Source organism: Leopardus geoffroyi, chromosome C1 (assembly GCF_018350155.1).
Source record: "Leopardus geoffroyi isolate Oge1 chromosome C1, O.geoffroyi_Oge1_pat1.0, whole genome shotgun sequence".
Lineage (NCBI taxonomy): Eukaryota > Metazoa > Chordata > Mammalia > Carnivora > Felidae > Leopardus > Leopardus geoffroyi.
The window spans coordinates 163,617,375-163,761,553 of NC_059328.1; the positions used below are offsets into that span (position 1 = coordinate 163,617,375).

Sequence of the window (144,179 nt, forward strand, 5' to 3'; positions counted from 1 at the left end):
TAGGTTAATTGTGGTTCCCAACACTTAACCCCCCAACCCTCTTTGGAATGGAGCTCCATCCACAAAGGCACGGATTTTTGTGTTTGGGCTCCTGGTGCATTCCATGTGCCCAGAACGAGTGACACGCTGAGTAGCTCTCACTCACTGAATAAAACGAGGTAGAGGGGTTCAGAGCCAGCACAGCACCGGGATGGGGAACAAACCATCTTGCAGGCCGCTGTATGGACTTCAGCTCTGAGTGCAGCGAGCTGCTCCAGGATTGGAGTAGATGGAGCACCACAAGCTGATCTAATTTGAAAAGTACCATTCTAGCTGTTGTACTGAGGATGGGCTGAAGGAGGAGGGGTGGAAGCAAGGAGGCCGTTACTAGGCAGATACAGTAAACTGGGTGAACGATAATAAGGGTACAGAGCAACAGCACTGTACAGGGGGAGAAGTGGTTGAATTCTGGATTGTTCTGACGGTAAATCCAACAGCATTTCCTGATAGTTTGGAGGTGGGAAGAGAGAAATCAAAGACACCACCACCGTTGTCCTGGCTTAAGCAACTGGAAGAAGGGAGCTGTCATCAAGTGTCTTATGAAAGCCTGCCGGAGAAGCACACTTGACGGGAAGGTGGGGGGGTGCTAAGGAGTCAGTGCTGGACGTGTTACACTTGTTGTAACTCAACTATAACGGTTGGCACATAACGTTGGACGTGTTACGTTTAAGATGTTTTGTCAGGCAGTTGCCAAGAGATGCCAGAGGCGGGTGGACTGGTGTATGGGTGTCGTTGAGAGAATGTTCGTGGCTGGGGACAAAAGTTAAAAGTTCAGTGTCTCTGGCTGGGGCTTAACGAATCCAGAGAAGGACAAGGCCTGAGCACCCTGCAGTTGAAACGTCTTTAAGGAGGACTGAATTTTATCACAGAAATAGAAAGACTATCCGGTTCTTCTCCGGTAACAAACATCCTGAAGAGGGCGGAAAACATATTATCAAGTGCTGTTACTTTACGAAAGAGAGGTAAGGACAAGCAAATTATGAACATAATTTAAAGATAGAATTTATTCTCTGATGGTTTACTCATGCAAACTGCACATAAAAGAAAGTAGTACAGTTTGTGTAACATTGCAAATGTAAGGACTCAAAATGCTAGGTACAGAAGTAGTGCGACATCCTGAAAGTCAAAATGGAATTTGTGTTTATACAACTAAGAATGATTTTCATTTGCTGAGCACAGACTGATTTACAATGAAAGTTTTGCTAACCTTGGTAAGTTCATTAACCGTTTACATGACTTCTTACATCTATGTAGTTTTATTTTACAGTTGCAAGAATTCCTGTTACCAAAAACTTTAACTTGCATAAATAATAAAATGAAAGAAAAATGTACGGAAGGACTTAGGAGAGTGAAAAGTTGAGGCTTTTCCTAACCCATCCAAACTTACAATAAAAAATTGCCTTCTTGCAGAATTCATATTTTGTGCCTTTGAGATCAACTCCTTAGCGTAACTATGAGAAAATCATGATCAGAAATTCATTGCTTTAAATTACAAAATCAGTTAAAAATAAAAAAAAATTTAGAAGTAGAATTATCAACTAAAAACGCTCACTCTTGATAAGCCAAACAATAAAAATCCTATTATCTTCATACTTAAAAGTCCTGAAATGTCATTTGTATAATTTGAATGTTTCCCAGTTTGGAACTTAGGCAGGTGGGATAGTTCCTTGAATTACCAAGGATATTCGACATAGGTTTTTAAAAGGTCAGTCTCGTTAGGAGATGGCACCGAGACATTCGTAAATAGTGTAGTATAGATGCAGAACAGACTACACAGCTTATTATAAATGCGTTACAGATATTTACATAATGGAATCCTGCTTGAATGCCAGAAGTTGCTACTGGGTAGGACTCGTAACTATTTTACAAAGTTTTCTTACACACGTCTACTACTTTATTTTTCACAATTTAGTCTATTTTAAAATATTGTACTGTATCTTGAACATAACTGGAGAATAAAAATAGATAATGGCACATTAGAAAACTCAGTATCCCACGGATGATTGGATAATGAGAAAAGTGTACCTACAATCATCTCCTCAGAAACAAACTACATCATGGAATGTTAGTTATCCAAGCCTGCACAGTAATGACATTTTAAATTGCAATCATCTATCGGCCAGCATCACACCGAAGGCATCGTTAAACATTCAAGCAAAGACTGCTGGCATAAACTATTGAAAGAAACATACACACATAACACACATACACACACACACACACACACACACTCTCTCTCTCTCACACACACACACGCACTCTTGCTTCCCACATTGTAATTACAATGTTCTAAAGATAGATACTGATTTTTTTTCCCACGAGAAACATTATCAAAATTTGCTACTAAAAGATGACAGTGCTTTCACAAGAATAAGTACAAGTTAGCTTGCAAGTACAAGACAATGGGGGCAAACAGCCTTAAATTTTCTAAGTAATTTTTAGGCTTTTTCTGGCAACCACACCATACTTGATTATGCATAAACTTCTCAGTTTGTAACCTGAAATCTGCAAAAAAACCCAAAACCTAATTTCAAAAAATTATTAGCTATCTGATAACCCTGTATCATAGATGATATAATTTCATGTTTTATTAGCCTCAAAACAATAGGATTTAAAATACTGAATTTAAGACTTGAAAAATAGTCCTTTTGAAATGTTGGAGGATTCCAAAATTCCTGTCTACTTAAAATCTTAAAGAAAACGCACGACGAATGACCTTGATTTAGTTTGAGGGTGCATAAAAGCACTGTTTGTCTTTTACCACGTTTCACTCACTTAAAAAGTGTTCTCTAATGTTCTTCCTTTTGCATAATGTGCAAAATAAAAGGCAAAAAGATTAAAAGCAAATTTCTATCTTTCTCTTGCTAGTGCTTTATGACCTTGTTAACATTACAAAGTCAACAGGGACGATGCAGAACTTTGGTATAAATGATATGACAATACTACCATCACAGTTGAGGGTAAGAGGTGGTCAAAAGAAATGGAAGTGGGAAGAGACTCAGTAACACCCCCATTTATTAAAACACCACCAAATTAAAAGTGAAATAAACCACAATGAATTATAATACAATTTACACATTGAGCACAGAAAATTAATAAATCTAACAATATTTATAAAAAAAGCAAAATCAGTCTTTTTCCAGAGACTAAAAACTGTTGTTCAGGCTGATCATCAACTGCCGCTACACCAACTTTAGAGCCAAATTTAATTTCAAGTAAAAAAAAAAAATTTACAACCACAGATTTCGCATCAACGGAAACCGGTCTTTCCTTGATTTCCCTTTGAAGTCACTAATGAGTATCTAAAACTGCCGCACTGCAGGTTTTTAATCAACTTCCTGAGGGCTGTGACTGGGAGGCAGGAGCCATAACAATCTGCGACAGCGCGGGCTCTGTACTCTGGTCCGCCATCTGTGTGAGGACTGAGGTGGCCACAGCTTCGGCCTTGGAGGTTGAACTGACTCCATTGGATGTGCTGACAGAACTATGCTGTATAGCTTCAGGGTGCGGGCTGCTTGGCACTGACAGGTCTTCTGAACTATCGTCTTTATCAGCAGCTGAGCGGAAAAAAGAAGAATCACGGTTTCTTAAAAACAGCTGTAAGAATGTATCAGTAGGTTGTCAACACACAAGAGTAAAGAGTCAGGGTTTGACAAAAGCGGTTATTTAGATACGATGGTATGACTGGAACTGAGCAAACCAAAAGGTGGCTTTCCGATTTTACCTGCAGCAGCTCAAGTGAAGGCCTCGCCATGCACACGGAAGCATCTGCGTGCCCAGCTCACAGAACCGAGCCGAGGACGTGTTTGCTCAACAGTGTTAAGAAAAGTCAGGTAGGAATTTGGGAGACAGCCTCTTACAGATATCATCAGACCCTTACCAAGTAACGACAATTTAACACAACCGGTCTGTTTGCCTACATGCCATTCTTATTAAAAGATAAGAAAATTTATACCCACACGCATAAACAAAATGAATTCTTCCATACAAATTGCATTTTCAAATTACTCCCTCTGCATTCTCTAGAACTATATTTATTCTGGCTGACTTTCCATCGATGGCAGCAATGGGTGATTACAACACCTGACTCTAATGATGCATACACATGAGAATGAGCAATATTTAGAATCTAAATGCCACCAGCTGTTAGAACTGCACGAATTAATTGGGATTCAAATAAAAAATTATATAAAACTCTAGAAACTACAATGGAAGATACTCAGAAAGAGGCATTCTGTGTACTTGTGAAAATCTACCAACTTTTAGGACGGAACAATGCATCTCCTACATCTTTCTCATTTTAATAGGATCAAATCCAGTAATTTCATTTAGTGAAAACTCTGATACGCACACCACACCGGTAGTTACAGTGTACGTAACTTATAGTATGATAACATGGACCAATGATAACTGTGAACCTAGCCCCCAGCTTAAGAGAACACCGCCAATAACAATGATGCTTCCTGGAGGCTCTTCTCCTCATCAAAGGTAATCACTGTTCTGATAGCTCTTTAACCATTACCTTGTTTTTTGTTCGAAGTTTTACCAAATAGGTATGCATCCCTAGAAAGTAGCATTTAACTTTTGAACATTCTGAAAATTGTATCATACTGGATGTATTCTTTTGTACTTTTTTTTTTTTTTTTATAGAGTTTATTTATTTTGAGAGACACAGAGCTGAGGTGGAGCAGAGAGAGGGAGAGAGAGAATCTCACGCAGGCTCTGCACTGTCAGTGAACAGCCCAATGTGGGGCTCGATCTCACAAACTGTGAGATCATGACCTGAGCCAAAACCAAGAGTCAGACATCTAACCAACTGAGCCACCCAGAAACCCCTCGTTTTCTTTTCACTTGGCTTTAAAATAATTTTTATTTAGTGCTTAAAGGTAACAAGCGGGCTGTCAAATCTGACAATGCAGACTGGCCTGCTTACTGGTGGCCAGGTGCCTATTCTGAAAGTCCATTATTAAAAGACTGTGGATGCTATGAAGCAGGACTTACTCCATGATTTGTGATGCAGGAGATGGAGGAGGAGAAACCTGGCCAGCTTGATTTTAGTTCACATAAAACTCATTTTGAGAGTTTTCTGAGATATAGGACTTAAAGAATTTTGACAAGTTTGCCTCAAATCCATGCATTTTCTGGAAAGCAGTTTTTAAAAATATATTAATTAGAATCCCCTCTTCTCTCTAAATCTGCTATCAATGCAGAATCAGCCCTCAAGATATGATAAAAAAATCACAATAAACCTTTTAAAATTATATAAAGTAGAAACGATCCTTTTCTGATGAGGCAATAACAAATGTTATAAAATATTTCTAATTCAGTTACATGGCCAACAGAACAGTTACGTGTTCAAGAAACCCAAACCCTGGCAATGGCACTCAAACTGACAAGAGTACAGTCCCCTTTACGTCTCTTCTTCAATATGAAAACAAACGGACCTTCCTCTCAATGTTAAGTTCTAGGGATACACCAGCTTTCAAAAATCAAGAGGCGAAGGTGCCTGGGTGGCTCAGTCAGTAGTGTCCAGCTCTTGATTTCTGCTCAGGTCACGATCTCACAGTTGAGCTGAGCGTGCAGCCTGCTTAAGACTCTCTCTCCCTGCCCCTCCATACCCACTCCTCTCTCTCTCAAAATAAAAAATTTAAAAATAAAGAGGCTGATCTATGATGAGAGGTCTAAGGAAATGTAAATACAGAGTGCAGGCAATGACAACATAAAACAGTAAATTTTAAAGACAAGTGCTAATCTCCAGACTTTCAGAATTAGGCAAAGCAAATATTTAGGCTATACAAAGTACCAGGTACCGATTTATAAATGGCGTAATTATACATTTTATATGTAAAATACTTTTATAAAGAGATATACCTGCACCTATGTCCACTTCTGGAAGGTGAGGAGAGAAAAATCACCAACATAACCATAAGCACTAGAAAGAGAAGAGTTCTTACTGCACTCACAGAGCCCTTTTCAGCCCTACTTAAAGCTAAAAAACCCCCAAGTGTTTGACAATTCACGCTCTGAAATTTTCTACCTATGTTCATACATATTTTCATTAATGAAAATATAAGCTTTCAATTACATTTAGGGCCCAAAGAAGGTTTCCTTCGTACTTAAGATTACAGAAGCAAGTATAATACAATTTTAATTATGCTCCAAGATTTAGAAAATAGGAATCAATGGTAATAAGATCACTCTTGTGCTTTATTTTTCATAGAATCCAAACATCAAAAATATATTCCTATTTTCATTCATGTTTTATACTGTTTAAGGTGACCAACTGTCATGGTTTTCCCATGCCTGAGGGGTTTCATCCTAGGATGCACGGACTTTGACAATTAGAAGTGAGACCGTATGGTGGTGTGCTTTTATACTGTCACCTTTATCTGAAAGATCTTTGTAATATTCATTAGTTTCTATTAAACTTTGACTTCACAAATGTTTTGAAAGTCTTAACTACTATTACAGTTCACCATCAGCAATAGCTGTGTGCTAAGACATGCATAGTGTTCAGTATTTGTGAACTTCCCCACATTTTCTCCAAGATGTAAGTACTCACTTACTCAATCCATCTGCCTTGACTACTAAACAAAAGTCAGATTTTCTCCTTCAAACTTGAAAACAGAAATTACTTTACAATTTCTACAAAATCCAATTATCTCCCAAGAGCTAAAGAAAACTAATTTTATACTAAAACCGTATTTTACTTCCATTTGATTATCTAGAGGACTAGGTAGGAAAAAGGCAGGAATAGTTCCAAACGTCCAAAATGTGTTATTCATTTCCTGCAGTCTATACAACCTAGCATAATATGTATTTCCTAAAAATTTATTAATCTAGACTTTCAGTTTATTTAAGGGTATGGCACATAAACCCACACATTTATACCTTAAAATATCTTTATAAATTGTTGCTTAAAATGAAAAATTGGCTTGCCTTTGCTGTGCACATGCTACCTTGATAAGAGATAAAACTGATGGGATTAAAAAATTGCAGATGAGATAAATTTTTAGTTGGATGCAACGGAAGAATTCATTTTCCTTCTAATTTTATAGAATCATTTGTATATTCTTTTTGAACTATCAAAATTCAAGAGCGCTCTCTTGTTAAGAAAATCATAGATGCATAATGCTGAACTCAGTAGCTTCTATCAGAAATTATGTTGTTAAGTCAGATGGGAGCCATAATGGCCTCATCCCTGCAGCAATCATTGTTAATACAAACCCCAAACATATTTCTATATGGTTCCAATTTACTCCACAATGTGTTTCACCATCCTGTGAAAATGACTAGATATCAAAGGACTGAGATTTATTTGCTCAAAACTGACAAAAATCAATGTTCTAAATATATATAGCAATAGAGAGTTGCTAAATCTACTGAATCTTTTAAATTAAAAAATATTGCCCATTCTGATGAAACTGCTTACAATGACTACAAGTAAAGATGGTGGCCATTAAGTTTTATCGTGAGCACCTGAGGAACTGTTTGCATCCAATACAAAATGTTTCTTTCTTTTGAATTACTGACACTGGCAAATTAAAATGAAGTGGATACATATGGTTGAAACAATCTTCACATTTACAAATATCCTGAAATATCACTAAATCATAAAAACAAAAGCTGTGGGTTATATATTATGAATGTTGCCTAATGCGTTCCCAGCTCTGTTACTTGTTACAAATTTGTGTACGATGGACAAAATTGGCCATTTATTCAAGAGTAACAGCTGGCTCCAATATTGTGCATCTTATCAAAAAAGAAGGACATTACAGGAAAGAAAAAGCACAATTAACCTCTAAAATGCTGAAAAACAGAAGAATCTCATTTTGGGGAAAACATGTAAGAGGAAACTTAGAAGCAGATAATGGAAGTAGTGTTCTACTGTAGCATTTTTATGACCAAAAGACTCAACATAAAGATTCACAACAATAAAAAAAACTGCACAATATTTAAGAACAATAGGATCCGATACTGTAAATGGGTACTACATATTGTTAAACGAAGATAGTTAATTAAAAAAAAATTACTCAATGGAGGCTGGAAAAGAAGCAGTGTTTCACTCTGTCGTTCTAAGACCAACCGTTACCCTGGGAAGATGAAATACCATCAGTACTTACAGTATATTTTGAATTATTAACCTGTTTTGTTGATGTATAGTAATCCCTCGAAAAAAGGCTAGAAACAGGAAAATTCAAAAGCTCTAGATTCTACAAAGTATATTCCCCGTTCCATAATAACCTTGCAGAAGTTCTGATATTTAATATTAAGTATTAGAACTGCAGCCTCTGTCTTTTTAACTGTAGCGTGGTTCACTCTGGCAGTATTTCACCGACGCAGCCTAAGGCTATAGGTGATGGCACATTACTCACTATGATAGCCAGATTTCTTCTGCATGGCGGTTACAGGGCAATCTTTATGAGCCAGAAGAAGCTGTTTCAGCTGTGCCACTTCATTTCTCAGCAGGGTGACTTCACTCTAGAGAAGAAACAACTTATGTACCTTAACAGCATCAGACTAAACGTTTCTTACTGCTGATAACAAGTGAAAATTAAGGATATCGGATATCTTTAACAGAGTATCAAGGAATAAACAAAATATACTGCTCGAGCAGGTTTAATCAGTACACATCAGTTTTTGTATTTTAGCATTTGTACAGAGACTGCAACTTCTATAAAAATTTAAATGAGGTAACAACATGACTGGATAACATATTTCAAAGTTTTTATGTTACCATTTGCCTTGGGACTGCTTATATATTACAGGTTACCTGCAGAAGGTATTTTTTAGTTATGTTGCATGCTCTTTTGATTATCTGAAAAATTAGAAACATCAAGGGAATCAGAATGAATGTTCACTGTCTCTGTTCACTTGAAAGTGAAAAATTTATCCTGGAAACTCAATTAAGCAAGTTTCTGGTTTTCTGGAAACTATGAAAGCCTCCACAGAAGAAACCACAATAATCAAAGAATCATGGATACCTAAAATGCAACAAAGTACTGTGTTGGACAGGGAACCAATGATAGTAGATATAATATCTAGATGACTTAGTTGCCCTTGATCTAGGTAATCTGTACACATCTAAATTTAAATCTGATAAATTAATGGTGATTTGTCCTAGTCCTTATTTAAAAATGAGCACTTCACAGCCTTTGTTTTGGAGGCGTTAATCTGGTAGATTCTATATTAAAAAGTTCCAAATTAAGGGAGTCCATTTAATTCCCTTGGGTCACCCCCAAATATTAAAGATGCAGAAGTTAGTGATAATTACCAATACTCCAGAGTGAGTCATAATATGAATTTAATAAAATGGTAGGAAAACTTAATTTACAAACACATCTACTTATTTGGACTTACATTACCCTTAAGTAACCCGAAATTAAATAAAGAAATATAACAAGCATGTGTACGTAAAAGCTCAGAAACTTTGTTTTCCACCCCTTGGTCTCTTAACCAGGAAGCTGAATGTAGAATTATTTAGAAGATTAGACTCATTAGATCCTATTAACTGATCAATGACAGAAATATAAAAATCCAAAGAATGAAACTAAGCAAGTCTCTTGGGCCAAATAGTTTCTCGCACCCCCACAACAACAAATTGCAACAATGCGTTAAAGCACAGAACAAAAATTGATGCTCACAATAACTCGGAACATTAAAAGGCTAAATTGTGTTTAAAATATTGTATTTGAGACAAGAACGGGTGTATGGTGATGAAAATATAAGAGGGAAATTTTTAGTTTCACTTAAAAAAAATAAGCTGCTTATTAGAAAACTCATTTCTCTGTAATACTGCAGTCATCAGTGTCAATACTATAAATTATAGCTCTTTATTAATGACACCAAGCACGAGAAACCACGTTATGAAGAACCTAATATATATTATCCAAAATTCCTCCCTCCCTGCTGCATCAGCTTGATTTTGAGATCCATGTCTAATAAGTTTCTCTCATTAATTTCTGTAATATGAAATAGGGTTGGATATGTATTTTTAGTCCAGAATATATAGTATAATCTTATAATAATCTCTTATAATCTCTTATAATCTGGTACCTGTGACCACCCTTTCACATTAGTTTGAACCTATGAAAAAAAAAATTTAATTGTTCTGAACTACACAAACTGAAGTTCTTGTGAATACACACTATTTTCTCTACCTGGAAAAGCTTTCCTCTCCTTCTTCTCATCTTGCTAATCTTTTCACTCATCTTTAAGAGTCCACTCAGTATAAATTTGGATAGGAAAATAAGTTAGGAGTCCATTTCTGTGTTCCCAGAGCCATATATACATACGTGTGCGCATTTACGTAGTATTCACCACACCAGGATTGGTAATTTTTGGTTTACTTGTTCATCACCTCTGCCAGACTGGGATTATCTGGCTCTCTGTATCCCCAGAGTACAGCACACAGCCTAGTACGGAGTACTATTTAGTACTATTCTAGAGAGAACCACGGTTAATTCTATGTCCAGGGGAGGGTTAAAAAATACCAAAGAAGGTGAAATGAAATTGCTTAAATAATATAAAGTTGGTCAGAGGTCCCGATTTCCTTATTTATGCCCACAACCTCACCAACACAGCTACACTGTTAATTTTTCTCAGACATAAAATGAAAATTGGCGTATTTTACAGTATCATCTCACAGAATTTAAAAAATCACAAATGCCCTCTCTCCTAAATATTCTATATAGACATTCATCATAAACCATGCTATGATTTTTTTTTTTTTTTTTTTTTTAGTCAAAGTAAAACATTTTTGGTAAGATAAGACAGATGCTGAAAAAAAACTGTTATTCTGGTCTAAAAGTAAATTACTTTGGCATTGTCTGTACCATTGCTTCATTCCATCTGTAGCTACTCAAAGGTTAATTACATACTAATGAACAATTCTTTTTTAGTTTATATGAGTAATCTATTAAAGGTTTTCATTGATCACTGGCTATAGATTGAGGACCAAGTATTCCATAAATTTATGATCTTTGGCTTTTCAGTTTAGACACTACCCCTCCAAATTAAATACGGGAGCTTCTCATTGCTAAAGGTATGATTTTCCTCATGTTTAGTCTTCACAAAAATCAATGATTAAGTATCAAGATTCCCCTCACACAGTTCCAAGGACTGTCATGGATACAAAAGCTTACACTTGAGAATGAAATATTTAACTTATGTCTATGACGATAGAAGAAAAAAAAAAAGTATTTTGGAAATACTTTGTGAAATGAATGGGAATGACCCTTTTCTCATTCTCCTTAGTCTCATACTTTGTTTCATGTCAGTCTCTTCTGATAGACCACAAATTCTGTAAGTGCAAGGACAATGTCTTTTTCACTGTTGTATCTCCTGTGTCTAATAACATGCTCTGCACACAATAGATGCTTAACGACAGAATGAAGAATAAATAACTAGCATTTGCATAGTGTCGTTATAATAGACTTCTCTGTACTCTCTCTCTCATTTGATCTTCATAATAGTACTTATTCTAGGAGTATGACAGATGGGGAAGTAAAGGCTCAAAGATTTTTAGCAAGGCCTACTAAAATGAAGAACCAGGTCTCAGGCTCCTAGTAAAACGCATGAAGTAGAGGATGGTATCACTATCACCCTCTCCCCCTCTACAGCGTAATTTAAATACTCAGGGGAAAAGAAGGAAGGCGGTGATAGCACACAATACTTCCCCGCCACACCCCCACCTTGGAATTAAAACAAACAGGTATAGTATTTTCCAACTGTCACTATTCTTTCCTATTTCAAGGGATAAATACTGAAATAAAATATTGTTTAGGTGTCAGAAATAAAAGATTTGATTCTATTCCCTTTTAAGTCAACAAAGCAATAACAAAACCTTTTCCGTGTCATCATTAACTTATGAGTGAAGTCTTCCAAGTACCCAGCTATGAAACAATGCTTCCATTTTTAAAAAAACTTACTAAGCTTCTACTCCACACACATTTTGCAACACTTAAGTTTCAAAAGCAAAATCCACGACAAAAACTCCCAAGTTTTATATCAGAGTAACTGTTAAGGAGCTACGGTGAGTAAAGAATCTGTCTTTGTCCACAAAGGAAACGGTGAAATTGTAAACTGACAACAAAATTTCAAAATGAGTATAACTGAAAAGCAAAGTCATGAAGAGGTAGAAACTCTTTCAAGTAAAAGACCACAAAAATCACATATTACCTTTAAAAATATAATAATTTATAACCAACAGTATCCAAGTTTTGGTCTAGATTACCATGTCTCCAATTCAACTTCATGATATTATTGCCTTTTAGCAGCAATTTTAGAAGGCTAAAATATTAAATTCAGTGAGTGGGGCAAGAAAATTGAATAATTAAGATGTTCTTTAAAACCTAATATGTATTTGGTAAAAATATGAACAGTCACACCTCAACACTCATTAAAATTTATTTATAATATATAAGTAACCATGGGTCATTACTGCCCACTATACTGATCAGCTACGCCTGTATGTCACGTGAAGGATTATTAAGGAAATGTAGAATTGATGAATGTTTTCACATAAAGTAGAGTTTAATTATTTCTCTGACATTCAATTTTCTTTACAAGTCATTCTGTTCTTCACAGTTAACAGTTGTGCTGTTGGGAGACTCAAAGTTTTCCTCCCTGAATCCAGGTTAGCTCTTTACATTCTGAAAATCAGAATCTGTCACTTTTTAGAACTGCTATTTTATTTGATAACTAAAAAACAATGAATAAAAACCATATAGCCACTTGAAACAATTACTGAAGCATACTTTATTCCCCAATTGTTCATGCTTCTCAACAGCCTTTTCACCGCTGTTACATCCTGGTGCAGGTCATTCTTAAAATTCCACTTATATTTAGGGGTTCATTCCTATAGTGATTTCCATATCTACACATTTATTCATCTAACTGTAAACTTTTTATTAATGAAAAAGTTATGCTCCAACTATTTTTTGAGTAATTTAGTGAGGTGACATTCCATGAGCTAGAATTAACCATTTTTTAAAAATGTTATTAATTATTTTGAGAGAGAGGGAGACAGAACATCAGCGGGGGAGCAGCAGAGAGAGAGAGGGAGGCACAGAATCCGAAGCAGGTTCCAGGCTCTGAGCTGTCAGCACAGAGCCCGAAGCAGGGCTTGAACCCACAATCTGCAAGATCACGACCTGAGTCGAAGTCAGACACTTAACCGACTGAGCCACCCAGGCACCCCTAGAATTAACCAAGTTAATGTGAACAATTCAGGGCGCCTGGGTGGCTCAGTTGGTTAAGCATCCGACTCTTGACTTCAGCTCAGGTCATGATCTCATGGTTTGTGAGATCAAGCCCTACATGGGGCTCTACTGTCAGGAATCCCTGCTTGGGATTCTCTCTCCTCTCTCTCTGCTTTGCTCACATGTGCACTCTCTGTCAAAATAAACAAACAACAACAACAAAAATAAAGTGAACAATTCAGTGGTGTTCAGTACGTTTACAATGCTGTGCAGCCACCTCTCCCAATCTGGTGATAAAACACTTCTGTCACTCCAAAGTAAAACTCCTTACCCATTAACCAGTTTCTCCCTATTTCCTCCTCCCCATGTCACTGGTAACCACCAATCTGCATTTGTCTCTATGGATTTCTCTCCTCTAAATATTTCATACAAACGGAGTCACACATGACTTTGTTTCTGGCTTCTTTCACTTAAGCATGTTTTGAGGTTCATACACATTCTGTGCTCTTACTCCTTTTTATGGCTGAATAATATTCTACTGTGCATATATAACATAACTGGTCCATTCATCCACCGGTGGACATTAGGGCTGTTTGCGGCAACTTTCTTTTTACCCCTAATAATATATTACAGATTATTTCCCAGGTTGATACATACATACGAACTTCATTCTTAAGCATTTTAAAAAACATCTCTGATAACACACCATTTCACCTATCTTCACATTCTGATGTGCATTTCTAAAACTAAGAACACTTTCTTATCTAACCATGAAGCCATCATCACTTAGTTTTTAATGGTTAAACATATGGATTTTACTTTTCTGTTTGTAATTTGAAGTATTAACTAACGTCCTATTAAACTGTAGCGGTTAATTTAGGAATTTCTTTAATTTCACTTCAATTTAAAAGATTCATGCTTTCAAAATGATATGTTTGTTAACTTTTACTGAGGTGTAAATCTTGCCTTTATTCGTCCAATCAAGAAATTTCTACCCAGATTAGGAAAACATAAAATATATTTCAAGATAATGACATTTAATCATAGTTTGTATGGTGGAAAAAAAACATGAGATGAACGAAGTAAGGATTACATACATTTGTCTCAAATGTTGAATTTTCCAAGGTTTTCTGAAATAACAAAGCACTGTTGCTATTGATAATGGTGACCAGTGCTGCAATACAATTAAGGAAATAGCAATATTTCATTAAAGCTGTTAGGACTACCATACCTTGGGTCAGAGCAGAAAACTGGCCCAATCTGAAGTCCAAGAATACCCTGTAGATACCATATATTTCTATCCCACTTTAAAGTTTTCAAACATTTTTACTTCTTAAAAAGAATAAGCCAAATTAGGAAAATATTGACCAATTTAAGATTTAAAATTTATGTACTTAAAAATTCTTGCACTTATTCTAATTCAAATGATTTATGCAAAAAACCCTCAAGAGAAGTAGGATCAACAGGCATTATCTCTATTCTATGTGTAAGGCAATGGAGGCTAACAGAGAATGACATGCTTCATGTACAACTAAAAAACAGCCAAGTCATTTAGAAGAATAATCTTAAGAACAGAAAGGAAACAGATACACCTAAATCATTTCGTTAATGTAACATATTTAAAACTTTAAATTAGTACCTATAATGTTTCATTTTATTTAAGAGGACAAAAAAATCATAAAAATCATGTTTTTTTCCTAAAAAGTTATGAAAATAGTTTTAATATGATTTTTATTTTATGGAGAGAGAATCTTTCTTTAAGTTTATTTATTTTGAGAGACAAAGCATGAGTGGGGCAGGGTCAGAAAGGGAGAGAGAATCCTCAGCAGCGCAATCTCAGTGCAGACCCTGCCGGATCCCATGGTTTGTGAATTCATGACCTGAGCTGAAATCAAGGGTCAGATGCTTAGCTGACTTGAGCCACCCAGGTGCCCCTAGAGGAAGGGATTAGGGGGAGGGAATGAATCTTAAGCAGGCTCCATGCTTAGCATGGAGCCCAGCACAGGGCTCGCTCCCCATGACTCTGAGATCATGACCTGAAATCAAGAGTTGGATTGAAAATAGTTCTTGATTAAGAATTTACCAGATGATGATAATATATGTTTAAGATAACCTAGTATATATTTAAAGTCTCTGTGATGTGGTAAATGTTTAGGTTTTTTTCTAAATGGTTAAAATGGCTAAAAATAAATTTTTCAAGACAAATTTATTTGTTCTCGAGCTCATCCATCAATATCCAAAGCACAATAGAGAATTTTAAAAGATGACTGCTTCACATATGAAAAAATTTTTATAAAATTTACGTTAGGTTAAATACTTTGTCTGATGTTAAAAACTTTTTCCGAAGTATTGAAACAGACATTAATACTGGTGACATCTTTAAAGATAGATTTAACAAGAGAGCAAGTCTCCCCATCAATTATGGATTATACAGAAAGATTCGTTTTTAACTGGGAAAGGATGACTCAAAAGACTGACCGGTAACAAGTACAATTCACTGACATCAATTTTCTAGTTGATGCTCATCGTTTTCCCGGAGAATATTCACAACATTAAAACAAAAACGAAGAAAGAAAAAAAGAGCATGAAGGAAATCGACTTGGTACCGACACCATCCCTGTAAATCTTACCAAAGACTCAACAGGAAAGAGCTTTAAAACCTTTATATCCCATGAGGTTCCTAAGAAACCTGTCTGCAGTGAACTGGCAGATAGAAATGATTTCTACTGCCACTGGCCATATTGTACCTGTTCTGTGGATAATCAGAGCCCTTCAGTTTCCAAGGCTGTCAATCTGACACCTTTTCCGAGCACTATATTCACTCTAAATAAACAAAACAAAATTTATAATTCAAAGAACAAAAGAAATTAAGAACAAAAATGCTACTAAAGCAACTTTACAGCTGTGATAGAAACCAAAAAATAAGAAAAATGAAATACCAGTGGTATTTTAAATTTCAAGGTTCTTTGTTTGAACTTTATACCACAACTTTATAAAGTTTAAGCAAGATAGTTTTGGTACTTTTGTATCACACAAGAACTTATATTTAACATTTCTTCATAGTGTCAGTGTTTAAAGTGTTATAACCCTTCATCTCAGTATTCAAATAGGTTTATAAAACTACGCTTTAACTACAGATTCCACACACACCCAATATTGTGTGCTAAAATGTCTGGATGGCTAACAGGAAAAAACAAGGAAGAGCTAAGTTCACAATTACTAAAACTAAGACAACATTTACATATATGCACCTTACCTGCAGTTGACCATTTAATGAACTCAAGTCTTCTGCTTTCTTCTCTAAAGACTGAACCCAGACTTTCCTTTTTTGTCGGCATCTTGATGCTGCTGCTCTATTTCGCTCTAGAAATTTCCTCCTTTTTTCATCAGGATCTTCATTAGCTGCTCTTCTTCGACGACCGCTTGTATTTTGGGTCTGTGGAGTTGTGTGAGCTGGAGAAGCCTATAATAAACACAAATGGAAGCTTTTTATGTTTGTAGCAGTGAGCGAGAACATAGGCAGTAAAGGGTTGCTACTATATTTTCTAAGTCTCATTGTATATTATCAATATTTAGGGGTGACATGAAAATCACCCTGCAGTTTAACGAATTCCTTGAAATAAATAAGCCCTGCTAAAAAAATAAGATTCTCACTTTTTCACTACCATAGTGAATATATTTAAAGTTTGTATAACATTTTCATTTATACAGAAATAATGTGGAAAACTTGAAAACGTAATACAAATGAACACGTATAGATCTTGTGTTTTTCCAACTTTTTTTTTTCAATATATGAAGTTTATTGTCAAATTGGTTTCCATACAACACCCAGTGCTCATCCCAAAAGGTGCCCTCCTCAATACACATCACCCACCCCCCTCTCCGTCCCACCCCCCATCAACCCTCAGTTTGTTCTCAGTTTTTAAGAGTCTCTTATGCTTTGGCTCTCTCCCTAACCTCTTTTTTTTTTCTTTTTTCCTTCCCCTCCCCCATGGGTTTCTGTTAAGTTTCTCAGGATCCACATAAGAGTGAAAACATATGGTATCTGTCTTTCTCTGTATGGCTTATTTCACTTAGCATAATACTCTCCAGTTCCATCCACGTTGCTACAAAGGGCCATATTTCATTCTTTCTCATTGCCACGTGGTACTTCATTGTGTGTATAAACCACAATTTCTTTATCCATTCATCAGTTGATGGACATTTAGGCTCTTTCCATAATTTGGCTATTGTTGAGAGTGCTGCTATAAACATTGGGGTACAAGTGCCCCTACGCATCAGCACTCCTGTATCCCTTGGGTAAATTCCTAGCCGTGCTATTGCTGGGTCATAGGGTAGGTCTATTTTTAATTTTTTGAGGAACCTCCACACTGTTTTCCAGAGTGGCTGCACCAATTTGCATTCCCACCAACAGTGCAAGAGGGTTCCCGTTTCTCCACATCCTCTCCAGCATCTATAGTCTCCTCCAACTTTACTTTTTAACATCATGGTATTATACAATCCTTTGAAAAACTGTGAAGTACTAAAGGAAAAAGTTTAATAACTTACTTAAATTCACTATGAAAAAACCGTTTTCTTACTATTTTTGAAGTAAAATTTTAAAAATAAAGAATAGTAAAATTTTCTTTTAAAAATTGGTTTCTCTAAAATTGAGGAGTAAAAGTACAGTAGTGCCCCTTATCAGTAGGGGATGTGTTCCAAGACTCCTGTGGATGCCTGAAGCCACGGAGAGTAGCAAACCCAATATATACTACGTTTTTTCCTATGAATATATACCTATTACAAGGTTTAATTTATAAATTAGGTATAGTGTGAGATCAAAAATAACTCATAATAAAACAGAACAATTATAACAATACACTGTAATAAAAGTTATGTGAATGTGGTCTCTCTTGCTTTTAAAATATTCGTACTATACTCACCCTTCTCGTGATGATACGAGATAAAACGTTTATGTGATGATGTGATGTAAGGTGGATGATAAAGACACTGTGGCATAGTGCTAGGCTACTAGTAATGAGCCTTCTAGCAATCTGTCAGAGGGAGGACCATCTTCTGAGCCATGGTTGACTGTGCGTAACTGAAAGCACGAAAGCTAAACCGTGGGATGAGGGAACTACTGGATATACATAGTTTGGTACACTCCGCTTTCCTTCAATTTGTGAAATTTAGGGTCAGGTTCACATGATTATTAATGTTCATCTTCCTGGTGGGCAGAATCTCACGGGAGTCTAAATTTTAATTTTAACTGGTTCCCCTTGCTCAACGGATCTGCCTAGTTATCGAAGATCAGCCAGGGACAGAAATTTTCAGTCAGTCACTAGTGATACTGTCTAGTATCTGGGGCTACAGAACGATAAGCATTTCCAAGCCTTTCTTAAATCCCAAAATTGTGCCATGGAACACCTGAACTTGGGAGACAGGAAACAACGAACCCCTGGAAATAGTGCAAAGGAAATAATAGCACTTTGTGACTACAGGTACGTGACCCAAAGAAGCCTGAAAACAATCTTTTTTGCCTAATATGAATTACATTCCAAAATGGGGTGAATAAATAAAATTTCTATCTTCTAATCTACATAATAAGCAATAATCTTATATATAAGCTCAATCAAGGTAAGCTCTGCAGGGAAATCATCAAACTACTTCTCACTCGACAAACTCCAAAACCACAGGTTCTCATTTAATTTCTTTTCCAAATAACTAGCATTAAAAATTATGAGGGTAATTTAACTTATACTGTATTTTAATTGTAATAAAGATTAAGTATGAAATTAGATCATTTATTTTACGTACATAATTGCAAGTTAATCTTTTAGAAAAATATTCTATGGCTGGTTTCAAGAATGGCAACCTTGAAATATTTTCTTGTCTTCATCCTCTTAACTTATTGATAATAGCAGGTTTTTTCTTTTACTCATTTGGCTGAATAGGAAAGAACAGGTTTGTTTGTTTGTTTTTTTAATTTACAAGTCAGTTATTACAGCAAAGGCTAATCACAAGTATTATAAGCAGAAACTAATACAGAGTTACATATGTACATTTTTACACCTCACAATTTAAGGCTACTTAAAAGCATATACTCCTCCTTCTCTCCTTTCTTTTAGTGATCCATTCATTACACATCATTAAAAAGAACACAGGAACTATCCTAGAAACTAGAAATACAATAGTAAACAAACATAAAGTCCTGCCTTATGAAGCTGTCATCCAATATGATATAAAGATACAAATAAAAATTAGATCCAGGGAAATAATGGTTAGCTTTATATAGAAATTATATAAAAATTTCTATTTTTATAGTTATATAGAAGTTATATAGAAATTATTATATAGAAATTATATATTCATTTCTTTTAAATAAACTTGGAGGATGTAAAAACCACACAGAGCTTGCAGACGATACAAAAAAACAGCCATGGGTGGATTTGGCCCATGAGTCCGTCTGCTAATGTCTGAATTATGACATTAAAACACACCCACTTATTTACCTTCTCTCTTGGCCCCTATGTTGTTTGGTCGATAACTACCATAACTACATTCCACTTTAAGTTTTGTAAAAATAAAATACAGTTATCTAAAAACTTATGCTTATGAGGCAATCTAGAACTTGCCATTTACCTGTTTAATAGCAAAGTTTTGCTTTTTAATGCTAATGTTAATACTGTTTAAGTATCTCTTAAGATAAAAGTTCTAAATAGAGTTCTAAAACATTTAACAGAAATAGTTACCCTTCCATGTAGAAATGCACTGTAGACATAACAGACCTATCAACCATCTTATAGGCAGTCACAAACTACAGATAAAGGAAAAGGACCTCTGGTATAAACAGTGTCCATAAAGCATATATATCTGCTCCTTTGGTAATGTCTCTCACATTTTAATTCAAGAATCATTTGACTGGGGTGTCTAGGTGGCTCAGTCGGTAAAGTGTCCAACTTTGGCTCAGGTCATGATCTCACACGGTTCGTGAATCCCAGCCCCACATCGGGCTCTCCGCTGTCAGCACGAAGAGCCCGCTTTGGATCCTTGGTCTCCCTTCCCTCTCTCTGCCCCTCCCCAGCTTGCTCGCACCGCGTTCTCTCTCTCTCAGAAATAAACAGAAACATTAAAAAAAAATCATTTGATATATGCCAGTAATCTCATAAATACAATCCACAAAAAATGAGTTAAAAAGCGTCAGTGGAGATTTGTGCTATGTCAGACCAACATACATAGACAAAAGCATTTACAGGGTGTCCTGAGCAGTAATAATTGCTCGACTATTTTAATTATTTACTTCTTTATTTTTGGGTGTCAATACTTTTTGAGAGACAGCATGGGTGCAGAGGAGGGGCACAGGGATAAGGAGAGAGAGAATCTTAAGCAGGCTTCACACTCAGCGTGGAGCCTAATGCGGGGCTAGATCTCACCACTATGAGGTCATGACCTGAACTGAAATTGAGTTGGACACTTAAATGACCGAGCTACCCTGGCACCCCTGGGCGTGAATACTTTTACACTGAACTACCTTTCCTAATGTTTTTGGTACCCTTTTGAAATATGACCAGAAGTAATTTTTTCAAAGTATATAGTTTAAGTTTAAGTTACCCCGTATTTGTTTTTTAAAGGATAACAGAGTGTAGATTATAAAAACAACACACATACCGGAGTTTCTGTAGTGGATGTGGCTGGCTGTTGTAGGGACTGTGGTCGAGATTCCTCTGACTGAGTTCTAACCAATCCACTACCATGACCTTTGACAGTATCACCATTGGTAACTGGAGGATGTTGCTGGGTCAAAGCAGCTTTTAATCTCTGAAATGCAGACATCAATTTAAAAAAAAAAAGTTCCCTGCTTCCCACTCAAGTCCAACTCCCAAAGTATTCTTTCGTTAACCAAAAAAAAGTATTTGTTAAGAAATGCATTTGGCTTTAAAATTAGTTTTATCATTACAAATAGTAAGACAAACACTCTGGAAAACTTTCCTGAGTCTTTCTGAGTACTACTATAGGACTTAATACTTTGCTATCCTAATCAATTTTGAGGAAGGAGTGAAAAACACCGTTACCTGAAAATAACCAGTTCCGTTCAACTAAAATAAATAACACAAGTTAATTATGTACACTGTCACCTATTTTCTTGCCCTTCATTCCTGAATCTCCATCTTTTTAGGCTCTCCTAGATTCTTAAACCTAAATCTCTTCCAAATTTGGGCCCGCTTTGGACAACTGGGCTTATTTGGACAATGACCTGATGTTGCATTTTTTAGGCCACTATATTGACTGTCAGACTGAACCTCCTCCTAGAACCTACAGCTAGGTTTGCCTCCCGTAGGTCTTCCCTGTCTCCAGTAAGAAGGTTTAGTTTGAAGTCTATCCCCTCTACTGTGTTCCATTTGCCATTTCACTGAATTGCATCTGACCCACTGCCAGGGTTATGAGTAACCTAGTTACTCAGAAGGAGGCCTTAGACACTTACGGCTACCTCTTAATAAAAACACAATCTGCATAAAACTTACTATTCTATCAGCAAAAGTGTATCATATGTGAATATCTTAGTTCCTCAAACAGTAAGCTCTTTCAAGAGCAGAGATTTCCTTACATTTCTTTGCATCCCTTTTAAGCGACTGGTACACGGATTTGCTACATGGGTGAACAACAAGTGTATTTGTTAACTGAGAGAAATCGGATTCTTTGGCAAAAATGGCACAAGCGATATCTGGGCTAGTTTTGTTAGAATCTGTAAATATGAAATAATTAGCACAAGATAATCATACCAGAGTATCTTAGCAATGAAAGGCACCTGAGAGACCTGGGATTATTATTGTTGATATTGTTCTCAGTAACAGTTGTAGTCCTTAAGCCCAAAATAAAGTTTCATTATCTGTGGGGGAAGGAGGCTACAAAATTGATATGAGAAATGTGCTGCAGTCTATCCAGTGCTTTCCAAACTTCCCAGAAGTCATAATTGGCTGAGTGCTAAAAACAGATTTGTACCCACCTTTCTCTCTCCCTTCCTTGCCGATGGCAGGGAGAAGTGGGAAAGAGAGAAGAGCTTTTGAAAAGCACCCAGGTGATTCTAGGACAACTGCTTTCATTTACTCCAATAAGAGCAACTTAGCAAATTATACAACTATCCCAAAATCTGTAGTTTGTTTTCATCTATGCATATCTACGATGCCATCTACAAGTGATCCAGACCCCTGAAAAAACTGAAGCATATATGAAAAGGTCCACCAAAATTTCCCTTGAGGCAATAACTATACCTAGACAAGTGTTACTGGACATTTTCTCTCTACTGCTAATCACTGTAGATGCTGGGTATGATTTTAAAAATAAGCCAATAGTTTAAAAATAAAAGTTTACTGGGGTAGAAGTTATACATCGTAAAATGAAGTCTTTTTTGTGCATAGTCCTATGAGTTTTAACAAGCACATACAGTCGTGCAACCACCCCCTACCATCAGAATACAAAACAGTGCTATTATCCCCCCAAATTCCCTCATGCTCCATTCCTGTCACTCTTCCTCCCACCCCCAGTCCTTAGAAACCATTAATCTGTTTTCTGATCCCCAAAGTTTTGCCTTTTCCAGAATGTCACATAAATGGACTTACACAGTGTTACAGCCTTCTGAAATCTGGTGTCTTTCCTTAAAAGCATAATGTACTTGAGATCCATCCATGTTATCAGTATTTTTTCACTGAGTTTCTAACAGGACAGTGTCCCTATTTTACAGATTGGGAAACCAGAGATCATTTGCCCAAGGTCGTCTTAGTAGCTAAGACACATGAAATTGAGACACTCATAACTGAAGGGATAGTATGGAAGTGGATGGATTAAACCAAAATGAGGTAAGTGATCAAAGGAGTAATTGGCTCCAACCAGTAGGACTACTTAGGCTACATGGTAAAGAACTCAAAGTAGAAAGGAGTTTGAAAGTATAGGTCAATATAAATAGAAGGAGGAAAATCTGGGGAGGTGGTCAGCCTGCATAATTATATCTTTTAAAAACAGAAATGTTACACATCAAAATAAAAGAAATAGTACCTAGTCTATAGTGTTAGGTTAGGGCTTTCACTTCTAGATATAAAATGTACATAAATCTAGGTAGTGGTTGAGATGTGAAGCTTGGTAAATTATGTGTTGGTAAAACATTTTGAAGTCCTTAGGTAGAAAACATCATAGAACTGAAGAGCATTTAAAGTTTTATAGTGAAGAGCTTAACTCTTAGAATTAATGAAATACAGTAACTGCACATAGGGGAGTCTGAAGTACATAAACATCACTCTCTTGAATAATCTTTAGTAGGGCAAGTTACTACCTTATAGAGCACTTAAAAGCAGCATCAGTATTCATTCATTATCCTCTCTTGACTGCCCCAGTGTATACAGTATTCACCCAGTGAGGAAGCTCTAATGTTTGCTCCATGCTGTTACATTGATTACAATGGGTCTGACTTAGAAAGTGTGCCACTGGGTACAGAATTTAAGAAAAAGATTTTCAAGGGTTAACACTGCTCTGAGCTGCATATATATATATATATATATATATATATATATATATATATATATATTTGTTGTTGTTTTTTGTTTTTTTTTGTTTTTAAACAGCAATAAAAATACATGTGTGCTAAAAAAAAATTAGAATGGGTTAGGTGAAAAAAGTTGTCACTAAACAGAATTCATAAAAATTTTATAAGGATTTTCTATAATCCACCCAAATATATTTGCTAGAGACATCTTAAATAATGACAAATAGTTTGGTTCAAAATTATTTATTTTAAAATAGAATTTTGGAACTAGCAGATATATTGATAATTAGTCCAATCACCAACTTACAGATAAAGGCCCAAAAAATGAAGTTACTTCCCAGAATCACAGTTAGTTAGAAGCAGAGTGACCAGAAATTCCGTTGACTCCTAATTCGTTGAACATATTGTAGACAAAAGTTTTGCCAAACTAGAGTTTTTGCCTAATATTAACTATTTTAGATATATTAGCAATCAAGAAGCGTATCAGACATTGGCCAGCTCATTTCTCTCCAGATGGATATTTAATATAAGTAAATGAAAAGACTGAGTACTCAAAGAAATTCAGTAAGATCCATAAGGTCTGTATTCTCCAACATGTCCAATTAAAATAAAGCTTGAGCATAATTTTAAACTAGAGGCACTGTTTGAAAGAAAACTAAAATATCTTTATTATTCTATTTCCAAGCAGACTAGTGTTTTAATATTTGGAATTAATTTTTAGCAATGTAAAATTCAACTACTATATTGAAACTTTTTTTCTTAGATATAAAATGTGTCAATTAAAGGATGAGTGGTTTGTTGTGCTGGCCAATACAACTTACTCATTTTAAGAGATAATCTCCTAAAAAGAATTTGCTTTTCAAATTCTATGTTATATTTCACATTCCTGGAAACAAATTTTATCACATCTGTCAGAACTTAGTAGGAACAAACTACTCCATCATAGTTCAAAGAAAAAACATAATGTTCTCTAGAAACAATTTATGAAAAAGTCAGATCCATATTTCATATGTGCCACAAAAGCTCATCAGAGTAATAACCCTCCTTCTCCTGGGTGTTATCCTACCATCTGCTGCTCTATTACTTATCTTTATTTTGCAACTAATTAACAGCATAATCTTCTAAATTCAGCAAGTTAATTATCATTATTGTGGTCTTTGCAGCATCATCAGTCCTCATGAAGTCTTGTCTCCCCACCCCCAGAGAACGTATGAAAATGAAGTAGGTTGGGAGAGAGTCTGTTTCTTTGGAGTGGGCTCATTAGGTGTTTGCTGATTAGCTTGGCATGCAGAGGCAGGTCAGAAGAATTCTGCTGAACATGAGGTTCCATGCAGGGCCCAACTAAGTTAATGTAGGTTTCTGAACATTTGCCAAGATGCCCTCTGTCAGCTCTCGGTAGAAACCCCCTGCAGAAAACCTACTGGCTTCCCACCGTGTGCAAAGTTATTTCTCAGTTTGTCACACAACACTTCAAGGAAGGATTGTGAAGAATGCTATCTAAATACTTTATTAAATCTTCTTAACAAAGCTCCTAGACAATTAACATTGTCTTATTCAGACACATTACCTTTTAGTTACAAATATTAGGTAAGAAAGTTGTTTTAGTAGAAGAGTAACACAGATAGCAAACACCTACAGTTTACTTGCTTAATGACAAAACTCCTAAATCTAAATGTGGGGAGGTCCATTGCAATTCTATGGAAGACAGTAGATCCTAGGAATTTTTCTATAATATTAAAAAATACTAGATAATTTTGTATTTGTGAATCCCCACTTACATTTTTCTTACCACATTCTTACTTTCCCAAAGACTTAATGTTCTAACAACCAAAAAAAACCTTGCTCTGGAGACATTTCTTTAGCAAAAAAAGGATCCTACTTCAATATTTATAGTAGACAAACAATATGTATTTGTCTTCCTTATATAAGCACTAGGTTTTGAAAATCAGGGCCCCACAAAAGCATTCCTGGCTATCTTCAGATACAAATAAGTTTTCTCTTCAGCTGTAGTGTGCTAGTCATTCTAATGTGTTCCAATGCTATTTCTCCTAATTTTTTACTTTTTTAATGTATCTTTCACTATGTTTAAAAATTTTTAATTCCAGTATAGTTAATATACACTGTTCATTTCAGGACTTATATAGTGATTCAACAATTCCATATACTGGGGCGCCTGGGTGGCTCAGTCATTTAAGCGTCCGACTTCGGCTCAGGTCACGATCTCACGGTTTGTGGGTTTGTGTCCCGTGTCAGGCTCTGTGCTGACAGCTCAGAGCTTGGAGCCTGCTTCGGATTCTGTGTCTCCCTCTCTGTCTGTCCCTCTCTCCCTCACTCTCTCTCTTCTCTGCCCCTCCCCCACTCACTCACACACTCTCTCAAAAGTAAATAAACATTAAAAAACCCCCATATTTCCATATATTACTCTGTGCTTATCTAGGTAAGCATAATCTTAATTCCCTATTTCACCCATCCTCCCCACCTCCTCTCTGCTAAACATCTGTTCTCTATAGTCAGAGTCTGTTTTCGTTTGTATTTTTTATTTCTTAAATTCCACATAAGAATGAAATCATGTGGTATTTGCCCTTCTCTGACTGGCTCATATTGCTTAGCATTATACTCTCCAGATCCTTCACGCTATTGAAAATGGCAAGATTTCATTCTTTTTTATAGCCGAGTAACATTCCATTCTCCATATATACCTCTTCTTTATTCATCTATTGATGGACACTTAGGCTGCTTCCATAATTTGGCTACTCTAACAATAATGCTGCAATAAACACAGGAGTGCATATATTCCTTTGAATTAGGGTTTTTGTAATTTTTTGGGAAAATACCCAGTAGTGAGATGACTGGATTTTAGGGTAGTTCTATTTTAATTTTTTTAAACTTTATTTATTTTGAGAGAGCAAGCGAGCGAGCAAGAGAGAGCTAGAGAGCAAGCACAAGTGGGGGAGGGGTACAGAGAAGGAGAGACAGAATCCCATCCATGTCATCAGTGCAGCTTGATGTGGGGCTCGAACTCACAAACCATGAGATCATGACCTGGGCCAAGATCAAGATTCAGACGCTTAACCAAATGAGCCACCCAGGCGTCCCTTTAACTTTCTGAGGAACCTTCATACTGTCTTTCACAGTGGCTGCACCAGTTTGCATTCCAGCCAACAGTGCATGATGCCTCCCTTTTTCCCAACATCCTTGCCAACTCTTGGTTTTCTTTTTTTGATTTGAGCTTTTCTGACAGGTGTGAGATGGTATCTCAGTGAGGTTTTGATATGCATTTCCCTGATAACTGATTTTCATGTATCTGTTGACCATCTGGATGTCTTCTTTGGAGAAACATCTGTTCATGTCTTCTGCCCATTTTTAATTGGATTGTGGTTTTTTTGGTGTTGAGCTGTGTTAAGTTCTTGATATACTGTGGATACTTACCCTTTATTGGGCACATTATTTACAAGTATCTTCTCCCACTCGGTAGGTTGTCTTTTTGTTTTGTTGATTGTTTCCTTTGCTGTGCAGAAGCTTTTAATTTTGATGTGCTTCCAATAGTTAATTTTGCTTTTGTTCCTCTTACCTCAGGTGACCTATCTAGAAAGATGTCATTATAGCCGATGTTAGAGAACTCACCACCATACTCTCTTCTAGGATTTTTATGGTTTCAGTTCTCACAATGAGGTCCTTAATCCATTCTAAGTTTATTTTTGTATATAGTGTAAGAAAGTGGTCCAGTTTCAGTCTTTTGCACATAGCTGTCCAGTTTTCCCAGCACTGTTTGTTGAAGAGACTCTTTCCCAATGCATATTCTTGCCTCCTTTGTCAGATTAATTGACCATATAATTGTGGGTTTATTTCTGGGCTCCCTATTCTGTTCCATTGATCTAGGTGTCTATTTTTGTGCAGTACCATACTGTTTCGATTACTACTGCTTTGTAATCTGAAGCCTGGAATTGTGATACCTCCAAGTTTTGTTCTTTTTCAAGATTGCTTTGGCTATTTGGGGTCTTTTGTGGTTCCATGCAAATTTTAGGATTGTTCTAGTTCTGTGAAAAATGCTGTTGGTATTTTAATAGGGATTGCATTACATCTGTAGATTGTTTTGGGCAGTATAGACATTTTAAACATATTTGTTCTTCTAATCCATGAACATGCAATGTCTTTCCATTTCTTTGTATCATGTTCAATTTCTTTCACCACTGTTTTATAGGTTTCAGAGTACAGGTCTTTCACCTATACTCCTTATTCCTAGGTATTTTATTACTTTTCGTGTAATTATAAATGGGATTGTTTTCTTAATTTCCCTTTGTGCTGCTTCATTATTAGTGTATAGACATGCGATGGATTTCTGTATATTGATTTTGTATCCTGTGAACTTACTGAATTCATTCATTAGTTCTAGTAGTTTTTTTGGTGGAGTCTTTATTTTTTTAATGTTTATTACTGCGAGACAGAGACAGAGCCCAAGCATGAGAAGGGCAGAGAGAGAAGGAGACACAGAATCTGAAGCAGGCCCCAGGCCCTGAGCTGTCAGCACAGAGCCTGACGCGGGGCTCAAACTCACAGACGGCGAGATCATGACCTGAGCCGAAGTGGGACACTCAACCGACTGAGCCACCCAGGTGCCCCTTCTGTGGACTCTTTAGAGTGTTCTATACAGTATATAGAATCATGTCATCTGCAAACAGTTGAAGTTTTACTTCTTTCTTACAATTTGGGGGACTTTTATTCCTTTGTCTTATCTGACTGCTGTGACTAAGACTTCCAGTATTATGTTGAATAAAACTTGTCTTCTTCCTGACCTTAGGGGAAAAGCTTTCAGTTTTTTACCATTATGATGTTAGCTGTGGGGTTTTCATATAAGGGCTGTATTATGTTAAAGTATGTTCCCTCTAAACCTAGTTTGTTGAGGGTTTTTATCATGAATGGATGTTGCATGTTGTCATATCTTTTTCTGCATCTATTGAAACAACCTTATGGCTTTTATCCTTTCTCTTACTGATGTGATGTATCATGTCGATTGATCTGTGAATATTAAACCACCCTTGCATCCCTGGAATAAATCCTACTTGCTCATGGGGAATGACTTTTTTAATGCATTGTTGGATTTGGTTTGCTAATATTTTGTTGAGGATTTTTACATCTATGTTCTGTAGCGCTCTCTTTTTTATTTGGCAGTGTGTTTATCTGGTTTTAGTATCAGGTTAATATTGGCCTTGAAGAATGAATTTGGAAGTTTTCCTTCCTCTTCTATTTTTTGGAAAAGTTTGAGAATAGGTTTTAACTCTTCTTTAAATGTTTGGTAGAATTTATCTGTGAAGCCGTTGGATCCTGGACTTTCGTTTTTGGGGAAATTTTTGATTACTGATTCAATTTCATTGCTGGTAATCTATATGTTCAAATTTTCTGTTTCTTCCTGCTTCATTTTTGGGAAGTTATATGTTGCTAGGATTTTATCCACTTCTAGGTTGCTCAGTTTGTTGACACATAATTTTTCATAATATTCTTACAATCCTTTGCATTCCGGTGGTGTCGGTTATTTTTCCTCTTTCATTTCTGATTTTGAGTCCCCTCTCCTATTTTTGATGAGCCTGGCTATAGGTTTATCAATTTTGTTGATCTTTTCAAAGAACCAGCTCCTGATTTCATTAATCTATTTTTTTAGTTCCTAAATCATTTATTTCTGTTCTGATATTTATAATTTCCTTCCTTCTGCTGGGTTTGGGTTTGGGTTCTTTTTCTAGCTCCTTTAGGTGTAAGGCTAGGCTAATATTTGAGATTTTTCTTGCTTCTTGAGGTAGGCTTGTAATGCTATAAACTTTTCCCTTAGAACTGCTTTTGCTGCTTCCCAAAGATTTTAGACCACTGTGTTTTCATTTTCATTTGTCTCCATGTGTTTTTTTTTTTTTTTTTAATTTTTTTTTTTTTTTCAACGTTTATTTATTTTTGGGACAGAGAGAGACAGAGCATGAACGGGGGAGGGGCAGAGAGAGAGGGAGACACAGAATCGGAAACAGGCTCCAGGCTCTGAGCCATCAGCCCAGAGCCTGACGCGGGGCTCGAACTCCCGGACCGCGAGATCGTGACCTGGCTGAAGTCGGACGCTTAACCGACTGCGCCACCCAGGCGCCCCCTCCATGTGTTTTTTGATTTCCTCTTTAACTTGTTGGTTGACTCATTCACTGTTTAGTTGCATGTTATTTAACTTCCATGTATTTGAGCTCTTTTCACATTTTTTTCTTATGGCTGATTTCTAGTTTCACTGCATTGTGGTTGAAAAGATGCATGGCAACTTCAATCTTTTTGCATTTGTAGAGATTTTGTGGTCTAATATATAATCTGGAGAATATTTCATGTGTACTTAAAGAATGTGCATTTTGCTATTGTAGGATGGAATATTCTGAATATGTCTATTAAAACACTAGTCCAATGTATCATTCTAAGCCACTGTTTCCTAATTGATTTCATCGATGTAAATAGGATGTTAAAGTTCCCTACAATCACTGTGTTACCATCAGTTAGTTCCTTTATATTTGTTACTAACTGTTTTTATGTATTTGGGTGCTCCCATTCTGGGTGTATAAGGGTTTACAATTGTTACGTCTTCTTGTTGGAGTCCCCCTTAATGATTATGTAGTGTCCTTCTTTGTCTCTTGTTACAGTCTTTGTCTTAAAGTCTATTTTGTCTGATACAGCTATTGCTACCCCAGCTTTCTTTTCACACCCCTTTGCATGATAAATGTTTCTGCATCCCCTCTTTTTCAATCTGCATGTGACTTTGGGTCTGCAAGGAGTTTCTTGTTGGCAGCATATACACTGGTCTTATTTTTTTTTTTTTTTTTTTTTTTTTTATCCCTCCCATCACCCTATGCTTTTTTTTTTTTTTGGAATGTTTAGTCCATTTACATTCAGAGTAATTATTGATAAGTCTGTATTTATTGGTATTCTGTCATTTGTTTTGTGATTGTTTTTGTGGATCTTCTGTTTTTTTCTTCCCTTGCTCTCTTCTCTCACCACAAGTTGGCTTTCTTTAGTGATATATTTGGATTCCTTTCTCTATTTTTTTTTGCATACCTATTACCAATTTTTGATTTGTGGTTACCATTAGGTTTGTATATAACATCTTCTGAACCACACATCATTTTAGCAAAACCAAACAGGGAGGATGTTTAAGTATTTTCAAAGAGTTGAAGGCAACAACAAAGCACAGTCCAACTCAAGCCTGAAAGAAGACATTGTAAATTTTACTAGAAGGTTAGCAGACTGGCAAAAAAAAAATTATTTAATGTGTAACATGAATCAAAGGGATAAGAGCTGGGAATCACTCATTTGGAGAAACTGGATTTGGAGTCCTATCACTGATGGAGAATCAAGTCCTGTGATCATTTGCCTGTCATTAAGGAAACCAGTCTCAACTTTCTTCAGTTGGGAGGATACAATTATTTCCTCAATTGGTAAGTCTTTTACCTTATTAAGCTCCAGGGGGCTAAAAATCAATGACACTGACATATTAATTCAAATTTTAAAATCATCTGTACCTATTTGGTATTCTATGTTCTGAAAGTAATTAAAGTAACTTGCCACAGAGTAATAGGTTACCCTTGAATTTCAATTTAAAATGGTTAAAAGATCAATTCAGTCTTGTGATTTTAATTGGAAGAGCTAAAATAATCTCATAAGCCTCCCAATAATGGACTATTTAAGAAAACCAAGCCTCATATCTATAAGTTTAATTAAACTTAAAAGGTTATTAAAGTACTTAGAGAAGTTTATTAGACAACTGAGGTACCTACAGGGAAAACAGGATATATTAAGTTTAAAATGAAGTTTGGCATGTTTAAAATTAATTATATTTGAAGACCTTTAAAAGCAATTATATAGTTGGATTTGTAAACTGGCCTTAAAAATTCAGGGAAGAACTAAGTTTCTGAATTTGTAACTTTAATAAATCTAATATATTTTTTAAAAGCAGTCCCTGAAAAAAAAAAATAAAAAATCAAATAAATAAAAGCAGTCCCTGAATAATGGTTTTTATGCACAAAAGTTATCAAGGGCACCAAAAACAAACAACTCACTGATAAAATCCTAACTGCTAAAGAATATAATCAATGGCCTTAAAAGAAGACTTCTTTGCCTCTCTTGATGATCACCAGAACGATTTGCAAGAGAAACTCAAAATTTAAGATCACATCTGCTGAATTTCTTAGTACCTAAGAAATGTATGTTAAATAAACGACAACTGACAGAAATAATTATTAAATGAGACTGAGGAAAAACATATGAACATGAAACCAACTACAAAACCCAAACTATTTTTAGGTCATTTCCCAATGTCGGTAGATTGGTTTTGTACTTGTAACAATATAGAAGTATAGTTGATAACACGCAAGCAGTGAAAATTCTTAGACAGTAATATAAAATGAACATTATAGACTAAGGGAAAACAGACTAGCAATATTTCATAAAAATATAAAACCAATGATGAAATGTGAAATTATTTCTGTACAACAAAACCCCCAATTAATCAGAATTCCCTTAGCATTCTAGGCAATTGGTATTTTGTTACCAGTTCATATTACCTGGATAGAAGGGCAATATCTAATTTTCACAAATGAGCCAAACAGGTATGATATATTAGAAAATGGAAACATAGGACAATCAAATATACCAAAGGTGGTATGTTCTCAAACCACAACGTAATTAAAATAGAAATCAAGATAAAAAGGAAAGCCCCCAGATATTTGGAAATTATACAATAATATAAGCGCCAGTAGTTCAAAGAAATCAGAAAGGAAATTAAAAGATATATGATAATGAAAATATAGCAGATCAAATTTGTGGAAAGAAATTTATAGCTTTAAATGCCTATACTGGAAAGGTAAAAAGGTTTAATCAATAATCCAAGCTTCCACTTTAAGCCAAAAAAACATAGGCACATTAAACCCAATTAACTAGGAGAAAGCATTAGAGATAAAAGTAGCAATGAATGATATGTTTGTACTATCATTAAGAAAAATAAAGCCAAGCTACGCACTAAGAGAAAATATTTGTAAGACATATGTAACAAAAATTTCGTATTTAGTATATCTAAAAAGTTCCTATGACATAAAAATAAGAGACAACCCATTTTAAGAAATCAGCAGAAGATATCACAAAAGCATCTGGCAAAATCAGAAATTAAATAAAACCATAAGATACTGCTACAAACTGCTAGAAATGTCTACAATGAAAATGAGACAAAGCCAAATGCTGGCAAAAATGTGGAACAACTGGAATTCCCATACTCTGTGAGAATTCAGAACTTTGGCAAATGGTCTGGCAGTTTCTTACAAAGTTAAATGTGTACCTACCCCTTACTCAGCAAATTCTACCCTTCAGTAGATAGGCCAAATGAAAATAAACATCCGCAAGAAGAGTTACACAAGAACGTGCACAGCATCTCTGTTCACAATGCTAAACACTGACAACCATTCAAGTGTCCACCAACAAGAGAATGGCTAAAGAAACTGTGTTATATTCACACAATGGAATACTACTCAGCAATAAAAAGCAGCAAACCAATACATTCAACAACATTGATAAATCCTGTGGCTGGACACAAGAATATATATGGATTCATTTATATTAAATTCTAGAACTAATTGCTGGTGACAACAGTTGGGAAGGTATACTGATTGCGAAGGGAAATAAACTTTCTGGGTAGATGTTAATGTTCTATATCATGATAGCAGTGTGAGTTACATTAATACACTTATACATCAAAATTAAAATTGGTTCATTTCAATGTATATAAATTTTACACTCAGAAAGGCCTATTAAAAAATAATTGAGTTGGGTAGGGAATGGTCTGAGGCATAGATAAAACACGAATGGCAGTTACAGTGCTAATAATTGAAGCTGGTGATGGGTACATGGGGGTTCATTATTCTATACTGGTTACTTTGTATATGTTTGAAATTTTCCATAATGAAAAGTTAGAAAAAAAAAAAAAAGGAAACGGACTAATTTCTGAGTCTTTTTATTTAATTAAAACTGGACAATCTTATTTACTACTCCAATTAAAATAGGCAATCACCTAAATATGGTTATTTTACATTAGCAAAATCCTAATAATAAATTTAACTGGATTGTTAAATTTAAGTAGGGCAATCTATGACTCCCCATGCTATTTTTTGGGCCTTCAACCAATGATTATTTTCCATATATAAAGTTATAGCTTTGATTTTTTTAATATACAAGCACACAAAACACTTTTATTCTTGTTAATTTCCTGATGACCTAAAAGAAAAAGTTATTCAAGGAAGTATTAAATTTAATAGTTTCTACAAGTATGGCCTACTCTTATAGCCAAAAGTATTTCTTTAAATCTGACTTGTTCCTTTTGAATTAATTTGCTAGGAAAAAAAGTCCACTGAATATGTAAAAGTATTTTTAGATGCAGGATAGAACAACAGATCTCGTTAACTCCTATTTCTACTCTATTCAGTTCTCACTAAATTGAATTTTTCACTAGTACGGTATGTTTAGGAAGTGTAAAAAACATTCCCAATGAAGCTTTTTTGCTATCAAGTGAAGATGCATCTTAGTATTTCCAAAGCTTTGAGTTAAACATGCTGTTAATGCAAAAAATTGCCCTCTTGGGTTTTCTTAAGTTCTCTCACCACAATCAATAACTAGCTAATTTTTACACTCTTCAAACATTGTTCATTCAGATGGTGTGTTAAGTTTTACTGTTAGTTATCACATGCCATTTTGAGGTTATTAGCAAAGGAGAATAGAGGTAAAAAACTTGAAACTTTGCAATATATAATGGTTTTTATATGTACACATTTATACTGTTAGTATACTGCCTAGCACAGAACTGATGCAAAATTATCTATTAATTTTTCTAAGGATACATTAACTGATGTTCAGAATTAGTCCTGAAAATGTGTTAAGACTACAGAAGGGAGAATTACATGGATTAAAAAAACAAAAAGCAGCTTTAGTTTTTTGCCATGGAATTTAGCACATTTATGGAATTTGGGGCTAAGAGACACTCTAAAAATCAACGTTTAATCTCTTTACACCTAAGAATACTGAGTCTCCTCAAAATTAAAATGGCTTGATTAAGGGTAATGAACAGCAGAGTCAGAATTAAAATTAGGAGTCCAAAGACATGGGTTTTAATCTATAGCTTATCCCTTAAACACCACCAGTTTCTTGGTGTCAAAACGCAACTCAAAAATATGGATTTTCTTTATGTATTATGTGCTACATTTACTAACTTGTATACAATTTCAGAATTCTTGTCAATACTGTTCTACTAATTCCTATCACTGTTTAAAACCATCTGTATGGCCTTCCAATGTTTACACCTAGTTTCAGCTGTAATATTCCTAGCCACCACAAGGAGGAGATTTTGTTCAAAACGCCACAGCTCAAAAGCAGACAAACCGATGACAAGAACTAGGACTTTACTCTCAAATCCATCCCTTTATTTTAAAGTACCACTAATTAGGCCCTACGCTAATGGAAACTCTTCCATATTATCTGGTTCTTGCATAGTGTAATACATTCCAAAGCTTTATAAAATGTGATCTAAACTGTACATTTGAAGCAGGCTTTAATGGAAAAACTAATTCAAAACAGGCTCAAGAAATGTACAGAACAAGTAAAATCTTGCTTACCATTTTTGCTTCTGACTGTACTGGTTGAGGGGAGGAAGGACCTGGAATTCCTGGAACACTAGGCACCATGGTGACTGGCCGAACAAGCTATGCAAAATATATTAAACAAATAATTGCTAGAGGATATATTCAATATGAGATTTGTGCTATATCTGCACAATGGTTATACAAATTTGAGAGTTCAGAATCAGAAAACTGTAAACCCTTATTATCTACTGTCCTGATTTATCTTTTCAAATTTGTCAATTTCCATAAAAGTTCACAGAGAGTGTCCTTATAAACAATTCCTGCAATAATCAAAGTACCATGGAATTACTGGACATGTGTTTTCGTACACATATATTCCTAAAGAACAGAAATCTGTGTTAATAATTGAATTCTACAAATCTAGTCAAAGTGAAATGGGCTGAATAAGGAATAAATTTCTTAAAATTAAAAATACAAGGAAGAATTTGAGAAACTTAACAGAAGACCATGATGGAGGGGAAGGGGAAAAAGAAAAAAGTTAGAGAGAGGGAGGCAAACCATAAGACACTCCTGGATACTGAGAACAGACTGAGGGTTGATGGGCATTGAGGAGGGCACTTGTTGGGATGAACACTGGGTGTTGTATGGAAACAAGGAAAAGAAAATTTTGAGAGGATGGAAAAACATTTTCTAACCAATTATGTTTGTCTTGAATGGTATATGCTGTCATTATAAATATGAATGAATACACACTACTAACCCCTAGTAAGTATTTTTTTGGATTCAGTTTCATAAACCAATCAAGCAGCCCTAGATCAGTTTACAGAGTCTAAACCTCAAACTTACCGGGACTGCAGCTGGAACATGCACATTAGAACTTGTAATTGATGCGGGAATAGCAACAGGCATGGTCTGTCCATTAGGAAGATGCAACAGAAGAGGAAATGGGCCCGGTACAGGACTAAGAAAAACAAAAGAAGAATAATTAAAGGTAAGAAATCCTTATCAGCCACTTCTAACAATACGAGAGTATTTTTACTCCTATTATCATATCATTTAAAAATAAATTTTCTAACCACTGCAAAGCAAATTACAAAATTTTATTATTTTTAATTGTATTCTAAATACATAATGTATATAGCAGTGTGGAGAAACAACAGGTCCAGAAAAACAGGACAATCTCCAATATGCTGAATGAGAAAAATTCTTATCAGAAGGTCTTGAGGGTCACCTGGCTCAGTTGATACAGCATTTAACTTCTGATCAGGTAAGTTGAGCCCCATGTTGAGTGTAGAGATTACTTAAAATGTTTGGGAAAAAACCAAAGTCTTGACATATGTTTAAGAACTGAAAAAAATGTCATCTGCTGGAGTAATTTTATGTATTCTGTGTGAAACAGCATGAAAATTAGAGACCACCTTAAATTCACACTCAATGCGATTTTTTTTAAAAATTAAGTTTTAGATATTTATTTTCTAATCTATTAGATAACACTAAGAGAAAAAGACAACCCAAATACTTTTTCCAAAAATCAAAGCATGCAGAACATGATTAACATACACACACAAAACTAAGGCCACAATTTGAATTATATGTTGTGGGAAAAACTGTGACAAGAAAAACTTGATTCATAAACAGTTCAATGACTGGCCCAAATCATCACTTACACGATTGGCCTGTTGGAGGATGGTGCCTGGGTGATCACAGTACTTGAGGTTGGTGAAGGTACTGCTTGCTGAATAATTACACTGGAGTCAGAACTTGTAAGCAGCACGTTGGGAACCTGTAATGATGCTGGACGAACGATAGCTGATGTGGGCTGTGCAGTTTGTGCCAATGGTACCTCCTATTTAGTGATGAAATAAAAAAGGGTGGGATTTAAAATTATAAGTCAATCCGGGGCACCTGCGTGGCTCAGTTGGTTAAGCGTCTGACTTTGGCTCAGGTCATGATCTCGCGGTTCGGGAGTTCGAGTCCTGCAGCAGGCTCTGTGCTGACAGCTCGGAGCCTGGAGTGTGCTTTCAGATTCTGTGTCTCCCTCTCTCTCTGGCCCTTCCCCTCTCAAGCTCTGTCTCTCTCTCTCTCTCTCTCTCTCTCAAATAATAAATAAACATTAACAAAACTTTTTTTTAATTATAAGTCAATCCATGAAACTTAAAAGTGAACAGAATATAACACACTTCTAAAAGCATCTACACGCGTCGGGCTCTGTGTTGACAGCTCGGAGCCTGGAGCCTGTTTCGGATTCTGTGTCTCCCTCTCTCTGACCCTCCCCCGTTCATGCTCTGTCTCTCTCTGTCTCAAAAAAAATAAACGTTAAAAAAAAAAAATTAAAAGCATCTACAGAATAATACCCTCCCCCAAAGTAATGTCCGAAGTTATTTAAAATTTTACAAGCTAAAGTTATTAAAAAGAAAATTTTAGAAGTAGCTAAAAAGCGTCAAATATAACGTTCATATTTGAATTTAAAAACACCTAAAAAAATAATAAAAATAAAAACATCAGAGTGGTGTTTCTTTTTTTTTTTCCATACTACTTGTTTTCCTATCAGTCCAGAAACAGGCTAAGTAACTTGGCTATGATTCCATGAACATTTCTGAAAATCCATGAGAGACTGCCTAATCCTACTCCATCATTATACTGTAAAAAGGGGAAACAGATCCAGAGAGACTGATACAAATTAGTAATAGAAATGATTAAAAAATTTTAATACAAATGTTTGCTACAACAATTTATTAATGTCAAAAGGTCAAGTAATGTTGATATCCTGAATGTAAAACAATTCCTGGAGTGAAATCTTTGCAAATTAAAGAAAAACACAGAATTTGTTGAGTTAGCCAGGACCTTAAAGATGGTCTTTTCCCCAGTTTTACAGATTAGGAAGAGATTAAGAGCTTTACCTAGAACTCCTTTTACTAGTTAGGGTAAAAATTGGGTCTACTGTGTTCTTAGAATTGGTCTTTACGCTGCCTCTTATTATCAAAATCTTATTTAGCTACATAGGAAGAAAAGATCAACTAGTACTATTGGAACTTCATTTATTCAACAAGTTTGAGAATTTATAGCATGCCCTCAAGGGCTACTGGGAAGAAAAAGACAATTAACAAGTAGAACAAGAAAATTCCAAATAGTAGTATGTTATAAAATAACAGTACAACATAATAAATCATGAAAGATTAACTGAGGGAAGGTTGGGGTTGGCTTACTTTAGATAGCATACATAGTGAGGTGAGGTGAGCTTTTCTGCAAAAAATGGTGCTGGATGAACAGATACTGAAAGGCTAGCCGGAGAAAATTCTATCTAGGGAGAGGGAAGCAATACCCTTAATTATGTTTTAATACTTAAAACTAATACCATTAAGTATTAAGTTTTAATACTTAAAACTAATACCATTTTAAGAGTAATGTCTTTAAGGTAGGAAAAAACTTAGAATATTTGGGGAATACACCAGAGTGGCATGAAGTGAAGGTCGAATGGGCAGACAAGCTCAGATCAATGAGGCCTTATGAAAGGACTATTAGTTATCTTAAATGCCATGGCTAACCACTGAAGGATTTTAAGCAGGAAAGTGATTATATAATGTATTACAAATAAAGCTACCTATAGAATATTGGAGATGGAAGTAGAAAGTCCAGTTAGAAGTAATTATTAATAATCCAAGTAAAAGATGATGGCTTGCGACTAAAGTGATGACACTGAAGATCAAAGAGGATAAATTAATATTTCAGAAAGTAAGTCTGATAAGATTTGCTATTGGTGTTGGTGTGAAGAAAAAGAAGAAATTAAGGATTCTTGACTTGAGCAACTCAATGGGATGGAGAGAAAATTTACTGAGATAGGGAGAATTATGGAAAAAAAATCAAGAGTTCTGATTTAGATGTATTAAGTTTAAGATGTCTTTCAGTCATAGAAAAGGAAATGTCAAGACGGGAGTGAGAGATGAAAATGGAAATCCAGGCGATATCTTGGTTGATAGAAGTTTGAGAGTCATCAGCATGTAGATGGTTTTTAAAGTTATGGTCTAGGTGATCTCACCTAGAAAGAAAAGTGAAGAGGGCCCAGAATGGACTTTAACAAATTGGCATGGCTATGCCCTGCCCAGGAGGAGGCTAATGACTGAGGGAGGAATGTAGCAAGGATTACTCCTGAAAGAAGCTGAAGCAGCAATGAACAGGGAAAAACTGTTGAGTGTGAAGGGACTGGCACGATCTTTAGGAAAAAAGATATTCATATCAAAGAGTTAACAATATTTCCTGTAACTGTGATAATGTGGAAACCTTTATGTCCAAAAAAGAACAAGATAATTAAATACATTAAGATAATGATAAAGTACAACCATTAAAAATTATGATTTTGTGCGAATGTAAACTGGTATGGCCGCTCTGGAAAACAGTATGGAGGTTCCTCAAAAAATTAAAAATTGAGCTACATAATGGCCCAGCAATTGTACTACTAGGTATTTATCCAAAGGATACAAAAATGCTGACTGAAGGGGCATATGCACCCCAATGTTTATAGCAGCACTATCAACAATAGGCAAATTATGGAAAGAGCCCAAATGTCCACTGACTGATGAATGGATAAAAAAGATGTGGTATATCTATACAATAGAATATAACTCGGCAATCAAAAAGAATGAGATCTTGCTATTTGCAACAATGTGGATGGGACCAGAATGTATTATGCTAAGCAAAATAAGTCAGAAAAAGATAAATATACGATTTCACTCATATGTGGAATTTAAGAAACAAAACAGATGAATACAGGGAAGCAAAAATAAGATAAAAACAGAGAGGGAGACAAACCATAAGAGACTCTTAAATACAGAGAACAAACTGAGGGCTGCTGGAGGGGTGGCTGGGTAGGGGGATGGGTTATGGGTGATGGGCATTAATGAGGGCACTTGTTGGGATGAACATTGCATGTTATATGTAAGTGATGAATCAATAAGATTCTACTCTTGAAACCATTATTACACTACATGTTAACTAACTTGGGTTTCAATAAAATTCTCAAAAAATGAAGAAAATTATGATTTTGGAAATTTTCTAATGATGTGGGAAAATGTTCATTAATGTTGAATGTCGAATGTATGATATAAAAGTAAACTCGGATCCGGATGCCTGGCTGGCTCAATTGGTAGAGCATGTGACTCTTGATCTTGGGGTCATGAGCTGAAGCCCCATGATGGGTGTACAGCTTACTTAAAAAAAAATTAAAAATAAATATTTTAAATTAAAAAGTAAACTAGGATCTTTCTTCGAATTTTTCTTTGTATCTATTTATCCTTCTAACGAGCTATTCACTTATACAGTATATTTGTATAAATGCAGGCATATATCTAGGAAAAAATGTTTCAAAATATTAGTATTTCTTATCACTCAATTATGGGCTAAGAGGAGATTTTGGTTTTCTTCCTTATATTTTTCTATATTCTTAAAGTTTTTATAAAGAGACTCACTTTTATAATTAGGAACTGAGGAAAACACCCCACAAAACATCTAAGGTCAAAGCCATGTCATCCTCTGCCATGACAGAAATCCATTAATCCATTTATGGTTTTAGAATAAAATAATCTACACAGAAACATTGTCAATGCTTCTTCATTGTGCCACACATAGTACCCCATGTGTTCATTAGATGTGCTTATGAAAAAAAGCAATCAAGAAATACTCACAATAATGGTTACTCAACCCATACTATAGCCCAGAGGGTCCCAAATTACCAAGGTATTCAAGATCCAGGAATAAGCCCTAAATTGCCTACAAAAGGCCTGTACTAAGACAGTATCACCATCACCTCAGTTGGCAGTACCAAAGACCCATTGCTGAGAATGAGTATTGCTTTAGCCCTTAAAAAGCCTAAATAACCTTGGTTCGAGCAATTTTTAGTAGTAAAGATAAAGCTGTCACTATATAAGAGCAGTGAAGAATAGGGGCGCCTGGGTGGCTCGGTCGGTCAAGCGTCCTACTTCACCTCAGGTCATGATCTCGCAGCTCCAGATTCTATGTCCCAACCCCCTATGTCCCCAACTCCCCCGCTTGCACTCTCTTTCTCTCAAAAATAAACATAAAAAAAAAAAAAAAAGTGGCAAAGAATAAAATAACAAAACCCAGAAAAATTAAGTTTTTATAAATTTGTGTAGCCTTTAAAAAATAAGTTTTATTTAAAATGACTGCTGTCCTCCCCTATAATTTTTCTGTGTAATAAAAAGCCAATTTTTTACAAAAGTGACGTCTTCTTGCCCTGAAATTTCCATGAGTATTCACAGGCTCTTACATGTAAGACTATTACAACCTGACACTCAATTATGTACAACTTATTACATTAACATTTTATGTAAATCAAATACTAAACTTTACTTGGGGTGATTTTTTTACACTAAGTTTCTATTTCTACCAAAAATGCAAATTTCTAACCTTTTCATCACTGGTAGTAGATTCTGGGTGAGGTAAAGGACTATCTTGGTGAGTTGTTTCTACAACAGAGGGCTCCTCAATTTTGCTTCTTATAATGGGTGTTGCAAGAGGGGATAAATCTAGAGGCATCTAAAATACAAACGTTAAAAGAAAATGTTAGGAATTCCAAAATGCCAATCAGCATTTCTAAAATAAGAAAGCAGGAAGTGTTAGCTATGATTATTGTTCTGTTAGAAGTACTCTTTTTTTTAATTTCATGGTTAACAACATACTTTTTTAATGTCGTCTTCTGAGGCTTTCTTGAATTCATTCTCAAATGGACTTGCCAATTCATTAAACAAACCCACTTCTTCACAGTTTTTCAAGAATCTTGTTGGTGTTGGGGTCTGATCTGAAATAAACGTCAAGAAGCAATCACATAGATTTAAATATCATGCAGGACCCTAAAATATAGCTAGTAAATTAACAAATTAGCAGGACTGGTTCAATCAGCTGTTAATTCTCTTTGGAAAGACCTCTTCCTTTAAAGCAAACAAAATTTGGTTAAGTTTTTGTTGCAGTTCAAGATATTTCCTCCAACTTTATGAACCATAAAAGTATGAAAAAAGTCCTTCTTCTTCCTTAGTCCAGACCTTCTCTCTGAGTAGAGTGACAAGAATCTTCTACTCAGAGATCAACTATTATCATTATTTAAGGCAGTAAGAATTTTAAAAATTTTACATTATTAAAAAATTATGATTGTTTAAAATACATGCAGTTTGGGGAAAACTAGGACTAGAGCATGTATCTTCACTCTAGCCTGGCCCTTCCACTAGTGTTCATAATCTATTACGAAAGCAAGCTTAAGATAAAACAGAATTCTTAGGAGGTAGATCAAAATACTACAAGGAAGAAAAAGAAGGTTAAAACAAGAGCCCTGAAACAAAAACAAACCAAAACAACAACAACAACAACAACAACAAAAATAACCAACCCTCCCTCCTTATTACTATCTGCTAAAGCCAATTTTCTATTTTAATGCATTTTTCAAGTTTGGAACAAGGGGCTATTTAAGAGTTACATATTTATGTAAAGTTCTACCTTAATTTCTAGGCAGTAGAGGAATAGTCAACTCTATTTTCTCACAACTTGGAATATTTTAACTATCCTTGAATATGTACTTATGCTATGTACACTAACACATATACTGGTTATAGAATAAATGCCAGTTAAGGTCCATGTTGAATAAAAAATAGTATTTTTATGGACTCTGCCTATTTGGTCTCATAATTTTCCAGGCTATTTATTCATACTGACCAGAGTTGGTGGCACACTGAAATTCTATTCACATTCAATGCATTTTAACTTATAGGTTGTATTAGGAATCTAGCCTAAATTAAATACATGTATAAGGATGAATCCTGGTTTAAGATTTTGTAAGATTAAAATTCATATATTTGTTAAATACTGTGTCCCCAGAATGGGCATTACTTATTGTTTCATCTCTGCCCCACATATATCTAGAGTACTGATATGCTTACTACATATAAATATATTTAACACTAAAATGACCTACATGTCACACATATGTATAATGTAAGCCTATTTCAAACACTACTAGTATTATCTAAATTACTGAAGAGACTCTCTCTTGCCATCATTTTACCTGTTAGTCTACAACATACGTACCCACTAACCCTCAAAAGACTTCTATAATTCTATTACAGTAAGGGCTCAGAATACTCATATCAGTTTAAGTCCATCATAGCTGAATTAGTAAACTGAATATAAATCTGACTCTTCTATTCACATGCAAAAGGTCTATCTCACCTCAACAGAAGGCTCCTAATTTGTGTTAAAGGGAGAGAAAGAGCTTAAAAATAACCATGTTTTATGCATATGCATTATTAGTGATTACTGGAATGATGAAGCCTGAGAAAAGAAACATCAACACAGGCACGGTTTAAACATCAATGGTTTAAATATGATATGCAGTGGCTTATGGCTACTGACCATCAAATATATACCACACACATCATGCATTATACAGTAATGCTAAACTACTTATTTCAACATATGTTAGTAAAAAAATGGTCAAGTGCTGTGTTTGAACATGTTCTATTTTTCTACTGTAATAAAGGTAAAGCAACAGGAAATTTCTAGAAACCAATCTCGAAACATTTTTAAGTTGAAAATTTCCAGACACTGCTCTAGGGCAGGAAGTTTCAGACAAGCAAAGACCTTCACGCCTAGGAGAGTGAACTGTCCAGGTTGTTGTTACTTTGTTTGACTGCTTTTTTTTGGTTCTAGCTCTTTAGATCTGATGTATACAATTTTAAAGAAATGTATAGCTCATTCTTCTCTGCTTCCTTTTACGGAACTAAAGATACGCTGAGCATTCTCTCTTTCATTTTTCCTAGTTTTTGACAAATTACCAACTTTTTGTTACCTCAAATTTTTTCAGTACAAAAATTATGATACTGAAAGTACAGGAAAAAACATCTGCCTCGTTATCTCTCCAGAGCACTGCAATGACAATTTCTATGCTGGGTATTAATTTCAAAATATTCATAATATTCAGATATCAGGGTTAATTCCAGACTTACAAGCAGTATAACCCAAACTTTAGAAAAGAATAATTTAGGGGTGATTCTGAATACTTACGACTTTGTGGTTATGACACAAAAGGGTCTGAAATTTATATAAATATATTAAGTTTTACATGAAACTTTGTTTTCTTAGCATGATACTTATAAAATATAGAAAGTGCAGTAAAACTATGCGTATTATGTGTGTGTCCATACACATAGACGTGTGTGTATATATAATTAAATACCAAAAAAGGGGCAGCTAATACAGCATGAGAGGACAATAAAACAATGCATGAATTTTCTCTTTTCACATATTGTGAAAGATATTCATCTGCTTATGTAATACTGTATGTTCATAGGCTCAAAACACAAGAAAAGCAAATACTGAATTTAGGCCCCTTTATTGAGAGTATTTTACTAACACAGATGTTTTAGTCCCAAAAGAAATATAAACAAATTCTAGTGAGCAAGTCAGCTAATTGATCTCTCTCCAACAGGAGGAGCTTGATCATTTCCTATCTTCCCACAGCATTGTAAACCAGGTGTAAAAAGCTAAAAGAAACACTGACTAAATATCACATTAGTTCAATTATCAATTAAATGTAAATTCTGGAGATGCTATAAAAATGCTCCTGGGGTTCTAAATTAATTTCCACAAAACTGACATTGAAATCTACATTTGAAAAACCACACAAAAAAAAGTGAAATGAATGGTCAGAAGGAAACATGAAAATGTAATGGGTAAAATACATGTTGCCAACATTTACTGTAAATGAATTGGAATATCACCAGACTATATTATTTACAGAGAATACACAAAAATTGTGCACATTCCAGGTGAAATATGTATATAAGCTATTAATAAAAGCATATACTAACCAGCCACAATGACACTGTCATTACGTGCTGGACCAAATTTCAGTGTCATCTCATGTTTATGTTTATGGACAGCCAAATGATCCTCGTTGGTAAAACGCTGTGGCAAAAAGTTTTAAAATATAGTTAAGATTTTCAATTTGATCAAATAAGTAAAATGATAAGGAAATTCATTTCCACAACATGTAAAACCACCATTAACAATGAAATAGTTTGTTAACTATAAAAGAATCTATTGTTAGTATAGATAAACACAGAAGACTTCATATAATCATAGAGAAACCCATTACCCAAGAATAAGCAATACTGATGTATTACTAAGTCACAAAACTCATTTGACTGAGGCAAACTCATAAAACCTGAGGCAAAGAAACTTCATATAAATTTCATTTGGATACTAAAAACAGACCACTACTGTTTTTTTCTTTTTTTTGCTTTATCATAGTAGAAATATATATTCCATGGTACAATGACTTCTGAGGAAAGCACTGTATTGACCCAGACTTCAGGTTACTTACCACTTTTAAAATGAGAATTCTCTTATAAAAATATTATTCCCGGACAAATTAAGAAGTAAATCAGGTTCTTTATGTTACCACGTTAAAAAAGAATGCTTTTGTTATAATCCAACAAAGAAATAGCAACCAATATAATAAGCTAGTTCATTTTAAAATAAAATTATGTCTGGACATCAACCTTTATGAAGACGCTCCTTATCGAGCAACAATTATAACTGAAAATAGGGAGCACTTATATTTTATTTCAGAGCAATAATTATAAAATGCCACATTAAGAGATATAAACTCTCTGTTCTACATCCTTATAAACGGGAATGTTAAAATTATACGTATTTGAACTCAGTTCCCCTAAACCATCAAAATGGATTCCTTCTCTTGTAGAAATATTACTCCTGAATAAATTAAGAAGTAAATCAGGTTCTTTATGTTACCATATTAAAAAAAAAAATGCTTCTTGTAATTCAGTGAAGAAATAGCAATCAATATAACAAAGCAGTTCATTTTATAATCCAGCTCTTTCCCACTCAAGTGCTATCTTACTATTGCTTTATCATTGTAAGAATTACTCCCAAATTTGGAGGAAGAAGTAGCTGTCTTTTCATAGACTGCTGAATAACTGCTCTTAGAGAATGAACATACGTGTAGAATTTACTAGCATATTTAATTACCTTACATTACAATTTTAAATACACATGTATTACATTCCACTCTAAAAGTACCTTAAAGCAAGATTCACTTTATGTCCAAAGAACCTAACAATGTAATTTCTCCCATGAAGGCAATAATTAAACATTTGTGAATAAATGCATTTTGGTAGAGGTCATAATTAACAGATAAGAATATGGAAAGTTATCTCCTAGGAACTTATTCTACCATATCCCCTGCCTGGATTGGTTCGACCACAAATATCCAAATCAAAGAGCAACTACATATAGAATTGCACAAATTGTACAAAACGTGTGAAAATGGCACCAAATTTAATCCTAAGTAAAAAAGAACAGTTAAAAGAACCCTAAAAGCCATTTAGGATCATGTGAATATTGAAAGGGGGAGAACAAGAAATATGAATTTATGAAGTCTCACATATGATCTACAGATCAAATTTACCAAAATGCTATTTATTAAGAGATTTTTGATCAGATGATATTATTGATGTACATGGATAAAATACATTGAAACTGGTACCTGATATAGGGGAGTTGAACCTTAGCTATCACCTGAGGTAATTTATTTACCTTTAACTAGAAACTTAAACAAAATGTCAACAGTCATCTTGTCAAAAGGCAGTCACCAGGAAAGGACAGATATATCTATAGATAGATGGATATATATCTATGTATATGAATGAAACAAATTACTTTTTCAACAAATGCTTATAAAATAGCTACTACATGCTAAGTTTAAATGTTTGCAAAATCTATTTGAACCGTTGTCTGAGCCAAATTAAAAAGTTTATTTCGAAAGTAAGTTTTAAATTTTTTTTTTTTTCAACGTTTATTTATTTTTGGGACAGAGAGAGACAGAGCATGAACGGGGGAGGGGCAGAGAGAGAGGGAGACACAGAATCGGAAACAGGCTCCAGGCTCCAGGCTCCGAGCCATCAGCCCAGAGCCTGACGCGGGGCTCGAACTCACGGACCGCGAGATCGTGACCTGGCCGAAGTCGGACGCTTAACCGACTGCGCCACCCAGGCGCCCCGAAAGTAAGTTTTATAGAAAGATTATGATACTACTAGTAATAACAACATATACTGAATTCATAATTTCTTTCTCCCAGGCAATTCAGAGTACAACCCCAATGCAAACTGTTCTACATGTACACAGTACTTTGCTAAACAACAAGGCTTTGAGCATACAGCTGAATGAAATGGAAAGGCAGTCAAGAAAAGTAGGATAAGATAACCATCTCTCTTAAAAAGTTAAAAAGGGTAACCTGACAGATGGAAGGGAGGTAAACCAGTTGCTTCTATAAGGAATTTAAGCTCTGATATCTGAGAAATCTGTGTTTCTAAGGCTTGAACACTTACCAGAACTAACTTCCTAAGAAGTCAGTCATTCTGCATTTAATACATGCATTCACATCCACGATATAGATTATTAACAGATAAATAGGTACAACTAAGTTATAAAACCATCAGACCACTAGCTCATCTTACTTTTTTACTAGTTGAAGAAATCTACTCAACATCAGAAAGTTATACACACATACTCACATTAACATACCTCCAGTGACACTTTAGACTGAATAAAATCAATCTTAATTTCCTTTGCAAAACAGCTTATAATGTATAAACATTCTACCAAAGAGATAATTTTCAATGAAAGCATCACCAAAAGCAAAGCTATTACCAATGAAATAGAAGAGTTCCCATGTTAAATGAATCTTTCACTAAATTATCTCACTTTGTCTCTTTCACCAAATTCAGTGGAACATCACTTTAAAACAAATGCAATGAATGCAACAACTCTTTCTGTGAAATACATAATAGTGGCATATAAAAACATTTTTTAATTTTTTTTTTTACATTTTTTAAAATTTATTTTTGAGAGACAAGAGCGAGACAGAGCACAAGTGGGGAAGAGGCAGAGAGAGAAGGAGACAGAGAATCTGCAGCGAGCTCCAGGCTCTGAGCTGTCAGCACAGAGCCTGACGTGGGGCTTGAACTCACAAACTGCGAGATCATGACCTGAGCCAAAGTCGGACGCTTAACTGACTGAGCCACCCAGGCGCTCCTAAAAACATTTTTAACAGCAACAGTCAACAGTTAGTATTCTCTGCACTGATTTCTACTGGTCTCTCTCCAAAATAACAATATCAACAAAATATGTTTTAAGAAATTTAAAATCTATTTGAAAATTTAAATTTAAGTGCACTAAAGCTAAATTTCAAATTTGGAATAGTATCAATACTTATGACAAAAAATAACTTGTACTACATTACCACCACCAAATTGGTACTTCTAAAATCAATTTTTATATGAATTTTCAATTTCCTAGGAAATACTAGTCATAAAAAATTCTGAGAAGTGTAGTTTTTATAGCTTTCTTGAATTTATAGAAAAATGAATATCAAATATATCTCCAAAATATATGTCGAATCAGTCTATTTCTCTATATTTCCACTATTAGCATGTAGACAAAGACACCATTATCTCTCACCTAACAGCTGTCAGTCTACTCCCCGTTTGCACTCTTAGCTCAGTAATGGCTTTTCATCACTCTGTGAATAAAGCCCAAATACCTGATCACAGTCGACAGAGTCCTATAGAGTAGGACTCTTTTTTTCTACTTGACAGCATCTCTTACCCTTATTTATCCTTGTTGGTCACTACACGCTCCAGCCACAATAGTCGTCTTTCTGTTTTTAAACACACCCAAACCCTTTCCCTCCTTAGGACCTTTATATTTGCTGTTCCTTCAGTTTAAAAACTCTTCCTCCAGCGTCTGCTCCCACATTTTCACGTTTTAATTAAAATGTCACCTTATCAGAGAGGCACAACCTGTCTAAATAGCACCAACCCTGGTAATTCCTATCTTTACCCTGGCTCAGCATCATCAGATATCAGGCAAATTAAGATCATAATGAGATACAACTACATCCTCACCAGAGTGACTAAAATTAAAAGACTATCCAAAACAATCTTCAAAAGGAGAAAGAACTAAATTGGTGAACTTCCCTTTCCTGACCGGAAGCATTATTATAAAGCTAGAGTAATTAAGATATTGTGGTACTAGCATAAAAGTTGACAAACTGATGAAAGGAACAGAGTAGACTGCTCAGAAACAGACCTACAGTTACACAGTGATTTGATTTTCAACGAAGGAGTTGAAGCAAATTAACAGAGAAAGAAAAATCTTTTCAACAAATGATGCTGAAAAATCACATGGAAAAAAGTGAGCTTGAATTCCTACCTCACACCAGTATATACATATACAAAAACGAGTTCAAGATGAAACAGAGACCTGAATGAAAAAACAAGCTTTCAGAAAAATAAAGGAGAATACCTTTGTGACCTAAAGGTAGGCAAAGATTTCTTAGACAAGATTTCTTAGAAAGCAACAACCATAGAAGAGAAAAAGTTAACACATTAGACTTCACTAAAATTAGAAAGACTTGTTCAAAAGCTTTTATCATGAAAATTAAGATGCCAACCAGACTTAGTAGAGAAACTATTTGACAATGGACTGGTATCCAGGATGGCAACCGTCCAACAAGCACACGAATAAGTGCTCATCTTTTCATCAAAGAAATGCAAATTAAAACTACAGGATATACAATAAAAATGGCTAAAATGAGAAGACCAACACAATACCAAATGTTGGTAAAGATATGGCACAACCAGACCTCATACACTCTTGGTAAGAATGTAAAGTGGTGCATCCATTTTTGGAAGACAGTTTGGCAATTTCTTAAAAAAGTAAATACATATCTATCATATGATCCCACCACTACATTCCTATGCATTTACCCAAGAGAAAAGAAAGCATTCATCCATACAAAAGACTTGTACACAAATATTTACACCAGTTTTATTTGTAATAACTGAAAACTGGAAATAAGCCAAATGTCCACATTTAATAATGAAATATTACTCATCAATGAAAAAGAATTTATTGATTACATAACATGGGAAATCACAAATTAATTATGTGGAACAAAAGATGCCAGATAAAAGTACAGACTGTATGACTCTATATAAAATTCTAGAAAATGCAAACTAATCTATAGGGATATAAGGCAGAATAGTGGTTTACAATGGTAGGAGGGATAACAAACGGAGGGATCACAAAGGGGCATGAAGAAACTTTTGGTGTGATGAGTATGTTCACTATCTTAATTATGGTGATGGTCTTATGAGCATATACATGTTAAAACATGAAACTGTACATTATAAGTATGTGCAGCTTATTGTATGTCAAATTATGCAATTTAAAACGTCAACTAAAGAAAACAAATAACAACCAATGAAACACAAATGCTTATTTATGATCTACAGTTTGTATCGTTAAGTACTCTGTAATTTGACTACACATTAAATTTATCCTTTTACTGGTGTCTATAAAGTTAGAATTATCATAATAGCAATAGATTAATAATGTAATAGCCTGTTAAAAACACTGAAATATTATTTTTTGAAACAATGCTGATTTTTCTGAAAATACTTTCACACATGCTCTGTAGTGAAAATGTTAGACTTAAGTACACTAAGAACATTAATGCATTAGTGATATTGTCAGAGGTAAGTATTAATTTTATGAGTTCAGCAAGTAAAATAATTTTCAAGCAAGATAATGTATATTTCATTTCCAATTAAGCAAATTACAATGATTTTTAACCAATAATGGTCAAATGAAAATACTTTTAAGCCCTGGATTTCATCTAGGTATCCACCTTTCCATTACAGGAATTTTAACTTTTTTTCCCCATATTAGATTGTGTATTTTAAAATTCAAATATTCTATTCAGAAAAATGAAGAATTTCTTCTCAAAAATTTTCTAGGTTATTTTTATTCGAACTCCAAAATTTTACAAAAAATTGCAGGAGAATCCTCTTCATGACAACAAAAACTGTCATCAGTGTTTTAATAAATGTGACTATACAAAATGATTTAAAGTAATTTATATATTACCTGGCCACATCCAGGGGCAGTGCATAGAAAGGGTTTGTCATCACTCATATTCCACAGGTCCTTGTAATGCCTATAATAAAACATTAAGAGATGACTTAACATTTTACAGTACAGATTTTTAAAGAATAATTTAAAATGTAGTATTATATGATTTTCACTAAGCTTATTACCTTTTCTACTTCAATGTGAACTAAACATTTTTACTGATATTTTAGCCCTATTTCCCTTTCGTCTTCAATTTTTTTTTTTTTAAAGTTTCTTTATTTTTGAGAGACAGAAAGAGCAGCAAGGGAGCTGCAGAGGAGAGAGGGTATCCCAAGTAGTCTCTGCTGTCATCATGACATGAGCCAAAATCAAGGGTCGGGGACACTTAATCGACTGAGCCACCCAGGTGCCCCCCCCTTCCATTTTCTTATAATGAGTAGACAAATACATGCAGCATGCAGATTTGACACTACAAAAGGAAAAGGTCAGGAACCTGGGTCTGTCAGGCTAAATTTTTCCTGTTCAACAGTTTAAGTGAAGAATGAACGAAACAATTAGAAAATCATCACTTTAATCCCCAATGAAATAATGGATCTAGACCAGGTCACCAATGTCTGATGAAACCATTAGCAAAAAAGGTGATGGGAAACAGGTCAACCTTAACATCACTAAGAATGGGACAATCAGACATTATGCACAAGAAAGTAGTCCAGGGAGGCAGGGTGTGTGTGTGTGTTGGTGGTGGGGGGGTAGGGGGGTGGATCGGGGTGTCAAACCCGAATCTAACTGAGCATCTCTAGATCCAGCTACAGGAAATATAGGAGGTAGAAAAACCTGTGAAAACAATCTGGAAGCAGTCAGCCAAATTCTATAGGACAAAGCCCTAGTCACTTCAACAAATAAATATCATGGAGTACACAAAAAGAGAGGAGGTAGACAGGAACTGTTATAAATTAAAGGAGATTTAATAAATCTCCTAAATACTAACTACATGTAAATCCTCTTTTGGATCCTGATTTGAACAAAATAACTAAAAAAATTTTTTAAGTCAAGATTATTTTCCTATTTTTGATTTAGACTTAAAGTTCCCAATCACTCCTATCAACTTCTAGGTTTTCATTGTTTTGGCTTTCTTTCTAAAAATTACATATAACTGGGGCACCTGCGTGGCTCAGTCGGTTAAGCATCTGACTTCGGCTCAGGTCATGATCTCATGGTTCATGGGTTCGAGCCCCACATCGGGCTCTGTGCTGACAGCTCAGAGTCTGGAGCCTGCTTCGCATTCTGTGTCTCCCTCTCTCTCTGCCCCTCCCCCACTCATGCTCTGTCTCCGTCTCAAAAATAAATAAACATTAAAAATTTTTTTTAAAAATTACATATAATGGTATTTGACTCAGCTAAAAATTCAGTAACATTGTTCTTTTTTCAACATTAGCTTGTTAAGCCTTCAGAGTAATGTTTCCCAAAGCATATTCAACAGGGATGACAGCAGCTACTATAGAAACAAGGTATGTAATCAAACAAATTTGGGAAATGCTGGAGGACTTTTTTTTTTTTAGGACTTTTTTTCTTTAGGACTTAAAGCCTTTAATATGTTCAAGTGAAATGACTAAAGGAGCACCTCGAATATGGCATTTTTGCCACATTCATTTGCTATTTGAAATCCTTTTTTATGTAACATCTTATGGAACTAGTATTATCTGACACTGTAGAAATCAAACCCTAAAATATGTTTATGTTTGTCATAGTTATATGTATTTTAATGCTCCATTTGATACTTTAAAAACACAACAGGAGTATCAGCTAAACTAATATACCAGATAAGTGTTTTCTTTTAATAGAAAAAAATATTGAAATATTTATCTAGAAATAACTATAAAAATTTTTATCACCTAAAATATGAAAATGGCTAAAAACCCCAAATACTGCATACATACCTGGCAGAATTCACATGTAACTTGAATTTCATAAGTTGAACAACTTATCACGTCCTCTTTTTCATGGCAAGGATACTGAAAAACAAAATAGTTTTCACACTGTTAAAAATAGTTTTGAAACATTTGAATAATATTGAAATATTGAAATATCTGAATAATTATTACTTTGTAATACTGTCACCCCGAAAGCCTGTCACTATTAAGAATCTTTATAATAGGTAAGAGTAGTGCTCCTACAATATGAATACCCATATAAATGCCTCAAACATAGGATCTATATATCCAACTCCACCACAGGATAAAAGGAGAAAAAACATTTAATTCAGCTCTTAGGGCTATAGTTGAAAGGAAGCTATTAAAAGAGTAAAAATTCTGGTTTTGGGAGTCTGATGAGAAAGAGGAGATCTAGCATTTCAGAATATCTATTTGGAAAGTTTTTAACTTCTTAAAATATAGTCAGAGGAGATCAAATTCTCAGCCTAATTCACCAAAATCTATTTGTCCCATAATATCGTTGATCTATATAAGCATGTCTCTGTTTCACAACTTTATAACTTATTTATTTGATATTAGTTTGAGAACAAGTACAACATGTTGGAACTATCCAGGTCAGTGGCCCATTTTCTTTTATTAAAAAAAAAATTTTTTTTAACATTTATTTATTTTTGAGAGAACAGAAGCAGAGTGTGAGCGGGGGAGGGGCAGAGAGAGAGGGAGACACAGAATGCGAAGCAGGCTCCAGGCTCTGAGCTGTCAGCACAGAGCCCGATGCGGGGCTCAAACTCACAAACTGTGAGATCATGACCTAAGCCGAAGTTGGATACTCAACCAATGGAGCCACCCAGGCGCCCTGAGTGGCCCATTTTAAAAACTCTGCTAGGGGAGCCTGGCTGGCTCAGTCAGAAGAGCATGCGACTTTTGATTTGGGGTTGTGAGTTTGAGTCCCACGTTCGGTGTGGAGATTACTTAAAAAAAAATAAAGAGGGGCGCCTGGGTGGCTCAGCTGGTTAAGCACCTGACTTCAGCTCAGGTCATTATCTCATGGTTCATGAATCTGAACCCCGAGTTGGGCTCTATGCAGACAGGTCAGAGCCTGGAGCCTGCTTTGGATTTTGTGTCTCCCTCTCTCTCTGCCCTCCCCAGCTCACTCTCTGTCTCTCTCTCAAAAATAAATAAACATAAAAAAAACAAAACAAAACTTAAAACAAAACAAAAACCCAAACTCTGCTAATACTTCATCTTAGAATTACTAAAACCCCATCCAGTGGTGAACAAAGTATATGCTTTTTTTCAAGTTTACTTTGAGACAGAGCACGCATGTGTGTGCGCGCACGCTTGAGCGGGAGAGGGGCAGAAAGACAGAGACAGAGACAGAGACAGAGAGGGAGGAAGGGAGGGAGGGAATCTCAAGCAGGCTCTGCACTGTCCGCACAGAGCCTGATGCAGGGCTCGATCTCACGAACCACAAGATCATGACCTGAGATCAAGAGTAGGAAGCTTAACAGACTGAGCCATCCAGGCACCCCCCAAAGTGACTATATACTTATCCAAATAAGCCAGTGATGCACAAAGAAAAATTTTTTTTCTAATTTTGCTTATAAATGTGGTAGCAAGAATGTCTTGCTCAGAAAAACTGGATAATTCCTGTGGGGAAATGTGTAAATATCCACCGTTCTGAGTCTTGGGGTCAAGGGTGATCTGGTATAGGAGGGTAGGAAGACAGTTTTTTCCCTGGTTTCCAGGCAAAACTTGTATCTGGTAGGGTTCTATTCCTCTATTCACATCCAACTCTACCATGCTGTCTGTGAGAAGAGGGAAAAGAACACCAGAATTATCTAAAGGAAATCTGTAAAAGTTCTGCTTCTCTTACTACCAGTAGAATGTGACCTTAATGAGGGCAAGGAGCTTATCTTTGGCTTAACTACCTAAAACAGTGCCTATCTCACAATAGCATTTACTCATTAAATATTAAGGAATGAATAGTCATATGATGTGAACAAGTAAGTTTTGTCTACCTTAACAAACTCTTCTAAAACTAGTAAGAAAATGCAGTTATATTGCCATGAAAAATCAAAGCAATATTTAAATTCAGTTAAGTTCAAGAAACATTTAAACACCAAATACATGCCAAGACACAAAGATGAAAAAAGTCTCTGTGCTTGAGAAACTTTCAGTCTAGCAGAAGAAAGAGGAATACAGAAATATAATCTCAATTCCTTTGATAAGAACAAGAGTTAAAATACTATGACAATATACAGGGAGTGCAGGGACAAACCTGACAGTTCTAGACAGGCTTTCTGAGAGAATTAGCCTGTCGTACCCTTCTCTCTCATCTCTTCCACTCCTGCACCATTACAACTGCCCCCTTCCTCTACAAAAGAAGTTCCTTACCTACATATCAGCCTACTTCCTAGCCAAACAATAAAAATTCCCATTCCTTATTACTATTTTCTAAAACCTCGCTGAGGTAGCTGTAAATACAACAGATGAAGCACCTTGAGACATAAATGATGATATTTGCTCTGGGAGGTTTAAAAACTATCTCTTCCTTAAACTGAATCTCAAGCCTCTAAATCTAGCCTTATCTTCCTTTTACAGCAAGGTTGGAAATACGTTCATAGGGAAAGGAGGCTTTGTTCACTATAAATTGTTGGGACTTCAATGACTACAGATAGAGAATTGTTAATATACCACACAGCTCTCTGGCAAACATCCAAAACTACACTGGTAAGAGAATTACTGTCACGAAGAAGACATAAGAGGATTGTAAGCAAAATTTAAAAGAAGTTCTTTGGTTTCTCTAATTTCACTCTTAACTCTTATTCTAACAGTCCTTTATCTTCCTTGCCCTCAAGATCCCATACCATTGGAGTTTCCTCTTTTCTTCTTTCAATCAACAAATACTTGAGCATCCACTTCCGGCTTGGCACTCTGCTAGATGCTAGGGATGTAATGGGGAACTAAGATAGGTACCTGCCCTCAAGAAGCTTCCAGGATAGTGAGGAAGTTTACATCAGCTAATCTAGCATGCAACTCAGACTTCTTTCCAGGTTTCTAAGTCAATTCCACATGTAAACATGTATGTGTGCCCTAAAATATATTTCTCTATTTCTTTGCTATAAGGCATTTTATTTTAGAACCCCCAACCTTTTTTTTCATGTTTATTTGAGAGAGAGAGAGAGAGAGAGAGAGACACACACACGCACGCATGCACGCACGCATGAGTGGGGGAGGGGCAGACAGTGGTGCTGTCAGCACAGAGACTGACACAGGGCTTGATCTTATGAGTGGTGAGATCATGACCTGTGCCAAAATGAAGAGTCAGACGCATACCAACTGAGCCACCCAGGTGCTCACAGAACCTCAACCTTCAACCTATAGTTTGAATGTTGGTATACTTTGAATTTTGTTTGTTACAACAGAGCCAGAGCAATTTCCAGTATTAGATATCCTACATAAATTAGCAGTATTACAAAATTCTGAAAAACCTTTAAAGCAAAAGTCTGGGGTTCAGAAGAAGGCCATTGTTATTTCCTGATAATATGAACTAAATTACCCCTACTAAACTAAGATATAGTAAGGAGCTTTAAATTTGCTCCCATAAAAATACAGAAGAGCAAAAAGAAAAAAATAAAGTCACCCAAAAGACCATGATTTAGGGACAACTACTATTCCACATTCCAGAGTACATATTCCACAGTCTTATCAATATATGGAGATATGTAGCTTTACAAACTGTACAAACAGTGTTATAACTTTCTTTAAATTGCAATCACCTAAATTCTGCTACATCATTAAATAGTAAGATCATTAAGTATTATATATAATTTTTTTTTTCCAACATTTATTTATTTTGGGGACAGAGAGAGACAGAGCATGAACGGGGGAGGGGCAGAGAGAGAGGGAGACACAGAATCGGAAACAGGCTCCAGGCTCTGAGCCATCAGCCCAGAGCCCGACGCGGGGCTCGAACTCACGGACCGCGAGATCGTGACCTGGCTGAAGTCGGACGCTTAACCGACTGCGCCACCCAGGCGCCCCAAGTATTATATATAATTTTTAATTGTTATCTAGTATTCCATCATATGGTTGGGATATATTCATAATTAATTTTCTATTAGTGGATTTTTTTAATCATCAACAAATATCTTTGGCAGCAAATCTTTGTGGAGTATCTGTAATAATTTCCACGGGAACAATGTCTAAAAATGAAATTAAATTACTATGTCAAAGAGCCCAGCACCTCTTCTACCATGTCTTCCTGGGCCAGTGGGAATACCCTGAGGCGGCCTACTGGAGCAGCTCAGGCTGGAGGCTGGAACTCCCGCAGTACCACATGCAGAATACCTGCAGGGATGTCCTGCTGGTAGGTAAGTGTTCCAGCTGGAAGCAACCCCTTCCAGGAGCCCAGATCCTGTGCTTTATTCAAAAAGCTGTGGGGAAAAAAGTTGGCTGAGGAATGCATGTAAGCACAAAGTGATGAAATGACTGCTTCCAAGTCTCAAGAAAACACTTTTCTCCAGCCAAATGGCTTTTAGATATTTCAGACCTTTCCTGTGGTCTGGTCCTATAACCAATATTCTACAGAAATTGATGAGTTTCTACTCAGGTAAGGAAACTGGGTGAAGGCCATTATTAAACAATAATGGCCTGATTCTTTTGGTAAAGTGTTTTTTATGTTTAAGACAAAAAAAAAAATGTTACCACCAAATATACCTCTTTCCTAAGTGAATTACTAGTGTTGCTACACCTGGAATATTATGTTTGTTTTATTTACTGAATGTTTCTTTACGTTTTGGGAAGGAAAACATTTTTGTTTGTTAAAAAACTGGGGGCACCTGGGTGGCTTAGTCGGTTAAGCGTCCAACTCTGGGTTACCGGTGCAAGTCTTTATCTCACAGTTCATGGGATCAAGCCCAGCATCAGGCTCTGTGCTGACACTGTGGAACCTGCTTGGGATTCTGTTTCTCCCTCTCTCTCTGCTCTTCCCCTATTCTCTCTCTCTCTCAAAATAAATACACTTTTAAAAAATTGAATATTTGTAATTTGTTGTTCCTGAGATTTTTTTTTTTTTTCAACATTTATTTATTTTTGGGACAGAGAGAGACAGAGCATGAACGGGGGAGGGGCAGAGAGAGAGAGGGAGACACAGAATTGGAAACAGGCTCCAGGCTCCGAGCCATCAGCCCAGAGCCCGACGCGGGGCTCGAACTCACGGACCGCGAGATCGTGACCTGGCTGAAGTCGGATGCTTAACCGACTGCGCCACCCAGGCGCCCCTGAGATTTTTTATACCATAACAAAACTTGTTCTTTTCTCATGAATTTACAGTTTCTAAATGAAGACCAGCAAGTATAAAACTGGGGAAGAATAGACTTTATTAATCAAATGATGTCTTGATTTTTCTAAATGAGAAGATTGTTTTATTTGTAACACTAAACATGGGAGCAGTTTCTTGGAAAACTTGTTTGGAAAGATTCATAGTGTATTATGTATCAGATTACCCTATCCTATGTATGAAGATTTGATCTTTGTCTTAAGTTCCTCTACTTTATAGTTATACTTAAAAAAATTAATATACTACATTATTTCATGTCTTTAAAAAATGTTTAAATGTGAGGGGTGCCTGGGTGGCTCAGTCGGTTGGGCGTCCAACTTCGGCTCAGGTCATGATCTCACTGTCCATGGGTTCGAGCCCCACATTGGGCTCTGTGCTGACAGCTCAGAGCCTGGAGCCTGCTTTGGATTCTGTTGTCTCCCTCTCTCTCTGTCTCTCTCAAATATAAACAAACATTAAAAAAAAATTTTTTTTTAATGTTTAAATGTGATCTTAGAACACTGCAAATGATTTAAAAAAATAATGTGAAAATACTACAACCTAAATGAATTCTTAATGTCACAAGTGTTTAATGATGTGCTTTTGATTTAATTTAGGACACTTTTAAAAGGATACTTTGTGTTTGTAATCATCTTTGATGAGTTTGGAAATAAACTTTCTGCTTAATTAAAAAAACAATAAAAACAAACAAAAAAACAATTAAAAATTACTGTATCAAAGTGAAAGCATATTTTTAAGACTTGATTTACACTGTTAACTGCCCTCCAATATAGAGTACTGATTTCTCCTTTACCAGTAGTGTACAGAAAGACCTCATTTCTTCACACCCATACCAATAGTGAATATTACTTTTTAACATTTTTGTCAGATTACTGGAACAAAACCCTAAGTTTAAAGTTGCATATTTTGACACACTTAGGTTATAATTTTTCATATATAAAATTATTATTTGTAGTTCTGTGAAATGTTTACATTGCCCATTCTTAAAAAAATAAAATCTTAGTCCAAAATTCTCTCTTGATCATAGGCTTTCTTATCACACAGATTTCTGATCATGTACCTTATTGTATTCCTGATCTAGTCCTGACTACCTAACCTACAAATGAGGTCCCAAAGGGTGAAATGACTTACTGCTAGGTAAAAAATGGGACAAAAACATTTTTAATGCTAGACTGTACCTGCCAGCTGGTATGCCTTGCTATACTAAGTTTATCAACTGTTACGCCTTGCTATCCTATGCCTACCAACAATCTAGAAATTTTATGTAAACCATCTTTTAAACATAGTATACAAAGACTCTTCTAGGACTTCCAGAATTATTCAACAGACCTATTATCAAATAAAATCATACATAATATGAGATGCCAATAAGAAAATAGTAAAGAACACTTCCAGGAACAATGAATAGAAGAAAATGGGAGAAATTAACTACCAAACATTTCTTATAACTTAAAATTAACATGGGGTGCCTGGGTGGCTCAGTCGGTTAAGCGTCCAACTTCGGCTCAGGTCATGATCTCAGTTTGTGGGTTCAAGCCCCACATTGGGCTCTGTGCTGACAGCTCAGAGCCTAGAGCCTGCTTCAGATTCTGTGTCTCCCTCTCTCTCTGCCCCCCCCCCCACACTCCGTCTCTCTCTCAAAAATAAATAAAACATTAAAATTAATATAAAAGCCAAGCCTCCAGAAAAAACATATATTTTGGTGTCTTCATGAGAGGCAGCTTAGACAGGCTATTGGGGAACAGACCAGCGCAGAGTGTCACAAAGTGGGCAGAGTGAGAAAGTTGTCCATGGCAATGGAAGGTGGCTGGAGGGAAGTCGGAGGAGGCAACCACATGAGGTAAGGAACAGAGATGGTATGAGTCTAGCACAGGATACCTGGGCCCAAGCTGGAGAACATCTAGATGATGATGAGAAGTGGGTGTGGTGGCAACAGGTAATTCATTATGTACAAATACAAGGAATGACAGAATAAGATATATCAAGGATGTGGGTGAAGGGAAATTTACACTATAGGTGAAGGTAATTATAATACAGAATGAATCCTGGCAATTAGATGAAATTTAGAGATATTGTGTGAACTCTTGACTTTCAAAAGAAATATAAAGGTACAGAAATATAGACGATAAATATGTGTGTGTACATATCTGCATACATGTTCATGTATTTCCCTAGCTGTGTCTAGTGAGGGGGGCCTGAGAACACAGATACCCCCAAAGCAATACACCTACTAGGCACCCAGATCTTGATGTCTAAATACCATTCTCTACCAAAAGGAACCTGAGCTCTTTCAAGAATTGTCTGATTCCAGGGCTACGGCAGGGCAAGTACAGGATGGCCCTTGAATATCTTGTGCAAGAAAATTAAGAAGGACTTACTTAGGAATTTGGCCAGAAAGTGGCCAGATCTGAAACAATTTGAGAATCAAAATCAAAGATGATAGTAATGGATCATACTGTGAATAAATCCATACTGATACAAAAGAATAAACTCAGCATTTGATAAGACAGGATATTTATATCTTCTCAAAGTATTTCCTGATAAAATATATCTTAATTATAAAAACCTGGCAAATATTACCTTACTCAAATGATCCAAGTTAAAATTAGAAATAAGAAAAATCGATACGCAATAAGGACACAGCATCATTTCCACGGCAGTAAAACAAAGATACACACACCTGTATCTAATGTACACAATATCAGATACCTGTCTCTAATATTACACAACCCCAAATTGAGGTAAACTCTTCAAAATAACTGGACTTTAATCATCTAGTCACTAGTGCCCAAGTCACAAACTCAAGGGAAGACTTAGGAACTATTTCAGATTAAAAAAGACCAATGAGACATAACAACTGCAATGTGAATTCTAGACAAATCTTTTGGATTAGAACTGGCAGAACTTTTTTTTTTTTTTTTAAGAGAGAGAGAAAGCACAGATGGGGTAGAGGGGCAGGGGTTGGGGAGGGGAGGGAGAGACAGAGAGAAAGAGAGAGAAAGAGAGAGAGAGAGAGAGGCAGAGAGAGAGAGACAGAGAGAGACAGAGAGAGATACAGAGAGAGAGAGAGAGAGAGAGAGAGAGAGAGAGAGAGAGAGAATCCCAAGCAGGCTCCATGCTCAGTATGGAGCCTGACGTGGGGCTTGATCATGACCTGAGCCCAAATCAAGAGTTGGATGCTAAGCTGATTGAGCCACCCAGGCACCCCACAACTGGTAAAACTTAAATGTGATATGCAGATTAGATGTAGCAATATTTCAATGCTAAATTCTTGGTTTTCAGGGCTGTATTGTGGTTTTGTAGAAGAATGTATTATTGTAGAAAATAAAGTATTTGGGGTAATGGGACATAAGGCTGGCAACTTACTCTTAAATGGTTCTATACTAAAAAATTAAAAAAAGAAAAACTTATAGAAGGTATTTATAATGATATGCACTATAATAATTCACTATATATCCATTATATAATTAGTATCACATGGTGTTTAGGAGTAGTTATGAGAAAAATACTACAAAACATGGATTCTCTAACAATTCTCTACTCATTTCTGGTTTATAACTTTCATGTTATAGAGATCAAAGAATAGAAAAATCTCATCTGTATTGCAAGGTTAAGAGCAAAGAGAATCCTACTATGATAAAAATATTACCCTGTACCTGAATATTCAAAGAATGATATTAGACAATTATTTGTCTTATTAGTTCCTTTTTTTAAATAGGAAATGAGTTAAGCAAGGTAAGATGATCCTATAGACTATAATACCACTACTCCCATGCTATATAGTACTCTATCATTCAAATGATTCAGCTGATAAAAACTACATGCTTTTCTTAAATCTCTATCAAAAACAAATTAAGAAAGAAACCAATTTACTTCACAGAAAATAGCGTGGGTAAATGAAGCTTTAAAAATGGGACAGGGGGTGCCTGGTTAGCTCGATGGATAGAGCATGCGACTCTTGAGTTTGAGCCCCATGTTGGGGTAGCGATTACTTAAAAATAAAATCTTAAAAAAAAAATGGGAGGGAACAAGTCGATTTCTGGTGACTAACTTCAAAAATCTCTAGATTCCTTTTTTTTTTTTTTTAAATGTTTATTTATTTCTGAGACAGAGAGAGACAGAGCATGAGTGGGGAGGGGCAGAAGAGAGGGAGACACAGAATCGGAAGCAGGCTCCAGGCTCAGAACTGTCAGCACAGAGCCTGATGCGGGGCTCAAACTCACAACCCTAAGATCAAGTGTCCATACTCTCCTGAATGAGCTGGCCAGGCACCCCCAAGATCTCTATGCTCTAAAATGTGAATTTTAGGGGCTCCTGGGTGGCTCAGTCGGTTGGGTGTTCGACTTTGACTCAAGTCATGATCTCGTGGTTTATGGGTTCGAACCCTGCGGCAGGCTCTGTGCTGACAATTCCGAGCCTGGAGCCTGCTTCGGATTCTGTGTCTCCCTCTCTCTCTGCCCCTCCCCTGCTTGTAACTCTCTTTCTCTCAAAAATAAATGAACATTAAAAAAAATAATTAAAACAAAATAAAATGTTAATTTTACTGACCCTCTTAGCTACAGAACGGTAAATGTTGTAATTTCTTACCTTCAAAGCATGTACTCAAGTTTCAAAGCAGATTTCTAAAATATGGATAATACTAAATGTTACATACAACGTACGGCATTCCCAAGCATTTCTAATACAACAGATTTATTTTGTAAAATGTATTTGGAAAACATTTGACTGCCTATTTTGTATCTTATACCATATTGAGAATAAGAGATACGGTCTTTGCCCTCAAAATCAGATTAGTAAGGGTAAACAAGTATAATTCAGTGATATAATAAGTATAATATATAATATTTATATTATACAATTCAGCAACATAATAATAAAGACATACACAGGCACTATGGGAACATAGGAGCTTAAGGAGTATACTGGAGCTGGCCACCTCTCCTCAGCACCCATACTGCCCTCTTAGAGAGTCTGATTACCAGTAAAGGGCAATCCTATAATATCCATGACCTTGACATACTTGCCTCAGGTGAATCGGGACACCTAACCAAGTTAAGCCAATCAGATTACCTCTTCAGGAAATTTGTAAACAGAAAAAAATCAGGCAAACAGAAGTGGGCACCAGAGATTCTAAATCATACTCAGGACTGGTGGACATTTATAGTCATGTTCATACTGATAAGAAATTAATGGGGGTGCCTGGGTGGCTCAGTTGGTTAAGCATCGACTTTGGCTAAGGTCATGATCTCATGGTTCGGGAGTTCGAGCCACGCATCCAACCCTCTGCTGTCAGCACAGAGCCCACTTCAGATCCTCTATCCCTCCTCTCTGCCCCTCCCTTGCTTGAGCACACATGTGCATCCTCTCTCTAAAATAAACATTAAAAAAAAAAAATTAATGAAAGCCAGAACCAAGAGTAGGCACACAAAAATAGAGATGAGAAAGCATGCAGCCAAGAAGAAGGAAAGCAGTTTCTGTGATGCCTGACTATGTTTTCTGTGGCTGAATTATGCAGGTCTTCTGTATTCTGAGCGTGAGCTCTTTTTTCTTTTTGAACCCTGAATTTATCTGATTAAGTTTCTATCCCCTAACCAAGACAAGTACCTAGCCAAATGTGGAGAGAGGGTCTGAGAAGACTACTACTGAAGGAAGAAATGACTGTGTGTAGTCTCAAAGGAAGAGGCATCAGCTAGTCAGGGATGATGTTTTCAGCAGAGAAGACAGCATGTAGAATCACAATAAAGCAGAGTACACTGAGGGAACGCTAGACCCCTGAAATGTGGGATATAAGGTTGAAGGGAAGAGAGAGAAAGCCAGAAAGTGAAGCAAATCTTGAAGGGGCTTTATTATCCTGGTTAGGAGTTTGGATTCCACCCTCACCACCCCCATCCCACTGCCACTCTGAGGTTATAAATATAGGCCTGCGCTGAAATGTTGAACCAAGCAAGTTTTTCATATTTTCAAATGGTTGGGGGTAGGGGTGGGATGAGAATAAGCAACAGAGACCACATGTGGCCCCTAGAAAGTCTAAAATATTTACTATCTAGCCCTTTAAAGAATAAGTCTGCTTAATCCCACTGTAAAAAATGGGAAGATTTTAAGATGATGAACTAGATAATCAAAGGGGAATTCTTGCAAGATCACTAATAGAAATGTGAAGGATGGATTAGAGAGGGCAAAACTATGCATAAGAAAGCCAGTACAAACTACTGCTAAATTCAGAAAAGAGAACGACAATTTGCACATCAGCAGTACCAGTCAAAATGAGAGCAAAGGACCAGTTATGAAAAAAATGTTTAGGATAAGGCTTCAAATCCATAACATTGTCTCCACACCTTTGCATGGACTGACCCCTGCCTCCTCCTACCCCAGTCTATGCTACCCCTTCATCTCCTTGGCTCCAGTTTTAGGTCGGCTTTTAATCAGCTCCATGTGGAGCCTAGAATGCTCTCATTCCCTACTCACCCATCTCTTTCTTAGTAAACACTACTCACCTCCATCCACTAACCCCTTATATTCTGAAATTCAGATCACTCATTTACTTCATCCTTTAGTTAATAAATATTTATTGAGTACATGTAAGAGGGGAGGAATTGTGTTAGACTCTAGGATACAATGATACACAGTCCCTGCCCTCGTGGAATTTATGCTTTATGTAAAATACTTCTAACCAAATCAGGGTTTGAACATTTAAGTTCATCAAGTAGCTCAGAATTTATTTAACATATATTTCAGTGTGCAAGAAAAAGTTTGCCATCTTTTTCTCCTTAAAAAATTTCCTGTTTAGGGGAACCTGGGTGGCTCAGTCGGTTAAGCGTCCGACTTCAGCTCAGGTCATGATCTCATGGTTTGTGAGTTCAAGCCCCACATCGGGCTCTGTGCTGGCAGCTCAGAGCCTAGAGCCTGGAGCCTGCTTCGGATTCTGTGTCTCCCTCTCTCTCTGCCCCTCCCTGCTCGCACTCTGTCTCTCTCTCAAAAATAAATAAACATTAAAAATTTAAAAAAAAATTCCTGCTTAAAACTTTTTACTTTTTCAGGGGCACCTGGGTGTTTCAGTCAGTTAAGCGTCTGACTCTTCATTTTGGCTCAGGTCATGATCTCACAATTTGCAGGTTCGAGCCTGTGGACATACCAGGGTCCACACTGACAGTGCAGAGCCTGCTTGGCATTTTCTCTCTCTCTCTCTCTCTCTCTCTCCCCCCCCCCCACCCCGCCCTTCCCACATGCCTTCTCTCTCAAAGTAAGTAAATATATTAAAAAAAAGTTTTACTTTTTCAAACATAATATTTATATATATGTGTGTATGTATATATATGCAGGTACATACACACACACACATATATAAATATTTTCCAAATTTCATCAAAATTAGAGTAACTGTATTTTACACATGGTTTCACTTTCAGTCTGAACCTTCAGAATAAGGTACAACAGCATAGGCCAATCTGCTTGTATATCTTGATGTATCTGACAAAGTCTACCACTAGACCATTATGTTTTAAAAGATCACATTTATTACATCAATATTTCCCTTCCATTTTTATTTTTTATTTTTTTTTAATTTTTTTTTCAACGTTTATTTATTTTTGGGACAGAGAGAGACAGAGCATGAACAGGGGAGGGGCAGAGAGAGAGGGAGACACAGAATCGGAAACAGGCTCCAGGCTCTGAGCCATCAGCCCAGAGCCCGACGCGGGGCTCGAACTCACGGACCGCGAGATCGTGACCTGGCTGAAGTCGGACGCTTAACCGACTGCGCCACCCAGGCGCCCCTCCCTTCCATTTTTAAAAGCTATATTCCCAAACTATAGATGTCTTACAGCCAGAAACCACTGTACTTTGTATCTTTCACATCACCACACTGGGGCTGATACATAGAAGATGTTCAAAAAAGATGTATTTGAAGAACTATACAATTTCCTATTAATGTTTCTGTTTGGTACGAATAATCACTGAACTAAACTTAGTCGATTTAATTCAATCCAAAAGCAAATAAGTTTTGACGTTTTAGTTAACTTGTATTTAGTTAGCCTTAAAATGGGTAATACTTTTTGTCCAAAAAATTTTTGCAGTATAGAAAATACTTCGGGGAGCCTGGCTGGCTCATTTGGTAGAGCAGGTGACTCCTGATCTTGGGATCATGAATTCCCAAGTCCCATGATGGGCTTAGAGTTTACTTAAAGAAAAGAAAATACTTCAAGGATTAACTATTGTTACTATCATTCATAAAATCTTTGTAGAATTAGGACTTTCATATGGGGGCCCTTTACTATAGAGGATTCCCTAGTCAGATAAGTTTAGGAGGCTCTGAGTTAAAATTTAAAAATTTAATGTACGTCTTCAGTGTGCTTTATATGCAGTAATGCACTGTAGCTCCAAAAGGACATTTCCAACTTTGCTGAACCTCCAATTTATGTATGTATGTATGTAGGTATTTATTTACTAAACACTATCAATAATATGATAGGACACTAGCATCCTGAGGATTACTATCTAGAAGCATCTGTTGAAGTCAGTAATACTTGAGAGATAATCACAAAATAAAGAACCACTTTTGCATAAAAGCTTAAAGTCTCTTACCTTTCTAGCTGGTGGGCCATGAGCTTTATTTGCTCTGCTGCCAGGAATCCTTCAGCTCTAATTAAGTAAGCAGTACTTCTCAAGTTTCCATCTATGTATCCCTAGGGCAAAGGAGAGGCAGAAGAGAGTGAACCCCTTACTCTGTGATACCTAAGGAAACAGACGCATGCAGTTAAACTCCGATACAAAAAATGTTAAGTATTTATTTTATATTTTAAAATGTATGTAAAGTTGGCCTTCTGTTCCATTTTTTTCTGATATAAAAATTAAGGTTCCCTTCAAAAGTTTCAGTGCTCCAGGAAGGTGTTTATCCTATGGTCTCCTGTAACGCCCAGCAAAATGCCACCTATCCAGAGGTATAACAGTTTCAAGGATGGAAGTACAGCAACGGAGTCTTGGTGAAAGGGGAACAATGAAGCTTTTTACCACAACAGAAGGGAGAGGTAGTTATAGATGATAGGTGAAATGGCAGTGCTGAATCTGCTGAATCTTAGAGTGGAGACGAAAAGTTTCTCCTGTGTCAGTGCTGCAACATAACATCAATGGGACCCAGTTCATATGTTTTCATTTGGTAACAGCTTGATTTTTTTTATACCTGTATCAGTTGGATTAGGTTCAGCTATGAGTGACAGAAAACTCAAAATTAGCAATGGCTTAAATGATTCAGAAGTTTTTTTCTCTCACACAAAAGCACAAGCAGTCTGGAACCATGATCATTAGGAACCCAGGCTCCTTCTATTTTGCTGTTTTGCCATCCTTAACACGTGGTGTCCACTTCATGGTTTAAAATAACTGCTTAAGGTCTAACCGTAACATCTGCTGATCAGATAGCAGGAAGGAGAATGAGATGAGCAACAGCCTCCCTTAAGGAAACTTTTCAACAACTCACAGGAAACTTCTATTTACATTCCATATGCCAGAACTTAAGTCACATGGTTATACCTGAGAAATACATTCTTTATTTTGCCATATGCTCAGTAAAAAACTGGAGCATCTATAATAAAGAAAAAGAAGGAAATGAATATTGGTCAACATTTAGGCGCCACTCTCTCATTCTAAAACATGAGATGGTTGAATACCTTGTAGAGATGCCTTAGTAGTCCACTGAAGGGAGCTTTCGAAAGCAGAAAGTCCTGCCAGTGGACAAGGAGCAAGACCAGTGTTCGTGAGAACGTCTCTAAATATGCAAGGCCAATCTGTAGGTGACAAACAAGAGAAAAATCTGAATAACAGAAAAACAGTGTAAGAGCAAAGAAACAACCTAAACAGTTGTGGTTTGGGAGGATAAACTCACATAAGCAGCCCACAAAACTCAGAAATGGTAACACAGGGCCATTACGTAAGTAATGGAGTGCTCAAGCTGAGTCCGGCCGCGTAAGATCCTGGCATTAGGAAAAGGCAGTATATCCTTGAAACAAAATGTTAAAAGGGAAAGTAGACTTCCCTCTACCATTATTTGAGAACCAAACTCTCATTATTAGGCTGTGTATGAACTTGGGAGATGTCCCTATTGCACAGAGTGATGATAAGATGGGTTGCACTTTACCACGAGTAAGGTTGGCTGAAACAGTCTTCATGTTCAAAACTTTGAAATGAGAATATCAGAAACCAGAAAGACTCTCATTTCAAAGCTGGCAACAAAATTCTGTTTTAGACAGAATGTCCCTTAAAGGTAAAGGGACCTGAGCAGGCTATTTAGCTATACAAATGTAAAATAGGGACCATAAATGGAGCAGCAATTCAAAGGACAAATGCCTTTGTGTAAAGGTTCACATTTTCTAGGTAGAGAGAAATTTCTGCAAATTGTTTCTTTCAGGGAAATGTTTATTTTTAAAAGCAGGGCCTCAGATTTTCCTATGGAGTGTTTGTATTCTTATTTTAGCAGTTGCTCACAAAAGACCAGGAACTAACACCCTAGAAAACAGCAAGATGGACTTCTGGTCTTCAAGTAAAAGGCAACAAGATTAAGCTAACAAGCTGTACCTGGCTTATACAGCTTATGATTTATGCAAGCAATGTTAAGATTACCATCCAGACTTTGGAAGACATTAAACATAATGTCTGGGGGGGCTTTTTTGGTAGCCTGAAACACATAGATGCCATCCAGACTTCAGAAGACATTTAACATAATGTCTGGGGGGCTTTTTTGGTAGCTTGAAACACATAGATGTAAGGAACCTCTCTTTTACCACTGCTCCCTATCCTAGCTATTGTATATATATTTCTTATACAGGCATACCTTGTTTTATTGAGTTTCACTTTATTGTGCTTTGCGGATGTTTTTTTACAAATTGAAAGTCTGTGGCAGCCTTCACTACATTGAACAATTCTATTGGTGCCATTTTTCCAACAGTATTTGCTCACTTCATGTTTCTGTGTCACATTTTGGTCATTCTTGCAGTATTTCAAGCTTCTTCATTCTTATTATATCTGTTTTGGGGAGTTGTGATCAGCGATCTTTGATGTTACTATTGCGATTGTTTTAGGGAGCCATGGACTGCACCCATATAAGACAGCAAACTTCAGTGATAAATGTTGTGTGTGTTCTAATTGTTCCACCTACCAGCCCCTCCCCCATCTCTCTCCCTCTCCTTAGGCCTCCCTGTTCCCTGAAACACAATATTGAAATCAGGCCAATTACTAACCCTACAATGGCCTCTAAGTATTCAAGGGAAAGCACAAGGGGCACATCTCTCACACTGAACCAAAAGCTAGACACGATTAAGCTTGGTGACGAAGGCATGTCGAAAGCCAAGACAGGCCAAAAGCAAAGGCCTCTTGCACCAGGCAGATAACCAAGCTGTGAATACAAAGGTAAACTTGATGGAAATCAAAAGTGCTATTCTAGTGAACACACAAATGGTAAGTAAAACAGCTTTACAACTGATATGGAGAAAGTTTTAGTGTTCTGAATAGAAGATCATACCAGCCACAACACTCCCACAAACTAAAACTTAGTCCAGAGAGAGGTGCCAAAACTGCAGAAGAAAAACTGGAAGCTAGCAGAGTTGGTTCATGAAGTTTATGGGAAGAAGCTACCTTTATAACATAATAGTACAAGGTGAAGGGGAGCCTAGCTAGCTCAGTTGGTAGAACATACAACTCTTGATCTTGGGGTTGTGAGTTTGAGCCCCACACTGGGCACAGAGATTAGTTAAAAATAATAATAAAAATTTAAAGTGCAAGGTGAAGCAGCAAGCACTAATATAGGAACTGCAGGGGCACCTGGGTGGTTCAGTCGGTTAAGCCTCCGACTTTGGCTCAGGTCATGATCTCACTGCTCGTGAGTTCGAGCCCTGCATCGGGCTCTGTGCTGACAGCCCAGAGCCTGGAGCCTACTTCAGATTCTGTGTCTCCCTCTCTATGCCCCTCCCCTGCTCATGTTCTCTCTCTCTCTCTGTCTCTCAAATATAAAATAAAACATTAAAAAAAATTAAATTAATATAGGAACTGCAGCAAGTTATCCAGAAGACCCAGCTAAGATCATTAATGAAGGTGGCTACACTAAAGAACAGATTTTCAATGTAGATTAAATAGCCTTAGATTGGAAGAAGATGCCATCTTGGACTTTTACAGCTAGAGAGGCATTCATACCTGATTTCAAGCTTCAAAGAACAAGATGACTCTCTTGTTAGGGGCTAACACAGCTGGTGACTTCAAGTTGAAGCCAATGCTCATTGATCATTCAAAAAGATCTTAGGGCCCTTAAGAATTATGCTAAATCTACTCTGCCTTTGCTCTACAAATGGAACAACTAAGTCTGGATGACAGCAAATCTGTTTACAATATGCTTTAACTGAATATTTTAAGCCCACAGTGGAGACCTGCTACTCAGAAATAAAGATTCCTTTCAAAATCTTAGTGCTCACTGAAATGCACCTGACACCCAAAAGCTCTCATGGAGACGTAATTGTTTTCACACCTGCTAATAAACACATGTATTCTGCAGCCCATGGCCCAAGGAGTAATTCTGACTTTCAAATCTCATTATTTAAGAAATACCTTTTGTAAAACTGCAGCTGCTATAAATAGTGATTCCTCTGATGGATCTGCGCAAAGTAAACTGAAAACCTTCTAGTAGAGATTCACCATTCTAGATGCCATTAAAAGAATTTGAGATTCATGGGAAGAGGTCAAAATTCCAATATTAACAGGAGTTTGGAAGAAGTTTATTCAAATATTCATGGATGAATTTGAGGGGTTCAAGACTTCAGTGGAGAAAGTAACTACAGATGTGGTAGAAAGAGCAAGGGAACTAGAAGTGGGGCTGGAAGATGGGACTGAACTGCTGCAATCTCATGATAAAACCTGAACAAATGAGGTGTTTCTTATGCATGAACAAAGAAAATGGTTTCTTGTGATGGAATCTACTCCTGGTAAAGATGCTATGAAGATTTTGAAATGGCAGCAAGGAATTCAGAATATTGAATTCCTTAATTGATGAAGCAGTGGTATGGCTTGAGAGGACTGACTCCAATTTTAAAAGTTCTACTGTGGGTACATTTCATTGTCTTATTTAAAGAAATTGTCAGAGCCACCCCACCTTCAGCAACCACCACTCTGGCCAGTGAACAGCCATCATGGACAAAATCCTTTATCGGCAAAAAGATTACAACTTGCTGAAAGCTCAGATGATGGTTAGCATTATTTTTTTAGCGATAGTCTTTTCATTTTTTGAGAAAAATAACGTGCACACGCAAACGAGCAGGGAAGCGGCGGAGAGAAAGTGAGAAGTTTTTAATGTTTTATTTATTGAGAGAGACAGACAGACAGACAGACACAGAATCCTAAGCTAGTTCCAGGCTCCGAGCTGTCAGCACAGAGCACAACGCGGGGCTTGAACTCAGGAACGGTGAAATCATGACCTGAGCCAAAGCTGGTTAACCGACTGAGCCTCCCAGGTTGCCTGAGGGAGAAATTTAAGCGGGCTCCGCACCTAGCTCAGAGCCCAATGCGAGGCTCTATTTCATGACCATGAGATTATGACCTGAGCTGAAATCAAGTGTCAGACACTTAACTGAGCCACCCAGGAGTCCCAAGGCATATACAGTTTATTTTTTTTAGACGTAATGCTAGCACACGCTTAACAGACTACACAGCACAGTGAAAAAAACATAAATTTTATATGCACCAGGAAACCAAAAAATTTCACTTGACCTGCTTTATTGTGGTAGTCTGGAACCAAACCTGCCATTATCTCTAAGGGATGCCTGCATTTGGATATAATTAACCTGTGGGTAGGGGGTATGGCCTCTGCTGAAGGAGGCAAATACTGCTAGTGGTTAAGTATTCTGGAAGGCAGATATTGTCAAACAACAGGGCTCAAAAAGTACATATTCGTGTGAGAAAGGAGTAATTCTCTCTTGACATGGACTCAGAAGAGTCTAACATATTTAAGGGCAACTGGATAGCAGACAGAATCCTGAGTAGTAGGCTTCTGGCCTGGTGGCAGAATAGGAGCTAGCCAGTGTTCAAACAGGCGTATGTATTACTGAAGGTACACTAATGCTTTCCAAGTGACATCTGAACAGGATAAGTTTTAAGGAAATTTCCGTATCTTTTACTTCTCTACATTTGCTTTACCAGAATGATCTGCCTAGTTTCCCTAAGTCCTTATTCTTCCACAGTTCCAAAGAAACCCATACCAAATCTTATTACCACGCGTTGCCCCAGGCTGTAAAAACCTCCAAGGAATAAAACAAGGGGATTATTTAAAATAAGAGTGGCTTAAAGCCTCCCTTTATCCAGGCACCATTAAACCTCAGGCTCGAATCTTCGTCTAAGAACTTCTGTTAAAGCAAAGCATTGCTTTTAAGAATGGTGTTCTGCCCTGTGTTTAGGACATGTTCTGAATTCATATAAATTGTTTAGTGTGACGACAGGAACAATGAAAACTTTGTACTTAGACTGATTCTTCCATTCACAAAATATTGTTAAAAAATGAACTGTCCTGAGAGAGCTCCGTGAAAAGAGGAAATCAATAAGAAACTTAGAAAAGTTCAATTTATATTTATTGCAGAGAAGTAGGATACGGTGATCAATACTTTAAAATATTAAAATTCACTGGATTCAAATAAAATCACGTTGGAGAAGTGGAAGTTAAATAAAAGTTCCATAAGAAAGAGGAATAATGAAAACTTCTATTAAAAGTGAATTATACTTTTTTAAAAACCAATGATAACCTCAAATGACTACTGAAATTACTTGTAAGAGCCAGAAATTTTTCCCCCTACCTATTTAAACTTACAATGAAAAATTATAGGATTCAGCTTAGAAACAAGAAAAAAAGGTGCAAGGGTTCACAATTTACCAAATTTCTTTTCAGAAGCATAGGAGTGTAGTAGGTAGAATGGTCCCCCAAAGATGTACACACCCAAATCCCTAGAAACTATGAATAGGTTATATTACATAGCAAAATGGACTCTGAAGATACAAAAAGGTTACAGATCCTATAACAGGAAGATTATCCTGAGTTATCCAGATGTCCCAATCTAATCACAGGAGCCCTTAACAGATAACTTTTCTCTCCGGAGTCTGAGAGATTCAGCAGCAGCATAAATCACAGAAATTAGAAGCATGAGAGAGACCTGACCTGCCTTTACTGGAGGGAGCAGAAATGAAAGCCTTCCAGCTTCCGAGAGCAAATACCAGCCCTGGTTGTCAGTCCACAAGGAAAGAGAGACCTCCCCAGTCCTACAACTGTGTTCGGCCAACCCAGGAGCGGATTTTCCCTAGACACTAAAATGGAATGCAGCTCAGTCAACATATTTTGGCTTTATAAGATCCTAAACTGAGGACCTAGGGGAGCCCACCTGGACTTCTGACCTACAAAACCTGTGAGATAATCTGTGTTGTTTTAAGATGCAAAGTATGTGGTAATTTGTAATGCAGGAATAGAAAATTAACAGAGTGAGCAAAAATGTTAACGTACCCAGGAAGACAGGCTTGTGTCACAAGTCTTCAAGAGCAGCAACACCTTACAGACACAGTTTTCTCTGTGCTGTAATTTCCTTCTTAAATCTTGGTCAAGAGCCACAAAATGCAAAAAAGTGATCTTAGAGCAATCCTGGGTCCTCGGAACAGCACTATGGTCATAACAAAAAAACCTATGAGTTTAAAAATCTGTAACTATGAGCTAGTAGGACTTTATTCCTTTCAAGATTAAAGTATCTTTGAGTTTTATATTAGGAAAAATTTTAATGGCATGATTTTACTATGATCCTCTTCAATAGGAAATAATACACCAGTTTTAGGGTGGTCAAAAAGCATAAAGGATAATAACATATGTAAAATATATAGTATAGTGCATGGCACTTCCATGGTATCTATTAAGTTTATTAGAAGCTTTACAGTATTTGACTTTAAGTGTACATTTTCCTGAGGCACTTGGCTGGCTCAGTCAGTAGAGCATGTGACTCTGGACCTCAGGATCATGAGTTCAGGCCCCACACTGGGCCTAGAGCTTACTTAAAAAAAATGTATATGTACATTTTCCTAATGCTTTAATCAATCCTGTTCTTACTACCATCTTTAAAGCCCGAAACTGAGAATTACATGTTTAATACTTAAACAAAGGTTTTTAATCTTTAACCCATGAATTTGATGTTATCCCATAAGGTTATCTGGTACGTAATGTTTCGTTCATCTATGTAAGGAAATCAAATGCCTCAGAAGTGATAAAAATAGAATTTAATGAGGGAAAGAAGCTTTTTGAGGAAAGCAGTTTTTATTTTTGCCCCACTCACAGCGACACAACAGATAATCTTCACATATATCACCAATTCCCAAGAGTATACTAATGTTTTGATGAAATTCCTCAAAGTTGATGGTACACATAACGAGCGCCTCAGACTTTTCCCAATATTGTATTCATGAAAGTACTGAGTATGTGAATATTGAGATCAGCCCAATATATCAGAATCTTCTGTAATAAAAATAGCAGTTTTTAAGTTAAACTTCATTTTTTTCAACGTTTATTTATTTTTGGGACAGAGAGAGACAGAGCATGAACGGGGGAGGGGCAGAGAGAGAGGGAGACACAGAATCGGAAACAGGCTCCAGGCTCTGAGCCATCAGCCCAGAGCCCGACGCGGGGCTCGAACTCACGGACCGCGAGATCGTGACCTGGCTGAAGTCGGACACTTAACCGACTGCGCCACCCAGGCGCCCCAAACTTCATTTTTTTAAGGGAGTATTGATTATTCCTAGACCTGTAATCTCTAGGTGATTTAAGGTAAGCAAGTTCTTGTCTTATAGCTTAAAACTACAACAGTACATTAGAAATACATGTAAGAACTTACATAGTAATGGTTACGGATGTGAATGGTGCTAATGCAAGATTTTATTAATAACATAATTTTAGATTTGGTAATCTATTATAAAAATAATGTCCATAGCATTATTTTTCTCAAGGTAAACGTATAGAATGTCCTTATCTATTATTGTTTTATTTCTTAAAAACTTATCTTTTATAAAAGTTAAAAAAAATAGAAATTCACAGCTCACCAAGAATTACAATAATTCCTAGTCATCACTGCTATTAAGAGTATATCGAGGGGCGCCTGGGTGGCGCAGTCGGTTAAGCGTCCGACTTCAGCCAGGTCACGATCTCGCGGTCCGTGAGTTCGAGCCCCGCGTCGGGCTCTGGGCTGATGGCTCAGAGCCTGGAGCCTGTTTCCGATTCTGTGTCTCCCTCTCTCTCTGCCCCTCCCCTGTTCATGCTCTGTCTCTCTCTGTCCCAAAAATAAATAAACGTTGGAAAAAAAAAAATTTAAAAAAAAAAGAGTATATCGATATTAATTTCCCATTATGAAGAGGGCACAAATAAGATACGGTATAGTATTTTTAACTTTTTTTTAAAGTTTATATATTTTGAGAGAGAGAGAGAGAGAGCACACACACAAGGAAGCAGGGGAGAGGGAGAGACGGGGGGAGAGGAAGAGACGGAGGGAGAGAGAGAATCCCAAGCAGGCTCAGTACCGTCAGCACAGAGCCTGACATGGGGCTGGAACTCACAAAATACGAGATCGTGACCTGAGCCGAAACCAGGAGTCAGATGTTTAACTGACTAGACACCCAGGCACCCTGATAGGGTATAGGTTTTGTACAATTCCCAATACAATACTAGTAAGCTCACCTCTCACTTCTCTCAAAGTACGTCAAAATTCAAGTTAAGTGAAAGAGATACTACCACAGGAATAACCCTCAATCCGACATATGTCAATAATCATTAAAACCTTCCTTACAAATGATAAAAACATAGTGACTCTTAACAGTGTGGCTGACAAGTGATGGTACAGTTACACTGAGTAATCGTTAAAGAATTCAAAAAAACCAAAGACATACAGATGGCCAACAGACACATGAAAAGATGCTCACCATTTATCATCAGAAAAACGCAAATCAAAACTGCAATGAGATTATCACCTCACACCTGTCAGAATGGATAAACTCAACACCATGGTGAGGATGTGGAGAAAAAGGAACACTCGTGCACTGTTAGTGAATGCAAACTGGTGCAGCCACTGTGAAAAAGTGTGGAAGTTCCTCAAAAATCTAAAAACAGAACTACCTTATGATCCAGCAACTGCACTATTGGGTATTTACCCAAATACAACAACACTAATTCAAAGGGATACATGCACCCCTATGTTTACAGCAGCATTATTTATAATGGAAGCAGCCCAAGTGTCCCTTGATAAAAGAATGGATAAGATGTGCAGTGTTGTGTGTGTGTGTGTGCGTGTGTGTGATGGAATATTACTCGACCATAAAAAAGAATGAAATCTTGCCATTTGCAATGACATGGATGGAACTAGGGAATATTATGCTAAGTGAAACAGAGAAGGATAAATACCACATCTCAAAATATGAGGATGCTATTGACTTGGGGAGAAGGGATGTATATGAAACAAAAAGTATATGAAATACTCTCTCACATGGATTTTTGAAAATTCGAATGTAATAAGCTGCACCACAAATTATAAGTTCCTACGGAAAACTCAACTTTATCGCCAAAGCTATCAAACAGATGGTTGACATCCTGCTTTCAAGTTACATCACACACTCCTGGAGGGGGTATGGTAGATTATTATTATTTCTGAATGTACTTTAACAGTAATAATTACCACACCATTTACTAAGTATTCGTTAGTTCCTGACACTGGTTTAAGCATCACATATACATTATTTGAACAAGGCTATAAATTATTACCTTTAAAAATAAGGACAAGGAAGCAGAGAGAGTTTATATTATTTGCTGAAGGTGATACAGACGGTAAGTTGGAAGACTCATGACAGTCTCTGGCTCCTAATAATCACGCTAAAATGTTGATTATATACTTACTATATACCAGAAGATGATATTGAGGAAACAAAAACTCAGTCAATTTGGCTATAACACACGTATTCTTTATTTCAAGGGTTACCTATATGGAAATAAATGTTATTATGAATTTTAATAACTCATAAATGCATAGGTCAGAAAGTAGCTCTTATATTAAAACCAGCATAAAACACCCAACATGTAAACCATTAAAAATACATCGAATGTAAGGATTATTGTTACTATACCATTAAATGTTTCAGTTAATTTTTAGGAGAAAGTCAGTGAAATGACAGAAAAACAATGAAATATACAGTATCTGTCCCAGCACACAGATCACTGGCAGATAAATAACTACAGACTGAAATGGTCTCCTAAATAAAACCACTCAATAATGCAAGTTATTCCCAGAATTAGTAATAATTCCTAATTAAGCAATCCTACTTTATTAATAAGCATAACTCCAAAGTTGATAAAATCATGATAAAGTCTGTGAACTCATATTCTCATGACAGTGTAAATGTGCTCAACTCTTTGGGGAGGCAAACATTTGGCAATATAGAAACATTTATATCCTCTGACCTAGTAATTTCATTTGAGATTAGTACCGTATGGAAAACAATTCAAAATAAGAAAAAAAGATAAATGCATAGAGATACTCAATTCAGTGTTAAAATAGAAACTGAAAACAACTATTTTCCTGTTGGGCATTTAAAATTGAGTTTAAAATTGAGTAAATGTAGAGGTGCCTGGGTGGCTCAGTTGGTTAACTGTCCAACTCTTGATTTTGGCTCAGGTCATGATCTCACGGTTCGTGAGTGAGATCAAGCCCTGTGACCCACCGGCTCTGCACTGACAGCATGGAGCCTCCTTAGGATTCTCTCTCCCTCTCTCTTTCCCCTCCTCCTGCTTGTGCATGCATGCACACTCTCTCTCTCAAAATAAATCAACTTAAAAAAATTAAAAAAATAAAATTGAGGAAATGTTAATACTCATTTGGTAAACTATCAGGTAACCATTATATATTACAAAGGTTAGACAGTATGGGAAAATGCGAAAGCCAGAAAAGTAAAACATATGTGTAAAATTCTGTTAAAACTACAATGTATATGCAGAAATTAGAAGGCAACAAAAGTAATGAAAAGTTATTTATCAGTAGGACACTTGTAATTGATTTTTAGTAACACTATTTTAACTGTTCAATAAATAGAAAAAAACACACTAGCCCACATAACAAGAATTAGAAAAATCAAAGCTATAAAATTGGAAGGACAAAGGTTTAGATTCAGGTAGGCAAACTAAAGAACATTTAGGGAATTTGTAAATTAAGGGAGTATTATAAAGATAATGATATACAGGACTAGCCAAATAATCAAAATACTCTTGGTATTCTGCCCACTGGCTTTTTGCCAATTTTAATCATTCCCACCCTTTCTCTTTTCCTAGTAATCTTGTTGAGAATCTCTGTGATAATAAGCTACTACTACCATTGGGAGTGTTTCTATTCCTTGGGTATTAAGACAGGAAAAAAATGGGAATCACTATCTTTGTTAAGATACAGAATGCAGACATGAATGCATAAGTCTAGCCTGGAGAGCATTCTACTTACATCCCTTCTTGTTACAAAAAAAAAAGTTTTTATTTTCTTATATTATTTTTAAAGTTTTTTAATGTTTACTTATTTTGACAGAGAGAGGGCAAGCAGGGAAGGAGGAGGGAGAGAGAGAGAGAGAGAATATCTCAACCAGGTTCCATGCTGCCAGCACAGAGTCCGATGCAGAGCTCGAACACACTAACCATGAGATCATGACCTGAGCACTTGGATGCTTAACCGACTGAGCCACCTAGGTGCCCACAAAAAATGTTTTTAATCACTGTACTACCACTGCCAAAATTTTGCCAAGAAGAAAAAGCATCACTTAAACATACTTAAAAATGTAAATGAATATACAAGTTTCAAAATTGTTAAAAAAAGAATAAATGAAAATAGTACATATACATATATCTGTAATTAATATAATACATAACACATTCATAGTAATATATTTAAAATAATTCCAATTATTGTTGGCCTTAAAGATCCACAAACTTCCTTATATTTTTTTGAAATTATATTTTACTCTTTTTCTTGAGCTTATATATTTACTTCTTTTCTTGAGCTTAAGAAACAGAGCAAAAGAAATGTTTTGTGGGGTTTCCCTTGGACGTAAATAGGTGAATACTACTACTAATACCCCCTCATTAAGAATTACATTAGGAGAACATGCAGCAGTTTAGTTACGTTCTTAGTCTCATGGAATAGGTGTGAGTATAAGATAAACACAGAAATACTAAGTTAAACTACTGACTGTAACAAGGCAGATTTGTTGTTTTTCTATAGTACATTTTAATTACAGTGAATTGCTTAACAAACAGTTAATGTATTGACTTTTACAAGGATCAGTTGACTATCCAATTGTTATTCGATGGGTTATTTTTTTTTTTTTAAGTTTATTTTGAGAGAGACAGAGACAGTGTGAGTGGGGGAGGGGCTGAGAGAAAGGGAGAGAGTGAGAATCCCACGTAGGCTATGTGCTACCAGCGCAGAGTCCCATTCGGGGCTTGAACTCATGAAATTCAGAGATCATGACCTGAGCTGAAACCAAGAGTTCAGCTTAACCGACTGAGGGACCCGGGTGCCCCATATTCAGTGTTTTGTTTTTTTTCTAAGTTTGTTTATTTTTGAGAGAGAGAGAGAGAGAGCAAGCAAGCAAGCGCACAAGTGGGGGAGGGGCAGAGAGAGGGAGACACAGAATCCTAAGCAGGCTCTAGGCTCTGAGCTGTCAGCACAGAGCGCCCATGGGGCTCTAACTCACAAACCTCAAGATCATGACCTGAGCCGAAGTTAGACGCTCAACGGACTGAGCCACCCAGGTGCCCCTCAGCGGGTTTTTAAAAGACAGACTGTATTATTTGCTCAAGATGACACAGGTAAGATCTACACATTTGCTCTAACATGATCTAACAATTTCATTAATCGGCAGAGAACATATAAATCATTAAACCCAACTTTTTCAAAACACAAAAATTTAGGTAGGCAAAATGTTCATTATTTATTGAGACTTCATACTAGTTGATGTATAGCCTATTATTTTTAAAAATGATATTCAGAAAGCTTTCAAATCCTGACTACCAAGAAGAAGCATTCCTCCAAATTATTTGTTAAAGAGCTGACATAACAACCTTACTTTGTGCTGTTATTTTAATTTTTAAATATGAAACAAATACTCTCAAGTAAATACAGGAATTTCTGGTTTACATATATAATAGATTACGGTATAGTCCCCAAAGATGAAATAAACATTCTAATATGGTTATTTTAAAAAGAACTTCGAGGAAACGCAATCAGGTCGACAGAAGGCATGGGCACCTTAGAAACACACACACACACACAGTTCCTGAAAGCTACTTCTGTACTGACAAACACCTACATTCTAAATTACCACAATGCATTTTAAATAATTCAAAACTTAATGGCAGTAATCCTCTCAAAGCAAGATTAAACATGTTTTAGGAAAGCAGCATAGAGACCACCATAAATTTGTAAGATTCTTACAAATTACAAGGACTAGAATTTCTAACTGTTACTTAATTATTGGTGACCTTGAAGATCCAAGAACATCCTTAACTCTATTTTGTGATCTGCAGAAGGGCATCTCTATTTTTTAACATAACTTTACAATGGTGTTCCTGAAGTTTTGAGGAGTGTTGACAGTGGATTCCTCAAGTCAGTGTAACACATTTAATTACAAGATGTAATTGCTACCGTATTGGTCTTTCAGGTCACTTAACCCTGTAGGGTTGACTTTTAAACAAGCTTATCACCTTCGTAATTTTGGCACACTAGACTAAGTAAGGTTACACGCTATTTAAAAATTACGCCTGGAAAGGCTATTACTGACAATGTCAGTGGTTTCTTCAAATAGGACAAAAAGTGCACTCAAAGGAACAGTTTTTGTTTTGATTTCAAGTATGTCTATTAAACTTACACATTGTTACTGTTTCCATAATTTAAAATTCCTAAGAAATCACAACTTTCACATTATAATTTAGGGATTAGTCAATATGCCTAAAGTCCATCAGGTGTACTGCCTTTTACTCCATCATATTCACAGTAGTTTTGCTCTTGGCCGCAACCAGTTTTAAGCTCCCGATTAAGCAAAGGCAATTTTACACTATCTAAGGACACAAAAATAGTACCCAGCTCCTCCGCCCTCTCCCTCCTCTAGCGTCGGTTCAACGAGCTAACACAGAAAACACTCACTCACTCCCTCTCCCCCTCTCTCGGCCCTGGCCCCTAGGGCATCACTAAAAAGCACAGGCTACTTCCCTACGGAGGTTCTGCAGTCCAAGCAGGGAGGTTAAAAATGGGGGAAAATACCAGAATCAATCTGCACCCACATCTCAGCCCCGCCCCACCAGGAAAAAGGGGGGTGGCGAGAGTGTGAGGGGGCAGAAAGGACAGAAAATGCCCAGACTTCCAGCTCACAGGTTCTTCATACCATTTGTTCCCTCATGTTCCACCAAAGGCAGAGACCCTGACCCTATTTTCAGCGGCGCCTCCCGATCCTCCTCCCCGCCACCATCACATACACACGGTCCCCAACGACTGAGTCTTGGGTGGGGAGACCAGAGCCGGCCCTCTCCCTGCTAATCCAAGACTAAAGGGGGTCTCCTTGCGCCCCCGGCGGACCCGACCTGCAGTCGAGGGACCTCTGAACTAACCAGAGAAGGGGAAGATAAATCGGGGGGAGGGGTCTAACAGGAGCCGTTATTCCTTTTTCCTCTTCGTTAGGAAAGCGCGCGAGCGGGGAGGGGCCGGAACAACGAACGCCAGTTACCTAACGGTCCCGCCCGGCCGGTCGGGCTCCTGAAGCCGAAGCCGCGCGGGCCGCTGAGGTGGCAGAACAGCCACAGTCGCCCCGAGGGCTAGGCACCGAGGCAGGAGCGCCGAAGGTGATGGGAAGCGGGGGGGTGGGGACTACGGTGAGCGACGTCGCCATGTTAGTGCCTTCTTTCTCCGTATCCCTACAGTTTCCAGTCCTTCGGCCTTCCCCCATCACTACTCACCTTTCCAGGTCACTAGTTCATGCTTCCTTCGGTCGCCACCGAGGCCCGAGCTCAGCGGTGTTTACAAACTACCCCTGGAGGAAAGGGCTGAACCGCACTTTAAAGGCCACGGGCTCCCACAGGCTTCCGTCCTCTCTCGCGAGATCGGACTGACACCCCTTCCCTTCTCCCCGCCCCACTCCCGGCATCCCCCTTTCTTCTCGGCGCCCCTCCCCTCCACCGCACACGCCCCTTCTTGCCTTCTATCTGATGGAGCGCCTCCGGGTCAGGTGATTTCGTCAGCTTAAAGGGGAAGGGGGCGGGACTTCAGGAGGGCGGGGATGGAGGGGGTGGGAACCAAAGAACACTCGGTAGCGGGTGATTGGACAAAGTGCCCGAAGGGCGGGAAGCAGGCCTGGAGGGGGCGGGATCGGAGAGCCAAAAGAGAGGAGTCTCCGTAACCTGTGCGGAAGCCTGTGATTGGCGGCTGGCTGCAGACTCGCACGGGTGTGGGGCGCTGGAGCAGGTGGATGTTGGGGTCGAGTGAAGGGTTTGACGGTGTGCGGAGAAGTAAGGTGAACTCTGGAAAAGGCTGCGAGTGGCGGGAGAGAAAGCGCGATGAGTCCTCTGAGCTCCGCCACGGGAGCCCGGTATTTTTGTCGCTGTCACTTCCCGGCCCTGGGTAGGAAGGCAGGCAGAACGTTAGAGAGGCGCGCGCCTAAACCCATTTTGCTGCTACTCCGAAGTCCGAGAGAGGGTGTCTCCGTTAAGCTGGGGTTTGGAAGAGGCGGAGTTTGCCTCAAAGTATCCCCAAGGCCCAAAGCGGGAAAGCAAGATAAGTCCGTTTTGAAAGCAAGAGAAAAAAAAAAGCCTGTACTTTGGATGGCGTTTGGTCGAATTTTACTAAACTATAACTGAAGCTGATTCTTCTGGCTCCTAAACGCCTGGTACAGTGTAGGATGTTAGCATATAATTATATCTAAATAACTTAGCAAAAGAAATACAGTGCCCTCCACTATATAACCGTAAGTTAAAACAGTGCACAGAATTGTTTATAAGAGAAAAATCGGGGGCGCCTGCGTGGGTCAGTCGATTAAGCGTCCGACTTCAGCTCGGGGTCATGATCTCCCGGTTGGTGAGTTTGAGCCCCATGTTGGGCTCTGTGCTCATAGCTCAGAGCCTGGAGTCTTCTTCAGATTCTGTGTGTCTCTCTCTGCCCCTCTCCTGCTTGTGTGCGTGCTCTCTCTCTCTCTCTCTCTCAAAGAAAAAATAAACATTAAAAAATGTAAAAAAAAAAAAAAAAAAAAAAAGAAAAAGAAAGAAAGAAAGAAAGAAAAAATCTTCCATGCTGTGGTGTATTCTATTTTATCAATTTTACTGAGTAGTTACCGATTTTAAATATATCAACTTTAGGGACACCTGGGTGGCTCAGTCGGTTAAGCGTCAGACTTTAGCTCAGGTCCTGACGATCTCACAGTTTGTGAGTTTGAGGCCCCACATGGGGCTCTCTGCTGTCAGTGCAGAGCCCGCTTTGGATCCTCTGTCTTCCTCTCTCTCTCCCCCTCCATCGCTAATGCTCTCCCTCTCTCTCTCTCTACCCCCTCCTTCAAAAATAAATAAACATTAAAAAATAAATATATCAACTTTATTAGAAATAATTTCAAACCTTTAAAATATCAGCATCTGCTTATTAACATTTAGAGAGGACCAAAGGACACCAAATTGGAATATGGAATAGAAATGGCTCTCTACCCATAGTACTATCCTACCACCCATTAGGTTGCTACAGTGACAAAGAAATGTCCGTCAAACTTTGAAAGAAGCTGTTTAAAAAAGGGTGCTGGAGGAAGACAGTTTGATTCACATGAGGGACAAAAGAGACCATATTTACTGCTCTGCAACTGACACAGATACACTCCTAAAAACACAGAAAGAAGTATAGTGCTGAAAATATTTTTTTCAAAAAAATTTTTTTTGAACAGCAGGCAAAAGTTTATTAGAGTATAAGATTAGAAAGAAAAGAATAGTAGGAAAGCTCTCTTTACAGAGAGGGGACATTCGAAAGTGAATGCCCCTGAAAATATTTTTTTAATGTTGCTCTGTGATTCTCTATACAACTTAAATATTTCAATGTCAGGTGTGGGGATATTGATTGTTCAAGAAACATGCACTGGCGCAAGTTGAAAAGTATGATGAGGGGCTCCTGCAAAAAAACTTGCATCAACTTTTTAAAAACCAGTTGTTTTTCAGTGCCTTGTTTTTTCATCTATTACGTGATTTCTAGTCTATAACAAATTATGAATAAAGCTTTGTATTAATATAAAATGTACTCTCAAACATCCAAACCAAAGTGAAACTGAAATTATTGGAAACTTGTGCAGTATTGTATTTGAAAGTTACACTTGCAGTTCAATAATGGTATCTGACATAAAAATGAAATCCTGATGGCACTGAACCTTTTAACGGGTTTCTTTCTGGCCTAGGGACATATATGTGAGCCAACTCACTCTTCTTTTGAAACTCATTTCACTATTCAAGAGACCAGAAAGAAGCCACTGTTTACCTTCTCAAGTTAAAATGAAAGTACTATCCCTATCTAATAACAGTCACATTGTCCTAGTGTTAATGTAGTGTAGCACTCGTCACATCAGTTAAACCTCAGCAGCTCAGACTACTGAACATGAATATGATGATGGACAAAATGTGCAATTGACAAATGACAAATTGTTAGGTCAAGTATATATGCACTACAATGGTGCTTCTCTCCATCTCAAAATGGCTAATAATGTCTAATGTGAGAAAAAGAACTATAAATGTTATGACATTTCAAAAGAACTTTGTGTCAATTAGAGTAGCGTTTTAAAAACAATTATTTCCATTCACTTATATCAAAAATTCGAAATTCTTTTCTCTGGTTTTGATTCATTTTCAGTTGGCAGTAGGTTTAGTTTTAAATTTCTCCTCCTCATCCAGCCTGTTGTCAAGTAATTATCTACATAATGCACTAGAGGAACATGTTAATTTAAAACTTTTTTTAATGTTTATTTTTTGAGAGAGACAGACAGAGCACGAGCGGTGAGGGGAAGAGAGAGAGGGAGACACAGAATCCGAAGTAGGCTCCAGACTCTGAGCTGTCAGCACAGAGCCTGACATGGGGCTCGAGCCCACAAACTGTGAGATCATGACCAGAGCTGAAGTCGGATGCTCAACCCCTGAGCCACCCAGGCGCTCTATGGAACATGTTATTTTAAAGAAAGTCTTTCAGGAGTCCTCATAGACAAGAGAAGAATATTTAGTAATACAAATAGTACTCTGCTCTGTTGGAGAATGCAGTTTTAGCTACTTTTCTTTTTTAAAAAAGTAAACTTAAGGTGCGAAAAAATAAAGCAGTTCACAGGAAGAAAACAGGTGGAAAAGATGCAAATCTGTTCCATATGCATGTTGGCAACCTTCTAGTTAGAAAGTGTCTTACTTTAATCTACATATTTGTAGCTCCACCACATTTCATGTAATATAGCTTTTCTACAAATGAAAAAAACATTCAGCTTAGACAAAACGAATGTAGTTATGACTTTTAATTCTGATCCTGTGAACTCGGAAGTCTCACTATATCTTAATAAAATGCTTTGCTTTTCAGTTCTTTTTCTCATTGTCATTCCTCAAGCTCCCCTGACAGCCCTAAAATTCTCTACAATCTTCTCTTTTGCAAACGCAGGAAGTCTGTTCTGGACCCCTTCTTCACCTGTCTTATCATTCCAAACATGCATCTACCCAACTTACTCCTAAGAGAGTTGGTAAGGACCTGGTAAACCTCCTTTAAGAACCCAGCATGACTTCTGAGTAAAATTGGTATCCCTTAGATACAAGAGGCTATTTGAAGAAAACTACTTCTATTGTAGAAATGCCCATTATTAAATACTGCAAGAAATAATGGGGGCCTCTCAATGCTCTCAAAACCTTACAAATGCCCAGAATGTGGTACTTCTGCCTTGTTCAGAAGACGTGGTTGTTAATCCATTAATCTGTTGTTATTCTTTTTTTTTTTTTTAATTTTTTTTTTCAACGTTTATTTATTTTGGGGACAGAGAGAGACAGAGCATGAACGGGGGAGGGGCAGAGAGAGAGGGAGACACAGAATCGGAAACAGGCTCCAGGCTCTGAGCCATCAGCCCAGAGCCCGACGCGGGGCTCGAACTCCCGGACCGCGAGATCGTGACCTGGCTGAAGTCGGACGCTTAACCGACTGCGCCACCCAGGCGCCCCAATCTGTTGTTATTCTTAAAAATTCAACTAAAACCCTGCTCAAGTAGTATATAAATATACTAACATAGAAATATACAGATCTGTATATATGAAAAATAAGGTGAAAAGGAAGATTCAATTCATAAGGACATAGTTTCTCTTTGTAGCTAAACAAAACATAGCATATTCCAGGACGTCCCTTATGTCTGTCTTGAACTCAGAGAAAAAGCCTCTGTGTTTTCACAGGTATCCTCAAGATATAGCCCGGTACAGAAAGATGAGACGAGGACACCGTGACCCTAGACATTTTGGTTGATTCTTTTGGTAGCTTCTATCTCCAGACGGATCTTCTTTCCCTCCCTCTGACAACCCAGGGCTTTCCTGCACATCCTCGAAATTGCCTATGCTATAGTTAAACTTTCAGCATCTGTTCTCATAATGGAAATATCCATTCAGAACATTTCAAGTACAAGGTGGGGGGTGGGGGGGTCATTGTCCACTTCCCACCCTCAATGTCTCACAAGAATTTGTAATTAATTGTGTGTGGCATTGTGAAGAAAAAAAAAATAGAGGGCTGTCTTTATCTTCAAATCATACTATTTAGCTTATGCCAGCCTCAGTGAGATAGCCCAAAGACAGAGAATGGAATTTAAGGCCCTTGTTTCCATCCTTCATATCAATGCCTCCTCCCACCTCTCTTCTCATCCCACTCACTAGAAAGAGGGCTTGTCTGGGAATGCAAGCTGGTGCAGCCACTCTGGAAAACAGTATGGAAGTTCCTCAAAAAACTAAAAATAGAACTACCCTATAACCCAGCAATTGCACTACTAGGTATTTATCCAGGGGATACAGGTGTGCTGTTTTGAAGGGACACATGCACCCCCATGTTTAGAGCAGCACTATCAACAATAGCCAAAGTATGGAAAGAGCCCAAATGTCCATCGATGGATGAATGGATAAAGAAGATGTGCTCTATATATACAATGGAGTATTACTCGGCAATGAAAAAGAATGAAATCTTGCCATTTGCAACTACGTGGATGGAACTGGAGGGGATTATGCTAAGTGAAATTAGAGAAAGACAATTATCATATGACTTCACTCATAGGACTTTAAGAGACAAAACAGATGAACATAAGGGAAAGGAAACAAAAATAATATAAAAACAGGGAGGGGGACAAAAGATAAGAGACTCCAATGTGGAGAACAAACTGAGGGTTATGGGAGGGATTGTGGGAGGGGGGATGGGCTAAATGGGTAAGGGGCACTAAGGAATCTACTCCTGAAATCATTGTTGCACTATATGCTAATTTGGATGTAAATTTAAAAATAAATAAATAAAATTAAGTAGAAAAAGAAAAGAAAAGAAAAGAAAGGGGGCTTGTCATCGTTATATTCAGCTTTCCACACACTATTAAGTTACCAATACAAGTAGATAGAACCACTCCTAGGATAAAGATTTTTGTCTGCCATTCCAGTGTCTACCCTTGATGACTCCCCATAACTAGTCTGTCACCCTGAGGCCCACCTAGTACCAAAGCTATGAATTCCTTATGCCAGAGACCAGAAAGTCTTGGTCATATGGACCCTCCTAGGCCCTTAGATTAATACTTTGCTCTTTTCAGTTGCATTCTCACCTTGGACACAGCCTCTTAGGGTAACGATCAACCTAATGCTCTGTCTCTATACTTTATTACTCATAAAGCATCAATATTTATTGAGCATGAACATGCCAGACACTGTTCCTGGCCCTGCTGCTACAACTGTCAACAAGACAAAGCCCCTTAGGGGGATTTTCATGGGGGAGGGGAGTCGCGGCACATACATAAACCGTGTGACCATTTAAAGCGTAGTAAGTGCTGTGGAGAAAATAAGGCAGGAATGTGATAACGTGCAGTATTATAAGCTTATTCTTTTTGTACAACTCCTGGGATCTTGAGAGCTAAAGATGTTTTGGATATCTCTAGAGAGGTAGGTAAATACTTTGAACTGTCCTTTAGATAGAGGAAGTCTTGAGGGAATCATACTGAGCTGTCCAGCATCTGAGACACTCAGCCAAACTACATTAACCCTTGGACAAAGCAAACTCTGGGACTCTCATGTCAGAGGAGCAGATCCTGGAATCTCCACGGCTGGGAAATGCTGACTAAATACTTTTGTTGAAAAGTAGCCACTGCCAACAACCATGGGTCCTCTTAGGAGTCTCTGCCAAGATCAGCAGTAGGATGCTAGCTCATGCTAATAGTAGAACAATCAAAAGCCCTTGGATTTACGAGTCCCCATTGATCTTAGGTCAATTCTTTTCAGTATTTAAGCTCCCTTGAAAAAAGCAGCTCTAAGTTACTAAATATCTAGGAGGAGATAGATTACTTGCATCATTTGAGAAAGCAGTGCAGATTCTTACTAGGAACATGGGCCAATTTTTAGAGATTATAAATAGATAGCTGAAGGGAAATGACCTAGGGATACAGGGTTACCTTCAACTTACAAAACTGACATTTCTATAAAGTTGTAAGTGAAAGGTCATATTGGAGCCTGTTTTCTCACTGACAGACCAGTCAGGGAGATTCAGTACCCTTCACTCCATAACAACATGTTAACATAAATAACATTTTTTTGAAAAAGAACTATACTTAAAAAAAAAAAAAAAAGAAAAATAACTATAGTTTCCAAAGCAAAAATAGAAGAATGGCATTGTTTTCATTTTTGTAAATAATTAAGTCACACAATCTACTTCTGTATTTGATCTGTTGCAATATGTTGTTTTGGTTGAAGTTTAATGACAACCTAGCCTCACGTAGCCGTGCAAGCGGCAAAGGGAAGACCTTGTGAAACCCCTGAAAGAAAGGTTCTAGGGGCCCTCAGAAGTTTTCAGACCACACTTTGAGAATCACTGGATTAGCAGTACATTCCAGGAAGAAAGGGGTGGGGGGGGGGGGGACTACCCAATTAATGAGTTGACAACTTTTTGAAAGATAAGGAGTCTGAGCTAAGGCATATGGGGGACTGCAGTATTCTAGACCAGTACTCTCAAAGCTTAATGTATATACAAATCACCTGGGGTCTTGTTAAAATTCAGATTCTGGTTTAGAAGATCTGGTGTGAAGCTCCAGAACCTATATCTCCGACAAGCTCCCAAGTGATGCTAACGCTGCTGACCCCCGGACCTCACTTTGAGCAGCAGTGCTGTATATATCGTGATATACACATCACCAGAAAGCCTTTAACAACATGCACTGCTGAGCTTGTGTATATGTGTGGTGAAGGAGGAGGGTAGGATAAGGGTGGGTGGAGGGAAAAGAGGAGTATAAATAAAGCCATGTTATCTACTTTCCAAAAAATCTGTAAAAACGATGATATTGCTTATAAATCCTATACTATCACAAGTTTCGACTGCTATGTATCAGCTATCTCTACATCAAAGCAAGCTAAGGCATAATGTTGCTATTGGCAGAGACAGTCTAACTGCCTTGTCTATTGAGGCAGAGGAGGGTGGTGCTGAATCTGAAAAAAATAATTTTTGGCCGTAGTAACGTAAAGTATTGGGCAAGTAATTGACGGACGATGTATTGAGGTCTTAAGTCCAGAATATTATCAACAGAATAATACCATGAAATTACTAAATTAATATATGCTCGGCATGTAGAACATTCAACAACTCATAATTTCGTGTGTAGAAATCACATATTTTAAAAGCCTTTGCAGAGGATAGTACTGAAACAACACACACCATCCTCTCCCAAACACTTAACACCCAAACCTAACCACATTGGCTAAAAGTGCCAAATAGAATTTAAAACTTACCGAAGAACTATGAATATATATATACCTTCTCAAATCATATTTCCCACTTATCTACAATCCTCCCTTAAACTTCTGTGACATTCATTTTTTTTTTAAGTTTATTTTTATTTATTTTGAGAGAGAGAGAGCAAGCCAGGAAGTGGCAGAGAGAGAGAGAGAGAGAGAGAGAGGGAGACAGAATCCCAGGAAGGCTCCGCACTGTCAGCACAGAGCCCAGTGCGGGGCTCGAACCCACAAACCATGAGATCATGACCTGAGCTGAAGGCAGACGCTTAATGGACTGAGCCACCCAGGCATCCGGGCATTCATTTCTACCTAACTTTAGCTGCTCAGCAAATTTTGTTTTCATTCATTGGACCTACTTACCTTCAAGAGCTTGCACTCTGAAGTTCTTTAAATTTCTTGTCTATTTGTTGGCTCTTACTGAAATGGATCTTCCGCTGTTTTGTACCCTCCGGGCCCTTGACTGTTCTAGCGCTGTTTTATTTTCATAAAATACACATAACGAAATTTACCATCGTAACCATTTTCAGTTTATGTTTCAGTGATATTAAATACATTCCTAATGTTGTGCAACCAGCATTACCATCCAGGTCCATAGCTCTTCATTTTGTGAAACTGAAACTCCATACCTGTTAAGCTGGAACCCTTCCCCTTTCTCCTTCCCCCAGCCCCTAGCAACCACCATTCTACTTTCTGTCTCAATGATTATTGACTACTCTACCTAAGTGGAATCATACAGTATTTTGTCTTTTTGTGACAGGTTTAGTTCACTTAGTATGATGCCCTCACGGTTTATCGACATTGTAGCCTGTGTCAGAATTTCTCTCCTTTTAAGGCTAAAAAATATTCCATTGTATGCATATACCACATTTTGCTTATCCAGTCATCCGTTGATGGACACTTGGGTTGCTGCCATATTTAGCTATTGCGAATAATGCTGCTATGAACATGTGTACAAATATCTCTTCAAAGCCTTGCTTTCAGTTCTTTGGGGTACATACCCATAAGCGGAATTGTTGGATCTCATGGTAATTCTATTGGTAACATTTTGAGGAACTACCATACTGTTTTCCACAGCAGCTGCACCATTTTACCTTCCTCCCAACAGTGCACAAGAGTTCCAATATCCCCACATCCTTGCCAATGCCTGTTTCTTGTTTTGTTTCTAGAGTAGCCATACTATAGGGTGTGAGATGGTATCTCACTATAGCTTTGATTTGCATTTCCCTTATTATTCGTAATGGTGAGCATCTTTTCGTGTACTGGTCAATGGGGGGCAGAGTTAAGACGGCAGAGAAGTAGGGGGACTGGGATTTTCCTCCTCCCTCAGATACAGCTGTGTTGAGGCCAGCTTACCTGGAACATCCAGGAAATCAATCTGTGGAGTGGCACAAAGATCTCCACAGTTGGAGGGAGACAGCATGGTGGTATCGAGGTGTGTGTATGTGAATTGGGGGAGAAGAAAACGGTGTAGGCACAGAGGGGAGGGAACCCCTTCTATGGAAAGACAAAAGGGCGAGAAAGGGAGAGAAAGGCTGTGAAATTGCCCTATTGAGTTAGCACAAGAGGCAAACCTCTCCAGACCACGGACTGGGGAACGAGAAATAGGGAGGGTGCCAGTTTCTATTCTGCAAACAGCCTTAGGAGCTGAAACTCGGAGGTTTCAAAAGTGCGCGACTTTCTCCGGAGGGAAGGCCAGTCTGTGCGCGTGTGCTGGCTGGCAGGGGAAGTAGCCGCTCAGGGCATGGTAGCGATCTCAGGGGTGCCCTAGGAAAGAGCAGTCTCCTCCGAGTACTGTGAGCCCCTGCATGTGCCAGCCAAAGAAAGCCCTTTTATCAGCAGAGCTGAGTGACGCTGCACCACGAAAGGGTCCACTCGGTGCAGGGTCCTTTAAGACTTTGGGTTTTGAATCCCAGCCGAGCACCTAGGAGGCGGGGGAGAACTTTGGAGCAGGGCTAGCCGGCCACCCATGCTACTCTGTGAGGGCTGAGGGCTGCCTGAACAGTGTGGTTTGAGACACCCGGTCAGGGGAGGAGAGATCGGGGCGTCGCCATTCTTCTCCCCAACACCAGCATGGTGGGACTGGGAGAGCAACACAGAGGCCCCCGGGGGAAGTGGGACCCGCTTACACCTGAGCCCTCCCTTCCCTGCGTGGCAACTGCTTATCTACTAGAGCTGACTGACCCGATACAGCCTGCCTCTCTCCTCCAGACCAGCACAGCCACTGGTCCCAGGCACCAACAGACGAACTGTTAATTTTTTGTTTTTCTTTGTCTCTGTCTTCTTTTTCTTTCTGCCCTCTTATTTTTTTTCTTTTGGAACCAGGCTTATAGTTTCTGATTTGTTTTTGGCCAATTCTTATTTTATATTTACATCTATCTATATCTACATATCTCTCTATATTATATATAGATGTAGGTCTATAGATATAAAATAGAGATAGAAATGTATCTATATATAATTTTTTGTTTGTTTGATCAGGCGTTTTTACTCTCTTCTTTTTACACTTTTTTCTATCTCTTCTTTATTTTCCTTTCTCTTTCTCTGGATTTAGCCTTATAGTTTTTTTTTGTTTTTTTTTTATTCTGTTTGGTCTTCTTTTCTCCCCTTTCATTTTTCTCTTTTATGGGATCAGGCTCCTCCCTTCCTTTCCTTTTTTTCCAAGGTTACTTCAACGAACAAATCAAAGCACACCCGGTTGAAGGTCCAAACACTCACTACTGCAAGCAAGAAGGAGCTTTGCAGAGAGGACTGACCAGTGAGATAGAACAGCCAAAACACAACAACAGACTGTCTGCAACATACACCAAGAACGCTTCCTGAAGCGCCAGGCCCTGGACAGTATATGACCCCTTTTTAATATAGTAGTTCAGGCGCAGGAATATAACAAGCTATTAAAATACACATAAGACAGAAAGTTACCCAAAATGACAACATGGAAGAATTCTCCTCAAAAGAAAATTTGGGAAGAAATGACAGCCAGAAAATCGCTCAAAACAGATATAAGCAATATATAAGAACAAGAATTTAGAATAACAGTCGTAAGACTAATAGCTGGGCTTGAAAACAACATAGAAGACAGCAGAGAAGCTCTTGCTGCAGAGATCAAAGATCTAAGAACTAGTCGTGATGAATTAAGAATGTACAAATGAGATGCAAAATAAACTACATACAGTGACAGCAAGGATGGAAGAAGCAGAGGAGGGAATAGGTGAAATAGAAGATAAAATAGGTGGAAAATGATGACTCTGACAAAAAAGAGGGAAAGGAAATTACTAGATCACAAGGGGGAGAATTAAGACAGCTGAGTGATTCCATGAAACGTAACAATATCCATATTAGAGGAGTTCCAGAAGGAGAAGAGTGAAAGAAAGGGACAGAAGGTTTATTTGAACAAATTATAGCCGAGAACTTCCCTAATCTGGGGAAGGAAGCAGACATCCAAGTCCAGAAGGCACACAGACTCCCTTCAAAATCAACAAAAACAGGTTAACACCATGACATATCAGTGAAACTGGCAAAATACAAAGATAAAGAGAATTCTGAAAGCAGCTAGGGACAAATGGTCCTTAACCTATAAGGGTAGACACATAAGGGTAGTAACAGATCGGCCCACTGAAACTAGGCAGGCCAGAAGGGAGTGGCAGGAAATGTTCAATGTGCTGAATAGGAAAAATATGCAGCCAAGAAGCCTTTATCCAGCAAGGCTGTCATTCAGAATAGAAGGAGAGATAAAGGCTTTCCTAGACAAACAAAAACTAAAGGAGTTCATGATCACTAAACCAGCCCTGCATGACTACAAAGCAAAGACTACAAAGGACCAGAGACATGGCCACAAACATGGAAATCTACAGATAACACAATGGCACTAAATCTGTATCTTTCAACAATCATTCTGAATGTAAATGGATTAAATGCCTCAATCAAGACATAGGGTATCAGAATGGATAAAAAAAAAAAACAAACAAACCCATGATCCATCTATGTGCTGCCTACAAGAGACTCATTTTAGACCTGAGGACAAAGTGCAGATTGAAAATGAGGAGATGGAGAACCATCTATCATGCTAACGGAGGTCAAAAGAAAGCTGGAGTAGCCATACTTATATGAGACAAACTAGATTTTATTTTATTTTGTTTTAAATGTTTGTTTATTTCTGAAGGAGAGACAGAGAAACAGAGCATGAACAGGGCAGGAGCAGAGAGACAGGGAAACACAGAATCCGAAGCAGGCTTCAGGCTCTGAGCAGTCAGCATAGAGCCTGATGCAGGGCTCGAACCCACGAACTGTGAGATCATGACCGGCGCCGAAGTCCGCTACTTAACCAACTGAGCCAGCCACCCAGGCACCCCAGACAAACTAGATTTTAAAATAAAGACTGTAACAAGAGATGAAGAAGGGCATTATATCATAATTAAGGGGTCTATCCATCAAGAAGAGCTAACAATTGTAAATGTTTATGCCCCAATGTGGGAGTATCCAACATATAAATCAATTAGTCACAAACATAAACTTATTGATAATACCATAATTGTAGTGACTTTAATACTCCACTTAACAACAATGGACAGATCATCTAGGCAGAAAAATCAATAAAGAAACAACGGCTCTAAATGACACTGATATTGGACCACATGGATTTAACAGATATAGTCAGAACTTTTCATCCTAAAGCAGAATATACATTCTTCTTGAATGCACATGGAACAGTCTCCAAAATAGATCACATACTAGGTCACAAAACAGCCCTCAACAAATACAGAAAGATTGAGATCATACCATGCATATTTTCAGATCACACAACCGTGTACTGGTTACCCATCTGAATATCTTCCTCAGAGATATGGCTATTTAAGTCCTTTGAACATTTTAAAATTGTGTTGTGTTTTTATTGAGTTTTAGGACTTCTCTATATATTGTGGATATTTTTAAGCCCTTATCAAATACAGGATTTGCCAATGTTTTCACCCATTTTGTATGATGTCTTTTTACTCTGTTGACTGTATCTTTTACTGCACAAAATTTTAAATTTTCACCTTAAATTTATCTAATTTTGTTATTTTATTGCCTTTCTTTGGTGTCATATCCAAGAAACTATTGCCAAATCCAGTGTCCTGAAGCTTTTGCCTATTCTTCATTTTTGGAAAGTGTTTGTTTATTTAGAGAGTGAGCTCGTGTGCTTGTGCACATGAACACAAGTGGGGGAAGGGCAGAGAGAGAGGGAGACAGAGAATCCCAAGCAGCCTCCTGCTGTCAGCACAGAGCCCAAGGAGGGCCTCAATCTCAGGAACCATGAGATCATGACCTGGGCCGAAATCAAGACTCAGATGCTTAACTGACTGAGCCACCCAGGCACCCTGCCTTGTTTTCTTCTGAGAGCTTTGTAATTTTAGGTCTTGTATCTAAGTCTTTGATCCATTTTGAGTTAATTTTTGTATATGTTGTTAGATGGGGGTCCAACTTCATTCTTTTGCATGTGGATATCCAGTGTCCGAGGTCCCCATTTGTTGAAAAGTCTATCATTTCCCCCATTGAATGGTCTTGGCACTCTTACCAAAATTGGGACTTATTGGACTATATATGCAAGGATTCATTTCTGGGCTGTCTATCCAATTGGTCTACTCTTTCCTTATGCCATTAACACTCTTGATTATTGCAGCTTTGTGCTGTTTCAGTGTAAGGAAGTTCATATATCACTTTTTAAACTTACTCTACCTCTCCCTTTAGTTCTTTCATCATCTCTGAGATGGTTGTTTTAAAGTCTTCATCTAGATATCTGCTATCAGGTCTTTTTCAGGGACAGTCTATTTTCCCTTTGAACGGGCGCTACTTTCCTGTGTTTAGAATGCCTTGTGATTTTTTTGTTGCAAACTAGATATCTGAATAATGTGGTATCTCTGGCAGATTATCCTTCTTTCCTAGGGTTTTTTTTTTTTTTTAATTGTTGTAAATGATCTCTGTGCCAAGGATTAGCCTGATGTGTAAACTTACTGTTTTCTCAGGTCTTTTCTGAGCCTGTGCCTTTTCTTGGACACGAGTGATCACTTTCAACTTTTCCCTGTATATACAGTTGTTTTTCAATGTCCTAGTCTTTAGTGTCTGGCTCCCAAAAGGGGAAAGAGAAAAAAGGGTGGAAATGAATACCAGCTCTTTAAATCCCCTGAAGTCACTTCAGTTGGGAGTGGAGAGGGGCTTGTAACAATTAAGGGAGGTACAGAAACAATGGCCACCTTCGTCTTTATCTGTACCTCTGTAATCAGAAGTAGCAATCTGTGATAAAAGCATTGATGACCAGTATTTGGAGGGCAGGGTTCATTTTGCTTACCCTGGCTCCTGTAAGGTGTGTGTAAGCTGCTCCAGGAAGATGTACATAGTGGCCTGCCCTGGGGCTGGGGCTGAGGGTGGCAGCTGCTACTCTATGAAGACCTGAAATTGAAATTAACCCCAATTTACAGTCCAAGCCTTCCTTTGGAAGTTGCAAGCCTTTAATAGACCAGAGTTCCAAGATAGTTCTATTAGATAGGACAGTGCAATTGCTGTGTAGGTGGTGAAGATTCTTGGTGCTTCCTACTCCATCTTTCCAGAATCCCCTTGACCAGCCTCTTTTATTCCAACTTGTCACTATTGTGGCTCTACTCATTCCTTACCCAGTTTGAAGCTCATAGGCAGCCTGTTGAACAATGTGCTGCTGGCTTGCTGTTGCTTAGAGCCCCTTTGACCTGTCATTTCTTCTTGTCAATAACCAGACTTGAATAATCCTCACTGCTCTTTATGAGTTTGTGTTAACAAACTTTCCAATATTACTGGGTAGTCATAAAGTAAGGTTAACGAGGTTCATTACCAACTCAGGTAACTATCGGGAGCTGGGTTCTTACTGCTGCTCTGCACTGCTTTTATTCAAATCTACTCCATACCAAACACCATTCCTTTCCTCTTTTCAAGCCCACAAGGCTATCTGTAAAATTATACTTCCATTTTTTGCTTTAAATTCTATAACAAAACAGTTTCTCCCAAATCAGCTTTTCCTTTGTCATCCCTTACAAAAAAAAAAAAAAAAAAGGGGGGGGGGGAGAAAGAAAGAAAAAGAAAAAAGAAAAAAAAAAATCAAAGCATGGGCTTTGGAATCAAGGAAGGTCTGAATCTGGACCCTGACATTGCCACTTAATGGCTATGTGATTTGGGGAATTAACCCCTCTGGGCTTTTTTTCTCTTCATCTTTCCTCCCTAATTATGGAAGACTGTCATCAAGGACTAAATTACCTAAGATACATTAAGTTCCTAGGACAGGGAGTGGCACTTGTGTGATGCACATACCCTTGTCCTTCCACAACTGGTTCCCAAGATCTAGACATCAAATCTTACAGGTACAATTTCTATATTCTTCTTTAACATACTCCATGTAGTATTAGAAACAAACTACTGTTGAATCAACTAGCATCCCCAAATTCTAGTGATAACCAATGCTTTAGCAACTTTTGGCTTTAAAAATATAGCCAATTCAGCTTACTTTTTGGTATTTGGTTTTTAACAAGAGCCTTGTTCAAGTAAGAAACTAGATGCTAATTAGATTTTCTTCTTAGAAACTCTACTTTGTTATAGGACACTTAATTGCTAAATGTGAGACGTAACTGAAAAGCAACCCCCCCCCCCCCCCCCCCCCCCCCCCCCGTTTAACAAGACTTCAATTCCTAAAAAGCTGACATTTATTTTTAGATCCAGCTGTGTAATACTAGCCAAGTTAGTCTTGGAAGGTAATTCTGCTCCTAGGTATTGCTAGACCCTTTAACTCATGTCAGCTCTTAAAAACACAAAACCATCTCAAGCAATTAACTATTTTGGTTTAATTTATCATGTTTCATAGAAGCTGAAAACACATATTTCTCCTTTATATGGATAACCAAAAGCCCTACAAATTACAATATGCAGAATACTATACAAGAGAATTTTCATGAAATTGGATCTCTTTCATCATGGGCCAACAGCCGTAGTTTCCTCTGACTTATACAGCATCTATCTGAATGCATATTCTTCTTTATGATGATCTAAATTTAGGTAAGTACAAATCACAGCAAAAATTAAAGTTTTTACCTTTAATGAAATGACCTTGGAAATAACGTACATTTCCATGACACCAACACTATAGTTTTCGGAGTCACAGTAAGATACACAGAATTACATCCGTAATTAATATGAATGCCAACATTTCAAGCAGTAATTTCTGTTACATGGCAAACAAAATCAAGAAAGCAACCATCAAACAAAAGAGACCCATAGCTTCAGACAAGGCAAATCCCAGGATAGCATATGAGAACAGCTGCTGCTTCAGCGAAGGATTTCTAAAAGAGACACAACACATATAATTGTTACTCTGAAATATTATTTGAATTTCAGAATGTTTGGTAAATGCTAAAGAGTCAGATTATTACTGTGGGATCTTTGTAAACTGGGTGAGTCCTGGAAAAGTATTTGCCCAGCTCTCTTTTATTTCTGCCTTTGCTATTCCTTTCTCCTCAATCCTAATCACATGGGGAAAAGGTAGGAAGCTAACTCTGTATGTCAATATACATGGTTAGTCTTCATCCATTTTAAGGGGTTCAGACATATTTGCTATCCCTGTGAAAGTATGTTCTGTGCTCTTAAGATTTAATAGTTTAGAAATAAGGTCTTAAATAAAACGGAAGTTGATCCTTCTAAAGACCGTGCTGTTAACTATATTCCAAAAACAGCTTCACAATCAAGAGTACAGACTCTGAAGTCAGAATTAAAATTTATTTTCTGACACTTACTAGCTACTTGAGCAATCAGTGTAATTTCTACGTTGCTCATCCCTCACAGGTAACCTGGAGTATATCTCCAAGGGGTGTTGTGAGAGTTAAGTGGGCTCACGCATGCAAAGCCCTCAAAATACAATGCAAGACACAGAGTTGGCCCTTAAAACAAAGTACTTATTATCTGACTAGTTTTCCAAGTTTCCAACTATGTCAAGCATGCTCTTAAAGTAGCTTATTTGGTGATAGAAATTACCTGGCATAACCAATGATAAGGCTGCCAAAGACTGTTCCAATACCAGCACCAGAACCAGCCACTCCCACAGTGGCAGCACCTGCACCAATAAATTTGGCAGCAGTATCGATATCTCTGCTGACTGCACTGGTCTGAAACTCCCTTTGGATTAGGTGGGACACACCAGTCCTGGACCCATTAAATACCGTAGAGCCCTAGACAAAAGGAAATAAAGGCAAAGGTCAAATCAATAATCACAATTGGCTATTTTAATTACTATCCTGTAAATGGTAGCTACTTCTCTATTTTGTAACTGAGTCTGAATAAATGGAAAAATCAAGAGTTTAGAATAATTCCAAAGCTGTAGAATAGGGAGAACAATATCTATTATAAGGCTGTTGAAAATTAAGAGACAGTGTATTTGAATATGCTTTTTGGTAGGGCAGGCTTTTCAACAACTGTAGCAAGTGTAATCTTAAATACAGGCATTCAAAACTATGTATTTAAATATACAGACGGACTGGACTCCATTTCTTGGACAACTCAAGTAGGTAAGTTTTGGATACAGAAGTTCCTTTCATTGGCTTATCCTCTGCACTATTTTTTTGACAAAAGGGTGGAAAAAGACTGCTCTCAAACCATTCACAAATGAGGTTTTTCCTCCCCTTTGATTAAAACCACAGGACTTACTTGGTAGGGTTACTCAATTTCTATTACTACTGCTATTACCTCTTCAGTCCTAGTCTCTGGTCGAGATAACACTGATGCAGAAATTGGTCTGTATGCAACTCTGGATCCAGCTCGGATCTATGAATGAAAAAAATATTCCAAATATTAACAGTGGATAAGACTTCAATGACCCTTCTTGTACCAGGAGTTCTAAAAAAGCAAGCAGCAAAAATGAATCAGAGAGCTTATGACTTTTCTGTATTGTCTGGTGTCTTGCTGTTTGATTATTTTCAGCCCATGAAGGTATTTTAATAGTTCTAAAGTTGCTAATTAAAGTTTAAAGTGTGGTACATAACCTATTTGTAATAATCTGAATAAAACTTCTAAGAACAATTGGTGGAAAGAAAGCATTATTTTTAGATTTTCAGTTACTGTGGTGCCACAACTCAGATCAGAAAAACAGCAATAAACATGCCACATTCTTCAGTAAACTTATGTGCAGCAACAAGTATATCGGAGTGTTGCTAGAAAAGCTTGTCATTTAAAATAGCCCATCAGTTAATATGAGTCCCACAACTTCCAAGATATTCCTATCTGTCCGTTAATTATAAAATAAAAAAGCAGTTTAAGCAATTCTGTACCAACGTACGAATCATCGGGGAAATACTCTGACCCTAAGGAATGTCTCGCAGTCCAGCGTCTCTGCCCTTGACCGTCCACTAAACTAAGGTCACAGAAAATCCCTTCAGAACCAAGACTTGATTCTCTAAGACAAGTCCCCCACATCCTCACTTCACCTAAAGCCTCCAAAATGGTTATGGAAATGACAGCCAGAGGCAGGAAGAAAGACTTTCGACTCCTCCACCACCTTCCTCCGCCCACACAGGGTGAGGCAAAGTCCCTCCTTCTGCAGCAGCGAGTTTGACCTACAGATAGGCAATGGAAAACGCTAATGCGGTCAAGTAGGCCTCAGGGGCCCCCAGCATCCTTAACAGCACCCCAACCTTCGCGCCGACCCCAACCCCAGAGTCACCGAGGAGGTGGGGGAGGGGGCCGCTCCGGCACTAGCTGCAAGGAGGGTTTGACCTACAGCGAGCGAAGCGTGACAACTAGGCCGCGGCTGCGCCCCACCGCCCTACTGGTGGGGAGGAGCCGAGCGAGGTGCCCCAGGATCAGAAGGAAAGGCAGGAGGGGACACAGAGGGTAAGAGGTGAAGGGGTGAACTGTCCCCCGAAGTTGGTGTGCCGTGCCCCATTCAACAACGTGGACGCTCCGGGCCAAGAGCTCGGCCCTCCGCGTCCCGGCCCAGCCTGGGCTACGCACCAGAGCGGGGGTGCAGGCGAGCTTGGCGCAGGCGAACATCTTACAGTCTTCGGGGCGGCGCGGCTGGAGGACGTGGGTGAATGGCGACGTGGGCTCTTCTGCTTCCCCTCTGCGGAAGTAAAGGGGCTTAAGGTCAAGTGCCCTCCAGGGCCCGTCCTTCCCACCCACGTCCCGCGGGCTCCGGAGCACGCCGTCGGCTCGGGCCCTCGTCCAGCAAGGCGCCAGCAGAATGAATGGATCCCGGCTGGACGCCGCTCCGTTCGGGCCAGGCCCGGCTGTCGCGCCCTCCGCTTACCTTCCCGGGAGGTGGCGGCGGCAACTGCGGCGGCAGAGGTCGAAGGAGCGGCGCGCGGCGCGCAGGCGCGGTCCAGCTCTTATCCGCGCCGCGGCACCCGGATGGAGAAGGCGGGGAAACGGGGCAGTAGGGAAGCCGCTCAAGGTCACTTTGTACCAACTTTATTGGCAACTAGTTGGGAACGACAACGACAGTCCCACACAGGTGGGCTGGCGGGCAGGGGGTGGTGGAGGAGAAGCAGAAAGAAGAAATTGAAAACTGGCCCTGGCTGAGAGAATTGAACAGGTCGTTCCCCTTTTGATCTGAGCTGGCCGGAGGATAGCGTGACGTTTTCTTTCAATTGGCACCTTGTGAGATTTGGCCTTTTAATCAGTTGTTCTTTCATTGTTCTTTCATTACGGGAGGGGCCCCCTTCCCGGTCTTTCTCCTTTTTTTGTGAAACTGGACTCTGTGTGCGTGGGGAAGGAGTCTCAGTCACTGCGTGACCGACGAAATTAGGTCCCAGCAAAGCACATTTCTTTAAATGAATCTGGAAAAGTATTCCAGAAGTATGGCTAATCGTTTGGGCGACAGAAGACATGACCTAGAAATACTGGGACAAAGGAATGAGCATGTGAATAGATCAAACAGTTATGTGACTGAGCATAAAGTTGCCTTTTGTAAAGTAAGGGAGGTCAATTTTTCTTCCAGCTCTATGCTTGGAAAAAGTAAGGGATGTGATGTATTTCATGGGACTAAGGAAAGTCTGAGTATTTTCAAAACCCACCCAACTTTAACACTTGTTTTTGGTAACTTTGAACACATCATCTTCTTCGATGAATGCAGAAATGTCTCAGAAAAAAATGGCTCCTACTGAACTTCTGGTGGATCTAAAATTCTGTAAATTTTACTTAGTAGTTCTAACAAATGACTACTAGCAGTGATACAAGCCAACATAAAAGATTAAACATCTAGTATGATGAGCTGAAGGGATAGCTGGGGGCTGAAATCACACCCACTCCCCCTAGAGAGTTGGCATGGGACAACATCCACCCAGAGGGTCACCCTTTTTCTAGTTAGCACAAAGGTTCAGTATCATCTAGCAGCAACCCTGGGGAGAAGCCCTCGGAAGTAACACATGAAGAATGAATAAGAATGTGTCACTGATCCAACTTCAAACACAAATGGCTCAAAATCACGTGAATGCTAGTCATTTTAGGCTCGATCTTTAGCCATAAAATAGAGATAATTCATGTAAATTCACACGTACAGTTCAAAGAGAGATTATTCATTTATTTTCTCAAGTATTTACTTTTTTTTTTTTCAACGTTTTTATTTATTTTTGGGACAGAGAGAGACAGAGCATGAACGGGGGAGGGGCAGAGAGAGAGGGAGACACAGAATCGGAAACAGGCTCCAGGCTCCGAGCCATCAGCCCAGAGCCCGACGCGGGGCTCGAACTCCCGGACCGCGAGATCGTGACCTGGCTGAAGTCGGACGCTTAACCGACTGCGCCACCCAGGCGCCCCTCAAGTATTTACTTCTTACCTGAAGTATGTAGTGTCCTGTGATGCCTACAGTAGAATAAACAAAGCTCTGTATTCATCAGAGTTCGCCAGAGAACCAGAACCAGTGGGAGATTAATTGATTAATTAATTATTGACTTATTTAGGAAGAATTAGTACATGTAGTTATGGAAGCTGAGAAGTCTCATGATCTGCTGTCTCCAAGCTGGAGACCCAGGAAAGCCAGTGGTATAATTCAGTTAGAATCTAAAGGTCTGAGAACCAGGGAGGCTAATAGTGTAATTCCCAGTCTGAGTGCCAGAGATGAGATGAGATGTCCCAGCTCCATAGTGAGATGGGGGAAAAGGGGACAGATTCTTCCTTCCTCTGCCTTTTGTTCTATTCAGACCCTCAATGGATCAGATGATGCCCACCCACATTGGGGAGGACAGTCTACCAAGTCCACTGATTTCAAATGCTAATCTCATCCAGAAACATCTTCACAGACATACTCAGAGATAATACTCAATCTAAGCACACCCATGGCCAGTCAAGTTGACTCAAACTTAACCATCACGTATCCTATACTTCAATAGTAGACTCTCTTAGGGAAAAACTATCCTAAGTGGATTTGTGTACAGAGATGGTGTAAGGGAACTTCCTATTTCTTCAGCCATAAATGAGTAGCAGTAACTGTTGAGGAGGAGGAGGAAGCAGGAGAGAAGCCAGGGTTCCTAAGAGGATCGCTTCCAGGGTGTATTTGGGTTAGGTGCCTATGGTAGGGAGAGGTGCAATCTAAGTCCAGGCTCCCAACTGTCAATATGTCGATTAGTAGGTGAGCTGGCCTAGAAGAGGAGGCAATAATAGGTCCTTGGTGTGTTCTACCAGAGTTTAAGTATTTATGAAGAATATGAGGTGTTCAAAGAACAGGTGTGTTAACCTGTGACAATGGTGTGTGTGTGTGTGTGTGTGTGTGTGTGTGTGTGTGTGTGTATGTGTGTGTAACAGAGAGAAGTGGATCTTGAGTGACACCAGCCATGTTGATAGGGGGTGGATATTTACACTGAGGAAGTTTGAAGAAAAACGGCACCTTCTGAGAGGAGTAAAATGAGACCACAATGATGCACAGAGGACTTCTTTGAAAGTATTCAATTCTCTTCGTATTTTTTCTTAAATCGTGGAAACAATCATCTTACGTTATGACCTCACAGTTTGGCAGTACCTGATAAGCCTGAGTGATGATGGCCTGGAGACGAAAGGAATGGTGCAATAAAGAGAAGTATGGACAAGCATTCCCAAATATACGTGCAGCAATCCCTCCTACCCTGCATGCCCCTTTGCGATGGGACTTTGCCACTCATCAAGCAATGGAGTCTGTGTCCCTTCTCCTTAAATCTGGGCTAATCTTTTTTTTTAAGTTCATTTATTTATTTTGAGGGAGAAAAGAGAGCGAGTGTGCACAAGCGGCGGGGGGGGGGGGGGGCGGCGGGGGACAAGAGAGGGAGGGAGAGAAAGAATCCCAAGCAGGCTCCACACTCAGTGCAGAGCCCCACATGGGGCTCAAGCTCGCTACTGTGAGATCATGACCTGAGCCGAGATCAAGAGTCAGATGCTTAAACGAGTGAGCCACCCAGGCACCCAAACCTGGACTAATCCTATGACTTGCTCTGACCCAAAGAATGCATTGGAAGTGACACTGTGTGAATTCTCGACTAGGTCTTAAGTAAGAGGTCTCATAACTTTCATTCTCTCCTTGGAAGCCAGCCATCACATCAAGAAACATGGGTTACACGGCTGACGGCTGAGAAACCTTCTGGACAGGAAAAAAAGCCTCATGACAGAGAACTGAGGTGCCCCAGACATGTGAGTGAGGCCACGTTGGCTTCTCTAGCTTTAATCAAGCTTTCCCAGCCAACACCACATAGAACAGAAATGAGCCTTGCCTAAATTCCTGACTCACAGAATCAAATGCCATGAAAAGGTTATTTTTTGAAGCTACTAGGTATTAGGGTGGTTTATTACACAGCCATAGGTAACTGAAACAGAAGATATTGTCCTCAAAATATTCACTCCTCCTTTGAGATCCATGTGGAGGCAGCAGCATATTTTTTTAATCTGTATGCCCAACATAGGGCTCAACCCCATGACCCCCAGATCAAGAGCTGCATGGTCCACCAACTGAGCCAGCCAGGCACGCCTTATAAAAATTTTTAAAATTGTTTTTAAGTAATTAGGAGGCAGCAGCACCTTAATGTGGGCAATTTCAGTTCAGAACTCCAGGCATAACTCAGAGAAAACCAGATAGAATCACATGTCTTATGCACTGACTCCCCTTTCCTTGAAATTCTGGGGTGGAATGGGGTTGTTATTGTTAAAACTATTGCAGGGGGGGCACCTGGGTGGCTCAGTTGGTTAAGTGTCTGACTTTATTTAAAAAAATTTTTTTTAATGTTTACTTATCTTTGGGAGAGACAGAGACAGAGTGCAAGTGGGTTAGGGGCATAGACAGACACAGAGTCCGAAGCAGGCTCCAGGCTCTAGAACTGTCAGCACAGAGCCTGATGCAGGGCTCGAACTCATGAGCTCTGAGATCATGACCTGAGCTGAAGTCAGATGCTCAACCAACTGAGCCACCCAGGCGCCCCTAGTGTCTGACTCTTGATTTCAGCTTAGGTCAGGATCTTGCTGTTCGTGAGCTTGAGCTCCACGTTGGCCTCTGGGTTGACAGTGTGGAGCCTGCTTGGGATTCTTTCTCTCTCCCTCTCTCTCTCTGCCCCTCCCCTCCCCTGCTTGGGTTCTCTCTCACTGTCTCTCAAAAAAAAAAAAAAAAAAAAAAAAAAAAAAAAAAAGGTATTGCAAGGTACTTCTAACCTGGACACATGGAAAGATGTTTAAGTTACCTGCTTTTGAGAGTTTTCATTTTAATACTAATTCTCACATTAGTGTGATTTAAAAATATACATATTATTTGTGGAAGTGAAAATCAGAAATGTGAGTTAAAAATATTCTGGGCTTTATTATAAAACTATTTTGCTTTTCTTATTAAAATTTGTTTCATATCATTGGCCTTAATTTGCTATCACTTTATCATTTTAATTTTTTTATAATTTTTTTTAACATTTATTTATTATTGAGAGACAGAGAGACAACAGAGCGTGAGCAGGGGAGGGGTAGAGAGAGGGGGAGACATAGAACCTGAAGTAGGCTCCAGGCTCTGAGCTGTCAGCACAGAGCCCGACGTGAGGCTTGAACTCACAAACTGTGAGATCATGACCTGAGCCGAAGCTGGTCACTTAACCAACTGAGCCACCCATGTGCCCCTCACTTTATCTTTTTTAAAGGAAAACAAACCTCCAAACCTGTGCTAATTCTATAGGATCATTCAAGTCAGATAAATACTGGGTCCTCTCTTTGAACATAGTGAGTATACAGAAAAATGTAAGAGTTTTCATTATTATTGGGGTATATGAAAAATTAAACTAAGGTATATAAAGAATTGGAGATAAACACAAATTAGTACATGTTCTAGGGCGAAGTTGTGTGGTGTGTGATAAGGGAAATAGCTTAAGAAAAAAGATTGGGCTGGTTAGAAAGTGCCTCATTTAGGAGCGCCTGGGTGGCTCAGTTGGTTAAGCATCCAACCTTGGCTCAGGTCCTGATCTTACGATTTGTGGGTTTGAGCCCCAAGTCGGGCTCTGTGCTGACAGCTCAGAGCCTGGAGCCTGTTTCAGATTCTGTGTCTCCCTCTCTCACTGCCCCTCCCCTGCTCCCAATCTGTCTCTCTCTCTCTCTCTCAAAAAGACATAAACATTAAAAAAAAAAAAGTGCCTCACTGAGAAAGACTTGAGCTAGGATGAGATGGGATGATGTTTACAAAACGCTTCTTGGCACCCCTTATATAAAACCTAACAGTCTCAGGTCTGTCTAGGCTACTGATCACTTTCTGGTGCAGAAATTTTTGTTCCTAAACTTCATTTTTAACTCCTCCACAAATTTTTTTAGCTACTGTCATGCCATCCAGTGTAGTGGAATAGATTATTTACTAAATGACGCCAAAGAATTTAGTAAGGAATTAAACGTAAATGTACCTCTTTACGGCCTCGCAGAGGTCCAGATGGTCCAGGCTAAAATTTATATTAAAGAGTTACATGGAACAGTATATTAGTACAGTAAATATTATTCCATCTTTTTTTTCTTCTGGTAAGATGTCGCTAGTTATTGAGGAAAAAACAATTTTATGTCTCAGTTGATGATTCATGTAGAAAGACTATTTACGTGAAAAGAAAATGAATAAGTATGTGGATATGAGATCAGGTCCCTCTTGCCTCTTGCCAAGCAGACACCGCATAGGGAAGATAGTCAATAATATCGTAATAATGTTGTACGGTGACTTGTGGTGGTGATTACGTGTATTGTGGCGAACACTGAAGACTGTATAGACTTGTTGTACACCTGAAACAAATATGACATTGTGTGTCAACTGTACTTCAATAATAGACAAAATAAAAATAAGTAATTTACTCACTTTTCATTTAATTTGTGGCAGATACAGCTAATTGCCTATCCAACATATGTTCTCCCTTTCTTAGTTACAGAACTAAGAACTGTCCGCAGTTTAAAAATACTGAACTTCCCAGGTTTCCTTACGGTTAGGAATGGTCAGTGAAATGTGACTTAAAGTCACTTGGTATTGCCTCTAAGAATGTGTACAAAAGGTGTAGATTCAACTGGCTCATTTCTTTTTTTCCTTTCCTTTTTTTTTTTTTTTTTTTTTTTTTTCCTGTTTGGAATATGGATCCAATGTCTGGAGGTGAAGCAACAATCTTGTGCCCATGAAGATAGAAGCCAAACAGTAAGGATGAAGAAGTTGGGAACTAAAAGGAAACTGAGTTCTTAACTTTTTTTTTTTTTAGCAGCTAGAGCGGCTTTTAACTGTCTACTTATGGACTTCGTGTCATATGTGAAAAAACCTCTATTTGTTTAAGCCACTGAGGTCAGTTTTCTGTTACATGCAGCTGAACACAGCACAAACTGACATATAATTCCATGAATCGACATCTCTGAAGTTTTTTTGGTCGTTGGGCTGTGATTACAGCAGAAATAGCTCTTTTCCCACAGAATTTACATTAACTTACGTCTGTCTTTTTTCCATATTCCATGGTATATCTGACAGGGACCGGCCAGGACACAGAGACCAGTTTAGTAATTTGAATGAGGAAAATTGAACGTAGAGATTGCTAACCAATACAAAGTATCTACTACTAAGAAGGGTAGAGTGGATTGTAAAGGGGGTGCAGAAGTAGCAGCTGTCAGAAGAGCGACCACCCTTGGCTGAGGAAGAGTGAACAGAAAGAAGAACGTAGAGGTTAGACGAGAGGGCATGGCTGCCATAGGAACTCATAGTCCACTTGTGGTGACGGACTTTGCTGGAGGCACCCGCCACAAGTGAACCAGGAGGACTGCGGAGGTGAGCATGACCAGGCCTCTCTTGCAAACCAATCCATGGGCTCCACATCAGAGGGAAGAAAATTGTTTCCTCCAGCTCTGGCCTCACAGGGGTCTTTCCACCGTCTTCTTTTGGCAAAACCTAACATTCTTCCAGTTGTCAAAACAGAAATGCCTACAGGGTCCAGCTCTAGAATAGGGAAGCCAGGCAAAGAAGGATGGATTTGTAGCTGAGAAGTCGTAAGTTGATAACTGGCACAGATGGTAAGATTCTCAAGGGCAACGATTAGGTCTAATTCATATTTATGTCTTCCACAGCACCTGACACAGGGGGTTAAACATAGTAGTCACTCAATAAATTTTTGCTCAATAACATATAAGGGATTTAGTCTGTACAAAGTAGTTTGCAATAATTTTTTTTTGTTCTTCTCTTTTGACTAAGATTGTAGTCTCTTTGTTCAAATTAAGGATGATCTGTAGAATGCCTTTGTCTTTCTAGTATTGCAAAGTTCAATCTAAGAGAAACTGACGAACATTTTTTTGATCTGTGGCGTGAATTTGTTCAAACATTTTTGTGTGCTATGAAGGACTCTGTGTTTATACTCTCATGTGCTTAACGAAGTCACTGAGAATCCAAATTACCAGAGCCCTTTATTGATCTAGTCTCTGATACAACCTAGTCTAGGCGGGAATGGGACATAAACCGAAGCCGCCACAAGTCTGAGTTGTGAAATAAGCAATGTCTGTCTGCGGTTACCCTTTCACTTCTTCTTTCGATGCCTTTGGTCCATTCCTAGTCAACTTGCTCTTTTCTGCCAGCAGCTGGTATCTTCATGGTGACTTCTGACTATGCGAGGTTCTCCATGGGAGCACCTACTGAAGCCACCTCTCTCCAGTGTCCAGCTTCTAAACTTCCATCCATGTCAAATATTAATCTCTTAGTGCTCCTTTCAGCAGCACAGATGCCAATATACCAATAGCATTGGTATTGATAGAGAAGATGAGCATGGTGCCCATGCAAGAACAACACACAAACTCAAATATTCCATATTTTTGTACTGTGCTGCCATCGATGTCAGAAGGAAGGGTGGGGAGGGGTGGGGGATGTGACTGCATCTGAGAAGCAGAAGGAATTCAAATGTATTTCCTATATTTAAAAACTAGAAAGGGGCGCCTGGGTGGCGCAGTCGGTTAAGCGTCCGACTTCAGCCAGGTCACGATCTCGCGGTCCGGGAGTTCGAGCCCCGCGTCAGGCTCTGGGCTGATGGCTCAGAGCCTGGAGCCTGTTTCCGATTCTGTGTCTCCCTCTCTCTCTGCCCCTACCCCGTTCATGCTCTGTCTCTCTGTGTCCCCAAAATAAATAAACATTGAAAAAAAAATTAAAAAAAAAATAAAAACTAGAAGGTTCATAGATGGTTACCTGTGGGAGAAGAAATAGGTTGGAGGGAAGAAGAATAGAAGCTAGACTTCTTCTGGAATCCTTGGCTTTGTAGATTTGAATTTGGAACCATGAGAACCATTTGTCTTAATTGATCTGTTTAAAAAAATGAAAACAAAATTTAAAGTAAGCTCTACTCCCAGTGTGGGGCTTGAGCTCATGACCCAAAGATCAAGAATCGCACGCTCTACCAACTGAGCTAGCCTGGGACCCCTCCACACAAACCATTTATGAAAGGAAACTTAGGGGCACCTGGGTGGCTCAGTTCCAACTTCGGCTCAGGTCATGATCTCACAGTTGATGCGTTCGAGCCCCACGTCGGGCTCTGTGCTGACAGCTCAGAGCCTGGAGCCTGCTTCGGATTCCGTGTCTCCCTCTCCCTCTGCCTCTCCTCTGCTCGCGCGCTGTCTCTATCTCTCAAAAATAAATAAAAATGTTTAAAAAATTAAAAAAATGTAAATGTAAAAAAAATCCCTAAAAATTGAAGGTAAATGAAGCAAATGAATTTAACTGCGTCTAGTCGGTACCATAACTACACAGGGTAAATGCAAAGGTTTCTATAGATGGATAAAAACATAGCTCCTTGATCACTCTCCTTCATGCTATTTCTCCAATATGCCAACCATATTCCATCTCACAGAGCTGCACGTCTGCGCCTTTAGCTTGGACCATCTTTCCTCTGGATATTCACTCGGTTTACAACTCCATTTTGTTCAAGGCTTTGCTCAAGTCTCCTCTTAAGAGAGGCCTTCCTGGATCCCTTACATATCTTAATATTTCTTCATAACACTTGCTGCTACTTGCCATTATTTGGCTCCTGCATTAGACTGTAAGTCCATGGTGGGAGGGACTTTGTTTTGTTCTTTGCTGTATCCACAGAGTCTAGAACATGCTTGGCCCATTGAAAGGCACTCAATAAATTTTTGAGCCAAGAGGGTGGAGAAGGAAGGGAGAGACTATTAACTTTTTCTTCACACATCACTGTATTACTTGACAGGTTACCATGAGCGTGAATTACTCTTTTTTTATAGTTTTTTTTTTAAAATGTTTATTTTGAGAGAGAAAGCACAAACAGGGGAGGGGCAGAGAGAGAGGGTGACAGAGTATCCAAAGTGGGCTTTGTCCTGATGGTAACCCGATGCGGGGCTCGAACTCATGAACCACAAGATCATGACCTGAGCCGAAGTTGGACTCTTAACCAACTGAGCTACCCAAGTGCTCCATCAGTGTGAGTTACTCTTATGTTTTAAAAACCAGGATGTTAGGAAAGTTTTAATAGTTTGCAATCGTTGATAAAATTTATTACATTATCCCCTATGTGGTACTTGCATTAATTAAACCAAAAGGAAGCATTATTATTTTTTTTAATAATTTATTTTTAAGTAATCTCAACACCCAATATGGGACTCAAGCTTGTAACCACAAGATCAAGGGTCACATGCTCTACCAACCAAGCCAGTCAGGGGCCCCAGGGAAGCATTATTCAATGTTGACTTTCAGTTCTTGGTGATGGGCTTGGCTGTAGCCCCACATAGTGATTTTTTTTTTAATTTTTAAATGTTTATTATTGAGAGAAAGAGAGAGACACAGCATGAGCAGGGGAGGGGCAGAGAGAGAGGGAGACACAGAATCCAAAGCAGGTTGCAGGCTATGAGCTGTCGGCACAGAGCCCGACGCGGGGCTCGAACTCACAAACCGTGAGATCATGACCTGAGCTGAAGTCAGACGCTTAACTGACTGAGCCACCCAGGCACCCCAGTGATTTTTAAATTACACTTGAAGTTATGGTAGGCTATCCCTCTTTTAAAGCACAACGTGTGTGTGCACGTGTGTGTGTACCTTATCTCTATCTTGGCTGAAGTTTCTTATATGTGATTGCAAGGCATCTTGCCAATTTCAGCTATTTTTTAAGACAATTACGTGTCCTGCTCTCCTTCAAGAAGTTAAATCCATTGATATTCAATGGACCCAGATATTCAATTTAGGGTTAAGAGATAAGAAGTTTCACAACACTAACACAATGTTTGAGAGGACTCTTGCTTATCTAACTTTTCTGCTATTCTAGCCCTAGTGAGGTCTTTAAGGGTCATATTCCTAGTCCTGGTGCCATGTGATACAGACAGGGTCTTATGTCAATTTTGGGAATTATAGGGTTTCTATATGACACCAGTGCATCACGCTAAGTGATGCTTTCTTTCCTTTTTACTTTTGGATTTTCATGACTCTGTGGAGCCTGGTGAGACCCATTTCAGAGTTCTGTCCTCCAAAACAGAAAAATAATTAATTTGTGTTGTTTTAAGCCACTCTGTTTGTGGTAGTTTGTTACAGCAGCCACGGGAAGCTAAAAATAGTCAAACTCTTTCTTGTCTGATTCCAGGCACAGGTTATCAATCTGGAGAGACAAATCAAAGATGGGATGGGGACTTAATTTTGGAATGCAGGCAGCTGAGTTGCCTGGCATTGTATGGGATAGGTCATTCATTATGGATCTTAGTTTAGTACAAGGTCAGGGAGATGAGCAGCAGGGGTGTGCTCTGACCAATGATGGCATGATCTCCAAGAGCATAGTAGGTATACTAGCCGGCTGACTAGGTCATAGGACCAGGCCCATCCTGGGCACCCGAAACTGGGAGGCCAGGAGAAGAGCCAGGTATCCAAGAAACTGGGCAGAAGTGTATCAGAAGGGAAGACTGATATCTTTAGGGAGGCAGTTGTAGGAAGCTGATATATAATGTTGCTGAAATGCTGTTAAGCATAAAGCATCAGAGCACTTTCAGAACCACACTGACTTCTAGAAGAAGAGCTAGGAATATCTTTCTAGGTTGCCCTTCAAATTGCTCTTAGGATATAAAACCCTGTAGGCTGAAGGTCATCAATGGCAGGGTGTTGGGTGGAAAGGGAATAGAGTGAGGGCCAGTCGTGGATAGGTCACTAGAGGGTAAAAGTCATAGGCTTCCATACTCACACTTCTTGACTATCCAGGGGTCTTGTCCAGGGACTCACTGGGCAGCAAGTCTCCATGTATTGTTTTTTTTTCTTCCCCCACCGAAACCATCTATTTAGGCCAATGTCTTTCTAGTATGAGTGTACTCTTAGTCTACTTGTCTTCATCTCGTCTCCTTCAGATTTATGTGTCATTTATGCAACAAGCATTTTATTTATTATATACAATTGTGAGACTGCTTTCCAAAGATATTTCATGGGTGAAAACTAAAATAAAATACACACTGGGGCGCCTGGGTGGCTCAGTCAGTTAAGCAACCGACTTCGGCTCAGGTCATGATCTCACGGTCCGTGAGTTGAAGCCTCGTGTCGGTCTCTGTGCTGACAGCTCGGAGCCTGGACCCCCCTCTCTCTGTCACAGAGAGAACTCTCTCACAGAGAACTCTCTCTGTGAGAGAACCTCTCACAGAGGTTCTGTGTCTCCCTCTCTCTCTCTGTCACCCTACTCACCTACTCACACTCTGTCTGTCTCTCTCTCTCTCTCAAAAATAAACAAACATTAAATTTTTTAAAAGATAAAATGCATACTAACTAATGTAAAATTAAGATTTTTTTCCCCTGTCCCCTTGCCAGTCTGCTCTGAAAACCCTCTGGTCTGGTCGAAATAGTCCACTTGCCATTGTCCAAAAAACCATTGCATAAAAACCTCTTTGTACCTTTGGCTGCTTTGCTCTGGCAAAGTTTACCGAGACCTCTAAGTCTTCAGTTACCTCTTACATATTTCAGCAAAATCTATGCTATCCAAATACAGCTGAGACTTAAAAATGGAATAAATTAGGGTGGGAGATTGGGGGGTAGGTGGGAGGTTAAGAATTAGGACCGAGTCTTCTTAACTGTCTCTATTTGCTATTGCTGCGGCCAGATTATCTGGACAAACAGCATTACCCTTGAGATCTGCTAATTCCTTCCCACGCTACAGTTCTCCTACCTCAGAGTTTTTATTTAATTTGGACCTCTAGCTTGCCAGAATATCAACCCTTGGCCTACTAGTCCCATGCTTCAACATCCAATCAACTTTCTCTTAAAGACAGGTAGGAAAAATATCCCCACTAGAACTATCTTTTAAAATTTATATATGTAATATATAAATACAGGCTTATAAATAACCTAAACAATGTAAGATTATGTACAGCAAAAACTGTAGCTTTTGTGTATCTTCCTCCCCAGATTGTTTTCCTTTCCAGAAGTAATCACTATTAATAGTATAGTGGAGGGGTGCCCGGCTGGCTTAGTTGGTAGAGCATGTGATTCTTGACCTCTGGGTTGTGAGTTTGAACCCCACGTTGGGTTTGGAGCCTACTTAAAAAAGGATAGTATAGTGTATATCTTGCCAGATCTTTCACTATGTTTTTTATGTGGAAATGTATGAATATAGTTTAAAAATTTTTTAAATAAACACTTAAATCTTTTTTTTTTTAACAAATAGTGTTGGGAAAATTAGATAACTACATGCAAAAACAGTTGGACACTTACATTATACCATATGCAGAAATGAACTTGAAATGGATTAAAGACCCAAATGTAAGATCTAAAACTATAAAACTCTCAAGAGAAAATTAGGGGAGAATCTTTATGACACTTTATTTGGCAATGATTTCTTAGCTATGACACCAAAGGCACAGGCAACAAAAGGAAAAATAGATAAATCAGGCTTCGTCAAAATTAAAAATTTTGTGCATGAGAGGACACTATCAAGAGAGTGAAAAGATACCCCACAGAATGGGAGAAAATATTTGCAGATCACATATTTGACGAGAGATTGATATGTAGGATATGTAAAGAACTCCTGCAGCTAAACAATGCAAAACTCCAAACAACCCAATGAAGAAATGGTCAAAGGAATTGACGTTTCCCCGAACAAGATATACAAATGGCCAATAAGTACATGATAAGATGCACCACCTCACCATGAGGGAAATGCAAATCCAATGAGATTCTACTTCACAACCATTAGAATGGCTATAACTTTAAAAAAGGAAAAGTAACAATTGTAGGTGAAGATGTTGGAAAACTGGACTCCTTGTGCATTGCTGGTAGGAATGTAAAATGGTGCAGCTGCTGTTGAAAACAATGCGATGGTTCCTCAAAAAGTTAAACATAGAATTACCATATGATCGGCCTTTCCACTTCTAGGCATATGCTCAAAAGAACTGAAAGCAGGTACTCAAGCGGATACTCGTACCCTAGTGTTCACAGCAGCTTTATTCACAATAGCCAAGAGGAGGAAACAACACAAATGTCCACCAACAAATGAATGGAGAAGCAAACATTGTGTGTGGTACAACACACAATGGGGGTATTATTCAGACTTAAGGCAGAATGCAATTCTGATACATGCTATGCCAGTAGATGAATCTTGAAACCGTTATGCTAAGTGAAATAACGCAAAAGGATACATATGGTGTGATTCTACTTATGTAATGTATTTAGAATAGGCAAAACGTATAGAGGCAGAAAGTAAAATAGAAGCTACCAGAACTCCCCCGAGGGGAGGGGAAATGGAGAATTATTGCTTCATGGAGATAGAGTTTCTGTTTGGGATGCTGAAAAAGTTCTGGACATGGATAGCGATGATGGTTGCACAACGTGCGAATGTACTTACCGCTACTGACCCGTACACTTCAAAATGATTAAAATGGTAAATTATATATATTTTTCCATAATAAAAAGCAAACAAGTTATGCTTCGATTTTTCGATAAATGTACATGTTAGTAGGGTTTCAATTTCAGTGAACACATAGCTACTTCAATCTTTTAAAAATAATGTTTAAATTTTATAATGGAAATTTCAAACATATTCAAAAGTAAAGAGAATGGCATATTAATTCCCACCCATCACCCAGCTTCAACAGTTATCAGCACATGGTCAATCTCATTTCTTCTATTCTCCTTCTCATCCGCCTCTTCCCCACCTACCCCATGTCATTTTGAAACAATTTTCAGAAGTCAAAACATTTATATTATGAATGTGTAAGTGTGAGTTTCTATAAGGACTCTTTCCTGAAAAACATAGGTACAATACCATTATCATACCTAAAGGATCTAACAATAAATTCTTAATATCACCAAATATACAGCCAGTGTTTAGATATCCCTGTCTCTTAATATTAACAGCTCATTGGTTGAAATTAAGAATTCGTACAAGTTCTTTGCATCATTATTAGTTATATTATGTCTTTTAAGTCTGTTTTAGCCTGTAGATTCTCCCTCACTCTTCAAATGCGTTAGTTCAAGAATCTTGGTTGTCAAATAGAGTTTTCCGCATTCTGGATTTTGCTACTTTTATCCTCATGGTGTCATTTATTTTTTGTTTTAATGTTTATTTATTTTTGACAGAGAGAGAGAGACAGACAGACAGAGCATGAACAGGGGAGGAGCAGAGAGAAAGGGAGACACAGAACCAGAAGTATGCTCCAGGCTCCGAGCTGTCAGCACAGAGCCCGACGCGGGGCTCAAACTCACAAACCTGGAGATCATGACCTGAGCTGAAGTCAGATGCTTAACCTACTGAGTCACCCAGGCGCCCCCTCATGGTGTCATTTAGCATGTTCATCAGAGCTCTATATTTCCTATAAATTGGTAGATGGATCTAGAGTCTTGGCCAGCTTTTTTTTTCTTCTTAAAATATCCTTCACAGGTGGTGTATTTCTTACGTGCAACACTTAGGTGGCACATAATGTTGGGTTGTCTTTTTTTCTGATATTAAAATTGATCAGTGAGGTCAGCATGACTTATCTATTATAAAGTTCCCCATCAGCTTTCTGCTTAATGATTTTAGCAGTCACTGATGATTATTTCTGAGGATTGAAATATGGCGATATTCTTTTTCTATAATTTCTTTTTCTTTTAGTAGCTGGAATTATTTTATAAAGAAGAACTTTCCCATATCAACTATTTGTTACCTTATATTACAGCTAGGACAGAAAAGACAGAATAAATAGTTGATTCTTTCTCTTTTATTTACAATTTTCAGAATAATGAGTGACAAATACTCTAAATCATTAGGAAATGAGTATAGAGTGATTTATCCTATAGATTAAGAATGGGTGATGTATCTTTAAGGAAATCTGAATGATTTTCTGTCTTTGAAGGAAGTTTGGACCAGGTGATTTCTAAAGTTCCTTTGAGCTCTTACAGCTCATAAATTTTCCTCCTCATGAAAAACATTTATGCCTTAATTCTCAATTTCAAAGGAATTAGTTAATATCTTTCAGTGGTCTTCCGAGAGTAGATGTTCCTTTAACACATAACATAATTTGCAATAATTTTGTGGGTTTTTCTCAAAGTACTGGAGAGTTATCAGGTATTTTTTGAGGGGACTACTTTTCTATCTTTTCAAAATTATTATATAAAAAATTTTAAACCTAGATTTTTAAGCTTTAAGTATTAACAAAGAAAAGTTTCAAAAAGAATACAGAGAGCTACTGTTTACTCCTTATCCTGATTCACTGATTTTTACCACTTTCTATACTTTTTCATATTCTCTTCCTTATTCTGTCTGTAGATATGCACACACACACACACACACACACAGAGCATATGTATAGAGTTGTCCATATTTATAGTCATCTATCATCTATACGCACATGCACAGACATATTACACATTTTTTTCTAAACCATTTGAGAGTAGGTTGCACACATCATTTCCCTTAATATTTTTGTGTATATTTCTTAACAAGAAGATTCTCTATATGCAAATATTGAATTATTTTTATACACCTGAAGTGAATATATCAATTACACAGTCATAAATATAGATTCTCTTACATAATCACAGTTTACTTATCAAATTCAGGAAAAATAACACTGATAAGATATTTTTATTCAATCTACAGTCCACATTCCAGTTTCATCAGTTGTCCCAGTAAGGTCCTTTATAGAATTTTCTCCCTCTAATACAGGATCCAGTCCAAAATTACATACTGCATTTAGTTGTTATGTCTCATCGTCTGCTATAATTTAGGACATTTTTAGCCCTTCTTTGTCATGACATTGAGAATTTTGAGGAATACAGGGAAACCTCACTCTTTTTCACTGCCATGATATACACACTACGTAGTTCTCAGTTATAAGTCTTGAGTTACCTACCGATTAAAGCAAGAGATGAATTTAATCAAAAAGGCTTTGGGGAACTCCTAGAATTTCAAATAATATCAATAAAAATATTTTCCTTTGCATATGTCTATCAAACAATATTGTTTACAGAAAAAAAGATAAACGATACTTTACTGAGCAATTATAATATAATAAGGACACTTATTAATATAATTATAATAATTATATTAATTATAATAATTAATATAATTAATAAGGACACTGTCCTTATTACATTACATGAAATGTGATCTACCTAAAACACAGCTCTATTAGTTAAGTACTCTTTCGAATACTCCTAACTCCCATTTTAACAAAGAGACAATTGTGGATTCTGAAGGTTAAGTGGATTGCCCAAGCATATACAATTCATTAGGGACTCAGAGTTCAAAGCGATGTTTTGTCTGACACTAAAGTCCATCCTTTTTCTATTCCACATTTTAATTTTTTTATTTAAAAAAATTTTTCATTTTATTTATTTTTGAGAGAGAGGGTAAGGGGAGGGGGAGAGAGGGGGAGAGAGGGGGAGAGAGGGGGAGAGAGGGAGAGGGAGAGGGAGAGAGAGACAGAGAGAGAGGGAATATCTTAAACAGGCTCCACGTTCAGCACAGAGCCCAACCCTGGGCTCAGTCCCATGACCCTGGGATCATGACCTGAGCCAAAATCAAGAGTCAGATGCTTAACTGACCCAGCCACCCAGGTACCCCTATTCCACACTTTTCAATGGCTGCGTAACTTGAAAACTTTCCTGTAAGATATTTACTCAAAAATAAATAATCTGTGATGATCTGAAACATTATCGCTTCAGTTGACAGTATATGATAAAAGATGTATGCTGAAAAGCATACACATTTTAGAAGTCTTTTTCATCTTCAAAAGTACCTCACAGACATAACCTAATGCAAGAGGAGCTGGCCAGAAAATCCTCAGCGTGCACATCAAAATATACCCACTTGGGGGCACCCACAATGCAGCTTTTCTGCCTGTTTTCCTGCCCAGAAGCTTCAAGCCCTGAAGAGCTGGAGTTGAGCCAGCAGATGAATTTAGTCTGCTCTCCAGGGCGCAGCCAGCCAGATCTGATGTCTCAAGGAATAGCCTTCTATATCACCAGGTTTGGGGAATATCTTATTTAGCATTTGGCCCGCACAATAAACTATTATGTGCTATTTCAAACATTAATCATTAGTGTACTTGTTATAGGCCAAATGTGCTAGATATGTTGTGTTAGTAAGATTCAATAGCCAAGAACTAAAAATAATTTGCAGATTCAAAATGATATATTTGTCCAAAGAAGGTTCTAGATTATGGCTATGCCAAAATTAGAACATAATAATTAACTAGCAGGGGTAAAAATGTGCCATAAAATAAAGCTAAATGTCTTACACTGGTGTTGCATGTGTTCTCACCTAAGGCATGCTGTCTGATATGGGTATGGTTGGGGGTCCATAGAGCACGGGAGGCTTCTATAGATATTGCTGCTGCTGTAAGCTCTAGGTCAGTCATGTGGTCTTTTGCTGCATCAGACACTAGAGATGCCCCTGAAATATACTGATGCCAAAGGTGTCATTGACCCAGATGCAGTTGCTGTGACCCTGCGTGGAAAGGGGTTATTATTCTAGAGCATAAGGAAAGAAGGTGTAGAAAATGAGGTTGTACTGGGCATGGCTTTCACAGTGTCTTTTACACCTACCACCTCTGCCAAAGAGGCAGATGAAGGTGGCTGTGTTTTGTATCATATAAGTCTGTTTTTCATAGGGCTGATTGTACTACAGAGAGCCACAATATAGACTGGGAACAGTTTGTGGGGTCGCCTAGCTCAAAAAGCTCTTTTCATTGAGACACAGCCATTCCAATCACAGGCTTACTCATGGGAACCTGATTTCGGAAACAAAATATGAGGTGGGTAACAGAAGGAACTGATAAGAAAGGATGTATAGAGGGGATATATTGTAGAATAGAGAATAAGATCAAATCTGGGTTATAAGGAAGCTACACTGTGAAGAAAGTAAGACAATAATTAAGCAGAAGCTGGGAGAAAGAGAAAACACAGAGAAGTGGCATCTACTCCTTTAGTGGAAGGAGTAGGAAGACATGTAGGAGAAGCGGGGCCAGGGGGAGGCTGAGGCATGTTTGTGATGGAGCATTTGAGAGGAGTCATGGCTCTTGCCTCTGAGGGTCCTTGGGTTTCTGTTCCAGTCACGTCCCTGTTCATTGATTGCCATGTGATCCTGGCTCCATCCTGACTCTTGAAATCGACGACCATTACTTGTGGAAACTTGAGTGAATATTTGTTCCCCTGCAACCAAAGTAGCTAACTAGAATAGGAGTGATATGAAAGATTAATGTTGCTGCTTTGGGTCTTAAAAAAAATCGTGCGAAAATATACCTAACATTTACCATTTTAGCCATTTTTAAGTGTAGGGTACAAGGGCATTAAGACCATTTGCGTTGTTGTGCAACTATCACCACTATCCATCACCAGAACTTTATCATCTTCTCAAATTCTATACCCCCTTTTTATTATTTATTTATTTCTTAAAAAATTTTAATGTTTGTTTATTTCGGGAGAGAGAGAGAGACAAGACACAAGAAGGGGAGGGGCAGAGAGAGAGGGAGACACAGAAGCTGAAGCAGTCTCCAGGGATGTGAGCCATCAGTACAGAGCCCGATGTGGGGGTTCAACCCACGAACTGTGAGATCATGACCTGAGCCAAAGTTGGATGCTCAACTGACTGAGCTACCCAGGTGCCCTTATTCCCTCCTTTTTAAAAGTAAGCTCTGTGGCCAACATGGGGCTTGAACTCAGGACTCCAAGATCAAGAATCACATGCTCTACCCAGTGGGCCAGCCAGGAGCCCCAATATCCATTTAAAAATAACTGCCCACCATCCCCTCTCTGCAGCCTTTGGCAGCCACTATTCTACTTTCTGTCTCTATGAATGTGTGTGGAGTCTTTTTTGAATGAATAATATTAGTATTCAATGGTTAGGATATTATTTATACAGCAAACCTGTAAGCGGCAAAACCATTGCCCAGAGTTTTGAGAGAACTGGAGTTACTTTACCCCAAATAGCCTGGAAAGTGTAAACTACTTATTGTGTGTGGTCAGCCAACTGCAGAAAGAACACAAACCAGACAGGAAACCAAACCTGAGTGGGAGGCCCCCAAGGGAGTCTGAGATGTTGAGCTATGGTCTTCTGTCATGTTCTAGCAAAGGGGTTGCTATGTTTAGAGGAACACTTCCTTGATGTATGAAGTAAAATGGCCCTATCTGTGGGGGTAAAGACTAAGATCTGGGAAGTAAGGAAGCCAAGGAAATTGTGGGTTAAGGTCTATTATCTGTATATGGCTAAAATAGAATTATTATAGCAGTAGGACTCCTGAAAGTTATACTTTGGAAGCATCCTTCTAAGAGGCTTCAAAGAATCGTAGGATATATAACTTGCCAATGGTCATCCCAGAGCCCTAACAGTGGATCTACAAGAAGATGAGAGTAAGCTTAAGTTTTACAGGGCAAGGGTTTGGGGGACTGACCCTACCAGTTTCCAAGAAAGCTGGACCAGAAGTCCAAATCACAAAACCCCAGTTAAGGTATTAGATAAGATGAGCTGGAATCCTGTAGCCAGAGTCTCTGAGCAGTAACTATGGTGGTGAAACTCCATGGGGGATATTATTTTGGTTCAGATGCATCCAGGATCCCAGAGAGCATGTGGGGATCAGGAATATGGGCCAGACCCTACAAAAAAATAGATTGACCAAAACTGGGTGGAATGAGAGTCCCAGCCAAACCAATGCATTCAAGAAAAGGTCTGGACCACTGAATAAATCAGAACTGGTGTCAAGAGCCCATTCCTACCAACTGAATTTCTATGACAGAGATTTCTGTAGAGGCTGCTGTTAGTCCCTTGTAGGCAAGACTGGTGAGAGGAGAGAGAGGCAGCCCCTAAACATAACCGTGTTTGGTTCTCTTTAGCATACCAATGGGGTGGGACTGAGCTGGAAGGTTGAACATATCAATTGCCTAACTCAGGGCTTGAGCATCCAAGAACAGAGAATGTGACAACAGTGTCTTGCTGCAGAGTCTGGAAAAATTCCATTGCTTTATTGGCCAATCCCCTCTTTCAGACCATTCCAAGTAAGGCTAAGCGGGCATTGTCCTGAGAAAATGCAACTTCCTTACTTCAGAGACCATCAGCCGAGCTCTGAACATGGGATGAATATGTTTGGTCAGGGAACTCATGCCAATAGCTGACCTGGAAGAGAGTGTTGTGGCACGTATCACTGGGATTCCATGTTATTCTACGTACTTTATCTGTCCTTGTGATGCGCCATTCAGATTCTCTTTCAATGGAACTTATTCACCCAGCTGTGAGGAGTGTTGTCAGCAGACAGCCTTCAGTTGTCAGCCCTTTCAGCAATTACCTAACCAAGGAGAATGGCCTTGCCCAAGCTTATTCCCTTTCCAGGGCAGCCCATATGCAGTGATTGATCAATGGGGAATATAAAGACACTGATATCTCAGCTCAACTTGAGACAACTTTGAAGGACCATTCTAGCTCCAGCACTGTCCATAGAGTCATTGGAGGCACCTTGATTTCTGCTCAGTTTTGCTTCTGTCTCTTGTATGGTTGGAATGTTTGTGTCTCTCTCAAATATTTATGTTGAAATCCTAACCCCCAAAGGTGATAGTATTGGTAGGGGGCATTAGAGAGGTGACTAGGTGATGGAGGTAAAGCCATTATGAATGAAAATAGTGGCCTTCTAAAAGAGATCCCATGGAGCTCTCTTGTCCCTTCCACCATGTGAGGACACAACAACAGGATGCCAGCTATGAACCAGGAAGAGGGTCCTCACCAGAAAATATGACCATGCTGGTGCCTTGATCTTGGACTTCCAGATTCCAGGACAGTGAGAAATAAATTTCTTTGGTTTATAAGGCACCTGGTTGGTGGTGTTTTGTTACAACTGCCCACATAGACTAAGATAGTCCCTTCCCTCCACAGATGTTCATCTCAAGGGTATTCCTTTATAGACTACCATGCCATGGACCTCAGTTATACTTTGGTGCTCATTCTTAGTTCTTGTTCTCATGTCTCTCTTCTGGTAACCTGCCTTATGCCCCAGTCATCACACCGGGGCCTACCTCGTCCTGTTCTTTGTTATCAATGCGGGTGTTACTGCCATTTTGGTTTCCATTCATTTGAGGAAATTTAGCAACACTGGCCAAATGCCAGTAGCGTTCTTTTTTTTTTTTTTTTTTTTAATGCTTATTTATTTTGAGAGAGAGAGAGTGCACGTGCATGTGCACGTGAACAGGGGAGGACCAGAGAGAGAGAGAACCCCAAGCAGTCTCTGTGTTGTCAGTGAATAGCCTGACATGGGGCTCGATCCCACTTGTGAGATCATGTCCTGAGTCGAAATCAAGAGTCAGACACTTACTGAGTGACTGAGCCACCCAAGCTCCCTGATGCTAGTGGCATTCTTGAGCTGTGTACAGTCAGAAATATTTCCAAACATTTCCAAATACCTCCCAGCTTGTTGAGACACCTGAATTGAAAACCACCAGGCCAGAATATCACCTCAGGGCCTAGGGGCTTTGTGCTGAATCCAGTCTGGAACCTTGTTGTCTGAGAGCAATGGATGCCTTACTATGTTCTTGGACTTTGCTGTGACCTATTCTGTTCATTTGCTACAACAGTTGAATGACCTACTCCTTCAGTAGGTCTGTCGAGCCAGGCGAGACTGAGGCAAGGAAAACGAGGCTGAGGGCTAGCAATAATAGGTCCACACACATTATCATTACATGTAACCACTGTTCATAAGAATAGGGACCACTTAATCACAGCTTACTATAGACTTTTATACATTAGCCCATTTAATTTTCATACCCACCGTATGAGATAGGAACTCTCATTTCTCCATTTTATGGATAGAGAAACTGATGCACAACATGACTGAGTTACTTGTCCAGGTCCCATGGCTGGCAGGTGGCAGAACTGAGATTCTGCCACCGGAAGCTGAGCGCACTCACTTAACCCCTCATCTCACTTTGTTTTTTTCCAGGGCTAAGTTGGACCTCAACAAAAAATCAATAGTAGTATCATGGGCCACCAGCCTCATCTTGCATTAGTTGCTGAAAAATCGAAGGGAAACCAACCATTTGTTTAATTTTTCGTAAATTATATTAAGATTTCATCCAGGAACCCGAATTGTCATCGATACAGAGCTTCCCAGTAGTGAATATGGTGTGTGTGAGATCATGAATGGCCAGTGAGTGGCCAGGCGGTCAGTAGTTTCTCCCACTCACTTTGCAGGGATGTGCAAATATGATCATGTGCCCCGATGTGAAACAGGGAGCGACAGCACAGAAAATTAGTGGATGTTTCAGGCTTTCTACTCTTGGCTTCTTAGTCAAATATACTACCTACCATGCTGGGTAAGTTTAGAGCTTAAAGGTTTTTTCGTTTTTGCTTTTGTTTGGTTTTTTGTTATCTCAATTTAGACTGAAGCTTAAACTTTTGGGTATCAGATCTCATCCTGGCTGGGAATAAGGTGAGGTTTCTGTATTTGAGAGACACAGGGGTGTGAGGTACCAGTAGAAGAACGTTTGGGGATATTACATTAAAAGATGCCAAGGTCATTGAGATTGAAAGAGTACGTTGAAATCTGAAATCCGGAGCAAACTTATATATGGCGCTGTGAGGGAGTGGCATCTTGAAAGCGACTCACAGAGCACAGAGGGCTTTGCCTAAAACCACAGATTACATAAACTTCATCTTATCTAAGGGCTTAAAATAAAGTGATGGACTGATCAAAGAATAATTTAAGTGAAGATCTATACAAATGTTCTTTCGATAAAGACTTACCTGCATTTTCAAGGATCTGAAGTATTTCTCCTCAAAGCTTGTGCGAGGTATTCTGAGCAGTTAGAACAGGGCTTCTCAAACTTTGCTGCACAGTAGAATCACCCGGGGAAATTTAAAATCTCTTAAGGCCCAGGCTGCACCCTCTCCCAATTAAATCAGAATCTCTGAGCCTAAGAAATAGGCACCAGTGTTTTAAAATATGTCCCCAGTCATTCAAACATCTGAGGAGGTGGTTTAGAGCAGTGGTTCTCAAACTTGAGCTGCACATTAGAATCACCTGGAGGGCTTGTTAAACCCCAGATTGCTGGGCCCCACGCCCCAGAGTTTCTGATTCAACAGGTCTGGGGGAGGTAGGGCCTGAAAATTTGAATTTCCAGCAGTCTGCCAAATGGTGCCGATGCTGCTGGTCCGGGGGACCACACTTTGAGAACTACTAATCTGGAAAATTAATTTACATATTCATTAATGCCAGTTGAAGGCATGTAAGTCATAAATTTTTTGCTGGGCAGCTTAAGTAGATGCAACACCCTTGGAAAGGAAGCTAACCACAGTTGTGAGCTTGCTGCACGCACTGGTTCTTTGGCAGGGTCGCATTCATGCCCATCTGTTGGGCTGGCAGCATGCCCACGAAGAGTGTGCTATGCCAATTTCAGCAGGGCTTAGGTGCTAACCAAACACGGTTGTAGAGGGGCGGCTTTCATCACACAGCAAGTGCCATTCCTTGGGCCAGGCAATCCTGCTGTTTGCAAACAGCTCCAGCCTGAGGCCACATGCTTCCTTACATCTGTAGATGTTTGAGAACATGATTAAAAAAATAAATAATCAACAAATGGTTGATTATATTTCTCCCTCAATCTGCCTTAGCGCTGTAATTTGGCATGGAGAGAAGCACTCTCTCTTCTGTGAGCTGGAAGCCATTCCTAAGGACTTTACATATGTAGGGCTTTAAAGGTGTAAGATTTGGATCAGCTGTATTTATTTGTTTGTAGATGCCATGATCTGTTTTTGTTTTATTTGTTTATATTTTTCTTTATTTTAATTTGTAAATTGATTTCTTTTATTTTCTTTCTTTCTTTCTTTCTTTCTTTCTTTCTTTCTTTCTTTCTTCTTTATTTTTCTCTAGGTTTTCACTCCGTTTCTGAGCTTGGTTTTTCCCTCCGTTATTTTATCTTTAAAATCTAGAAAAGTCCTATTATAAAGTTAGACTGGGAGTGGGGAAGCTTCTGTTGCAGAATTCTAATTACATTATAAATCAGTTTCATTGATTATACATCTAGGTGTATATATTATTTTATTTGTCCTATCATCAAACCTGGGCTATCAGAGCTTTGAACACTTTTAGATTAAAACATTGGTTTTTTTAGGTTAAAAATTCTTTGAACTATTTAAAAAAAATAAAAGTAAAACAATAAGAAAGAAATCCATTGATTCATGGGAAAGAAATTCATTGATTTGGAAGATGTGCAAAAATATTATTTCCCTTTGAGAAAGCATACTGATTATGCTGGGATTGAACATGGGAACCTAGGATTGGGGGAATGAATTAGCACGGAAACATGAAAAGAGACAGCCCTCTTTCTTCACTATGGTTGGATTTTATATTGGGTTAAGTGGGCTTGAAAGGGGAGTTAGGGGTCTGAAGCGTTATGTACCCCAAATTCCAAGGAAAAGAACCTCTGTCTATAAGCTCTAAAGCAAAGCTAAATACTGAATTGTGACTAGGGAAAACCATTTTTATCAGTTATCCCCACTTGGTTGAATGAGGAAAATCACAGGTAAAAATGAATTCAGAAATGAGAATCAACTAATATTCCTTATTCCTTATTAGCTTCCAAAGCCCTTGAAAGTGTCTAGAAGGCTTCTTCACGGTTTCCACAGAAATTCTTCATTGACCATTTCTTCGGCTTCTTTAAAAAAAAATTTTTTTTAAATGTTTATTTATTTTTGAGAGAGACAGGGGGAGGAGCAGAGAGAGTGAGAGACACAGAATCCAAAGCAGGTTCCTGGCTCCAGGATCTGGGCTGTCAGCACAGAGCATGACACAGGGCTCAAATTCACTGTGAGATCATGACCTGAGATGAAGCTGGATGCTTAACTGGGAGCCACCCAGGCACCCCTCTTCAGCTTCTATATACAAGTATTTTGTCTTGAGGGCAAGTTTTGAAGTTAAAGAAAAGATAAACTTCTTATAATTGTTATTTACTTGATTGTTATATTTATTTTTAAAGATATTTATTTATTTATTTATTTATTTATTTTCAAGGCTGGATTTGTGGCCATATTCAAACAGAATTTGGAGAATGAGCCTATGTCCACACCCACCCTGTTATTTAACATACTGAAAGTCCTAGCCTCAGCAATCAGACAACAAAAAGAAATAAAAGGCATCTAAATCAGCAAGGAGGAAGTTAAACTTGCACTATTTACAGATGACATGATACTCTATAAAGAAACCCAAAAGACTCCACCAAAAAACTGCTAGAATAAACGAATTCAGTAAAGTCACAGGATGCAAAATCAATGTACAGAAATCTGTTGCATTTCTATACACTAAAAATGAAGCAGAAGAAAGAAATTAAGAAATGGATCCCATTATAATTGTACCAAAACCAATAAGATACCTGGGAATAAATCTAACCAAAGAGGTGAAAAACGTGTCCTCTGAAAACTATAAAACATTGATGAAAGAAATAGAAGATGATAAAAAGAAATGGAAAGACATTCCATGCTCATAAATTGGGAAAAAAATATGGTTAAAATGTCTCCACTACCCGAAGCAATGTACACAATTAATGCGATCTCTATTAAAATATCACCAGCATTTTTCACAGAACTAGAACAAACAATCCTAAAATTTGTGTGGAACCATCAAAGACCACAAATAGCCAAAGCAACCCTGAAAAAGAAAAGCAAAGCTGGAGGCATCACAACTCCAGACGTCAAGTTGCAAAGCTGTAGTGATCAACACGGTATAGTAGTGGCACACAAAAAAAGACACATAGATCAATAGAACAGAATAGGAAACCCAGAAACGAACCCACAACTATATGGTCAATTAATCTTTGACAAAGCGGGAAAGAACATCCAGTGTGTGTGGGGGGGGGGGAACAGTCTCTTCAATAAATGGTGTTGGGAAAACTGGACAGCAACATGCAAAAGAATGAAAACTGGCACTTTCTTACGCCACACACAAAAATAAATTCAAAATGGATTAAAGACCTAAATGTGAGACCTAAAACCATAAAAATCCTAGAGGAGAATATAGGCAGTAACCTCTTTGACATCAGCCATAGCAACTTCTCTCTAGATATGTCTCCTGAAGCAAGGGAAACAAAAACAAAAATAAACTATTGGGACTTCATCAAAATAAAAAGCTTCACACAGAAGGAAATAACCAACAAAACTAAAAGGCAACCTACTGAATGGGAGAAGATATTTGCAAATGACATATCTGATAAAGAGTATCCAAAATATGTGAAGAACTTCTATTACTCAATACCCAAAACCAAATAACCCAACTAAAAATGGGCAGAACACAAGAACAGACATTTTTCCAAAGAAGATATACAGATGGCCAACGGACATATGAGAAGATGTTCAACATCAATCATGATCAGGGAAATGCAAATCAAAACTATGATAAGACGTCACCTCACGCCTGTCAGAATGGCTAAAATCTACAACACAAGAAATAACAGGTATTGGTGAGGATGTGGAGAAAGGGGAGCCCTCTTGTACTGTTGATGGGAATGCAAACTGGTGCCGCCACTTTGGAAAACAGTATGGAGGTTCCTCAGAAAGTTAAAAATAGATCACTGAGTCTTTTAGAATGCTCTTAAATTTTGTGTTCCAGAAAAGTGTCTCACTTATTTCACTCTAGTCCTGGTGCTGGCTCTGGCTGGATAAAAACCGGAGGCAGCTGTGGGTTTTAGGTAGGAGGACAGTTTCTTTGGGACATGGCAGAAATGCAGGTCAGCCCTCACTGCTTTGGATTTCACTGCTTAAGATTCAAATTCTAGAGGCAAACCCTGATTGGCCCACTTTGGGTCTGATTCCTGCTCCTCTTGATCTCATTGGCAGATGAAGGTGGGGTCATCTTATTTGATGGTTTCACCAGCAAGGCTGTTTTCAAAAGAAGGTGGGAGAGATGCCTGACAGAAACAACAGGTGTTACTTACAAACTCCAGGAAACAAAAATCAAAGGTATTCCGTTGCAACCTATCGATTAAAAATCAAATCTTTGTTTGAGGCTATCAGAAAATGATCGAAGAAAGTCACATTGTCCTCAAACTGCACAGAATTTGACTGCTTTTTGACATTAATATGTTATGCCAAAACATGACCTTTCTTTTCTTCTTGAAATGGGCATTCTTTCTGCCCACCAGGACTATGGGAGTTTTCTTTTGCTATAACTTCCTTTCCTCATTGCCCCTCCTTGGCTTCTTGGTCATCTGTCCTCTCCTTAAATGCCCACGTTCTTCCACTTTCCTTCCTTAGCCCTGTTCTCTTTTCATTTGACTTTTCTCAAATGAGTCATATCTTTCATATCTCTGCTTTGGTCCTTTATGTGCACAAATACCAACATGTGTAGCAACTAAAGGGGTGCTTAGTGAGAAATTTATAGCTGTAAATGCCTATACCAAAAAAGAAGGATCTCAGTAAGTAACCTAACTTTTCACTTTAAGACACTGGAAAAGAAGATGAAACTAAACCCAAAGCAAGGAGAAGGAAATAAATGATAAAGACTAGAGCAAAAATAAATGAAATAGAAAATAGAAAAATAATAGAGAAAATCAGTGAACTGAAAAATTGGTCCTTTAAAATGGTCAACAAAATGGACAATCCTTTAGTTAAACTAGCCAAGGAAAAACGAGAGAAGACTCAGCTTCTTAAAATCAGGGATGAAAGAAGGAACGTAACTACTGACATTAAAAAATCAAAAGGATTATAAGAAAATCCCATAAATAATCCTATGCCAACAAATTATGTAACATAGATGGCATGGATGAATTCTTGGAAAGACACAAACTATTTTTTTAATGTTAATTTATTTTTGAGAGAGAGAGACAGAGTGCAAGCGGGAGAGGGACACAGACAGAGGGAGACACAGAATCCAAAGCAGGCTTCAGGCTCTGAGCTGTCAGCACAGAGCCCAATGCGGGGCTCAAACTCACAGACTGTGAGATTGTGACCTGAACTGAAGTCAGATGCTTAACCGACTGAGCCACCCAGGAGCCCCAGAAAGGCACAAACTATTAAAACAGATGCAAGAATAAATAGAAAACCTGAATTGACATATAACAAGTAAAGAGACTGAATCAGTAATCGAAAAAACTTACTATAAAGAAAAGCCCAGGACTGAATGGCTTCACAGATACATTCTATCAGATGTTTAAAGAAGAATTAATATCAGTCCTTTACAAATCCTTCCAAAAAATAGAAGTAGAGAGAACACTTCCCAACTCATTTTATGAGGCCAGTGTTATCCACATACCCAAAGCAGACAAAGACATTGTAAGAGAAGAAAACGACTGCCCAATATCCCTTATGGATACGCACATAAAATTCCTCAACAAAACTAGTAAACTCAACGCAACAACATATAAAAGGCATTATATACCATGACCAAATGGGATTTGCCCCAGGAATGCAAGGTTGGTTTAACATATAAAAATCAATGAATATAATATAGGATATTAATAGAATAAAGGACAAAACCCACAAGAATACCTTAATAGTCATAAAAAAACATTTGACAAAATTCAACAGCCTTTCAGGACAAAACACTCAATAAACTAAGAGCAGAAGAAAACATCTTCAATTTGTTAAAGGGAATCTATGAAAACGCCACAGCTACGTCGTACTTGGTAAAAGACTGAATGCTTTCCCCCTAAGAGCAGAAACAAGACAAAGATGTCGCCTCTCTCCACTTCTATTTAACATTGTACTAGAAGCTCTAGCTAAGGCAATTAGGTGAGATTAAGAAATAAAAGACATCCAGTTTAGAAAGGAAGAGGTTAAAAAAAACTTAATATGCAGGTGATATGATCTTTATATAGAAAATCCTATGGGATTCACTAAAAAGCTAATAGAACTAACAAATTCAGCAAATTGCAAGACACAAGATTAATATACAGATCAATTTTATTTCGTATACTAGCAACAAACAATCTGAAAATAAGATTAAGAAAACATTTTCATTTTTAATGGCATCAAAAAGAAAATACTTCAAGTTTAACAAAATAAATGTCAAATTTGCACACTGAAGACTACACAATATTAAAAATATTTAAAAGATAGGAAGACATCCATGCACGTGGATTGGAAGACTGAGTACTGTTAAGATGACAATATTCCCCAAATTAATCTCCAGATTCAACACAATCCTTGTAAAAATTCCAACCAATTTTTTGCAGCAACTGACAAACTGATCATGAGATATATATGAAAATGGAAAAGACTCAGAATAACCAAAGTAATTTTTTAAGTTTATTTTTTTGAGAGGGAGGGAGAGAGAGAGAACGCATGAGTAAAGGAGGTCAGAGAGAGAGAGGGAGAGAGAGAGAATTCCAAGCAGGCACCACACTGTCAGCAGTAGTCTGACGCGGGGCTCAAACTCACAATCTGTGAGATTATGACCTGAGCCTAAACCAAGAGTCAGACGCTTAACCAACTGAGCCACCCAGCCTCCCCCAAAGTAATTTTTAAAAATAGGACTAAAGTTGGACAATTCATACTTCTTGATTTCGAAGTTACAGTAATCAAGTCAGTGTATTGCCAACATAAGGATAGACATATAGATCAATAGAATGGAATTGAGAGTCCAGAAGCAAATTTGTACATTTATGGTCAATCCATGTTTTGGCAAGTATGCCCAGACAATTTAATGGGGGGAAAATATTATTTTCAACAAATGGTGCTAGGACAACTGGATATTCACATGCAAAAGAATGAATTTGGATGCATATCTTATGCCATACACATAATTTAACTCAGATTAGATAAAAAAAAAAAACCTAAATGTAAACTATAAGATTATGAAACTCTCAGAAGAAAAAATAGTCATAAATCTTAATGACTTTGAATTAGTCAACAGTTTCTTAGATATTATACCAAGGACCAAGAAACAAAAGAAAAAAATAGATAAATTATACTTCAAAATTAAAAACTTTTGTGTTTCAAAGGACACTATCAAAAAGTAAAAAGATAGCCTTCAGAATGCAAGAACATATTTGCAAATCATATGTCTGATAGGAGTCCAGATATATAAAGAACTTTTATGACACAAGAACAGAAAGACAAATAGTTCAATTAAAAAATAGCAAAGCATTTGAAAAGACATTTCTCCAAAGAAGCACATGAAAAGATGACAAACATCATTAGCCATTAGGGCGATGTGAATTGAAACCACAATGAGATACCACTTGTTGTGAGTTGAATCGTGTCCCCCCAAAAGATACGTTGAAGTCCTAACTCTGGTACCTGGGAAAATAACTTTATTTGGAAACAGTCTTTGCAGATGTAGTCAAGTCAAGATGAGGCCATGCTGGATTAGGGTGGGTCCTAATCTAATATGAGTGGAGAAGAGACACAGAGATACGGTGGAGAATTTCATGTGATGACAGAGTCAGAGATTGAAATGATGTCTCTACGAGCTAAGTAATGTTAAGGATTTCAGGCAACACAAGAAACTAAGAGAAAAGTATGCAATAGCTTTCCCTTAAACTTTGAGAGAAAACATGACCTTGCTGACATTTTGATTTCAGACTTCTAGTCTCCAGAACTGTGAAAGAATAAATACATGTGGTTCTAAATCACTCACACTGTGGTCATTGGTTGCTGCAGCCCTAGAAAGCTAATATACCAGTTCACTCCCACTAGAATGGCTTTAATAAAAAAAGATAGACAATAACAAATGTGGAGTTGTGAAGAAATTGGAACCCTCTTATGTTGCCAGTGGAAATGTAAAATGGTGCAACCACTGTAGAATACGGTTTGACAATTCTTCAAAAAGTAACCATATAGAGTTACAGTATGACCCAGTGATTCCACTTCTAAGTATGTATCTAAGAGAAATGAAAACATATGTCCACCCAAAAACTTGTATATGAATGTTTGTAGCAGTATCCTTAATAATAGCCCCAAACTGGAAACAATCCAAATGTCCACCCACTGTTGAGTGGATAAACAAAAGGAGATATAGCCACACGCTGGAATATTATTTGGCAACGAAAAGGAATCAAGTACTAAGCCATGCTGCAAGATAGATGGAACTTGAAAACGTTATGCCAAATGGAGGAATCACAATGGGCCATATGCTGTCTGATTCCTTAAATGAAATGTCTAGAACAGACCAGTCTGTGGAGGCAGAAAGGAGATTAATGGTTGCTTAGGGCTGGGGGTGGGGAATAAGGAGTGACCGCTAAGGGGTATGGTATTTCATTGGAGGCTGATGAAATGTCCTAAAATTAGATAACGATGATGTACAACTTTGATGTACAGCACAAAGTTGTACAACTTTGGGACTACCTTAAAAACCACTGAGGTGTACCCTTTAAATGGGTGAACTCTATGATATGTGAATTATATGCTAATAAAGCTACTAAAAAAGATTCTGTTCTGTGGGTGCTTTTCATTTTAGCTCTGCTGGACTCCCTTGCCGTTTCCCACCTCTGAGGTCTCATACATGCTGTGCCTGCAATGTTCTTTCCAATTTTAACTACTGGTATTCTCTTTTTTTTTCCCCCAAAACCCAGCTTGGGGGTGGCTGGGTGGCTCAGTCAGTTAAGCGTCTGACTTCGGATCAGGTCATGATCTTGCAGCTTGTGAGTTTGAGCCCCCCATCAGGCTCTCTGCTGACAGCTCAGAGCCTGGAGCCTGCTTCCGATTCTGTGTCGCCCTCTCTCTCTGCCCCTCCCCCGTTCATGCTCTGTCTCTGTCTCAAAAATAAATAAACGTTAAAAAATTTTTAAAAAATAAATAAACATCAAAAAAATTAAAAAACAAACAAACAAACAAACCAACCCTAGCGTGTGCATCACCTCTTCTGTGAAGTTTTGTCTTCCCAGGAAAGTAAGCACTTACCTGTGTTGCCTCATTTTGCTCGTAACTGATAGACGATTGACATATAACATTCTATTAGTTTCAGGTATACAGCATAGTGATTCAGTATTCGCATATGCTGTGAAATGATCACCGCAAAGTCTAGTTAACATCCATCACCACCTACGGTTACACTTTTTTTCTCTTCCTCTCCCCACTCCTCTCTCTTTTTTTCATGGCTCAACATATGCACGTTTTTTTTTCCTTTTCAAAAATTTTAAGCTTTGGGGCGCCTGGGTGGCGCAGTCGGTTAAGCGTCCGACTTCAGCCAGGTCACGATCTCGCGGTCCGTGAGTTCGAGCCCCGCGTCGGGCTCTGGGCTGATAGCTCAGAGCCTGGAGCCTGCTTCCGATTCTGTGTCTCCCTCTCTCTCTGCCCCTCCCCCGTTCATGCTCTGTCTCTCTCTGTCTCAAAAATAAATAAAAACATTAAAAAAAAAATTAAAAAAAAATTTTAAGCTTTCCACTTTGAAATAATTTCAGCCTTACAAAAAAGATGGCAAAAATCATTCAAAGGATTCTCATATGCTCTCCACCTAGGTTCCCAACTATTAACATCTTACAAAACCACAGCACAATGATCAAAATTGAGAAATTAATGCTCATACAATAGTATCAACTAACCTACCAACCTTATTCAAATTTTGCCAATTGTCCTGTTAAGGTTATTTTTCTGGTCCAGCATCCAATATAGAATCAGAGTCATGCTTTCTTAAGTTCCTCTACTCTGGGACAGTGTCTCAGTCTTTCATGACGTTGATACTTTAAAAAAAATTTTTTTTAACGTTTATTTATTTTTGAGAGAGAGAGAGAGACAGAGCATGAATGGGGGAGGGGCAGAGAGAGAGGGAGACACAGAATCGGAAACAGGCTCCAGGCTCTGAGCCATCAGCCCAGAGCCCGACGCGGGGCTCGAACTCACGGACCACGAGATCGTGACCTGGCTGAAGTCGGACGTTTAACCGACTGCGCCACCCAGGCGCCCCTGACAGTTGATACTTTTATGGAGTACACGGCAGTAATTTTGAAGACTGTCCCTTAATTTAACAAACGCATAGCAGGCACTGTGCTATGTCTCTGGAATACTTTAGTGCAGGTTCAGTGTTTGCCCCCAGGAAGCTGGTCTTTTAGGGAAGCGGGGTAGAGATGTGCAAATTAGCAGGTAATTACAATACAGTGTAATAAATGCAACAATGGAGGTAAACACTGAGAATGGAGAAGATGTTAGAAGAGGCAACTGACCATATTTTGGAGGACCTGGAAACACTTCTTGCAAAAGATGACATCTAAAAAAATTATTTTTATTTATTATTTATTTAAACATTTTGAACGTTTATTATTTATTTTTGAGACAGAGAGAGAGAAAGAGAGAGTGAGCAGGGGAGGGGCTGAGAGAGAGGGAGACACAGAATCCTAAGCAGGCTCCAGGATCTGAGCTCTCAACACAGAGCTTGATGCGGGGCTTGAACTCACAAACTGAGAGATCATGACCTGAGCTGAAGTTGGACGCTTAGCCACCTGAGCCACCCAGATGCCGTAACAAAAGATGACATCTAAACCAAGTGAGCAAGGCAGAAGTTGGGGGCCTGAGAGAAAGGAGTGTTACAGACAAAATTTACTCCATCAAGTATAGCAGAATACTGAAGTCATTTTAAGGAATAACCTAAATACTCCTTGTAAAAATCTTTATAATCAGGACCACATTTGAACATGTTGGAGAAATCTGCTTTGACCTTTTCTGTCTTGTCAGAATTCATTTAAAAACCCTTGACATGCTGACATTCATCCTTGTACTTTGGCAATTTCAGAAGTTCCAATGATAAAATTAAATTTAAGAAGCACAATGAATGTGAAGCTAAAGAAAAAAGAAAGATTTTTTTTTATTGAGGTGAATTAATACAAGTAAATTCTGAAGTACATGAGCCTCTGAAGAGAATGATTAAATGTGGTATAAAATGAAATTAATTTATCCGAGAGACTCTGGCCTTGGTCACTGCCAAGAAGCAATCACATAAATGTCATCATAAAGTTAGACAAAATCATGCAATTGTGTAACCTTTTTGTATCTTGTAATCCCCAACAGGAACAGTCTCCATTTAAACACAAAGGTTATAATAGATTCCGTAAGAGACAGTTGGACAGACTCATTTAAAGCTGGGCATCCGCAGATTGACTTGTGAACCGGCGTCTATCATCACTCAGGTTCAAGTGTTTTGGGTTAGGAAACTTTGCATAAGATTCTTGCTTGTGAGTTAGGAACAAATTATTTAAGGATGGGGCTATAGGAAGACTCTATACCTAGAGTGCACCTCCTTTCTTCCTCATCTTTCTCCTCCTTCATTTTCTTTTTGGTTCTCAACTCTACTATTATTTAAGAGAATGCGAATTAACACCACATTGAGAGATCTTTGTACAACCTTTAGATTGGCAATCGTTAAAATGCTAGACAATGCCACATGGTGGAAACTACACGGAGAAATGGAAACTGTCCTTTGCTATGGTAGGGATTAAAAGGTGTCTCTCCACTTTGGAGACCAATTGGGGAATAAGAAGTCTGAAAATCTGCACATCTCCCAGAGGTGAAAAATTGCAAGACACTTGCCTTCCTAGCCTTCTGTAAAGATGGATGCAGGTGTTTAACCTGGTCTGCCAAACAGATGCATCAGCTCCCAACTTTGAAGATGATGTTAAAAAGTAGGGACCAAGTGGAACCTCTGTAATCAAGGTGACAGCAATGACGGTACCTATGTACATCTTTGGAGACAGCAACGACTACAGATCGAGAAACAGCATCAACATCCAGCGTGTCATTTTGGAAATAAAACGGGGCAGTACCTAGTCTTTAAGCAGAGCACCATTGTCCTCATTAGGTCAATTCCAGGGTGTGATCTTTGATAGTTTGTTTTCAAGTTGGTTCTTAAGCTCTTCATGAAATTCTGTAAGCTATCTAACATCCCGTAAACAATATTTTCCTTGTGTAAATGACCCATGATGGCTTTCTGTTGCTTATAACTAAGAGTCTTGACTCATGTGGAAAGCAATTTGGCAAAATCTATTAAAACAGAGGATATGCATACCTTACAACTCAGCAATTCCTCTGCTGCATGTATACTTCAGAGCAGCATTGTCCATTAGAAATTTCTATGATGATGGTTATGCCATCCAATATGCTAGCCGCTAGCTACATGTGGCTACTGACCAATTGAAATGCGGCAAGTGTGACTGAGAAGTTAAAAATTTAAGTTTATTTGATTAATTAATTTTGATTAATTTAAATGTAAGTCACCACATGAGGCTAGTGGTCACTTTGATAAACAATACAACCCTAGCAAAAGAAGATGCCTGTATACACATAGAAGTTCATTGCAGCAATATTTGTAATGATAAAAAAATCAGAAATAAGCCGTATCCACACATGCAAATATCATAAAGCAGCCGAACGAAGGAAGTGAGTTTTTCCTGATAACATGGATAAATCTAAAGACCATAATCTGTATTATGAGAGATACAGTGTGGTACCACTTTATGTAAAGCTAAAGGAACACAGAATTATTCTTTATATTATTTATTGATTTAAAATATAGCAAAATTTAAAAACAACATAGAAAGGAAGGCTTCCCATTAAATTCACAAGTGTCCTCCCTCTGTTAAGAAAGGGGAGCAATCCCTATCAAAATGACACCAGAATTCTTCACAGAGCTAGAACAAACAATCCTAAAATTTGTATGGAACCAGAAAAGACCCTGACTAGCCAAAGCAATCTTGAATAAGAAAACCAAAGCTAGAGGCGTCATAATTCCAGACTTCAAGCTGTATTACAAAGCTATAATCATCAAGACAGTATGGTACTGGCACAAAAACAGACACTCAAATCAATGGAACAGAACAGAGAACACAGAAATGAACCCACAAACGTATGGCCAACTAATCTTTGACAAAGTAGGAAGGAATATCCGATGGAATAAAGACAGTCTCTTCAGCAAATGGTGCTGGGAAAACTGGACAGTGACATGGAGAAAAATGAATCTGGACCACTCTCTTAAACCATACACAAACATAAATTCAAAATGGATGAAAGACCTAAGTGTAAGGCAGGAAGCCATCAAAATCCTCGGGGAGAAAGCAGGCAAAAACCTCTTTGACCTTGGCTGCAGCAACTTCTTACTCAACCCATCTCCGGAGGCAAGGGAAACAAAAGCAAAAATGAACTACTGGGACCTCATCAAAATAAAAAGCTTCTACACAGGGAAGGAAACAATCAGCAAAACTGAAAGGCAACTGACGGAACAGGAGAAGATATTTGCAAACAACATATCAGATAAAGGGTTAGTATCCAAAATCTATAAAGAACTTACCAAACTCAACACCCCAAAAAACAAATAATCGAGTGAAGAAATAGGCAAAAGACATGAATAGACACTTCTCCAAAGACGACAGATGGCCAACTGACACATGAAAAAATGCTCAACATCACCCATCATCAGGGAAATACAAATCAAAACCACACTGAGATACCACCTCACACATGCCAGAATGGCTAACATTAACAACTCAGGCAACAACAGATGTTGGTGAGGATGCGGAGAAAGAGGATCTTTTTTTGCACTGCTGGTCGGAATGCAAACTGGGGCGGCCACTCTGGAAAACAGTATAGAGGTTCCTCAAAAAACTAAAGATAGAACTACCCTACGACCCAGCAATTGCACTACTAGATATTTATCCAAGGGATACAGGTGTGCTGTTTCAAAGGGGCACATGCACCTCAATGTTTATAGGAGAGCTATCGACAATAGCCAAAGTATGGAAAGAGCCCAGATGTCCATCGATGGATGAATGGATAAAGAAGATACACACACACACACACACACACACACACACACACACACACACTGGAGTATTACTCAACAATCAAAAAGAATGAAATCTTGCCATTTGCAACTACGTGGATAGAACTAGAGGGTATTATGCTAAGCGAAATTAATCAGAGAAAGACAAATATCATATGACTTTACTCATATGAGGAATTTAAGATACAAAATAGATGAACATAAGGGAAGGGAAGTAAAAATAATATAAAAACAGGGAGGGGGACAAAATGTAAGAGACTCTTAAATATAGAGGGCAAACAGAGGGTTGCTGGAGGGGTTGTAGGAGAGGGGATGGGCTAAGTGGGTAAGGGGCCTTAAGGAATCTACTTCTGAAATCATTGTTGCACTATATGCTAACTAACTTGGATGTAAGTTAAAAAAGAAATGAATTAATTAATTGAAAAGAAAGGGGAGAGAATTAGAGGTCCTCAACTATAAATTCTAAGTTTTGTTAACACTGGGATGAGCATCATTACCTTATTTTGTTATCATTAGAATATTTATCAATATCTTTAATACTGAATATTTAAATATTAAAATGTATATATCTCTACATACCTTTTATACATTGAGTTACAAAGTAACTTGCCTTTTCAGGCTGCTTTCATTCCAAGGGTCCTAAGGATTATCTGTCCTTTCAAATCCATTCTCTTCTTTTTCCATAATAATGGAGATGAGGCTGGGATGAGCCTTCCCGTTTCCCATCCCCACCCTTGAAGCTAGGCGTGAGCGTGAGCGTATGCTGAAATTCTTGCCAACGTGTCTCTCACAAATTCCTGGCGCTGGACTTCTAAGCTTCTGCCCCCCTGGTGGCTGGAATGGCAATAATCAAAGCGACTTTGGAAGCCACTGGGAGAGTCTCTGGCTATGTGGAACAGGGCTGCCTGCCTATCTGTGACTGTTACTGGAGAGAAAGATAAACGGCCTTATTTCTTAAGCTTTATTGTTGTTGAGCTCATTATGGCAGCTCCTTTAGTCATGTAATCATCTCTTCTCTCTCTCTCTCACTCTCGCTTTTTTCACTTAATGTGTTCCAAGTTATAGTTCTTTTTTTTTTAATTTTTTTTTTCAACGTTTATTTATTTTGGGGACAGAGAGAGACAGAGCATGAATGGGGGAGGGGCAGAGAGAGAGGGAGACACAGAATTGGAAACAGGCTCCAGGCTCTGAGCCATCAGCCCAGAGCCCGATGCGGGGCTCGAACTCACGGACCGCGAGATCGTGACCTGGCTGAAGTCGGCCGCTTAACCGACTGCGCCACCCAGGCGCCCCTTAAGTTATAGTTCTGATACCTGCATTGTTCATGGCGTTAATGGTCTCTTTATTAAAATAAGGAATTAGAGTAAGTATAAAATAATAGTAATTTTCACTCCCATTTAGGAGATATAGAAGGTATGTTAAGTTTTTACAACTGCCAGACATAGGATCATGAGTAGAAGATAATACAAATAACATTTTCATAGCAGTTATAATTTACTAAGAATTTCACATTTGGCGTATATGGGCCTGCCTCTGGTTCCAACCTCTTATTCACAGTAAAGACACCATGGCCCAGTGTTGCATTTGATTAAGGCCACCTGAGAGTTGGGGGCAGAACCTACATATTTATTTCCCACTCCATTCCTCATCTCCTCCCATTGCCTCCCTTGCTTGGAATGGAACATAGAGATAATTTGGTTGATGAATGATGCTTGAATTCTACCTGGTGTAATTTATTGAAACATCAGGACAAGATACACACACTCCTGGGAATTTATAAATCTGGGCCACTCTGAATGTTCACTTATACACACATATCAGTGGACTAAACTTCTCTAAGCTAGTTAAAACTTATGATACACAGCAATAAGTCTGAATATAAATTCTGGTGCACTGACTCAAAGGTAAAACTGATATTTTTCATGTTGGAAGATGAGAATTCACTTTCCAAAAGGCAAGGTCTCTCCAACTTTTCCCTTGAGGTTCCCCAGTGACCAGGAACAGTCGATAGTCCTTTGTGTGAGGGGGTGAGAGAAGTGTTCTGGGCATGAAATCTAAAGCTCTTTCCTCATGAACAAAATTTCCCTAAAAAGTTATATTTTACTTTTAATTTTTTTTAACGTTTATTTATTTTTGAGACAGAGAGAGACAGAGCATGAAGGGGGGAGGGGCAGAGAGAGAGGGAGACACAGAATCGGAAGCAGGCTCCAGGCTCTGAGCCATCAGCCCAGAGCCCGACGCGGGGCTCGAACCCACGGACCGCGAGATGGTGACCTGAGCCGAAGTCGGACGCTTAGCTGACTGAGCCACCCAGGCGTTCCTATATTTTACTTTTAAAGTTCATGCTGATTTTTGCATGCTACTCTACAACGTGGCTTATTTTGAATGAGGGGTGCCTAGGTGGTTTGGTTGGCTAAGTGTCTGACTCTTTATTAGCTCAGATCATGATTTCACAGTTTGTGAGATCGAGTTCCGAGTCAGGGTCTGCACCAACGGCACAAAGCCTGTTTGGGATTCTTTCTCTCCCTCTCTCTCTGCTCCTCTCTCACTCTCTCTCTCTCTCAAAATAAATAAACAAACAAACAAACAAACAAACATTTAAAAAATTACTTTGAATGTAGATTGACTGAACTCTCCAATCAAAAGACAAAAAGTGATGGAATGGATAAAAATGGAGGACCCATCTATATGCTGCCTATAAAAGACTAAATTCAGACCTGAAGAGACATGCAGATTGAAAATGAGGGAACAGAGAAGCATTTATCATGCAAATGGATATGAAAGGAAAGCTGGGGTGGCAGTATTTATTATATTGGACAAAATAGGCTTTATAACAAAGACTGTAACAAGAGGCAAAGAAGGACACTGTATGATCGTAAAAGGGATGATCCAACAAGAAGATATAACAACCGTAAATATTTATGCGCCCAACACGAAACACCCAAATACATAAAGCAGCTGATAACAAACATAAAGGAAATAATCAATAGTAATACAATAATAGGAGGGGACTTTATTTTTTTTAATGTTTTATTTGTTTTTGAGACACAGCATGAGTAGGGGAGGGGCAGAGAGAGACGGGGACACAGAATCCGAAGCAGGCTCCAGGCTTTAAGCTGTCAGCACAGAGCCCAATGCGGGGCTTGAAGTCATGAACTGTGAGATCATGACCGGAGCCAAAGTTGGACACTCAACCAACTGAACCATCCAGGTGCCCCAATAGTAGGGGACCTTAACACCCCATTACATCAGTGGAAGATCACCCAAACAGAAGTTCAACAAGGAAACTGGCTTTCCATGACACATTGGATCAGATGGACCTAAGAGATATATTCAGAATGTTCCATCCTAAAGCAGCAGAATACAGGTTCTTTTCAAGTGTACCTGGAACATTATTCAGAATAGATCATGTATTAGGCTACAAAACAAATCTCAACAAATGCTATGCTAGAAATCCACCTCAAGAAAAAATCTGGAAGGAGCACAAATTCAAGGGGGTTAAATAACATTCTAGCAAACAATGAATGGGTCAGCCAACACATCGAAGAGGAAATAAAAAAATACATGGAGACAAATGAAAATGAAAACACATGGCCCCAAATCTCTGGGATGAAGCAAAAGCAGTTCTCAGAGGGAGGTTTATGGCATTACATGTCTCCCTCAAAAAGCAGGAAAAACTCAAACAACAGGAGCTATAAAAAGAAGAACAAACAAAACCCCAAATCAGTAGAAGGAAATAATAAGATCAGAGCAGAAATCAACAACAACAACAACAAAAAAAACCCTAAAAAATCAATAGACTAGATAAATGAAAGCAAAAGCTGGGTCTTCGAAAAGATCAACAAAATTGACAAACTTTTACCTAGACACATCAAACAAACGAAATCAGAAACGAGAGAGGAGAAATAATAACTGACATCACAGAAATGCAAAGGATTGTAAGAGAATACTATGAAAAACTACATGCCAACAAACTGGACAACCGAGAATAAATGGATACATTCCCAGAAATATACAACCTTCCAAAACTGAATCAGGAAGAAATAAAAATTTGAACAAACAGATTACCAACAATGAATTGAATCAGTAATCAAAAACCTCCTGAGATAGCAACAATAACCAAACTATGGAGAGAGCCCAATGTCCATTGACTGATGGATGGATAAGGAAGATGTGGTTTATATATACAATGGAATACTACTCAGCCATCAAAAAGAATGAAATCCTTCAGCTCAGGTCATGATCTTGCAGTTTGTGAGATGGAATCCCACATCAGGCTCTGTGCTGACAGTATGGAGCCTGCTTGGGATTCTCTCTCTTCCTCTTTCTCTGCCTCTCTCTCTTAACAATGAATAAATAAACATTAAAAAAAAGAATGAAATCTTGCCATTTGCAATGATGTAGATGGAGCTGGAAGGTATTAATGCTAAACAAGATAAGTCAATCAAAGAAGGACAAATATCCTATGATTTCACTCATATGTGGAATTTAAGAAACAAAACAGATAAACATATGGGAGGGGGAGGAAGAAGACAGAGGGTAAACAAATCACAAGAGACTCTTAATGATAGAGAACAAACTTAGGGTTGATGGAGGTAGATGGTTGGGAGAGAGGCTAGATGGATGATGGGTATTAAGGAGGGCACTTGTGATGAGCACTGGGTGTTATATGTAAGTGACAAATCACTGAATTCTACTCCTGAGACCGATAACGCACTGTATGTTAACTAAAATTTTTTTTTTTCAACGTTTATTTATTTTTGGGACAGAGAGAGACAGAGCATGAACGGGGGAGGGGCAGAGAGAGAGGGAGACACAGAATCGGAAACAGGCTCCAGGCTCTGAGCCATCAGCCCAGAGCCCGACGCGGGGCTCGAACTCACGGACCGCGAGATCGTGACCTGGCTGAAGTT

The 144,179-nt window shown here is 38.2% G+C and overlaps 2 protein-coding genes across 11 annotated transcripts; both read right to left on the reverse strand.

Moving 5' to 3' along the window:
- Positions 1 to 1,016: 1,016 nt before the first annotated feature.
- Positions 1,017 to 82,854, reverse strand: ATF2 (activating transcription factor 2). 10 transcript variants are annotated; one of them, XM_045480271.1, is made up of 17 exons: positions 82,669 to 82,823; positions 74,167 to 74,320; positions 68,315 to 68,431; positions 68,178 to 68,229; positions 67,236 to 67,336; positions 53,318 to 53,392; positions 51,396 to 51,465; positions 45,251 to 45,347; positions 42,074 to 42,192; positions 41,802 to 41,930; positions 37,049 to 37,227; positions 36,228 to 36,342; positions 35,415 to 35,501; positions 20,889 to 21,038; positions 16,498 to 16,704; positions 8,415 to 8,520; positions 1,017 to 3,596 (listed from the first exon to the last, which is right to left on the reverse strand). In XM_045480271.1, exons 6-17 carry the CDS (start codon positions 53,347 to 53,349, stop codon positions 3,370 to 3,372), a joined length of 1,518 nt encoding a protein of 505 aa, XP_045336227.1. In that variant the 5' UTR covers positions 53,350 to 53,392; positions 67,236 to 67,336; positions 68,178 to 68,229; positions 68,315 to 68,431; positions 74,167 to 74,320; positions 82,669 to 82,823; the 3' UTR covers positions 1,017 to 3,369. The 10 variants fall into 10 exon arrangements, with proteins under 10 accessions (XP_045336227.1, XP_045336226.1, XP_045336222.1 ...); XM_045480270.1 differs by lacking the exons at positions 68,178 to 68,229; positions 74,167 to 74,320 and adding an exon at positions 63,243 to 63,277; XM_045480266.1 differs by lacking the exon at positions 74,167 to 74,320.
- Positions 82,855 to 98,771: 15,917 nt separating this feature from the next.
- ATP5MC3 (ATP synthase membrane subunit c locus 3) lies at positions 98,772 to 102,119 on the reverse strand. The gene is made up of 5 exons (XM_045480276.1): positions 101,987 to 102,119; positions 101,692 to 101,800; positions 100,429 to 100,506; positions 99,721 to 99,914; positions 98,772 to 99,032 (listed from the first exon to the last, which is right to left on the reverse strand). The coding sequence occupies exons 2-5, from the start codon at positions 101,728 to 101,730 to the stop codon at positions 98,918 to 98,920; spliced, it is 426 nt and encodes a 141-aa protein (XP_045336232.1). The 5' UTR covers positions 101,731 to 101,800; positions 101,987 to 102,119; the 3' UTR covers positions 98,772 to 98,917.
- Between the last annotated feature and the right edge of the window lie 42,060 nt (positions 102,120 to 144,179).

What these genes read in the sequence shown, in the direction of transcription:
- ATF2 (XM_045480265.1), bottom strand. Translation starts at nt 53,349, where the DNA reads ATGAAATTCAAGTTACATGTGAATTCTGCCAG. An exon ending in CTGCCCCTGGATGTGGCCAG is followed by an intron (nt 45,348 to 51,395) that starts GTAATATATAAA and finishes TTTTTGCCACAG; the next exon opens with CGTTTTACCAACGAGGATCA. An exon ending in CAGAAGACGACATTAAAAAA is followed by an intron (nt 41,931 to 42,073) that starts GTATGTTGTTAA and finishes TTTGTATTTTAG; the next exon opens with ATGCCTCTAGATTTATCCCC.
- ATP5MC3 (XM_045480276.1), bottom strand. Translation starts at nt 101,730, where the DNA reads ATGTTCGCCTGCGCCAAGCTCGCCTGCACCCCCGCTCTG. An exon ending in TCGCCTGCACCCCCGCTCTG is followed by an intron (nt 100,507 to 101,691) that starts GTGCGTAGCCCA and finishes TTTCATTCATAG; the next exon opens with ATCCGAGCTGGATCCAGAGT. An exon ending in CAGAGACTAGGACTGAAGAG is followed by an intron (nt 99,915 to 100,428) that starts GTAATAGCAGTA and finishes CCTTTTGTCTAG; the next exon opens with GGCTCTACGGTATTTAATGG.